Consider the following 141,839-nt stretch of genomic DNA (forward strand, 5'->3'; position numbering starts at 1 on the left):
TATTTATTTATCTATTGTCAAATATAATGCGAGGACGCCCAGAAATGGAAGAAAATAGAGTTGATGATCAAGAATTCATTCCCCAAGTTGCAGATGATCGAAAGCCAAAAATTGGAATGAAATTCTCATCTCTAGAGGCTGCATATTTGTTCTATAACCAATATACACGAGAAGCCGGATTTAGTTCAAGGAATAGCACGAGCAGGAAAAAGAAAATGACAAATGAAGTGGCGTGGAAACAAATTGTATGCTTTAAAAAAGGTCATACAGATCTAATGCGACACAATAAACATCCAAACTCTGATCAACAAATAAGGGAAAGAGCACGTGGCACAGGTAGAACGGGTTGTAAGGTAAATATTGCATTTGTCAAGAAACAAATGGGACCGAATTGGGTTATCTGTAAGTTTATAGAAGCCCATAATCATCCGCTCTCGACTCCATCAAAGGTGCATTTGCTACGCTCATATCATAGTGTTTCAGTAGCCAAAAAAGCATTGACAAAACAGTTTTCAAAGGCCAATGTACCAACTTGTCAACAAATGTTTTTATTAGAGATAGAGTATGGAGGCCCTGAACGGGTAGGTTGTACAGAAACTGATATTAAAAACTTTGAGAGAAATCTAAGGGATGAACAAAATGGTATTGATGCTGAAACACTTATCGAGTTTTTTACATTTGAGCAAGAGAAGAATTCAGCTTTTTTCTTTGCTTAAGAGACAGATTTAGTAGGTGATTTTGGGTTGATCATGTATCAAGAAGGGTATATAGTGTATTTGGTGATGCTATTGTATTTGATATGACTTATAACACCAACAAATATGGTGTGATTTTGGCACCATTTGTAGGAGTTAATCATCATCATCAGACAATTCTTTTTAGTTGCGGGTTTCTTAGTGATGAGAAAACTGAGTCTTTTGTTTGGTTGCTTACAAAGTTCTTAGAAGTCATGCCTAAAGGTGCACCAAACATTATCATCACAGATCAGGATCCTGCTATGACAAAAGCTATTACACAGGTTTTGCCTCAAACAGTGCATTGATATTGTTTGTGGAACATATTGAACAAATTCCCAGAAAAATTAGACCCTTTGACTTTTTCAAACCATTATCACAGCATAAAGAACATCATTGCAAATTCTACAACACCTGATGATTTTGAGAAGTCATGGGAAGAGACTATCAAGGAAGCTAACTTAGAGAAAAATGATTGGTTGTCCTTGATGTATGAATTACGACACAGATGGGTGCCAACATATTTTAGTCATGTATTTTATGCAGGAATGTCATGTAGCCAAAGATCCAAAGGGTCACATGCATTTTTCAATAAATATGTCTCAAATAAGAACTCATTAATGGATTTTATCACATGTTTTAATAGAGCACTGAGACACCAAAGACACAATGAGTTAGTTGCGGACCATATTGATATGAATGAGAATCCCAAAGTTAATACAACCTGGCCAATGGAAAGTCAAATGGTTAAGTTGTACACAAAAAAGAAATTGTTAGAGTTTCAAAGTGAAATGATAGAGAGTCATAGTTATTATGTGCAACAGACATTTACAAGAGTTGCCTCAGCGGTTTACCACGTGATGAAATTTCAAAGTTCCTCTTCCACAAAATCAAGAGTGCTCACGCATGACAAACAAATGGATTACATATCGTGTAGCTGCACAAATTTGAGTTTGAAGGCATTCCATATAGACATATGTTAGTTTTTTTTCGTATTAACCAAGTGTTTCATTTGCCTGATATGTATATACTCAAACAATGGCCGTGAGATGCAAAAGTTAGAGCAATATATGTTTTAGGAGAGCAAAATGTCATTGATGATCCAGATTCAGAAAGATATTTGATATCGAGGCACTCGAGGTTATCCTATAAAGCTTCAGTGCTAGTTGATGATGCATCTTTGAGTAATGAGAGGACAACCTTCTTGGATGAACAATTAGATTGTATCTACAACAAAATTCAAGAGATGCCCATTAATACAACATGCAGTGATAGAAATTAAAGAAAAAAAAACCCATAGATGAGACCCTTGGTATTATTGATCCTTCTGTAGTAAGAACTAAGAGATATGGGAAGAGATTAAAATCATCAAAGGAAAAAATCAACATCAAATTCTAGGCTTTGTCGTGGATGCAGACATCGAGGGTTGTCACATGACAAGCATAACTGTCCCAATTTGCAACAAGGGTATGTGTCGATTCTATTTTTCATTTTTATTATATTTTTTCTTGCAAATAAATTTATTTTATTATCTTTTGTATATGACAATGTGACAATTATCAGATCAATTGAAGATAATAATCATATCAGTCTTGACGACACATATGAATCGGATTTGGGATCTATAGCTGGTACTATCAAAATTTTAATTTGTTAAATTATAATGGTTTATTGTTTATTATGAAAATAAAATTAATAAATTATCTTTATTATTACAGGTTCTAATAACATGCGCTAAGATGTCGTAATTATATATAGTTAGTATATCTATTTTCTTTGTTTGTATGTTTGATTGGTTTAGTGCATTTCTTGTATTGAGGTGTTTGTTATTTAGTTTAGTGCATTTCCTGTATGTATCAACAGTGATTAGAGAAACACAATCTTTTATTTATGGAAATGGAAAGGAGTCATAGAGAATTACTTAACATAATTTGCTTGAGCCCCTAGATTGACTCTATTTCCCAGTGAGCTTGAGTGGGTGCTGCTTTTGTTGGTTTTGGGATTTTTGGTTTTGGTTCCTTAGAATGAAAAACATTCCTCTCATACAGTTGAAAATTGAGTTGTAAGTAATCTTCGTTTTCCATTTGTGAAATAGATGTAAGTAATCCTCTCATACAGTTTAGTGCATTTCCTTCATTTTCATTTCTGAATTATATTTAACAAAACTGTTTCTTGAACCCTATGTGTATTCTATTTCCCACCAAGCTTAACTTGACCTATCTCAATTATGAAGATTAGAACACATCTAATCAAATACAAATGGTCTCAATTTGAAACTAAAATTGAGAAACTCCATCTAAATCAAATACAAAAGGTTTAGCCAAACTTAATGATTGTCTGTTTATTTATCTGTTTCATACTTAACTCCATCTTTTATTTGTCTGATTTTTACAGGCATGGGAAACGGATGGCAACCTGAGTGGAAGACTATTGTCATTATGCAATCTTGAGACGTTTTCAACTGTGCTGTAATGGGATGCTGATTTTGTTTAGATTTAAGGCATAATTGTATTTTACTTCGTGTAAGAAAGGTTGTACAATGCTGGAATGTCTGATTGTACCTATTTTTCATATTTTACTTCCTATAGGCTGACTTCCTGTAGGCTGTCTTCTGATGGTAATTTAGAAAAAAAAAAAATCTTGCAATATTGAAATGTTTAATCACTGTATCAATTGGGACAAGGGCTTTCTCCAACGAGGACTCTATTATTTTTTATGAATGATTTAATTGCACAATCTGTTAACTTATTAAGTGTTGTTACTTAATAGACTACCAAAATTTGCATATGAACTCTTGACTAACAAAATAAAAAGTGACACGAGGTAGATGCAAAGCACATGCAAAAATAAAATTTATAAAATAACGATCAAGTCAAACTCATATAATACCTTTACAAAAATTAAAATACATGTCCAAAAATAAATATAAATTGATTTCACATTTTTAATTGTACTATGAATTTTAATTGTCGCATTAGACGATTTATCACTTTTACGGGGAAATTATGCCAAATACATACATTCATTCAACTCTATCAAATACATTCATTCAACTAAATAAAAAAGTCTACCGTCAAATACATTCATCCAACTAAATAAAAAAGTCTACCGTAAAATACATTCATCCAACCAAATGAACTCTATTAATTAATCACTAATATGAACATAGTCCAATTTTTTTTAATTTCTTCACATATCTCGGCGATCTTAGTTGCATTACGACGATATTCATCAGCTAAATCTAGCTGACTTTTTATCAACTTCGCTAGTTCTTCAGTCTGCTTCATTTTTTCGCCAAAACTTGAAGATGCAGTTGAAATTGAACCCGAAGTTGAGCTTGAACATTTTTGGAAAGTAGGGCCAAAGAAAGCATGTTGTTTCTCCTTTTATGAATTAAAAGCTCTAAATGCTTTCTCTTTATTGAGATATGATCTATGCAATACACCGCTATATTTGTTAACTTGAGTATGAGTTTTTTCCCAACTATCATAAACACCGGGGTTCCGTCCAACAAAAACCACATATGTTTTTCCCTACATTACAATAAATAAACATTTCAAACATAAATTCTAATCGTATAATATAGATTGTGTAATTCAAATAGGAAGCTAAAATCAAATCAAAGGACTCACCATTTGAGTATTGAAATCCAGCTACGGCACCAACCTATTTAATTCAATATAAAAGTTAAAAAAAATTAATCAAACATATTGCAAACAATAGCATTAGCTTATAAATATGTACACTCTAGACTTTTAATTCTCTCCCCATAATGTGCATTATAAAAGGTCAAAAAAGCAACAAGAAACAAATATAATTTGCATCTGATTCTATTTATTCAATGTGCATGATATCATAATCCAAAAATGAAATAGAGAATTATATAAGTTCGTCTCTTTCAGCTATCATAGTCCTTAGTGCGATAAACTTCAATATACCCCAAAATTGGATTCATTTATGGATACTGCTATAATATCAATATTGGAGCAGAAAAATGTAATATAGTTGCAGAAAAATGTAATATAGTTGCAGAAAAAAAAGCTAGCAGTTCAGGAAAAAAAAAGCTAGATGCTCAGGAAAAAAAGCTAGATGTTCAGGAAAAAAAGCTTTTACCGGAGAAGGATTTCCAAGCGTGAGAAAACCTAGGTTTGGTGTGGGGGCTGATCGTGGTGTAGGGAGACTTTTTTGTGGATCCCAAATCGAGGCCAGGAAGGCAGCGGGTTGCCGCAAAGAGAGCCCGCATCCAAGCTTTGGCGAGAGAGGCAATTCGGTTACCGGGTTCGGGGAGGAAGGCGTCAGCGCTTCTGCTAAGGCTCACAGGAGAGGAAGGATCGCGAAGAGAGGGAGAGCTCGCGGCTCGCGACAGGAGAGGGTTGAGCGGCGCTTCTGCTAGGGCTCACAGGAGACGAAGGATCGTGAAGAGAGGGAGAACTCGCGGATCACGGCAGGAGAGGGTTGAGCGGCGCGTCTGCTAGGGCTCACAGGAGAGGAACTATCGCGAAGAGAGGGAGAGCTCGTGGCTCGCGGCAAGAGATGGAGAAGGGTTGTGCGGCGCTTCTACTAGGGCTCATAAGAGAGGTTTGAGGGAAACGAGAAACACGATGCAGTTTTTTTTTTCTCGCCCGCTGCGCAACTGCATTCCCCCACGGATGACGTGGACGAGCACCGCACGAAACCACAGCATAAGCACCACAACGTAAGTCTTCTGTATATATATTTGACAATATATACTTAATTTATGCCAATTAATTTTGAAATGGTCCCATAAATTTTTTTTTTTAAGGAAGTACTCACAATAAAAGATCGGTTCAATTTTCTAAGGTGAATTATTTATTAAAAAAAATATTTATTAATTCATAAAAAGCTGACATTCAAATTTTAAATATCTAAAAAAAATTGAGAAAATGCATATAAATTTTGTATTGATAGTGTGAATAATGTTCTTGTTTGAGATAATTAACAAATTGATAAATCCGGCTTTATCCTTTCATGGCCAAAGCCTTGAGCTTGACTGCTTGACATGGCAGCTTAAGGCCTTCCTAGTTTCTTCTTCTTCTTCCCTTTTCAAAAACCTTTCCTTTCTCAGCTTTCTTTTCCCGTCGACTTCCTGGATTTTCCTTCTTGGTGTTGCCGCAAAGCTCTCTCCTTTCTTCGTCTTTGTAGCTTTTGATCCTTTTGCTTTGCCAAAGTCGAGATTTTGTTTTTTTTTTTCTCATTAATTTGTAGTGCTTTGCCGGAAAGACTGCCCATTTCTGGGCAAGCATACTTGCTCGTCGTTTCTGCTTGCTTTTGTGGCGATTTTCTTCTGGAAAGGAGCGATTTTTACCTCGCCGGAGATGTTCCACGGTGGGCCAGAGCAGCTGCTCGGCCTGAACTGGAACCAAGGAGTAGAACCGAACACATCGGCCGACCCCGTTGCCTTCCACAAACTTATCAATATCAACGTGGACGTTGACCGTTGCGTCGTGGATAAAATTTTATCCCTTTCCAGGCATCCCGACCAAAACTATAAATACTGCCTTGGTCTAGAAGCTAACAAATAGACAAGCAATTCTAAATACAAGACTTGTACACTTCCATTGTTAGTTTAACTTCTCATTTCTGTACTGAATGTTGTAAGAGACTTCTCCGTCTGAAGGAGATATTAGTGTGATTCATTTCTTGGATTAACAACCTCCCTGGTTGTAACCAAGTAAAAATTCATGTGCCTCTACCTTTTAGTTCTTTCTTTGATTATATGCAAGTGTTATTTTAAAAGTCCGAAAAGGTTTTTAATTTGTGCAGGGCTATTCACTTCTAGCCAGCCATCGGTCCCCAACACATTATGCTCATGCTGCATCCATCAATCACATTAGTACGAAGAAGGTGTATTGTGTAAGAATCTCTACATAGATATGATCCTCTAACAAACTGACATGTTGTATTAATGGCAGTAACTCAACTTTTAGGTCGAGAGAATTAGAAGATGAGCTTTCAGAGAACTCATTTCTATATATAACCTAACTGGGCCATAGTGACATCCCCAAAGAAAACACAGTTTTATGGGTGGTTTAGAAAATTAACATTGGCTCTTTTATGACATGTCCGATCAATAGGACCAATCGAGAGAAAAAAGGAGAGCAAAGCCCTAAGTAGTTCGGTCTGCGCCGGGGGTAGAGCATTGGGGCATTGAGAGATTGTTCGATCGGCAGGGTCGATCGAGAAAGAGGGAATAGAGCCCCGAGCGAATCCGGGCCGAACCCAGTATGATGCTCACTGATAGTCTTTCCTATCAGCAAGGCCGATTGGGATAGAGGGTTGCTGAGTCCCACATGAGTCCGGTCCACACCAGGAGTGGGGCCCACAGAGAATCTGTTTGATTGATAGGGTCGATCGGGAGAGGAGAACTGAGTCCAGTGTAAGTTTGATCCGTGCAAGTAGTGAGGTTTGTAGAGAACATGTCCAATCAGTAAGGCTGATCGAAAGAAATTAGAGCTAAATCCTGAGTGAGCCCGGTCCATCCCGAGAGTAAGGTCCACATATAGACTTTCTGATCGGTAGGGTTGATCATGAGAATGTGCCCTACTAGGCTACCTATTTGGATTTCTGACTCATCGTGGACTTTGACCACCATCTATATAGACTTATTGACCCCTTGACTCCTCAAGACGAACCTTTTTCTATTCATCGTATCATAGTCTAGAGTCTAAAGTCTAAAGTCTAAAGTCAAAATTTCATGCTTAACATCTTGTTCTTAGATCAATTAAAAAGAGGTTTTATAAATTCAAATCTTCATTTGGTTGTGAAAATAAAATGTTCTAATTTCTTAAATAATTTATTTTATGTTTTAATCAAGTTGATTTATTTATTTATCAATAATTAAGTATTTTAAATACAATTAACCTATTTAACTCATTGGCCAAATTAATTCAATCAACTCAACTAGTATGTTTTTGTGCTATCGACCTGTCTGACCTAAAAATCAGGCTTCTAAATTCGTCTAATTTAAGTGGTTCACTCGACTTATCTATTTTTATCGACCCATTCATGATCATCCTATTTGATTCTCTAATCAAATCTCGATTTGATTTTCTAAATCTTACACATAAAGATATGAATGCCACCTCAATTTCACACACTAAAGTTAACATCAACTTCTATTTAAATTGTATCTATTAATTATCATAAATGAGTCATATCATACATTTCATTAAAAATATAAAATAATATAAAATTTGTAAATTTAATCTTCTTTTTTTTTTAAAAAAAAAAACACCATTCGGATTATGTCCTATTTGAATTTTGTCTGATATTGCTAATCTTAGTAAAACTAACAGTATAGTTATTTAATATTACGTTTAATGGAATTTATGTGAAGTGACTAGTGAGGTTCCTGGAAAATCCCAAACAGCAGATCCTAGAAATTAGCGGTGAATCAAGGTTAGTGATTTCCTGACAGCAATTAATTTATATTAATTATTAGTACCGCAACCCGACAACCACCGGGTTTCCTGGAATCATTGTTGACAAGATAATTAAAATTAATTAGTGATCCAATGCAATGATTGACTCACGATACATAAAACAATTCTTTATTTCTTATTTTATTTTTAAACCCATCCAAACATATTTTAATTCACTGTTTCTCCACCAACAGATATCTTTTTTTTTACAAAAAGTTAAAAGAAGGTTAATAATAATAATAATAATAATAATAATAATAAGTCTCAAATGCTTATGTAAAATGATACGTTATCTTCTATGATATTATCTCATATATTTTTCATCTAAATCTTAACTTAGGATGTATTATAGTAACTATGATCTCATAGTTACTATACAATTGTAATAATTATAATTTTATAACTGCTACAACTGAGTTTCCATATCGTTGTAAGAACTATTATTTCATAGTTACCATAATATTGAAAAAAAAAATTAAGACTAAAAGTATTTAGAATCTTTAAAAAAGTTTTAAATGATATTTTTTTTTATTAAAATCAGATTGTTACAGATTTCAAACCTATAATCAATTGTAAAACTTTAGATAAGTTTCGATTTGATATATTGTACGTTCTATGATTCAACCACAATCAAAAGTTATGATCTCTCAAATTTAGAATGTAATATTAATAAAATCGTATCTGCTACAACTATATAACAACTACAATTTTATAGTTGTTACAATTGAACTGTCACGTAATTGTAGTATCTACGATTTCATAGTTGTTATAACTAAGTTTGTCATGTAATAACTACAATTGTATGACGGCTTAGTTGTAGTAACTATGAAACTGTAACTATTATAACTGTGTAAAAGCTCTAGGATCATAACTACATAATGCGTCTTATATTTAGGATTTAGACGGAAAATATAAGAGGGATAATAATGTGAAAAATATAATAAAAGATAGTTTGATCATTTTACAAGATAACAAGACGCTCTTCTCCTAGAAAAATTAAAATGAAACCTCATTCCAAAAATAAAGAGCATTTTTTATTTTATATTAGAATCATTTCTATCTATTATTTACTTTCAAGACTAATTTTTTAATATTTGAATCCATTTTAACTAATTTTCTATTCACTTTTCTAATAAAATTTATATATAAAAGCTAATTTAATAAATTATTAAACTTATTTATTTAATTATTTATATACATATTAAATGAACATAAATAAACTATAAATATTTATACCCTACTTGCTTGGATAGAATGTTTCATTATCCAATGGGAAGAAAAAATACAAATGTATGTTCTTGTCATGATAAAGTACTTATAACGTTTAACATTTAAATTACATAATAATAAGGATTAGTAGGAGGAATAAGTGTACTAATCTAGGGATCAGGGAAATGCAATGAAGAAACAAGATAATCTTTTTTAAGAATAACATGGAGAATCTGTGGAAGCCCACCTTTCAAATGGAAAATAATAAAATTTGGAAAATTGAATTTAAAATGAAAAGAAAAGAAAAGATTCCAAGAGGCAGTAGTGGCATGTGAAAGGCAGCAGCAATCCCAAGGTTGCAAATAGAATAAAATTGGGGATTAGAAAGTAAACTATTTGTATTATTAGATTGAAAGTAATTAATTGGTTAGGTGACAACTACTTTACCTTGTGGACATTTAATTAACACATTCAAATGAAAAAAAAAACAGGAGAATATATATATATATATATATATATATATATATATATATGACAATATATACTTAATTTATGCCAATTAATTTTGAAATGGTCCCATAAATTTTTTTTTAAGGAAGTACTCACAATAAAAGATCGATCCAATTTTCTAAGGTGAATTATTTATTAAAAATTATTTATTAATTCATAAAAAACTGACATTCAAATTTTAAATATCTAAAAAAATTGAGAAAATGCATATAAATTTTGTATTGATAGTGTGCATACTGTTCCTGTTTGAGATAATTAACAAATTGATAAATCCAGCTTTATCCTTTCATGGCCAAAGCCTTGAGCTTGACTGCTTGACATGGGCAGCTTAAGGCCTTCCTTCCTTGCTTCTTCTTCTTCTGCCCTTTTCAAAAACCTCTGCTTTCTCCGCTTTCTTTTCCCGTCGTCTTTCTGGATTTTCCTTCTCGGTGTTGCCGCAAAGCTCTCTCCTTTCTTCGTCTTTGTAGCTTTTGATCCTTTGGCTTTGCCAAAGTAGAGATTTTGCTTTCTTTTTTTTTCTCATTCATTTGTGGTGCTTTGCCGGAAAGACTGCCCATTTCTGGGCAAGCATACTTTCTCGTCGTTTCTGCTTGCTTTTGTGGCGATTTTCTTCCGGAAAGGAGCGATTTTCACCTCGCCGGAGATGTTCCGCGGTGGGCCGGAGCAGATGCTCGACCTGAACTGGAACCAGGGAGTGGAACCGACCGGTGGCCGCCTCGTGAACACGTCGGCCGACCCCGTTGCCTTCCACAAACTCGTGGGGGGAGAATTAGCCGGCGGCGATGCGGCGTCCCGGCCTCGATCACGCCCGGTGGGTGTTCGACTTAATTCCCCAACGAAACTCAATCGGTTCCTCCACCATCCGCAAGCCGGAGTAGGAGGCCTTCCTTTGTCAGGAATTCCGGTGCCGGCGGCGCATTTGGAGCAGCGGTTCTCTGACGGCAGGACGTATGGCCATCTCCCAGCCCAGTTTAGGCTGCCGGAGAGAAGAATGGAAGCTTCGGCAGAGGGCAGATTACAGTTGGAAAATAATGGTGAATTGATGTGTGGAAGGGCGGAATCCTCTGTGTCTGATCCATCTGCAAGTGGAGAAGCAGGTTTAGGGGCCCCTGCAAAGAAACGGAAAGCGGCTAAGAAAGGCAAAGTAAAGGTAAAACTGTTCTTCTTAAGAATTCATTTGAGTTAGTGAATTTGCTGAATAAATTGCTGAAGAAAGTGCAACTTCAGTTGGCAGAGGAAGAGGATACAAGCCCAAAGCGAAGTCGATCGACGGAACTTAAACCAAAGGACGAGAAGAATGAAGGGAAAAGTAGTAATTCAAAGTCTCCTGAGCCTCCTAAGGATTACATCCATGTCAGGGCAAGAAGAGGTCAAGCAACAGATAGCCATAGCCTTGCTGAGAGGGTATGAGCACATTGTTTGTAATTGTTCCATTTCGCGCGTCTATTCATCGATATCTCTTGTTCGGTTTCATCAGGTTAGAAGAGAGAAAATAAGCCAGAGGATGAAGTTGCTACAAGATCTTGTTCCTGGCTGCAACAAGGTATCACATAGTGATGGACTCTCCTCAGATTGGCTTGCTTAGAAACTCTTGTCTCATGTTAAATTGTGTAGGTTACCGGAAAGGCGGTCATGCTCGATGAGATTATCAACTACGTGCAGTCGTTACAGTGCCAAGTTGAGGTAGATTTGCCATGGATACTTTTAGCAATTCTCTGGAAGAATACTTGAAAAGGTTTAGGATCTAAATTCTCTACAATTTAAATGTGAATAGTTCCTATCTATGAAGCTGGCCACTGTGAATCCACAATTAGATTTCAACAATGTGGCAAGTTGCCTTCCTAAGGATGTAAGTTGCAAACAATTCTATTTTTTTCATGGTTCATATGATCTATACATTAGAATCCATACCAAAACAAGAATTTTGGAAATTCAGATGCATCAAGCTTGCGGAACTATGCCAAACTCAGTTTACTCGATGGAGACTTCAGAGGTGCCGGCGCCATATATTAACCAACCTCCACAAGGAGATCCCATGCATTGTGTCTTGCCTAATGGCATGGAAACCCAGAGCTCGATCGATATGCTAGACTTGGTGTACCACCACAATCTCAGCACACACCACCCTTTCATTTCTGGATTTGAGAGTGTGTCGTCTCAGGTAAGCAAGAACACATACATCGATACAATCTCTTGAATCGTAGATTCCAGTAGTCGTGTTTTGACACGGGAGGATTATCAAACTTTCAGCTAGGTGCTTTCTGGGAGGATGATCTACAAAATGTTACTCACATGGACACAGGACACGACTAGGTGAATTCCATTTTCCCCTGATGCTTTTGTACATAACTCAAGGAGAATCCCTGCAAGAGATTAATTGGCTCATCTCTGAGAAGATTGCCATTTATTTATTTATTTTCATTGTGTAATTTGATGAAGTCAAGAGATTTAGGATCCTAATGTTGTTCTACCACTATTAATAATTCATTTAGCTTCTTATCAAATTGTATTATTGTTATTATTATCATTCATTTGATGCCAATAAAATAATATGGTGTGCTTTGCTTATCTTTTGGATTTGGTAGGCAATAACAATGGAAAATTTCAAGAGTACTTTAGATTCATAGGACGATTAAGAGCCTTCGATTGCTTCCTCGCCTCTCTTCGCGAGCAAAGTTGTACACTGTAATAGATCTCCTTTGAAACACATCAGTCCAGCTATGGCTTGGCTCCGTGCCGTCTTTCCTGTCCCCTACTTTAAAAGAGAGTTGAGTGAGGTCCATTATCATGGCACCAAAGATGAAGTAAAGTAACATATCCAAGAGGCAAACTGATATCCTGACCTGGACATGAGCAGCCGTAGCATCCTTTCCCTGCCAATCTTTGTCAATTACTGCGATAAGATTGGGATAAGGGACCACAATCTTCTGGCCATTATTTCTGAGCATTTGAGGATGATAAGTTTGGTGATTACAATAAAATATGAAGGGCCAGAAGATGGTCTACAGCTTGTGGGGTTTGGAAGAAGATATCTATTGAAATCAAACACCAGGCTGGCAGGCTCTGTGTTCATCAGCTGGCAATGGCATCCAGATCAACACACCTTTTTTCTCCTTCTAATCCAAGAACTTTTAGTCGACACCGATAAGGATATGACAAGACATGACAAGCTATTCTACTAGTCCGGAATCAAAATGTTCTCGCCATTTGCCTGAATCCAAAATTAAAGGCTTCGATTTGTCATACAACTGGCTTATGATATCTCTGTCTGGTTTGGTGGCCAGTGGCCTCATTTACTTTTTGCCTTCTGCAAACTACATTAGGACAAGGCAAACAGAAGCGATTCAATCCAATTGACACTGTTCTAACAGCAAATCTAGTATTATATTAGGCTTGCAATTTCAGTCAAAAAAAAAAAAAGGAAGAAAAAAAAATTACCATTAATCAGCAGACGTCAGGCTCAAACAATTCAGTGGAAGTCAAAGTGCATGATCAAGATAAGTAAATAAACTCAAATCAGAGAAAAATAGAGAAAAGCGTAAATATTGCAATTTTGTGGATTATAATAAATAAACACTGCTTAAAGTTTTGAACTCAGACTTGAATGGAACTCACCGAATTCCATTTGTCTACTGAACGCCCATGGATTCACCGAGGTCAACAGCTCTGCTGGCTCGCAGTTTGGTAGCAAAAGCTCCTGTAAGGATCCAGCAAGGCTCAGAGAACGTTGTTGTTTCTTCTTCCTCCTTCAATTCCTATTAATGCTGGTCAGCACCGCCTAGGTGCTTCTAGGTGGTCACCACCGACACGTATCACCAAAAACTCTTGAAAATGGTAAATTCAGAGCAATGTACTGACTGCAACAGGAAGGATGTTCTTAGGCATCAATTGAATCTAGGAACATAAATAAAATAAAGGTTTATATGTACGCCAACAAATATACAATACAAATTACTTCTCGCAAGATTGTAGCGGGGTAAAAATATCAGCATAACTAAAAATACAAAAATAAAATAGCTCACCTCTAAAACCTGTACTTAAGGAAAAAGGAGACAAAAAAAAACTAACAATATTATGTTACAATTCTTTCGGAATGTGGATGGAATATCTACAAAACAGTGTTGATATGAAGAGCTTTTAGTAAAGCAGTCGCCATTTGCTTGACTAGGACTTGGCCTCCGGATGTCTGACCATCTCTGCGTTCTTCGATCAGATTCTGCAGCTTCTGAGGCAAATCATTCTCCACAATTAGTTGCTTTGGTCTAGGATGGTGCTCGTAAACAGCCTAAAACAATTAAAAACAAAATGAATAAAAGGCGAAAACATCTCATGCCATAAGCTAATGTCTTCCTCCACCCAAGTCTGATCTCTCACTTGCTGCAACAATGGACATGCTCCTGACGATGCCACCATCCCCAGCAGGGTGCATGGAGGATACCACCCGCTAAGAATTCATATGTAGGTTTGGATACCGATGCCAACTTTAATTAAAAGAAAAAAGCTGGGAAAGATTACCTTTATTAGTTTCAGAAGATTAAGTCGTGCAATAGCATCTTGATGTTCAAGTCGTGCGACTAGCAATGTTGTCAGACCATTGGTAGCCATAGCTGTATTAATTCGGGGTGATTTCCTGCGTATTTATTTGCAAATTCAGTGTTGGAAACCGGGCCATCATGAGCCGATTCAAACAGACTAGGACAAATACATTTCATTCTTACGTAAGTATCTTCAAGAAAGGCTCTAAAATTTGCGCAAAATGTTGCTCCGGGCAGTTGCAGAAGTACTTCACTAATTTATGAATTGATTCCTTCTTCAACAGTGTTTGTTCTACTTTTCTCTGCTCATTATCATGAGCCAAACAGACGGCAATTGAATCTAAAGTTATACCGGCCCAAGCCTCATTCTCCAACAGGTTCAAGTACACATCCAATCCTCCCTGAGCTCGCAGCTGCTCCCTTGAGTTTCGAGAAGCATGAGCCATATCACATAGTAAAGGCAATGCATATTGTTTGAGTGGTGAATCCGAAGTGATAAAATTCATCAAGTGTGGAATAATTCCATTTTCTGCAGCCTGTTCCTGTCTCCTCTTGTTGATCTTGCAAAGGTTGAATAGTGCCTTGAGGACCTTCCAAAGATGAACAAATTTAATCAGCCACAATAAGTGAACGAATCTGGTACAAAAGAGAGAACAAATTTAGAAGAGATAACAAATAAACAAAAATCTATGAAGATCACTCACTTCATTATGTATCTGTGAAACAAGGGATCCTTCACAGAGGTCAAGGTTAGGAATCAAATATTTGATTACATTGGCACGCTGAAGACTTTCTAAGCAATTTGGATCCATGGACAAATGGTTGATGCACTTCAGGATCTGCACTTTGCAATAGAGAAAAAAAAAATCCAATGATTGCACTAGTAGCCTAGATGAGAAAAGGTGTTATAAACCAATGAAGGAGTACCAATATACCTTCAAGAGAATAGGTAGCTCCATCTTATTGAACATCTGAAAAAGGCGCGTAAGCAAGCTCTGGCTACACAAGTAGGATTTCACCAAAGTGTCAGCTTGTGCAAAAACTAATAGAAGATCTGCAACTTTCTCAAGATATTCCCTTGTCACGTCAGCATTTGACGAAGACACCATCTGCGACAGCAATCCAGATGACGTAGTGCTACCAGGTCTTGCATTCAGTACACCAGATCCAGATAAAATACCAGTTGTGTTCTCTGAGGCTAATCCTGATGTGGAAGCTCCATCATTTGAATTTGTTGACCCCATTGCAGGCAAAGCCATCTTGCTTGCTTTGCTTGAAAGTTTCATATTACAATCTATGCTACCATTTTCTTGCTCATGTCTTGACATCGCTGCCATCACCCAAGCCCATCCAAAATAAAGTAAGCAAATGCAACCGAGGAAGGTAAATGCAAAAGAATGTCCATCTTCAAGCAAAACACATTATAAATAAGCAATCCATAACTTTTTGAAATACTTTAATTATGCCATAATGCACAAGCATTATGAGCATGACTTATGAAACTCTTCCTCCTATGCAAATGCTATAAGCTAGAGTTTAACAGACTGTATGTAGTTGCACTCTTGATCATGTTTGATAAAGTGGAATTCACAGTTATAGATTTCATCTAGAATGCTTCATAAGAGTGAATTTCTATATCTTTAACTCTTTCTAATTCATACAGAAAGGATTAATCAATTAGCTTTAACTAACTTGGGTCAGATTTTTAAACTATAAAAATAATTATTGACCATATGCACAGGAGAGAATCAGAAGTTAACCTGCAAATTCTGCCATCAGAAAATCAAGTTCACCATTTGTCCTCTTCTCATTTGATGCATGCAGTAGTGGCAATATACTTTCATGTCTTTCTAGCCCAGAAATATGACGAACATAATCAAGTTGTCCTGAAACATGTCGAGATGGTGGTTCCTTTTCCAGAAAGCTTAAAAGTGGTCGAATTTGTTCATTCTGAGATGTTAATTGAATTGGACCACCCGAATGACCATTTGATGCAAATTCCATATGCTTTTGTGGCTTATCAGTAGAAGTTCTACTAGCAGAATTCTTACCAAGATGCCTTGGCAAGTCAGCATCCCCACAAGAAGGCTCATGATCCCACAAACTATGGTGTGCATTATCCTTTGAATCTTCCAATATAGCATGGTTAGAGTAGACGTTATCTCCACCAAAAAATTGCTTGTCCAACTGGGTTGCATCTGTCCATTGAGAATGACAAGCTGGATTTTGTGTTTTCTCTAATGCTCTAGATGAAAAAGGATGGTCAAGCCTAATCTTTGAAGTATCAATTTGACCCATGTGTGAAATTGGTGATTCACCCTGCATGACAGAAGGCCGACTGAGAGGGTCTAGAGGACCAGATCTTGGTTTTAGAGCCGACCTATTTTGTATAATGGATAAACCCCCGCCAGCTACAGAACTCAGACGAGTTGCTTCATTCAAGCTATAAAGGGTGTTAACAAGTCTAATAAGTATGCCTTTCTTCGCAGCAATTCGACAAAAGTCATTCTTTGGGGTTGAGTGCTGAAGCTTAAAAACTTGCCACATGCCATCAATGGCAAGATGAACCATTTCCCTGATAACGGAATCAAACTCAGCAGATAGGGAAAGTCAATTGGGGAATGCATCAACTGACAGGATAGACAACCAACCTGTACTTTCCATAGTCAGCCTCAAGGAAGCCCACCAGGACTGGTATTCCTTGACATGCAATGAACATTTGCAATGTCCAAGTACTAGATGAAAGTATATCATTAGTTTGAAAAAAATGGAAAACTACAAGGCACAAGAGATAAATATAAGCCTAAACCTGGACTGGCAAAGCTGTTGGAGGAAAAATGCAGCTTGCATACGGACCTCCCTTGGCCAATCAGTGACTGCAAAGTTCATTACAACTGGAATCTGTACCCCAATTTCATCAGCTTCCAGACTACTAGAAAGTCACTATAAAGTTGTAGAAGGCTTTAAGAGGTGTGAACTTACAAGGCCAACTAGACAAGCATTTTCTTGAAAACCAGTATTGTCCCTGATTATATGATTGATAATTTGGAGTACTGAGCATATAACCTGCATAATATTTAAAAGATCAATACTTATCAAGGATATAAATAGATTATTTTTATGAAGCTTTATGCTTCTGCATCATATTATTCAAGAGTTAGTGAAGCACAAAATCTCAACAAAATGAGTAAGCAAACTACCCTGTTTTTTGGGTTGTCAAGAAGTTCCATCAATGGAAGAAAACCATGTTGTGACATATAAACATGTTTCTGCCTAGGGCATTGAGTGAAAAACTCCAGAAGCTTCTGACATGATGTCAGTAGTACATCTTCTGATGCTTCAGGCTTTAACAAGCTGACTATTTTGCTAAATTCAATAGACTACATAGAAAAAGAATCAATTATAACAAATTCCACACTATTAGTAATTTCAGTTAGAAAAAGAAGACAAATAATGCAATCTAAAAGTTCAGCAGGAAATAAAATTCATAAAGTTACATGACTAAACTACAAGGTTAAGGAATAACAGAAAGGCCAATTGAAGGCATCACTTTTATTCAGAAAGACTAAAGGAAAGGCAGAAAGTTGAACAAAGTCTCACAAATCAAGTCAATAGATGCCAGAATGCATTTATCCTAGAAAGAAATAGGTGAGCAACCATGGTTCCGATTTCTATCTAATACAGGTACCACAATCTAAGCTTAAATCAAGGTTCTAAAATTTGTAGGCGCTAGTCGGACGTCAGACCAACGCCTAGCGCAGCTAGACGGAATCCACGGTATCAACATAAATTACATAATAAATCACATTCTATAACTCCAACACAATAACATCAAATTTAAAATAAGTTCAAAATTACACAACTAATAAAATTTCACAAATTTATTTTACTTTTTCTTCTCCATAATTTTCGACAACTTTTTCTTCATCGAATACAAATTCAATATCATATGATCCTCCTTTTCGTTTTTGGATGCAAAATCATCCTAGTGAAGTTCTCTCACACTGGAGCTTCTTCGAGTTGTAGATTTTCATCTGCTATAGTAGTTTCATCAACCATTTGTCAAGTGATCCCAAAACTTAGTTCAACTTCATCATGTTCCCCACCATCCACAATCTAACCATGTGCATTTGAAGCATCTTTTGCAAGAATAATATCGTCATTCCTTTCTCTCTCTTTTTTGTTTATTCAACAATCTAGCATTAAATTAGACAAATACTAGATTGTTCAATCTGTTGACATCCAACCTATTTTTTTCTTTGTATGAATCTTAAAAAAAAGAGAGAAAGAAAATATTGTAGTTAGTAACATGAATATTAACTTTAAAAACTAGTACTGTACTTTAATTAAAGGCTTAGAGTTTAAGCTTACTCCTTCAAATGCACTCCAATTTCTTTCACACACAGATGAACCGGTAGTTAATGAATGTATCCTCAAAGTCACTCTTAGCAAGTTGGGTGTGTGAGCACTGTAACTACTCCACCATGTACATGAATCAAATGTATCATCATTTTTTTCACATACTTTTGCTGCCAATGTTTTCCCAAATAACCCGATGTTGTCCCTATATTTTGCATATTCCTTGTTAATAATTGTATCGATCAAACTCATCGGCATGTAAAATTTCCATACATTCAAAAATCCCAGTCGTGACCTCCTCATAAAGAACATTACAACTATCTTTATAGTAAAAATAGGGATTCAACAAAAATACAACGGTATGCAATGATATATCAAGTTTATCCTTTATTTTTGACTCAAAAATCACTATGATAGGTTGATAATTTGATTTCATGTTGTTCAGAGCCACCTTGATATCTTCTTTAGCTCGAAAAAGCTCCCCATATAGAAATCCCATAGATGTCTTTCTATCTCCATCTACCAATCAAAAAAACTCTTACCAAAGGTGCAAATTTTTTCAAACAAAGTACCACACCTTTCCAAAAACTCATGCTCATCACAATAGTGTAAGCCAATTTTCCTTTGTTTTTGATCATTTATCTTTCTCTGATATATTACTTGTAAACATGACATTAAAATAGATTTTTTTTCAGTCAAACTTTAAAATGTGAGGAAATTTTATGCAAACTTGGTAACTCCTGATCAGACTATCTCTCTTCTTCGTGAAACTTTTCATTAATGACAAAGTCTTTGGTGAGCATAAATAAAAATGGTAAAAGACTTGGTTTGCTCAATAACCTTTTATATCTTGGAAGATTGTCAATACTTTCAAACATCAGATTAACCGTGTGAGTTGCACAAGAACTCCAAAAGATCCTAGGCCGCTTTTCTCTCATCAATTTAGCTACAGTCATATTGTTGGTGACATTGTCTGTTACAATCTGAATAATATTATGATCTCCAACTTGTTCAACACACTTGTCAACATGCTCAAAAATAAGTTCAGCTCTAACTGCCTCGTCTGAAGACTCCTTAGACTCTAAAAATGTAGTATCCTCCTTGCAATTAACACACAAATTTAGGATGTTTCTTCTTTTTCTATCATTCCATGCATCAGTCATGATCGAGCACTCATTCTTTGCCCATTCTTCTTCATGTTTCTTTAGCAGTTACTTTGTTCTTTCAACTTCGTCTTTCAAAATGGCTCTCTAAGTTGATATTAAGTTGGAGGCTTGAATCTTGGTCTAAATTAACCCACTGCTTCCATTAGTTGCTTGAAACTATCATTATCAACAATATTGAATAGGATTCCATTTTCATATACCCATCTCCCAACATATTGTTGAATTTTTTGAGTTCTCTCTTTAAAAAGAGTCTCATTTATATTTTTTTGGTGAAACACTTTACTCCCACTTGAACCTGCATTTTGTAGAGAAATCATCGATGCATATCTATCCATGGAGCCAAGTGGAAGACGTTTTTTTAAGTCCATCTATCCCTTCAATTTCATTACCTTCTTCATCTAGAGAAATATTCACCTCTACTCTACAACTCTCTTCTGCCATTCTTTTGTTCTTCTTTCTGTTTCTTCCTTCTAAAATAGCCTGTTTGCACTTATTGCGATCTTCTTAGGATGCTTTTTGACAATCAAATATATTTCCAAGAATATTTCCAATGTGCTTCTTGATCCTATAAACTCCACCATATATTATTTTCTCACATAACTTGCATTTAATTTTATCGAGGTTCTTAGAATCATTCAAAATCCCGAACTCCCATCTACTATCAATTCACTTTCTCCTAAGAATCTCATATTCAGGATGAATGACGGATATCATCAAAGATAGATCGCTTGACATTGGTAAATCACTTCATTGTAATAACCCACAAAGAGATTTATTAATAAAATCAGCAACTTTGTAAGCTATGTGATTTAATCATATGATTCATCTTATCCACCATTTTTCTCACAATTTTATTGAACCTTCAATATTTAACAAGTAAAAGATCACTGCTCCAACTTCAATTGAATTTATAAATCATTTTGAAATTTATTTTTGTCTCAAGCTCCAATATTATCAACAAAAAAAAAAAACAAATTACCTTTCAACTTCAATGAATATTGCAAATGTATGATGAAATGACGTTTCCAAAGGATGAGACTTTGGCCAACCTTCAATTCAATCCCTTCCAAGTCGCTCGAGGAAAGATAAGACAACAAATTCTTCTTTAAATTGATTTCTCCAGCCTTTTACTCTCTGATTTCTCCAAAATGTGGGCTTCTTCATTTGCTCTGTTACTCAGTACGATGAAAATGAAGTTTGGTGTTAGCCCATAAAGAAAGCCAACAAATCGATTTTCTTGTTGGACTAAAGCTTAGGGATTATAAAACTTAAGCCCAACAAAAAAAAGGTTACATTTCAATTTTTTTTAATTAGGCTTTAAATTTAAAAGCTCAAACTAATAAAAATTATAAAAACCCAGTGTTATTTCTGCGGCACCTAAACGATTCGATTGATTAATCAGCGCCTAGGGCCGCCTAATCCCACCTAGGCACCAAGACCAAGGCCGCCTAGGCTAGCCGACTAACATGCTTTCGATGCGGCCAGCTAGCACCTAGCGCCTAGGCGGCCGCCTGGGCCGATTTTTAGAACACTGGCTTAGATAGGTGTGGCTTTGATTTGACAAGAAATTGACTACGTGAATCAGACCATAAAATCAAGGAGCTGATAATATGATGCCAAAAGGCCACTAGAAAGATAAAGTTACCAACCAACCACAACAAAGAGGATCAAACTGCAAGGGTGTGCATTACATGACTACAATAGTTCAAATTAAGATAAATAAATAAAGAACCTAACAATCATAAAGGCAGCAGAACATGAAAATTCTGGTAGAAAAGAGACATGTTAGAGCATCCTAAAATGACCAATCAGTTAGCTTTGTAGGGAGATATGCACCAAGTCATCCTTAGAAATATACCAAAATATTCAATTTTTCAAGATGTGATGGAACGACTAGTATAGGCAGCCAGACATGCCACCTAATTCCAATGATATAAGGAGCATCCTTTATGCAAACATGGATTTGCAATGCATTGAATTTCTTCCAAGAAAATCGCATTAAAAAGGTAGAGAGATAAATGGAGAAATTTAAATAATCATATCATATGATAGAATTGATTAAAGCATCAAGAAAGAATAAGTTATCTACATCTGTAGTAAAAATCTCCAGAAAAAAATGTGCACCTGAAGAGGGAAAAGATTATCTGGTGGAAGGTTTTCGTTAAAGACCTGAAGAAAGATATATTACAACAACTATTAGCAAGCAAAAAAGCCTAACATCTTATAGTAAAGCAGAGTGAGAAAAAGAAAGAGAGGGAGGTAAAAGGAGTAGATGGAGATCAAAGGAAATTTTAGTCAATAAAAAAATAATCATAGTTATTTGAATAATATGACTAATATAACCTTGCATGGATAGATAAGATCCATGTAGTCAACCCTAATAGTTGGCATAAGCATGAATTGATAACTATAAAGTATACTTGGTGTCAATAACTTACTGAACCATCAATATCAATCATGTCATCTTGCAAATTCATAACAATTTCTAAAAGCTTCCCGCCGTTGCTCTGTTCGGTTTCTAATTGCTTTTGAGCCATCCTAGCTTTGAGCTCTTTAGCCAAATCATTTTGCTGACCAGCAGAAGATGATGAATCTTCAGCACCTTGATTTCTCTGTCTATCTAGTGGCTGGAATAAATCCTCCAAGCAAGCATCTTTTGGAGTGTCACTAAACCTACTGACTCCACCATCGCCATTATCATTGGAGTGTTGTGCGACCTTTAAAAAATAAAAGGCAAGAAAAACAAAATTAATAAAAATGCATAATCATGCCCATAAAATAGATAACCAGTCTTATAAAGGATCAATTTTCTAATGAAGAGGCTGTCCATGAATTCATATGGAAAATAAAGGCCAGCAAGAAGAAAAGATACAGTTCCCAATAAATATAATGATGTATCTACAACTAAATACTCGTAACCTGATCTTCAACTTGATGAGATATACAAATACAACCAAAACAAACAAATTAAATGAATGGCACACGACAAATGTCATCAAAATCTAATATTAACATTAACTAGACATCATCAAATGATGAAGAAAGTTAATGGAGATACAAACAAAAAGATATCATAAAATAAAAAACCAACTCACCTTCTGAATAATGTTTCTCTCAGTTCTAGTTCCAAATGAGAACCTGTTGCTTTCATCAAAACTTAAACCCCCTTGGGCTTCTAGGGCTACTGGACTGCTTAAAACTGCTCCAGCAGAAGATTTGCAAGATAGTTTCTCATGGATAGCTATGGTAGGATCTTTAGCAGATGGCCCATCTTCTTGCTTAGTTTCAACACCATTGGATAAGGTATGCTGAAGAGGAATAGGCTTTTGGCCCTCATTATCACTTTTAATATGAGATAAATCAGTGGCAAAATGTTCCTTTATATATTCATCCTGAAACATTGAAAAAAAATATATTTCTGAGACAACCAAAAGTGAACTCCTGTAAATCATCATGTTGAACTTAGAATGAAGCTTTTTACATAACAACTGGCAACATTCAATACAAATGAATAATTGTTTATGAAAACAAGGAGATACTTGTTCAGGATCAGAAGTTCTGCTCTTTCTCTTCTCTGTTGATGGGCTTTCGCTCCCATTATCTACATTTGAGTTGTCATTTTCTGGTGTAGAATCATCCTCGATGTACCTGAATTTTGTACAGGAATAGTCCAAAACATAACTATGTTGACAGAGCTATGATGAAAGAGAATAGTGAAGCTCGGGCAATCTAGAATTGTAGTGTACATCCAAGAATCAGGTATCCAGCAAAAGAAATCACATATTTGAGAACTGAAATAACTACTCGATACCTTAATGTCAAATATCACAATTTAGTCAAACTATATTGGTTCACTTGTGTGTCAATTGCTAGTCTGCATATGAAACTTTTTTTTGCTTATACAAGTTTCACGAATATGATAGAAGACAAGTACATACAGTAAAATCTGAAAAATAAAAGGTTGATATAATCATAATAATTATGTTATATTCTGACAAACCTTCTTCAATTATGGTTTTGGCACATCATAGAGGGTCATGAATGGACCTACTTATGTTCATAACATTGGCATGTTTGCTCCAGTTCTAGTTACTAGTCAAAATTAAGTTGTGAAGAAAATATATTCATAGGTGTGGATAACCGATTTAAAGAGAAAAGGTCTACGGAACAATATTTAATCAGGGTGATAAAAAAAAATATGGTCTCTTGATTTCACTGGATTTGTACAGACTACAAACCAATGATCTCATTCAATGCAAGATACTCATTCAGGTATTAGCAGAAACTCCTAGATATATGGCATTAGATGTTTGTTATGCACTTTAAATTTGTTTCTACTAAAATGTTATATCAAATTAGCTATGAAGACCAATATAAAAATTTTAAACCTTGGATCTGATAACAATGGTAGAGGCATAGAGGCACTAGTATGAAAAGTTGGAAGTAGAGTAGTTATTCCATTCCTTTGTCTGCTTCATTCAAAAAACCAAATGCATATGAAGCCTTGATAAGCAATTATTGTGCAGTAAAACTAGAAGAAACACCAACACTGATCAAGTTTTGAACTAGGATCTACTGAAACCACTATATTTAAATAAATTCTGATCAAATTTAAATAAAAAACCTAATACACTAAACTGAAATATAATGTGCAATGGTCAAACCAAATTGATTGTGCTGTCTTTCTGAATTAGTCCATCTAATTGTGCACAAGTTGTAATTATTGAACTTATTCCGAGACCGTATTAGCCATGAAAATTGAATTTTAAACATTGGATCTGATAACAATGGTAGAGGCATAGAGGCACTAGTATGAGAAGTTGGAAGTAGAGTAGTTATCTACTTCATTCATGGAACCAAATGCATATGGTGCACTAAAACTAGAAGAAACACCAACAGTGATCAAGTTTTGGACTAGCATCTACTGAAACCACTATATTCAGACTGAAGTATATAAATTCTGATAAAATTTAAATAAAAAACCTAATACACTAAACTAAAATATAATGTGCAATGGTCAAACCAAATTGATTGTGTTGTCTTTCTGAATTAGTCCATCTAATTGTGCACAGGTTGTAATTTTTGAACTTATTCCAAGATTGTATTAGCCATGAAAATAAAGCAGAAATAGTCAATTTTGAAGTTTTTCGGTGTTGGCTTGTGCATCTACCAACATTTGAAGGAATATTGAAAACATAAAAGCCTAATTACTGCAGACACATATTGGAAGAATAGGCCATGAACTTAATGGATACTCTTACTTTAATGATCCACCATTTTGTCGTAGTGAGGACTGCAAAGCACGCCTTGAATTTTGAATCCATGGGTGCAATAATAGTGTTTTAGCATCTGGTCTCTGCATTGCATCCTGAAAAGTTCTTCAAGTAAGTACTGTTACTAAATAGAGGACCAGTGATGTGAGTGAAATAAGTGTCTGCAATAGTTACCAGCAATGGCAAATAATTTACCTTTTTAAAACACTGAAGAAGAAAATCAGTAATATCAGGTGAAAGACCCTCAGGTATGGGAGGATGCTCATCCTAAAAAAAGAAAATTACATCAAATCATACATCCTGGCTATTTTCCAGAGGCAAACTACAAAAAATCTTGACGTATTACATAAAGAAGCAATCATAAAGTTTAGTTACATAATAATAATAAATAAATAAACAAATAAATAAAGACTACTTATATCCTATACTATCAACAAAATATTAAGGTGGCAAACTTCCGTGGGACCAGGCCGGCCACCCCAGGATTAGTAAAGCCAAAGGCTTAAATACCAGGTGCCAACTAAAAAAAACAAAATATTAAAGTGCTTACATGTACACTAAATTGTCTCCTATGAAAAACACTGTTTCGGACAATACTGCTAGTCAATATAATAGCAGTATCAATTATTTATTCCTTAGAATTTAATTTGGATATGTTCTGACTGCTGAGAACTCCCATCCCACTAGGAGGTCTCTGGTTCAGCTCCAGGATAGCCCAACATCTTCAGGTTTACATTGAGAGCTCTTTGCATATCAACAGATTGTTGGACATCTTTCAACATGTTATAACATTTAATATATTTTTTATTATTTTATATTATGGAGCTACAGATCAACTATTGCAGAGTAGTAACATTTTTGTTTTATCATTCTGCGGAGCCTCAAACATTCACCTTAGCATTCTCATCTCTATTATGCAATTTCCTGAATATGTTGTTTCCTAACTGCACAATAATCTGACTGATAGATATGATTGGTTGTGCAACAATATATCAAAATTTTAGAAGCTCATTTCCTTTTAGTAACGCACACTTAGCTTCATGAATATCTCCTTGTTGAATAGTATACTCAAGGCTTCTAAAATATTAACAAGAATTTCTTGTTCATAAAAGCATCATCTTACTTCATTTCTTATTGTTGAAATTAAGGGGGCGTTTGGTTCTTTCCTTGGAATAGGAATCGGAATGGGAATCATTATATTGTGGAATGAGAATGGTATGAGCATGGATATTACTCTTAAAAGCAATGTTTGGTTAGTTGCATATTTTCTATCGGAATAAATCAAAATTTCCTTTTTTACCCTTAAAGAAAAATAAGAGAAAAAATTAGATGTGAGAGAAAGATGAATGTGAGAAAAAAATATGATGAAAGAGAATGATGAGAGAGAAAGTATTATGAGAGAGAAAATGTGGTGAGAAGGAATGAAGAGAGAGAAAGTGTGATGAGAGAAAATCAGAAAAGAGAGTGTGATAGGAGAGAGCATGATGAGAGAAGATGAGAGAGAAAATATGTTGTGAGAGAAAATATGATGGGAGAGGATAAAGAGAGAGAAAATGTAATGAGAAAAAATGAGGAGAGAGAGATTGAGGAGAGAGAAAGTATGATGAGAGAGAAAGTGTGATGAGAAAAAAAAGAAACCAGTGAGTGTGATGGGAGAGATTGAGGAGAGAGAAAGTATGATGAGAGGGAGTGTGTTCAGGAAAAAAAAGGAGGGAGTGTGACAAGAGAGATTGAGGAGAGAGAAAATGTGATGAGAGCGAAAGTGTGATGAGAAAAAAAAGAAAAGAGAACATGATGGGAGAGATTGAGGAGAGAAAAAGTATGATGAGAGCGAAAGTGTGATGAGAAAAAAGAAGGAAGAGAGTGCGATGGAAGAGATTGAAGAGAGAGAAAGTATGATGAGAGAGTGTAATGAGAAAAAAAGAGGAAAGAGAGTGTGATAGGAGAGATTAAGGAGAGAGAAAGTGTGTGATAAAATGATGAGAGAGAAAATATGATGAGAGAGAACAAGGAGAAAGAAGTGATATGAAAGAAAAAAAATAAATAAATATATTTTGATATTTGATATTTGATATTAAGGGAGAAAATTTTAGTTTTAGGTCAAGGGTATTTTTGGAATAAGGAAATATTTTGATTGATGAAAATAAGGTAATGGCTCATTGAAGGGGAGGTACATGGGAATGAGTTATTACCCAATTTCAAGGATTCATTCCCTTATTTGTATTCTTATTCCTATAATCCAAACATTAACAATGGCAATCAATGATTCTCATTCTTATTCCCCACTCCTATTCCCCTAAACCAAACGCAATCAATGATTCTCATTCTCATTCCCCACTCCTATTCCCCTAAACCAAACGCCCCTTAAATTTTGAATATTTAGTTGTAGTTCTACTTCTTCTAAAGTTTTTAGTTTCTAAAATTTCTCTTCACACTTCAAAGTTCTAGTTTATTTTACCTAGACTTTCTTTCATTAGCATAATATTGTATGCCATAGCATATACAATATGGGTCCCACTTTTGTATTAGGGGATATGTAAAATTCCGAATTGTGTGAGCTTGATCTAACCTAAGTTGACAAAGTCACTGGTAAATAATTGGCTTGAGTTTCAATGTTGGACAGAGATGAAGGTGGTGGAATCTTCATGATTCAATGAAGGCTAGGTGAGATGAAGTGAGGCAATAGTGAGAAAGTGAGCAAGTGCGACTTGGACTTTGAGCAGCAAACAATCATCTTCCAATTAAGATTAATTAATTCGCTATGGATAGGGATTCAACTCTCCGTAACGGCTCTGAAAGAATAATGAAAGTCATGAGGAGCCTGCTAGCAGTAACAGATTGGGTAAATATGTGGTAAATCTGAACAAAGGTGGAGCATAATGGGGGCTGTGTAAAGAACGAAAGCAACAGAAGCAGAATCTTGGGGCATCATATTTGGATAATGGTGTAGAAAATATGTTCTAAATGCATGATAGACGAATTAATTAAATGCGATAAAAACTTACAGCGATCTCCCGCAGATCCGCAATCGGCAATGACAAAGTTCGCTATCGGAAGAGCGATCACAGGATCGGAAAGCCCTCCGCAATTCCACAAACCAAATCCCGCCGCTTTGGATGTTCTCCTCTTACTCTCGTCGCACGATCACGATTTCACACACCCTGAGCCTTGGACGGACCCCCTTTATATAGGGAAATACACTAGGGGCATAATGGACTTTTTCATTATGTGTAGTGGGGAACATGGGTCACGTTCCCCACTATCCCCATTTCCAACATCTCCCACTCGTCCAAGGTAAGTCACTAAAACTAGTTCATTCAGGTAAGTCACAAAGACTTAATAAGTCACATAGACTATTAGAGAGTTTGGTCACATAGACCATATGAGAACATTCAATCCATACTTAGAGAAAATGGTTCGTGCGACAGCAAGCACACTGAGCGATAGTTGCTAAGAAGATTGTTACACCTTGACTTAGCCGCTCTTTGAGCAATCAATGCTAATAAAGTTGTTACACTTTACTTAGCTGCTCAAATAAATTAGAAACACACTCTTCATGGCACATAGCCTCTTTCCTGGTGGCACATAGCCTTTATCCAGAATCCATCCAATCTTCAAGTGACACACAGCCATTATCTTGAAGATATCCATGTCTTGCTATTTACCCAGATTAAATAATTTTCATTTACATCGATATGAACATCTCTAATCCCTTATAATGACCACTATGTCATGAGCATGTTCCATATCCTATATTCACATTCATTTCCGTGCATAACAGAAATGGGTCGACCAGTGAATAACAACAAAAGATGTAAATATATTTAATCTTCCTTTTTAGCTAGAATCAATTCATTTTAATCAGTCGCTTTCCTAGTTATGCTCATCGAATCATCCATAGCCATAGGATACACGCTAAAGTAGCAGACACTGATTAAAACTTCAAGTAAACAGCTAAATAGTCACTAAGGCAAAATTAAGATTAACATATAATCTCAAAGGTCTCACATAGTAGAGAAACAGGATTCATTCTCATACTACCTTTATTGTCGCAATAGCACATGTGGTATGAATCACATGCTACGATGTTATTCTCTTTACTAAAAAGAGTGCATGTTGTCTTCAAATTTAACATCGTACAGATTTCGATCTAGACATACCTAACGTCTAATCCTGAATTCAACATATGAATTCTAATCTGGCTTTCAACAGGTTTAGTAAATGGTGGGTTCATTTACTTCGATCATTATTTACACATAAATGATCTCATCTTGAAACAATTATCAAGGCGACCTCAACTTATGAATCTGCCTCTAATTTCATAATTTCAGTTACGTAAGCTGTTTCATAAGTAACGGTCTTACCCCTATTTGTACTTAACAAACAGAGATGATTATCCATGTGAGTGGACCAATCTCCACCTGCCAACATGCTCACCGAGATCTTACATGAATGTAACAAATACAACATATATACTGAATAAATTATGACAAATGACACAATCATAACACAAAGTCTGATTGTTATTTCAATATTGTTACATTCTACGAAATCCCAAAGACTTTACATGTTCTTTAAATGACTCTTTAGTCATTGGCTTAGTAAAAGGATCTGCAAATATAAACGTGTAAGGACATACTCAAGAATGACTTTTCTTTTAGCCACAATATCCCTCACAAAATTATTTTATATTTATATGCTTGCCTTTGCTATGATATTTGAGATCCTTGGAAAAAGCTATTGCTGCTTGACTATCATAGTAGACAGTTATCGAGCTCCCACTATCCTCGGCAATCTTCGGATGCTTGAAGAACCTTCTCAACCAGACTGCTTCTTGTACAACCGTTGAACATGCCACATATTCAACTTCCACAGTTGACAAAGGTACACAAGCTTGTTTCTTATGTTCCATGAGATGACACCACCATTCAGTAAAAATGCATAGCCTGATATAGATTTTCTATAATCTAGGTTCCCAGCTCAATCTGCATCTGAATAATATTTCAGATTCATATTTGATCCTTGGAAATAGAGACAATAATCTATTGTCGTCTTTAGATATTTGAATATCTTTTTTTATCATCTTCCAATGTCTCGGTCCTATGTTTGACTGGAAGTGACTAACTAAACCAACAACATAGCTGATATCGAGATGTGTACACAACATAGTGTACACCAAACTACCACTAGCACGGTCATATGATTTTTTTAATTTATCTCAGCTATTTCCTCTGGAGTTTTGGGATACTTACTCTTGCTCAAAACATTTTCTTTCATAATAAGTGTATGTTCTATGTTGCAATTAGGCATGTTGAAATGATGTAACATCTTATTTATATAAAACTCTTGTGACAGACCCAAAATTCATTTAGGATGATCTCTAATGATCTTCACCCCTAAGATGTACTTAGTTTCTCCCATATTCGTTGTATCAAATTGTGATTACAGTCACTTCTTGACTTCATTCACATACCTTATATTATTTCCAACTATTGACATATCATCAACATATAATGATAAAATGACATACTTTCCTTTTCTGTTTCAGGAAAACATAATGATCCTCATTGATCATTTGAAACCATAAGATAAAACGACTTCATTAAATCTGTTCCATTGTCTTGACGCTTGCTTTAGCCCATATATTGACTTTCTAAGTCTACATACTTTTTGCTCTTGGCCTTCAGCAATGAAACCTTCTGGTTGAACCATATAGATTTCTTCATCAAGATCACCATTAAGGAAAGCGGTTTTTATATCCATTTGATGTAATTCCAAGTCATAATGTGCCACAAAGGCCAAAATAACTCTTATTGATACAAATTTCACTACAGGAGAAAATGTCTCTTCAAAATCAATACCCTCCATTTGGGTATATCCTTTTGCAACTAAACGAGTTTTGTATCTGTTAATCGATCCATCTGCTTTCCTCTTTATTTTGAGAATCCATTTATTCCCAATAGCCCTTCGGCCCGGAGGAAGATCGACTAAGTCCCAAACATGATTTTGAATCATGGACTCCATCTCTTCAACCATTGCAGCTTTCCATTTTTCTCTAACTCTACATCCCAATGCTTCCTCAATGGATTGAGGTTCGTCATCGTCAATTGGAAGTGTAACCAATGCCTCATTCTCAATATTAAACCTCTTCTTAGGTTTGATCTTACGAACACTTCTCCGTAAGTTGGGTTGTTGAGAAGTCAACTCATGACTCGGCATATCACTCCCACTTAGTTGACTAGACTCAGGTATCCCTTTTGACACCTCTCTCGTTGATAATATCTCATCCTCCTCAAATAGAGGAACATTTTTATCAACATCACCTCTGATTGGGAACTCTGTTTCGAGAAAAGTCACATCTCTCGAGTCTATTTCGGAGATGGTTCCATCTAGTTGCTCACCTATAAAAACATAACCTTTGGAGGTCTCATGATATCTTATAAAGATACATTTCTTACCTCTATGCCCTAGTTTTCCATACTTGTGAGAACTATCATGAACATAAGCAGCTGACCCCCAGGGTCTCAGATTACTCAAATCTGGTTTCCAACGTTCGTATGGGGTAGATGGAACCGACTTTGAAGACACTTTGTTAAGTATATAGGTTGCAGTTAATAATGCATCTCCCTAGAGATTGGCAAATTAGCTTGCGCCATCATAGACTAACCATTTCAAGAAGAGTCCTATTTCTTCTTTCACCTACCCCATTTTGTTATGGAGTTTAGCTGTCTAATAATCCTCTATCATTACATATTGTCTTGACATGATCGGATAAATACTCCCCACCACGTAGTGCGTAAAGTCTTAACTTTACGTTCCGTTTGATTCTCAACTTCGTTCATATAACGAATGAAGCAATCTAATGCTTGGTTTTATCAAATACACATGACCGAACCTAGAGAAATCATCAATAAATGTAATGAAATAGAAGCTCCACGTCTAGCCTTCACATTCATTGGACCACAAATGTCCGAATGAATTAAGCTGCAATGTTGATTCAGATCTAATAGCCTTACCAATGGTTTCCTAGTTGCTTTTCCAGAAAGACAATGCTCACATATAGACAATTGAATCTTAGCTCGAGTGCCCAATAGACCCTCTTTAGCTAATCGATTCATATGTCTTATCTGTCCTAATCTAGCACGCCAAACCTCATTAGTTATATCTGCATCACTAGTTAAAGCAATGTTTGAAAACAACCATCAATAGCATAATTGACATCCGGTTCTACATCAAGAACCATAAAACCATTGTTAAAAACCGTATCCGATTGACACTGAGTCAATCTTAAGTTCAACAGACCGATCGTAAAAATTAATACAATACCCTAAATCAAGAAGACACGTGAAACAAGATTCCGTCGAATTTCGAGAGCATACGAGACATCACGTAGAAATAAAACTCTACCACCACGTAGGTTGAGTTTGCAAGTCCCGACTCCTTTGACTTCAACTCTTGCATTATTTCCACATAGATCCACTTGTTGCCAACTGGTACCCAACACTCAACAAATGTAACTCGTTCCCGATGATTGGTTGCTCCTGAATCTATAATCCACAAAGGATAAGAATCAACAAACACCGAACTAGCAACAAAATGCTCTTGAAAAGAAGACACACTGGATTTTTACTCATTTCTCAGGATCTTAAGGTGCCCTTTTTGCCACAATTAAAACAAGTCAACTTGTTTTAGGTTTCTTTCCATCTTCTTGACTATCTTCTTGATTGGGCCTTGTCCCACAATAACTTCCCTCTTCTTTCCCTTCCTTTCTTGAACCATTTCTTCTTGGATCCATATGATCCTACGGAACCTACAGCCACATAGGCTTGTCCAGAAATCCTTGCGGATTCAACTCTCTCCGCCTCCAATTCTACATGGCGTGAGACGTCAGTTAGGCTCTGCTTCATGGTTTCCAAGAATCTGAAGTGAACGATAATCGCTTGAACCTGTTGTTCATCAGTCAACTCATGACCAGCAGTTTTAAGCTCCCGAATCATGTTTGACATCTCCCTGAGGTGTTGAACCATTGACACGTTCGGACGCTTTTTGTAGCTGTCAAATTTAATTGTCAGCTGTCGAAACTTGCTCAGACTTACTCCACTGTATTTTTCTTTAAGGGCAACCCAGACTTCATGAGCCGTAAGATATGACTCATACTCAAAAGCTAGGTCGTCTACCATTGAACTAATCAATATACCCTTTGCAGTGGAGTCCTTTTTCTTCCATGCCTTATAGGCATCAAGATCTCGTCTGTGTTGTCCAGTGGGACCATCTACAGGTACTTCCATAACCTGATTTACAGCCTCTAGAACTTCTTGTTCCTCAAGTACATATTGTATTCTGAGGTGCCAGATCTTATAGTTATCCCTATTAAGTTTTTCACCTTTGTTGAGTTCAGCTATTATGTTTTTGGTTGCCATAATCTATCATAAATAAACAAATTATTTAGTATTCAGTGTATATCATATGTATGCAATTTATGATTGACTTAATATTACTTTGAGTTGGTTTACAAAATCAAGTGACAACTATGTTTTCACTCATCATCCGTATGACCAATCAAATTAATATTAATCAATTCTATTACATACATCCCAACAAATGAACTAATCATTTATAATATCATGTTTTTTTTAATTAAATGAACTAATCATTTAATACATCATGAACTAATCATGCATCATGTCAAGCAAACAGCATAATTAAATGAACATATCATTAATATAAAATTATGCTGCAGATTGTTAACATATAACCAACTGACATGAATGAAATGGACTAACTATTGTTCATACAAAACGACAATAAAAATAACAAAACTCTAATAAACTAGATAGGCAACTACCACTCCCACTAAGACAGACACTAGTGCAGTGGCTAATATAATCCCTCTCAGCCTGGACTCATTTGGGGTAATCCCAGGTAAGACAGCTTCAAGGCTCTCTATTGGATCCACAATTGGATCCTCTTCTGGTTCCTCCTCGATCATTTCCGGATCCTCTTCGAACTCTTCCGGATCCTCTTCAGTCATATGATGAAGCAGCTCCTCACATAATACAGAATATGTGACGCGTCCTTGATGACGCCCCCAAATATAGTCTGCTATCATCCTAGGATTTTCTGGCAATGATTGCATCAAAGCCCAAATCCTATAACTGTCCAGGACTGGAAACTCTTCTCGCTCAAGTTTCCAAAATAATCGATCAAGCCGCCAATAAGCCATCCGACTCCATGAACAGGGTTGTACTCATCTCCCGAATCTCCTCCCAAAGCTGATGTTGTCGTAATCACGACTAGGCATCTGAAAAATTGAAAATAAATAAGTCAGTACAAAACCGACTAACCAGTACAAAACCGGCTTATTTCAATTTATACAGGCATAGTACCAACATAATAAATCAAGAAAAACAAATCTTCTCGATTTTCAGGAGTTCAAGTCGACAATTAGAACTAATCTAATTGGTCAAACCCATTGGATCGATTGATTAGGGATCCAGATCCTAAGCTCAGTCCTTTGTCCTTAATTAGAACTAATCTAATTGGACAGAGATTTTTGTATACCTATGTTCTGTTACTTTTTTCTCTAAGTCCATTTCTACCAATTTCAGACCTATTGATCAAACTCATGTCCGTTTGATTAAACCAATGCCCATTGGTTTAAGTCCGATCAATTAGAACAAATCTAATTGTTATGATCAAATCTGACCCATTAGAACAAATCTGGTCATTTGATCATATTTGGTCCAAGCTCTAATTAATCAACCCATATTAATTTGGGGTTGAATCAAATTGGTTTAATTAAACCCAATGGTTTAATCTAAACTGGGTCTAATTGGACCAACCAATTTAAACCCACCTAATTAATTAAAATTAGACTAACAATTATAATTTTAATTAATTTTAACATGCATTATTTATATATATTATTATATATAAATAGTTTTTAAAGCACGTGAGCTTGCACTGTTCTGTTCGAACCAAAAAATACAGTTTCCTTTTTTCTTTTAAATAGAACTTATCCTATTCAAAGAGATTAAAGAGGAAAAAAAAAACGAACACGTCTTCTGCCGTTTTCTCCGCCGCACCCACGTCGCTCACGCACGCCACCAAGCCGCCCACTTCGATCACGCTGCCCACGCCGCAACTGCGACAAACACAGTCGCCGGCCATGCCAGCCTTCTGCCGGTGGCAGCCGGTCCTTTCCGGTACCATAAACTAGTCATCTTTAGGCCCGACGAGATCGCCGACAGTGGTTCTGCCTGTCCTAGCCATCAACACATAGCCGACCAGCCAGGACGCCAACGACGGCCACGGACTGCCATCGCCGGTAAATCCAGCGGTAGCGATTTTACAAATTAGGCACAACGTGTATGCTACGACACATTAGTCGTGCAAAACGGCGACGGGAAATGACAAAACGAGGAAACATTCGAACGACAATATTATAATTCGTCTATAAGCATTTAGAAATAACTACGCGCTCTGATACCAATGTAGAAAATATGTTCTAAATGCATGATAGACGAATTAATTAAATGCGATAAAAACTTACAGCGATCTCCCGCAGATCCGCAATCGGCAATGACAAAGCTCGCTATCGGAAGAGCGATCACAGGATCGGAAAGCCCTCCGCAATTCCACAAACCAAATCCCGCCGCTTTGGATGTTCTCCTCTTACTCTCGTCGCACGATCACGATTTCACACACCCTGAGCCTTGGACGGACCCCCTTTATATAGGGAAATACACTAGGGGCATAATGGACTTTTTCATTATGTGTAGTGGGGAACATGGGTCACGTTCCCCACTATCCCCATTTCCAACAAATGGTAAAGGCAACATTCAGTGAGGACAAAGTGGTCAATGTGCATTCCGTAGTAGAGAGCATGAAGTTGGAGGATAGATCTTAAATTAGCAACAACATTGCAAGCAAGTTCGAGCAATGTTCGACATAGAAAGGGAGTGAGAGAGAGTTAGTACGAGGGAGGTTTTTGGGTTGGTGGTGGTCATATGTGAAAGGAGAGATGGGAGAAGAAAGAGACAAGTAAAGAAATTGCAATCTTTTATCTTGGAATAAAGAGTTTATGTTCCACCTAATGAATCTCGCAACAAGCGCCCCTATTGGTGAATCTTGTAAGTTCCACCCCCACTATGCAACACAACTTAGCTTTAGCTTTGATAGCACTGAACACAACACAAGTCACACATCTCAGATCAAACACTGATACGACTGAGAGAGGGGTCCAATATTAATCCAACCCATAGTTTGTAACCATACCCTAAATGTCAAGGCATGAAGGCATTATGCAGTAAAACCCTTCACACCAAAATACAATAATGGATGCCTAATATGGAATAATGTAAAAACAACCTAATTAAGAAAATGAAACACCTACATTAACAATTAATTAAGCCCGTAATACAAGTACACAACACAAATTAAAAAAAAAATAATGCAATTGTATAAGTTATCTTTTTACATGAGCCAAAACAAGGTGCAAAGGTAACCCAAGGTCACAGAGCAACCATGTGGTAATATCCAGACTTACCCTCTTGATACGCTTGAATGTTTATAATTGATTGCTTGTTAATACAAGATGTTCCTTTACCCAAAATATTGCCCTTAAAGTTTTCATGAGTTTGACATGCCTTAATTAGTATAAAAAATGTTATGCAATAAAATTTACAAATCATAACAAGTACCTAATTGAATTGCCTTAACATGAATTATCTTGACCTTTGTCAATGCATAATTTTACTTTTATATCAGTTCATTTTGGTTCTTCCGCGGAATACATTTCATTCCTTTTTCTCTTCCAACTTGTTCAGTAACAAAGAGCCCATGATGCAAACAGAAAGAGTTCATGAAGCCACAAATGAAAACACAATATTCCCCTTCAAAGCTATTTAAATGTAGCTTTCTATACCTGAACTATTCGAAAAAGTGCGGGCATTGGTTGTAGATCACTATATGGCGGTACACATGTTAACAACTCTATGACTGTGCAACCAACACTCCAGATGTCTGATGCAGCTGAAACACCAGACATTTCAATAACCTGAAAACATTTAAGTAGGTATAAGACAAATAGATTTCAAGGATAACGCTTGCATTACTCTAAAAAGTAAAATGGAAAAACCTAATAGGTACAGATAGGATAACAAATGATAACTGAAGCTTCCACTTGTTATTTGTATTATGAGAATTCAATGAATTGTTCCTATGAGACTATTAAGACAGTGAATTGTGAAATTTTATGTTCAACAATATATTAGAACAAGATTCTCTTTTCATTTTTTCCCTCCCTAATTAGCATTTTAACTAGATTATACATATATAGTTCGCTATCAATCTCCACTTTACCGAGTTGAACTTTTAACAGAACAGAAATTGTTTACATAACATAACATGATAATCAGAGAGAATACATGCTTTAATACCAACCTCTTATATATCCATTTAATAACATACTATTGACACCAAGGAAAAGAAAGAGATTATACAGAAGCATATTGTGGTCTTGCCAATACAAATAGTGTAAAGGGCAGTCCGGTGCACGAAGCCCCCGTCAATGCGAGTCCAGGGAAGGGTCTACTACATAGTCTTACCTTACTTTGCAAGCCTGCAAGAGACTAGTTCCAACACTCGAACCCGTGCCGATACAAATAGTGTAAATATACAAAATTATAAAAGACCAGTTTTATATGGCTGGTTACCTCAGGAGCCATCCAATATGGTGTCCCAAATACAGAATGTGCATTGACATCTGCTTCTGTGAGTTTTGTTGCGACACCAAAGTCAGCAAGTTTAACAAGGCCCTATAGATAATTATTGGCAATGCCATGAGAATGACAAACACATGAAATATATATATATGTGACATCAAAATCAAGTGAAATGTAGTTGAAATCTATCAACCCAACTGAGCAAGGTCCTACAAATTATCTCATGAAATTGAATCAAAAAGAAGTTTAGTTTAACAATAAGATGGCTTGGTTTTTAGAAAATGTTACAGAAAGATAACTAAGGAATATGAAACTCTTGTATCCAAACGACGGGCATGGCTTAGAATGGAGTACTAGCAGATGGGTATAAACAGATGGAGTTTATGGGGGGAAATCACAGTGAATGATTCTAATAGAAAACTTGATCTTGTAAGAGATAGAATATTGTGATTTCATATAGTGACGGAAAGACATGCAAATGGTCACCTTTTCAAGATGTTACTACAACAACAACTAATAAGAATAATTATTATAATTATTATAATAATAATAATTATTATTATTATTATAATAAAGGTTCTATGTGAATTGGGGAATGTTATGCACAATGGCCAATAGCAAATGTCTATTTCCAACCTTGGCTCACTGAAGTATTTGATATGTCCAAGTTGGGGAGCCCAAACCTCAAAGGAAACAACGTAAAAAATTTATTAAAGAGAGATCAAATGTGAGCAATAAGTGACAATCATGGTACAAGAATCTTAGTACTATTGGGCTTATGGTTCCAGGATCAGTTTTCTTTAGGCTCGTGTCAAATATGAGTAGCTACAAATGCCTACCCAGACAACCTGAGCATGGGTGCATAACATGTTAAATAATACACGATATAATAATATATGTTCTAATTTCATATAAAATACATTAATTTCAAAGATAAACTTTTTACAAACTGTCAGACACCTATAGAGGGCGTGGCATGTGTGAAGAGTGGAGAAGCATTAAAGTGGCATGAGAGAAAAAACTATAGAACAATGTCATGAAAGGTGATTTTTCATGATAGAACCTTGAGGGAAAAGTGACAAGAGACTCATTATTTGGCAAAATTCGAAGCTGTATTAGAATTAAAAGAACAAGGAAGGGTGGTCATGATTAAAGATTACCTCCTTTGTGGTCAAGATGTTGGCACCCTTGATATCTCGATGAATAACACCTTGCTCATGCAAATAGACCAAACCCTCCAAGACCTTTTCATAATCATAACACAAAAGTCATATGACCTCTATAACAAAGCAAGACACATATTCTATGAAATCACAAGCAAACCTGAGCAATATAGAAAGCTACCAATGGTTCAGGGAATGGTCCAAATTTATTAGGTTTGATGATGTTAGCAAGAGAACCATTTTCCACGTACCTGCAAGAACTCCATCAAGTAAATGTGGGTGTGACTAAGAAACTCTACTATAATAAACACTACACATATGAAAAGGAGGTTAAATAGTACAATACTCGAGAACAATGTGTAGATGAGTCTTTGTCTTGATGGACCCAAGATATTTCACTATGTTTTTGTGATTGAGATTCTGCAAGCAAGAAAATAAACATGAACAAGATCACTTGCAACAGATTGTAATGACCCAATTTAGTAGCAAAATGAAATTGTGGGCAACTAAGAAGATTTATAAGGCTTATTTGAGTCTACTACTATTAATTTAAACTAACCATTTTGGATCTTGAAAAACATCAAGTTAAATGGACAAATCTCTCAAAAAAGTCAGGTTGTGACATATAGTATTGGAACAGACTTGGTCCTAAGCTTGATGAGATCATCCAATGAGAAAGAATTATCTATAATGCTAACATTGGTTATTAGGTTTCGCATGCCACCAACCAGGATCTTTGGACCTCAACAAGATCATCAAGCCTTAAGTGGGAAATATTGTGATAACCCAATTTAATTTCACATCACAAGTTGTGGAATAACTAAGCTGATTTATAAGCCATAGATGAAACTGCTACAGTGGAATTAGGCTTAAGCATCTTGATTCGAGGTCTGACCCAATGGAGTTAATGGGATATAAGTCCCCATCAATGTCGAGGTAAGACAAAATGATAGTAGAGATTGAAGCTTGATGAGATGATCCAATTAGACAGTGTTGCTTATGATGGTGGAAGTCCATCTTTCCACATGCAAGCTCTAATTGGAAGAGATCATGAAAATCTAATTAAGTTAAATATTGAAAATTGTAATAAAGGACAGCCCGGTGCATGAAGCTCTAGTCAATGCGGGTCCCAGGGAAAGATCAGACCACGTTGGGTTAATTGTATACAATTTTACCTTGCATTTTACAAGAAGTTTTTTCCAAAACTCGAACCCATAACCTCAAGGTTACATGACAGCAATTTAATCATTGCGCCAAAGCTCCCTTTCATATTGAAAATTGTAATGTTATAGGAAATTTAAAAGGCTTAGATGAGTCTAATACTCTTAACTTGGAACCAATTCAGGCCAGTGGTTTTAGTTGATTAAGTTAATCACAGTTTCTCATTCAAACTAGACCAAGACACGTTGTTTATTTGACAAAGTTTGTGTGTACGCTTCGCCAACTAAGGAAATTCTAAATTTTGTTTCTGAATTACTACATATACTAGTAAACATCAATTTGAAATACAACTTCCTGAATTATTGAGAATCCAATAGATTATTTATTTAAATTGTTGGACATTCCGGAGCTGGGGGGAGGGTGAATAGCTAGTCTCGCTTCGTTAAAGATGATTTCCAGCGAATAACCTCGAAGCGAACTCCTCCAATGCTAACACAAAGGATTTACTTAGTATCCACCTCAAGAAAAGATGACTAATTCAAGAATCCACACCCGAGCATACTCTCCACTTTGAAAACACTCCTTCTTGGAACAATCTGGAAGTAGAGAAACCTCGTACAAGCTCACACAAGAATACAACTCAAAACAATAAGTAAATGTACGTAAATACAATAAAACTCTTCTGGCTTGATCTCTTGTAGCTTGCAATCACCTCTTGAACCTTAGAAGTGCAGCAACACTTGTCTCCAAGAAGCTTCAAGAACCGACGACAATGGTGGAGAAGAATCAGTGAAGCGGTTTTTGCGTTTAAACTCATTATCGCCTTTATATGCGCTTTTAGGGTTCCCAATTGATTGGGTCTACTCCCAATCTATTGCCACATCATATTCCAGCTATCACAACCGTCTAAAGCTCGCAGCCTACGCAACGATCATATCCCAATGGATTGGTCAATCGATTGGGGAGGCTTCAATCAATCAACTAATCGATTTAGAGCGCCTCTGTGCTCTCACAGAAAACCCGGAATCGATTGACCAATCGATTCTGGCTACCTCGCAATCTCGCGAGAAAGCTCAACCCAATCAATCAACTGATCAATTGGGGAGTAGCATAATCGATCGACTGATCGATTGAGAACCTTTCTGTGCTCACGAGAATGACTGTCAATCGATTAGCGTAGTCCCAATCGATCAGCTGATCGATTGAGTCGCCTTTGTTCGCAACACTCTTCCAATCGATCAACTAATCGATTGGGTTCTAGATCAATCGATCACCTGATCGATTGACCAACCCAAATCAAGTCTAGGGTTCTCATGCCCAACATCCAGTCAATCATGACCTATTGGGACTCTTCATTGCCTAGCATCTAGTCAACCTTGACCGGACTTCGTCACTAAATGTCCAGTCAACCCTTTGACCTACTTGGCCTTACCACTCACCAGATGTCCAGTCAACCTTAACCCACCTAGATTTCTACTGTCTGACTTCACTCACCAGGACTTCCTCACTGCCTAGCTTCACTCACTAGGACTTTCCAACTGTCTGACTTCACTCACCAGGATTTTCTCCTTACGTAGCTTCACTCAAGCTTTCCAATTGTCTGACTTTACTCACCAGGACTTTCCCATTTGTCTATCTTCACTCACTAGGGCATTTTACCTGACTTCACTCACCAGGACTTTTTCCATCTATTTAACTTCACTCACTAGGATTTCCACCTAGCTTCACTCATCAAGATTTTTCAACTGCCTAGCTTCACTCACTAGGCTTTTCACACTGTCCGACTTCACTCACCAGAATATCTCAACTGTCTGGCTTCACTCGCCGAGAATTCCCAACTGTCTGGCTTCGCTCACCAAGACTTTCCACACCAAGTGTCCTCTCAACACAGGCTCACTTGGACTTTCATCTTCTGCCAACCTTCCCATTAGACTTACCCTTGCCTAACCTCCAGTTAGGACTTCACAGTCATATATTCAGAACCTACTTGACCCCTAGTCAACCATTGACCGTCAGTCTCTCATATGGACAATTGCACCTACAATATCCATATATTGTCAAATATCAAAACTCAAACATCGAAACTCAAATTTGAGTCAACTTAAGCTTAGTCAACCTGGTCAATCATGACCCGGGGAAATTGCACCAACATAAATAGTGTTCTTCCTAGCTATCGGTGATTAAGTAGAATTGATAATGCATCCATAGCATTTGTGATGATTGCTATCTAACTTCTTTCTACTTATTGGTCCAAACTCATACAATATACAAAATCTATTTAGCTGGATGGCTATGTGAATTCACATTCACCTGATACAAGATGACAAACTCACATATCCACACCGTATATCCAACCCATTTACACTTTGCAAAATGATATTGTTGATTACCAGGGTTGTACTAAGCTAGCAACTACAATGCAAAACTATCTTACCCACTCATAAAATGCAAAAAAATGTTGCATAGGCACAGCAAAAATAGAAAGAGGTAAAGGCATATAGAAGAGAAGAGACAATAGCAAATGTAAGTGTACTGGGAAGAAATGAAGAGAATCAATGATGTTGTGGAAGTTCCAAGGAAAGAACTAAAAAAAAAGCCCAAAATGCAAGGAACAAAAACTGATAGTGACTCAAGAAATAGATGACAAAAAATGTCCAAGACCTGTACTCAAATGAGGCTTTCTAGCAATCACAATGAGTGACATAAAAAAAAAATCCTTTAATGCCAATAATTATGAATAGGACCATTTTTGCAGTAGCTTACTGAAACTTCAACATTCAATGACTTGAAACTTTTAAATACTACAAATCTTCAAAAGAATAGTTACCTTTAGTAGATCAATTTCTTGCTGGATCATGATTTGTGATGATGGCAGAGACAATTTTGCAAATAAAAAGAAAACATTAGTTGAAAACCAAGCAAAAAAACCTACTGTGTAATCTTAAGAAATTCCATAAAAACGTACAGGAAGACAATTCATAGTTGTATCATTGTAACAACTAATAAAGCATTAGCAGTGCTCATACTGAGTTAATTTTATGCTGCAAATGTACTTTAATCAATCAACATAAAGTATGTGTAGAAAACACTCTTAAGTAGTCTCTCATCTTCTAAACCAATTGAAGCAATAAAGGTAAGCAACGTGACTAAAAATAATTGGCATTACAACTAAAAGTGGATTGAGAAGAAATTTGTTGTAGAACACAAGTAAATTTTGTTTTGACAACAAAAAATAGGAGTAATCCAAATTTAACCACTTTGAAAGGGAGAAGGACCCCAATGATAGGACATTTTTTTAATTATGCAGCCACAATGTCGCACTGAATTCTCCCTTTATCCGTGAGTACAACTTGGAAAACCCCACCCCCGATCAAAAAAAATAATAAAAATGATAGAGTAAATGTAGCATGGCAATAAGCAGCTGCAAATTATAATACAGTATGAAACAAAAAACTTTTTCCGAACAACAAAATAGATGTGAATGAATGAAGAAATTTAAAAAAAAAAAAAAAAAGTTAAATGTACAACATCAAGTTTCTTCACTTCTAGACCATCTAACACATCAATATCAAACAGAGAGGAGCTGATTAAAACAATTGAGTCAAACGGTCAGAAGAACATTTAGAAATAGAACTCTCCAACGAGCTTCAATGCTAAAGTTTAGTTTCACACTCAAGTGAATAAGCAACTGAGAGCGTACCATAATAAAATTCAGATCCTCTTGCAGGATATTCTCCAAGGAGACCTGCTTGATCGCCACGAAGTCCACGTTCTCCAGGTCAAGACCCCTGTACACTGTCCCATACGCCCCTTTCCCGATTTTATCCCCGATCATCTGAACCTCGCCGAAAATGCAGAATTTAGAAGAAAAAACAAATAGAGAAGGACCTCGAGCCTCTTTTCGCTTAACGGAGCGCGAGCACTCACGTATTTGTTGTCAAGTGTCTTGGACTTATGGAAATGCGCGGGGGTCGCCTGCCGAGACATCTTAGGAAGAAGGCCGTCCAACAATGCTAGTCGAGAGCGGAACCACGAGATCCGGCGCCGAGGAAGGGATTCCGAGGGGTATTACCTGCATTCACGGGGCTCCCCTGCATTCTCCATCCTCCATCGGAGGGGCGAGTCCGGCGGCGAATCGGGATGCGGAAGCCGACGTCGTGTGGGAGATGGAGGAGGAGAGTCGGAGAGAAGAGAAGGAAAGGGCGACGTCGTGGGGTGTGGTTCAGTGGTAAGTCTCATGGTGTGGTGTGTGTGGAATGGAACTGGAATGTGAAGGTAGAACAGCTGGATTCTTACTTTTGTCTACGAATTGCCAGTTAATGACAAGTCGGGCCCGACAACGCAAGGCCTTCGTGAGTCGTGACCCTGAGCAGTGAGCTTCAAGACTCAACAAATAAAATTTATAAGATTTTTGTATGTTTAATATATAATAGATAACTTTGAATTATAAAACTTATAGAAAAACTAAAAGTAACAAATATCGTATATTATTTGTGAATTTAGTAATAAATAATAATAAGAATCATTGTTTATTTTGCACATCCTTATATAGGCGACCATGAATAACGTTCTACATGAACATCTGACACAATCAAAATCTAAAATTTTCTCATCTTTCTTTCTTCCTTTTAGAGCGGATTTTTTTTTCCCTATTCCTTTAGTACGAAGATGGTATAGTTGGATTTTTATTAAATTTTTTTTTTGATAATTGTACTCTATTACTTATATGATGTATCTCGTAGTGGGAAAGTTCAAGTACTGACAAATCCACATATTCTAAGATTAATGTAATGTTAGTGTTGTTTTTTTTCAAAACAATACCAATGTTGATGTTGTTATTTCACGGTGTTTCATATTCATTTTGTAGTTTATTGATAGCAGGGCATAGAAGTTATAATTTTAAATGCTATTTGTATGCTTCTTTTGCAATGGTTTAGGAGTTTTTTTTGCTTTGAATTTACTAGGCTTTTGCTTTCTATAATAAAAAAATGATTAATTAAACGGGTAAGATCGGTCCGGTCCTACGAAAATTTTTCACCTCCCACTAGGATAAATCGGGAAGCGCTCGCAACGGGCAGCCCAGGAGTCTAGCATCCTTTGGTTTTGGTTGCATGCTCCATTTGGAGAAAAAATTCTTGTAAATTCGTCATATCTGAGGATCGAACCGTGGGTACCTGGATGATAACTTGAATACTTTACCCCTGCACCATAGCCCCGGGGGGTACTTTTACTTTCTACAATGCACTTCGTCTAAATGGTCACTCAACTCAATCGAATGGAATTAGTCTGGCTGATTCAATTATTTTGTTAGGATTGATTATATTGATCTGGTTGGGCCGATTGTGCATGACACTCCAATCTAAACCCTTGGATTTGATTCAAACGTCCAAATCACTTTAGTGTGTGTTTTTTTTAAAAAAAAAATTGTTTATTTTTTTGTTAATATCAGGTTAAGGTAATTAGATTTTGTCTTTAGGATTTAGGGGTTGAATTATAGTATTAAAGTTAAAAAATATAAAATGAAAAAAATAGGTGCTCATGGGGTGTGCGACATTTAAGGTATAATATTTAGGATTTAGGATTTAAGAATTTTATGATTTAAAAACAAAGCAAAAAAAATAAAACGTACGAAAAAAAGTAGAATCTGGAATTGATCCAGACGTCTTGATTTGACAGTCGCACACCATCACACAACATTCGGTATTCAGCGTATCATGTATATATATCATTTTTGATATGTTGTGTGATGTCGCTGTGCAACTGTGCGCGACACCCTGATCAGGGCACCATAATATTTTATAAGTTAAAATTAAACTCAAAATATTAGGAAATAAATTGTTTGGAAAGGTTAACGTTAATATAGGGGTGTATTCAATCAAGATATTGAATGACTTTCAATGATAGCCTTTGTGGAGTTAATATTTTTTTAATGACTTTTATAGAATCTCGTATAGTTGTAAAAAGAATTTCATGAAGTTCTATAGAGTTTTTTTACAAGACTTTTAAAATATTTATAAATTTCCTGAAAACGTGTGGATTTACGAGAACAAAATTCTAAGTTTTGTTATTGCTAATATGATAAATGTTACTCTATAAAAAAAATCAATTTTTATCTTGTTTTGGCTAAAAATAAATAGAGGACCACGTCTCACTTTGTAATTTTAAAAAAATAATATAATTTTAAATCTAATAATATTATAAAATTTTTAAATATTTTTATTTATAAGTTTGATCCAAATTATCATGAAATGTTGGTAACTCTTTAATTTGAACAAACTTTTAATAAAGTATTGAATTGTAAATTTGATAAGTAATAGAATTAATAATAATACCATTAATTTGATTAGTAATAATATTATTAAAATAAATAAATATAAATATATAGAATTTATTTAGGAATTTATAAATTTAAAATAAATTTTATAAAAAAAATTTAGGATCTAATTTCATTAAAGTTTATTAAATTATCTATTAATTAAATTGAGAATTAATTTGATTTATTAATATATAGTTTATATTAAAACTTAATGTCTAAGTTTCTCTTCCTTATACGCACAACGCCATCGTCTAAATCGATTTCAACTTCAACCTGCTCGCGAATAGCCGACGGAAGCATTGTCGACCGCCTCAAACAATTTTTCTATCTATTTTCCTCCTTTCCGACGTACCGCAGGCTTCACCGAATGACACTCCTCATTCTTTCCCATTAAGAGCAACCTGAGAAAAATCTCCGCCGACAGTCCATCGCCGTGAGCCACCATCAGAGAAAAGGTTGTAAGTGGCTGCAGTCTCATTCCGACCATTCCGATCCATTCTTTTGTCATTATAACGTTGAAGAATGACATTTCAATAATGAAAAATAATCAATTGAGATTTTTTATATTTGGTATTACAATAAAGATCAACATGAATCAAATAGTAAAATTAATATTTCCAAGTCTATTATATTACTATATTATGTCATATTTAATCTTTTTATTATTATTTTGGACAACTTGTATAAATAAATCTATTGGCTTTATAATAATATTATCAAAAGTTTATGATATTTCTTTCCTCTGCCTATTAATTTTTATATGATATAAGAGCCAAGTTTTGTTTCTCTCAAATTTTTTTCTTTCGAATTATTATTCTAAAAGAGTTTTCTATATGCTAATTTGATATTATCGATTGCAGTACGACAACCTCAGAAACTAAAACGACTACTTGCGTAATTTTTCTTCATCTTTCATCAACAGTTTTTTTTCGTCGACGACAATAATTTTTGATAACATCAATCGTAGCAGGGCATAGTTAGTATTTGTTCTTATTTTGTTTTATTTTTCTGCCCGATTTTTTTTTTCTCGTTCGTTCGTTGTTCGAAAAAAACAAAACATAGACAAAAAAAAACGAAACAGATAAAAAAAACGAGAGAGAAAAAAACCGAAACAAAGGAAGAAAAAGAAAAAAAAATGAAAAAAAAAACATAGAGTGAAAAAAAATAATAGAGAGAGGGAAGGAAAAAAAATCTTCTTTCGATTCAGACCTCTTGTCATCACAAGATTCCTTCTTTTTTCCGTTAAATTTGACCATGATAATTATTTACTACGGAAATTACAATTTCTTCCTTTACTTTGTGTTCATGATTTACTTGATCATGTTGATGATACTTTATCCCCATCTCGAAAAGATGATTCATCCTATACTATGTGATTTAAGAAAGATCAATTAGTCTTTACTTGGTTAATTTCATCAATTACTGAGTCTATAATTCCCATACTTGTTGGGCTCAACACTTTGCGTCAGGTTTAGAAGCTCTTAACCATTCTTTGCATCCCACTCTCAAGCTCGAGTTCTACAACTTCATCTATAATTACAGTCTGTGCAATAGGAGATGCTTCTATCAATGACTATATGCAATCGATCAAGATTATTGCCAATAACCTAGCTGCAATTGGATATCCGGTCTCTAATCTAGAACAATTAATGCATGTCTTTGAATGTTTAGGTCCTCAATATGATAACTTTGTTCCCAGTGTGACGACTCGCATGGATCAAATGTCACTAGAAACTCTTCATGGTATGTTATCCTCTCATGAAAGGCTTTTACAAATACAATATCAAAGGATGTCAGATTCTTTGTCTCTATTGGCACACATGATTAGTAAAACTCCATAACCTGATCAACATAATCAGTCTCCTCCCCGACATGGTTATCAAAATCAGATTGGAGGCTTCAGAGGCCAAGGCCGAGGTCAAGGTCGAGGACGCTGTCAAACTTGCTTCAACTATCGTCATTATGCTCAAAATTGTTATAAAAGATATGATTCAAATTTTAAAGGAGGACCTGTATCATCAAATTGACCCCCTCCCTCATCTTGGTAATCTAGTACTCAATCATCTCATTCTGGAGCATTTTCACTTTCCATCCCTCCTAATGCAACATCATCAGTTCCTGAAACCCCAAGATGGCATCCGGATTTTAGAGCGACTCATCATGTTACACCAGAATATGATATTCTTACAGAAGCTTCGTCTTATCATGGACCTAATGTGGTACAAATAGGCAATGGCTCAAGTTTGCAAATTGTTCACATTGAAAACACATCCTTTCATTCATGTGGTCGTACTTTTCACATGCGCAACACTCTTCATGTTTCTTCTATCACTAAAAATTTACTTTCCGTACGTCAATTTACTCTTGATAATAATGTGTTTTTTGAATTTCATCCTCATCATTGTCTTGTGAAGGATCCCACGACAGGAACTATTCTACTCAAAGAGGACACTAAAAATGGTCTTTATCATCTTCAACCCACTTCTCTCAAAACCTTTATTAGAGAACGCACAGACAAATTCTCTTGGCATGCACGTCTTGGACATCCATCTCTACGTCTTGTTCAGGACATTATTAATCATTTTAGTTTACCAACTTCTTTAGCATCATCATCTCATTTATGTGAAGCTTGTATGAAAGCAAAATCTCATAAAATAACTTTTGTATCTTCTACTCGTAACTCTAGCTTTTCTTTAAAAATTATTCACTATGATATATGTCGTCCTGCTCCTATTCTTTCTAATCAATGTTTTCTTTACTATGTTATTTTTATTGATAACTTTAGCAAGTTCACTTGGATTTTTCCTATGAAAAGAAAATCTGATCTCTTCAATATTTTTTGTCGTTTTCAAAAGCATGTTGAACGTTATTTTGATCATAAAATACTCTCACTTCATTCTAATTTGGGGTGGAGAGTATCAAGTGCTTCATCGTCATCTTACTTCCTCTAACATCCTTCATCGAGCCTCTTGTTCCCACACTCTTAAACAAAATGGATCCGTCGAGAAAAAACAACGTCATGTGATTGAAACTACCTTAGCTTTTCTTAATCATGCATCAGTTCCACTTAAATTTTGGGATGATGTAGTCCAAACCACAATATACCTTATTAGTCATTTATCCACTCCACTACTTCAAAATAAGTCTCTTGGAAAGACTTTATAATTGTCTTCCAAATTACTCTTTCTTTCATATATTTGGTTGCGCATATTATCCTTGGCTACGATCTTACTCTAAATACAAGTTAAACCCTCGCTCTCTACAATGTGTTTTCCTTGGAAATAGTAATTTACATCACGGGTACCGTTGCCTCCATATTTCTTCCGGATAGATATATATTTCTCGACATGTTAATTTTGATGAATCTTTTTTTTCGTTTGCAGTTGCTACCTCAGATCCTCTTTCAGATAATCAAGGCACCTATCTAATATCACCAAGTAATATATTAGAAGCCCCACATATTGATTCATCAAGACATATTGTAAGTACAAGGGGGATGGTATCTTGGGTCCTGCTTCATCTCCATAAATTTTTATAGACTCAGCAGCTAGTGGTGATCCACTATCTAGTTCTGATTCTCATTCGTCTGACCACACATCTCCGAGTAGCTTTGATGATGATACTCCTTGGTGAATGCTTCCTTTAAGTGATATTTATGCACGACGTCAACCAATTTTCACTCATTATCCTCTTCCACGTGCTCTTATTGCTTCTTCAAATTTTGTTGAACCTTCTAGTTTTACACAGGCAGTCAAAGATCTAAATTGGCATACTGTGTGACTACAGAATTTGATGCTCTTTTTCACAATGTAACCTGGAGCTTAGTTCCTCGTACTCCATCTATGAATATTGTGGGCTCTAAATGGGTTTACCGAATTAAGTATCGTGCAGATGATTCTATTGAATATTACAAAGCTCGCCCTATTGCTAAAGACTTTAATCAACATTCAGGTATTGACTTCAATGATACTTTTAGTCTAGTCATCAAAATTATAACTATCAGATTGTTACTATCTATAGTTATTAGCTCCAATTGGCCAATACGACAATTAGATATTTCCAATGCTTTCCTTTATGGACACCTTGAAGAAACTGTCTATATGGAGCAACCTCCTGGATTCATCCACCCGCAACTTCCAACACATATGTGTCAACATCAGAAATATATATATGATTTTCGGCAAGCACCTCGTGCATGGTTTCATCGTCTATCTACCTGGCTTCATACTCAGGGATTTTCTAGCTTAAAAACAAATTCTTCCCTATTCTAAAAATGTAATGAGGAATTTTCAATATTTGTTCTGATTTATGTGGATGATATATTAATAACTAGTAATGATCAAAACGACATTATTACTTTACTCCATCTTCTTCGTCAAGTGTTTCCTATTCGGGATCTTGACAATACTCGTTTTTTCTTTGGCATAGAGTTTATCTCACATTCTGAATGTTGTCTTCTCTCTCAGAACAAATATATTATTGGACTTCTATAACGAGCTAAAATGGATGATGCACGTCCTATCTCCACACCAATCATTGAGGGTGGCTCCACTGCACTTTCATCCTCCTCTTTAATGTCTGCCCCCCAAATCTACCGTAATATTGTTGGTGTCCTATAATATGTCACAATTACATGACCCGATATTGCTTTCGTTGTGAATCGTGCATGTCAATTTATGCTTGCTCCCACAGAACATCATTAGAAAGGCGTTAAAAGAATTTTTCGATATCTCAAAGGCACTATTCTACATGATCTTCTTTTATATCGTTAGTCCTCACGAGAGTTGATTGTCTACAATGATGCAAATTGGGTTGGATCTCCCGAAGATAGACGTTCTACTAGTGGATATGCTATCAAATATGATTGTTCAAATTTTACAGTTTATGAAAATTTAGAATCTCATGAAAGTATGTTGGACCATGTTAGGGCAGATCCCCTAGTCCACAAAAAAATGAATTGGGGATGAACCACTTGCAATTGCGGTCGGATCATGGCTACAATCCAGCCGTAATTGATTACGATCCCTTCTTGAGTTCACCATCCCCCTAAATTGTAGTTTGGATTGAGGCGGGCAGTCGGAGGCCACCCGCCTCCGAGTGTTGAAGAAAAGAAGAGTATGACATTTTGATGGTAGTTCTCTAGGCCAAGAGTGTAAACTCTTTCTATCTATGAGTGTTGATATTTATAGGTTCAAAATGGCACATGCTAACCCATGGACGCTTGTTGGCTCCCTAGTCATTGACCTATGCTTGCTGAGGCAGCCTGTTATGCGCTCCATATCCATTGACATGCTGAGTCGATCCCTGTCCATTATTTTCAAACCAAAATTTAGACTTGATTGAGTCAGCACCATGCTCATATACGATAGACACACATAAAGATGGTATTTTATGCTTGTACCAATTCCATTTTTTTTTATTTTTTTTGAAGGCCTTCCTATTCTAGCTGCAACTACTGACAAAAAAAAACTTCAATTGTCTCTTGCTTGCATGTGTCATCCTTGCTTGATGCTTCTGCATTGTGCCATTTTATGAAGAAGCCCGAGTTTTATATTCCTTACTTTGTGTCATCAGTTAAACATTATTTGTGCAGGATTGGCTGCAGAATTCCCAATGCAATACTAGCAATATCCTCAGGTGTTAATCAATTTGTTGTGACATCTATTATAAAATAGGCATGCAGATTTAGGTAATATTGGTGAATCATTGGCTACATTTGAGGATTTGACTGTTACAACTACAAACATTGGTGACCGAGAGATAAAGGTTAAGTTCATGTTCTTTTATTTCCTATGTGCACTTTTTTTTTTTTTGGTGAAAATTGCTTTCTTTTATGGATTTATATTGTTTCCAAATTATTTGAGTGTCATATTTAACTTTTCATTTGCTTATCATGATTGAGCTAATTGTCGGAGCATACAAACTCAGAATAAAATGATGTGACTTTGGAAGCGGATCAGAGTTGATGCATCTGGTGCTAGAACTCAGGCTATTTTTGATAATATTTTCTCAAAGTTAGTTGCTGCTGCACAACCAATTCCTGGTTTTCGGAGAGTGAAAGGATGTTAATATTCCATTACAAACTTTTTAATTGTTCATTTTATATCAATATTTGAGCGATTCTCTAATCTTGATTCACTTTTTATCAATAGACATCATTTTCTGCACTTATTAGTTCTGCACTGGTGCATGTTTCTCTTTCTTCCTCTTCATTGTACCCTAGTCAATGAATTTTATTTATTTTTCAAATTGGTGATCATAACATAGTTATTACAAAAATCCTTAAGTTCAATTAACTATTGGATAATAATATATTTCAATTGATTTTTGCCTAATGATCAAGTTTTCTTGAACAAGATCACTGACTTGTATTCCTTTTGGTTCTCATTGTTCATTGCTCCTGGGGAAAATGCTTCAAACTATTAGGGAAGACTCCTGATGTAAGTTAGTTATAACTTTTTATCTTTTTCGTTGATCGAGATTCTATTGGAGTAATCTGAGATGAAAAAATTAATAGCTTCTCTTCTGTATATAGGATGTCTTCTGTTTTTTTGTATGGTTTTCACGTCATTCCCCGGTGGCTTTGGTTTTCACATTCCATTTAGATTGGTTTGCAATTCTTCAAATGTAAAAACCATATATTCCTGTCCAGCAAAATCTTCATGCTCCGGCCTGGGGCATGACCTTCAAGTTTTTGGATGTTTAAGTTTATTTGATAAGTGAATCGAGTCAAGTCGAGCCTCAAATGAATCAAGTCAAATGATTGTTTAAGTTTGACTTGATTTATTTTTTATTAACTTGAGCTTGATTTAAGTTTGACTTGAATTTGATTCGTTTAGATGTTATCAAATTCTCAAGTTAAGTTTGTTTGAAATTTTTATTTATTTAATTAACTAATGAGTTGGATAATTTATTTGTTTTTTTTTTGTTTATTTAACATTTTGATAAGAATTTTATTAATAAACATTGTTCGTGAATACTATTCATGAATATTGTTTATGGATATTATTGATAAATGCTATTTATGAATATTAATAAGTTCAACATATGGGTTTTAAGTTTATTTTGATTTAATTTAATGAGTTATTTAAATTTATTTATTTAATTAATCTCATATGTATTGAACATTCAGTTTGCCCTATCGGGTGCACAAATTCATTGGAATCTGTCCTCATCAAACATGTAGACATTTGGCGCTGGCCTCGTTGCGTCCAATCGGGATCCTCTGGTCCGTAAATTACGGACCAAGGGATTGCCCTCACAAGCACAATCGACGGGGATCAGTCCCCCACACAACCACACACAAGCACCAGCGGTGGCCGTCCCCACAGCCTGTCTTTCCTTCCTGAGTTTCTCTTCCCTTTCTCCAAATTATTTTCTTTTCCCTTCTAATGAATATTAAAAAACCTTAATATTTAAGAAGCACTAAAGTTTTTATTATTTTCCTGCAGTGATTTTTATTTCAAACAAAAGTGTGCCAGAATTAAGAAATCTCATTTCTACTCCAGATTTAAATTATTTCCATAAATATGAACTTAGATTAGACAGAACTGACATGAATGAAATGAAATGACATGATCAATTCAAACACTAGAAGCAAATTTGAAACTTAATGATAACTAAATTACAAAACTAAAATGTTCTAGCAATAAACACTTCCATTTCATAAATTGGATGATTGTTAGTTCAAGGAACGAAATGCAATTTAATGTTAATTGTTGGTGAAAATTGTCTCACAAAGCCTTTCTAGCTGAACATGTAGGGAAGAGGTCTCACAGCCATGAAGGCATCAACTACCTGCCACACACACAAATGGATCGAGTCGTAAATATAACAATTAAGGGGCAAAAAAAGAGACTACGTTTATGCTTTAACATTAGCTTGCTCAAACAAAATGGAATTGTTCTTGTTCCTATATTTAAAAAGAAACTAATTGCACCAAAGTTTATATGGAAATTCTAAAACTGCTGGATATTAAGGGGAAATAAATTTTGGGTTTCTGTTCATTGATTTGTGTATGTCAGGGTAACACATATTCATAAATATTAGTTCTGAAATGATAACCTTAATAAGAAATCCTAATTCCTATATTAGATAAAAACGGAAGGATGTTTTTTTCCACTTCTTGAAGATCCACTTAGATGAAATAAGATCCCATTCCTTGAAATGGAGTCAAATTCTGCATCCAAACATCTAAATTGAGTCATTAAAATAATAAACCATTCATATTCCGTTGCAACCTACCAAATGAGCCCAGGGTCTAATCTTAATGTAGAGTCCTTTGATCAAGGAAACTAAATATGAAAACAATTCCTCACCTCATCAGTGACCAATGCCCGAGCCTTGCAATGCCTCTCTACCATTTCAGACAGAACCTCTATGAGACACTTTTTTACTTCACCAGTTAACATTCGCCCAGCTCCATACTCCTGACATAAAATCATGAAATGTGTTCTTCAGTGAAATAAAAGAAATACTTGTCCCCGAGCAAGGCATATAAGATCACAATCATTTCCTCATCCCATGCATGCTAATCTTCCACAGGCACAAATAACGTGATGGATGGCAAACTTAACAGCGTGAACATAATCATGGCAAGCACGAGTAATTCATATTCTTGTAAAGAAAGCAGGGTTCAAGGTTCAGGGAAAGATCTCGAGAAGAACCTTCTTTATGTGATCAAGTTTGGCATCATCTTCAAGAAAGAAACTCAGGTACTTGACAGGAATATCAACCTGGTAAAGACACAGCCGTAGAACCATTTCACAAATAAACAGACTTCAGATATTCTGAAATAATTGAATTGCTTGTATGACCATCACCTAGATTTGCAACTTAAAAATCTCCCATTACGGGTAAAAAAATTTGTTAGTTTTAGATTATCAGTCAAAAAGATAGATACCCCATTAGAGACATGGACTTGGCTCCAACTTCAAAATCAATGTTCCTTCAAAAGAATGCCGAATGTTGCGTAAATTTGATTTTAAGATTTCTTGTGTTTCTCAATACTCAATCAGTGCTTAGAAAAGGGCTAATGATTGATAAGTATGAGAATTATGGACACCAAATGTGATTTAGGCCCCAATTTGGTAATTGGGAATACATAGTGGAATAGGTACTTGATGATTTTTGTCCTGGCTTTCTGCTCTACAAATTGTGGAGGTGCAGGGGAATTCATGAAGAACATATGATAATTGACTGCATGATTTAAAAAAAAAGGAAAAAAAAATGGTAAAGGCATCTAAATCAATAAGCTTGGTAGTGGAGTGCCAAATTCCTGATGTTGCATGACCCACTAAAAAGGTCATTTACCATATATTTCCAGTTCCAATTTGTCATATTCTAATCCTTTTCTCTATTCGCTCTTTTATAATTCAGGAGACATACCTCCAGATTTGCTCCATATTTCCTGTGGTTCTCTATTGAGTCTTGGCCACCAGAGAATGCATACTTGTTAACCTGTAAGTGAATCAGCTTCAAATGAGAATACAGTCCAGTTTCAAGTTTCACCAAGTCCATGTTCGGAAGAAAACATCTACAGAAACATCAAGTGTAGGGAAAATAGTTCGCAGGAACAAAAAATAGAAAATATTTCCCAGTTTGTATCTTCTTGGATGGAAGGAAAGAAGTAGAATTTCACTTCTTGTAGAGAAGAAGGAGAAGGAATACTTGAGTTTAAAAACAATATTTGTTAAAATATTTTCTAAAATAAATAGATTTGAAAAATAATATATTAATAATTTGGATTTTTTTTTTGTCAGATTTGAGCTTTATTGCATGTGAAGAGCACTTTTTTGGACGGAAGCAAATGTATACCAAACTAGAGAAAGATTTCCCTGCCCTTTTACTTCCCTCCCTAATTTCCACCAAACAAAATGGAGTGAAAGGGAAGTTGAGAAATATCGTGTTCGCAGAGGATTGAATTCAACCAGGAATCTAACCAAAGTCTATGATGTTTCAGACAAACAACCCTAAGCCAATTGATAAGACGGCAACAAGATTAGCTTTTATTGGGTTTTATTGATTAATGAATTATGTGTATATATAACTACATGAGGAACAACACTAAAGCCATAATCTTTTAGTTATTTATACAAAGCAGTATAATCATTGGTTAAGAACAATTCAGGAGGAAGCAAAACCAATAAAATCTTAACAATAAAGACTTGGTGGTGTTTATATAAAGCTGTAGGACCGATGCAGCCGGCTAGAAGGGGGGGTTGAATAGCCCTGAAAAATCAAACACAACCCTTTCTCGTACGATTAAGCTAACACATAAAAAATAGATTAAACAGAAAATAAAGCATAAAAACGAGGCACCGAATTTGACTTGATTACAACCGGGGAGGTTGTTAATCCAAGGATGAAGATCGCACTAAGAGCTCCTTCAGGCGGAGAAGCCTCGTTTACAGCAGTGTAAGCACAGAAAGATAGAAGCTAATCTAAACAGTGGAAGCACACAAGTGTTGTTTACAATTTCTGAACTGATGAAGAGCTTCTGGACCAAGGCTATATTTATAGCCTTGGTCGGGGCGCCTGGAAGGGTTCCGGGCGCCCTGGGGGGATAAAGTTTTATCCCCCAACGTTCAGATCACGTAAATCGCGATCTTGGTCAAATCAAGGTCCGGGCGCCCGGAGCAAAAAGTCAACTGCGGTTGACTTTTTGTCCGGGACCACTTCTCCGTTAAGTCCCCGTCTCGGTCCGGGTCTTCTGCTCCGGATCCGCTTGATTGGGTGATCTCTGACATCCGGAATAGGGCTCACCCGAACCCATCTTCCGGTCTTCTCGAGCGTACTTCCCTCCGGCTTCTCGTCCCTTATTCTCGTCCACCAGCGTACTCATCCGCAGACTTCGTCCCTCGATCGCACCCGTGCCGACCTTCTTGGTTGCGTCTCTTGCTCCCCGAGCAATCTTCCGCTCCGGCTTTCGTACCTCGGAACCATTGCGCGCACTTCCTTCTCGTCCGCCGGTGTACTCTTCCGCAGCGCCTCGTCCCTCGGACGCACCGCGTGCCGTCCTTCTCGCTAGCTGCGTCTTCCGCTCGAGTACCTGTACTCCTAAGCTCCTGCACACTTAGACACAAGGTAAGAAAACAACAGAACCTAACTTAACTTGTTGATCACACCAAAACCAACCTTGGGGTTCCAACAATCTCCCCCTTTTTGGTGTGATCAACCCAAGTTAAGCTAGGGTTAACTAGACAAAAAAATAAACTAACTAAATTTACAATTTAGTGCACAAAGATAGAAGAAAAAAATAGTTTTAGGCTACCTCCCCCTAGACTTATACTTATCCTTCTCCCCCTTTGATCACAAAAAAAATGGGGTTCCAAGAAAAAATCTAAGGGTTACAGACTTAGAAAATTTTGAAAAGCTACCTTAAAAAAATTCTAAGTCAAAAGATTCTAAGTTAGAAAAAGAATTTTGCAATCAATAAAACTTAATTAAATATTTTGAAAAATATTTTTGAATCAATAAAAGCAGAATAAATTCTAAGTAAAATTTTAAGTAAAAGAATTTTGAGATTTATTTTATTTATTTATTATTATTATTAATTTTTTTTTTTTAAGATTTTAACTTAGGAAAAAATAGTTTTTGAAAATTTTCTAGACACTCTAAGTAAAAGTTATTTTTGAAAATAGAATTTAAAAAAACTAATTATTTTAAAAAAATTTAAGTCAAAATTTTGAACCATGTTTGAATAACTTTTTAAAGCATTAAATAATTCTATAATTAATGCTTTATTAATTAAACATTTATTTCAATATTTGGCTTCCAGGCAGTGGCGAGGCACTAGGCCTTCTTGGTTATTGGAGCAACAACCACTTTCTAATCAAAGCCCATAAAGAAATTTTTGTTTAATTTTCTCACTTAAAGCGCTAACTTTGATTTTAAAATTTACACTAAGCAAGATTTAGGAACCCAATAAAGGTTCCAACCTACTGGATTAACTAAAAATTTCTTAGGGACATATTTTCTAGAGATATTTTTAATTTGTCCCTGGTGATATCTATAATACCAATTCAAATTATTGAACCTTCTAAAATTGGTTTTAGATGAGCAAGCAGAGTTTTTCAAGTTTTCTATTTGAATTTTTAAATTTTGAATTTCTAATTTTAATTTTTCATTTTCTAAATTTGATTTATCTAGCATTTCTAATGGACAAGATGTAGCTAGTATTGCTTTTAAATCTTTATTTTCATTTTCTAATTTGCAGCAATCTTTTGTTAAAATTTTAATGAATTTAAACATTTTATTAGGAGGAAGAGATCGTACCTCACTTACCTTGTCGATCTCGCTGTCGGTTTCTCCCCCTGAACTGCTGCTCTCTTCGGACGTGGCTCCCCCTTCATTGATGCTTTCGATGCTCATTTCGGAAGAGCTTGATTCGCATTCGTCTTGATGACTCGCCATTAACGCGAGCCCGGAGAACTCCTTGACTTCTGATTCCGACGACGTATCGTCCCACGTCGCTTTTAGGGCCTTGCGATTTTGGATAGACTTCTTACCCTTGTCCTTCCCGTTGTTCTTCAGTTTAGGGCAATTGTCCTTGACGTGCCCTTCTTCATCGCAATGGTAGCAGCGGATGGTTCTTTTCTTTCTTCCCTGCGGATGGTTAGATTTCCTAGATTTACAAATATTTTTAAATCGTCTTACCATCATTACCATTTCCTCGTCGTCGAGAGAAGATTCTGACTCAGGTTCGTCTCTCGAAGCTTTAAGGGCGACATTATTCTTGGGCTCCTTCGGACCTGCACATCTTGACTCATTCACTTCAAAAGTTGAAAAGAATTCGTCTAATGAAATTTTTTCTAGATCTTTTGAAATGTAAAAGGCATCTACTAGTGATGCCCATTTTGAGTTTCTAGGAAAGGAATTTAGGGCATACCTTAGCGAATCTCGATTACTTACCTCTTCTCCGAGATTCGTAAGTCTAGTGATGAGTTCCTGAATCCTCGAGTGTAGATGTGCAATTGTTTCACCTTCTTCAAATCGGAGGTTTGTAAGCTGGTTACTAAGTAAATCCCGTCTTGCAAGTTTGGCTTCGGAGGTTCGTTCGTGTAACTCAAGGAATTTCTCCCAAAGCTCCTTTGCCGAGTTGTAGGTACCGACTCGATTGACTTCTTGTGTTGGAAGTACACTTAGCAGATGAAATTCTGCTTTCTTGTTTGCCACGTGGTCAGCCTGCTCCTTCTTTGACCATTGATTTCTTGCTTTGCCCTCTGGTGCTTCATAGCCAAATTCCATTGTTAGTAATAAATCATAATCTGTTTCAAGAAATACCTCCATTCGCTTTTTCCAGCTAGCGAAGTCCCCTTCGAATTTTGGTGCGTGGATGTTGGATCCGGCCATCTTGTTGCTTCGTTCGGCGGTTAGTCCTCCTGAAGCGCCTCGGCTCTGATACCACTTGTAGGACCGATGCGGCCGGCTAGAAGGGGGGGTTGAATAGCCCTGAAAAATCAAACACAACCCTTTCTCGTACGATTAAGCTAACACATAAAAAATAGATTAAACAGAAAATAAAGCATAAAAACGAGGCACCGAATTTGACTTGGTTACAACCGGGGAGGTTGTTAATCCAAGGATGAAGATCGCACTAAGAGCTCCTTCAGGCGGAGAAGCCTCGTGTAAGCACAGAAAGACAGAAGCTAATCTAAACAGTGGAAGCACACAAGTGTTGTTTACAATTTCTGAACTGATGATGAGCTTCTGGACCAAGGCTATATTTATAGCCTTGGTCGGGGCGCCTGGAAGGGTTCCGGGCGCCCTGGGGGGATAAAGTTTTATCCCCCAACGTTCAGATCACGTAAATCGCGATCTTGGTCAAAATCAGGGTCCGGGCACCCGGAAGCATTCCGGGCGCCCCGGACAGCTCCGGGCGCCCCGGAGCAAAAAGTCAACTGCGGTTGACTTTTTGTCCGGGACCACTTCTCCGTTAAGTCCCCGTCTCGGTCCGGGTCTTCTGCTCCGGATCCGCTTGATTGGGTGATCTCTGACATCCGGAATAGGGCTCACCCGAACCCATCTTCCGGTCTTCTCGAGCGTGCTTCCCTCCGGCTTCTCGTCCCTCGGAATTGCCGCGTGTCCCTTCTCGTCCACCAGCGTACTCATCCGCAGACTTCGTCCCTCGATCGCACCCCGTGCCGACCTTCGCGCTAGCTGTGTCTCTTGCTCCCCGAGCAATCTTCCGCTCCGGCTTTCGTACCTCGGAACCATCGCGCGCACTTCCTTCTCGTCCGCCGGTGTACTCTTCCGCAGCGCCTCGTCCCTCGGACGCACCGCGTGCCGTCCTTCTCGCTAGCTGCGTCTTCCGCTCGAGTACCTGTGCTCCTAAGCTCCTGCACACTTAGACACAAGGTAAGAAAACAACAGAACCTAACTTAACTTGTTGATCACACCAAAACCAACCTTGGGGTTCCAACAAAAGCAACTATCCAGTTACATAAATATGAAGGTAAACTTGATTAGCACCATTAGTAAGCAAAGAAACAATTGGCAAGCTGGAATTAATAAAGCAATTTATTGGAATTAGCATACAAACCTTGTTTTTTATGTCTTTAGATGAATCTGTCACATATATAGCAGAATTTGGATCACTAGCAGACATCTTTCCTGTCTCACCCTTCAAGCATACAGCAGTATATAGAAAAAGACATTTGCATTAGGTGTTTGTATATGGAAGCATCACACTCAATACTTAGAAGAAGAAGAGTAAGTGCATAGATAAAGATATAAATAATAGTGAAAATAGGCATGAATTGGGCTGCCTAAATACAACCATCATTTTTTTTTTTTTGCATGTACACTAGTTTCTTCTTTAATCATCAAATGGATCACTAGAATTAACATATTCATTTAAAGTCCTTATCATGGTGCATCTAGTTATCTCAACAGGAAGAAACAATTGTGTCTAAGATATTGAAAGTTGCATCCCATGTCAAAGGGCATTAACCTCATGGGCATAAAAGGTAAAAATTCCCTTAAATACGACATAGAAAAACTACTAGTTAGGTGAAATTTGGTAGAATTTGTCAAAACTAAATGGAACATTTTACAACAAACAAAAGGTAGACAAAAAATTTTAATTTTAATTTAGACTAAATTTGGCTAATGGTTAATATTGGTCAACTGTTAAATATACCTGAAGAGCCGGGAAGAATGATGACTCAATTAATGCAGGTTTTTGATAGCCTATTCTAGGAGCAACATCTCGTGTCATTCTGAAGTAAGGATCCTAGAAGTTCACAAAGAAACAAGTAATGTTACAGAAAGCAAGATTGTCACTACTAAAAGTAGATAACACTTTAGACGTGCAAAATTTGTGAGACAAGAAACAAATGAAAGCGTCACATGATTCTTGAGTCTTGACAGAAACCAAAAACTGTTATCAAGGGTATCCAGTGGCATTACAAGGTTAGCCTTTATTGGGGTTACCAATTGACTTCTACCAAATAATAGAAATAAAGAAACAATCACCTGGTCAATGGCACATGGTATCAAACAACGAAGATTGTCTTTGCCTGAGAAGATATGTGGAAATGAACTAGGGAATGATGGAACAGCCTGCAAGAAACAGATAATAGAATTATGATGAATCAAGTACATCAACTTTACTTGAAGTTTCATATTGAACAGAAGAGAAATTTATATTGAAATTGGAAGGCGTTGAGGAAGAACCTGAACAGGAGGAAAGCTTATTTTACCAATGTGATCCTCATTCGTGAAACCAAATATCCCCACGACCTAAATTTATAAAACATGATAGAGTGCAATAAGTATTTGCATGCATGTGGATGATCATTTCCCTATGCATAACATGCATACTGAGAGTAATGTATCTCTAAAGAAACAAAAAAGTATGATCACCTTATTAAAGGTGACACATTTTGCAACTTTGACCATATTCTCATAGAAGGCACTGCATACATATCTCCAATTGTTAGAATTCCATAGTAGAACATACTAAATTGTTAGTTAGAACTATTTGAGGTTGGATATTTGAATTCTTTCTCTACAATAATAAATGCAAATGCATTCATAATATTCAAATTGACTACCGTTTATTGGTCTCATCTTTCTAAACCAGCAGCTTGAATTTAGTTAACTCAAAATGATCATCATTAATAGGTTCTCTATGGAGTCTCAAGAATGTCAAATGAGACTGTTTGTAAACTATTTACCTGAATTGTTAGTCATGAATATCTTTAGTTCATCAAGTTCTACTAATATAAGGAGAAAGTTTCAATGCATCATCTTTGCAAGATGAAAAATAAGAGAGAGATAGAGAATGAAACTGCTCCTGACTATAGCCTGCTTTCTATCTTCTCACACTACCACTTTGTAACTTTTCAAGAATCCTTTCATGACACCAGAAAAAAAAATCACAAGGCTAAATTTCTACCCAACTAGTTCATTTAACTAAGCCATTTCATGATTACCTTGCAAACTAAATTAATAAGGTCTTATCCATCTTTGATTTAGAGAAAAAAAAGTAAAGATACCTCAATGAATAAGAAACCAGAAAGCCAATATCAGTAAAGACTTAATCTAGATATACAAGTGGATATGCTTATTATACACATAACATAAAACAGAAAGAAAAAAAGTTAATGTGAAAAATATATATTATGAAGAAAGCTCAAGAATGCAAGCAGAAGTGCAAATTTTGCATACATTTGATATAGTGGAATAGAAGTATAAAATCACCACCCAAAAGCAATTAGAATACATAGAAGAAATCAGAGTGATAGTTGGATGCATGCAAGTCCTTGTTCATGTTTAAACTGCACCATGTCAGTTCAAAGATGCAAGTTAGAAGAAAAAACTTTACCCTCCAACATAGCTGAAATCTGAGAAAATGAAGGTTCTTGTTATGTCAAATCCACATGCAATTATATCTTTTGCATTCTCACGAGCAAGCCTTTTACTCTCTTCCACAGTTAGATTCTTCCACATGCACTTCTCATCATCAGTTAGCTGTATTACAAGAGGAACTTTGAAAGCATCCTGCAAGTACCTAGAATAGCAGTAATTTAAGACAACCCCAAGATCATGAATTTGGAAGCTGACTAAATTTAACATAGCTAAACTACATGAACCCAATGTAAACTCACAAAATCAAAAAAAATTTACAGGCATATGTAAGTTATGAGGGCTTTTCTCCTGCCCAACTGGCTGTGCATGATGTGTATGGGCAGCTGTCTGGTCGGGGCACCCGGAAGTGATCCAGGCGCCCCAACCAAATAGTCATGCATGGTGAGTCGGGCAAAATAACGAGCCATGTAAGTTATATGCTATTAAAGTAAAATCCTGGCATACTATGTAAGGTCATAACATTTGTGATATCATAGTTATTTGACGTTTAAAATTGCATAAAATGAGTTTTCTTTTTCTTTGGTTAAAGGGAGTGCTTCAGTACCTCCAAAACCTATCAAGTATTATTTCAATTTTTAATGTTGTTTTTGATAAATTTACATATCATACACCAGTCTTAGTTTACTTGAATTCATCAGGTGCAAAAGTGATAAAAGAAGTAAAACCATGAATCATGTCACACGGATTATTTCCTGCTGAAACAGAGTTTGATATCGTTTAAGGGAAACATCAGAACATCTAACTAGTGAGCATACTCTATCACATCATACATGAAGGGAGATGAGTCATCTTCCTGCGAAACTTACTTGGTGAACATGAAGGGAACCAAATGCCCCAAATGCAACGCCTCGGAAGAGGGACCTCTCCCGGTGTAGAGGAAGAACTTCTCGCCCCTCTCATATACATCTAGTATCTCATTAAAATCCCTGCAAAAATCAATCTCTCTTTGATAGCGATAGCCAACGAAAGGGTTAACAAAGGCTTGTCAAAAGAGTAAAACCTATGGGCGAAAAAGACGCCACGGCGGAGGAAGACATGAGCAGGGCGACCGGTGAGCCGCTCGACGCGCTGCACAAGCGATTCTTCCAGCCTCTGGCACCCGAACTTCTCGATCAACTTGTCATAGTCGATCTTCCCGCCGTCCTTCGCCGTCACCTCCCACGGGTTCACAACCTGCTCGTCATCTCTCCCTGTCATCGACTCTTCCGCCATGAAAAACTTCCACTTATAAAATCAAAACTGCAAGTTCAATTAAAAACATTACTTGAAGAAAATACTATCCAAATCTAATTTGATGAGTCAATCTGAACAAAACCCAAAGATCGAACATCAATTAAACTACAGTTTCAAATAAAAACTGCAATAGAAACAAAAACAATAAAATTTCTAAAAATGAGGTTTTACCTGCAATTCGAGAGAAACCCTAGATTCGTTGGGTGGACGAGTGAAGGCTGCGAGGGAGGGAAGCCGAGGGCGGCGGAGTCTTTTGATCTGCTCGCGGCGGACGCGAGAAGGAGGGAGGGGGAGATAAGCCTTGTCGGCCCGAGGGAGGGCACGAGGGCACGAGGGCACGGCGAGGATTCTTGGGCCGGCGGACGGGAGAAGGAAGGAAGCCGAGGGCGGCGGAGGCGTCTGATCTGCTCGCGGCGGACGCGAGAAGAAGGCGAGGGAGAAGTTTTCCGCGTTAGGGTTTATGCAGGAGAGTCCACCAATTCAATGAACTTTTCCTTGAATTTTTTTGCTTGACGATATCAGAAATATTATGCTGCTGTGCCTTATGTGTGGTTTTGCTGCTGTACTTACCATATTAGTGAAAAAAATACAAAAAATTACTCTCCTCTGATCGGCCTGGACCTGATCGGTCTGGGAGTCTCCTGATCAGTCTTTGGACCGATCAGGCCCTAGGCTGATCGGTCCCCAGACCGATCAGGAGACTCCCAGACCGATCAGGTTGGAGTCTGATCGATCCAGGCCGATCAGGAGCACAAGCCAACTCTCACAGAGAGTTGGTTGATCGGTCTGGGGACCGATCAGCCTAGGGCCTGATCGGTTCACAGACAAATCAGGAGACTCCCAGACCGATCAGGTTGGAGCCTGATCGGTCCAGACCAATCAGAGTAGAGCAGTTTTTTGTGTTTTCTCGCTGACGTGGGTACCGCAGCAAAACTGCACATAAGGCACCGCAGCATAATATTTCTCATATATATATATATATAATAATTATATATTTTAAAATGAATTTGTTATGATATATATTTATTCAAATCAAATTTAAATTAAATAAATGAATTAATGGCGCTAATAATTAGAAGAAAAATTACAAGTTCAAAATTTTGTGAATACCTTGAAATTTTGGATTTTATATTAAACCGGTAAACGCTAGGAGGCAAAATGAAAAATTTGCTGTCAAGGCATCTATCGTCGAATTGGGTATTTATTCACGTCCTGTGATAGGAAACGAGCATCATTTTCGCCCCTTCCACCTCCTCTAGCCGATCGAAGCCTTATCGCGGGATCTCTATCTTGGTTTATGAGGTATCTCTCCTTCTCCGTGCTTTGTGCTCTTCATTTCCTTTCGATTTGTCGCCTTTGAAGGTCGTTTCTGCTTTCTTCTCGAGATTTATGCAAAGAGATTAAACTCATGGTCCTCGAAAGCTAGATCGTGGTTTTTTGTTCGTTGCACAGTAGATCTTCCATATTTTATTGTAGATCTGATTTTGCGCAATATGAACATGGCGTCTCGATTAATCGCTTTTTTATTTATTGTCATTTTGTGCGGAATTTCCTTTACTTGTATGCCTTATCGGAATGTGATTTTGTTAAGTTAGCTTTATGGATTGTGATTTCACGGTGCAATTTATTATTTTTCATACCTAGGTCTGTGTTGTTGTTTTTTTTACTTGTCTAACGTATTGTTTTATTATTTTTATATTTTGCAGCAGCTCGAAGGAGAAACCCACTCTAGGGTATGTTGATCGGCTTCCCTGCATTCAGATTGCTTTAGCTTTCTTAAATATGCTGCTGCGTGGTTTAGTCATGTTGCATAATTCGCTCTCTGTTGCTTTCAAATGATGATTGGGTTCAGTCATACGCTTGATTTTGTAGGTTTTGGAGAAATTCTGATTGAGAAAGGAAGGATTATATTCATCAAGATTTAATGAAAGGCGTAGAACCTTATCAGGAGTTAACCTAAAAAAGATGAGAAATTAAAACCCAAATAATAATTACCTATCGACCTTTCTTTTCATTGTATTGTTGTCAGTTACAGAATGGTAAACTATTTTTCAGATAAACCATTTTTTTTAACTTTACATGAAATTGCGACCAAGATTTTTTCTGCCGGCTTTGGCTTTGCACACTGTGGTGGTTTGTTTCCTCAAGTTTTGTTAATATGTTCTAAGATTCCAATTACCCACCTAGACAATGAAGTTGGTGGATGTAGTAGAGGGCTAGAATGTCAAAAGTTATGAATTTATGATAATCATTCTTTTTCTAATGCAGCGGTACGCGGATAAAGACCCGCAAACGGAATATAGCCGCTCCTTTGGACCCTGCAGCTTTTGCAGATGCAGTGGTCCTGATATATCTGGAAAATGCTGGTGATCTGGTAAATTTTATTAGGAAATGTTACACAATCAGTTACCTTTTTCTCAAAGTCATGTTATGAAGATTGAAAAAAAAAAATCATGCTTTTAATTGCTTGTTAGCTATAAGAGAATTAAGAGTTCTCATTTATATTTGTATATGTTGTCATTTGGAACCAAAACCCAGTTTGCTTCTGTGCTGACAACCTGCTTAAAAATTGTGGTTGTAGCTTGAATTGGTTATGGATATAATTGGATGAGAAACACAAGTCCGAATTCTATGCACTCTAAAGAAAGATGTATTCAAGGAAAAAATTCTCAAAAAACACATCTAAAGTTGGAATTTCCGCACCTGATTTCAGAAATTTCCAAAGGACACACTTCCCTTATTAAATCCCAAAATATTCCTTAGTTGAACTACCCACTTGCCTCCAACAACCCACTCATGCATAGGAGCCACCAAGGTAGTTTGGCCAAAATCACTTTGATGAACCTTAACATGTCACAGTGCAAAAGTTAAACTATATTTGGAATCAACATTTTATCATGAATACATCCATACCCTTTTATGGTTCATGCATGGAAATACCATCAACTTGGTTTGGTCAAATCATTTTCATTGACCTAAACATCTGTAAAAAAATAATCTTGATCTCAAATCCAATGGTACACATATTGTCTAAAACATCAATGTATATATCCTCAAAAATTTCTGAAAAGACAAAGTTAACATTCACTATATTTTATTTTTTTGGCCTTCTAAATGAAAATGGGTGATGGGAAGTACATACTTTGGGAATGTCTAAAACTAGCTTCTCATGTTGAAAACATTTCAATTAGATGTGTCCTTTGGGAAATTTACCTATATTTTATGATTATACATATACAAATGAAATTATTGATTTAGGATAATCTCCTCTGGCTGGGCAATGGTAAAACTAGAGGTAGGGAAGAAATTCAAGGATGACAGTGTAAGAGAAATAGGGCTCCTGTCTAGAAAGGAAAAAAAATATTAGTCAAATTCAAATACTCTAGGGGTGCGTTTGGTTGAGGGCTATCCTTGATAACCTTGGTTATCCATCCAAGGTTATCAACGAAAACCATGTTTGGTTTAGGTAATCAGCAATTCCTAGGAATGAAGGATGTTTGCCACACCACTAAAACGTCAGCAAAAAGGGGAATCCGATTACCTTGGAAAGCCTAGGGGTTTTTCTTCATTCCGGAATTAACAACAAAATTTTTCCAAAATGACCCTCCCAGTTCTGCGCGCGAAGGAGGGTAGGCAGCCGTTAGGCCTGGAAGGAGCGGAGGTAGGGAGGGGCGCACGAAGGGATGACTTGTTTTGCACCGGCGGTAGCTTGGTGGGATGAGACTGTGGTGGCGGTAGCTTGTGGAGGAGGTTTTTGTTTTCATGGGATGAGCAGCGGTAGCTTGTGGAGGTGGCAGCGTCGGCGCTGGCGGCTTGCGGAGGAGGCGACGCCGACGATCACCTCCAAACAACATCCTACAATGAAGAGGACATGATGATGGGTAGTGACAACGGAGACGGCGCCGACAATTTGTGGAGGAGGCAGAGTCGGCGGCTTGCGGAGGAGGCGAGATCGACGGCTTGGGGAGGAGATGGCACCATCGCATGGGTGGGAGCAGCGACGAAAGCTTGGAATCGACAAAAAAGGCAAAATCAAAGAAGAAATGGAAAGCTTTAGGTTTTTAATATTTTAAAAATACATAAGTTTATTTGAAAATTATAAATTAATTATATTTAATTATTATATATATTATCAACTTATTAATTAATATTATTAACCAAATTTATTCTAAAAAATAATCAAATATCAAATTGAAACAAGGGGTACTACAATAAAGGTTAAATTAGGTTATATCATTACCTAGGGTTGAACCAAACTAGATTCAGTTATGTTTTATTCCCTATAACCTTAGTTATGTGATTACTAGGTAATCACATAACCAAGGTTATGCATGATAACTTGAACCAAACACACCCTAGAAGCCATCTTGAAACAGTTTATGACCAAACTGCACTTCACTTGCTGAGGGACAGTTCATGACTTAGGGAACCTGTATATTTTGTTTAATTGAATGTTATATAATTGATATTCAGTTTTTCAACGTTTCTTTCTTTGAGATTTAAGAATGTTTATTCTGCCTATGTGCTTGCTTAAGAAGTATTATCATATATTATTCATCACTAGCTTTATGACTATGCTGACCATGATTTACAAATCAGGCTTTGATTAAGAAGCATTATCTTATTATACTCAACAGTCGCTCTATAACTATGCTAATCATGATTTACAAATCAACTATAGGTATGTAACTATACAAATTGTAGTTTAACACACACTAACCATAGAATTCATATTAGTATATTTCAACAATTAGAATCATCTAATTTTATTCTCTTGTTTAAATTTACACTTACATATGTCATACTCTCACAAATCTGCTGTGTAATGACACATGTTTGCTTAGAGTTTTTATTGTCATTTTGAAATTCTTCACCTGCCAGGAACTTGTTGTAAAAAACGTTGAGGCTTCAGATCTTAACTTCTCAAGATATGGCGACACATTTTTTGAGGTAATTTGTTTGTATTTTTTCTTTGACCAAGAACATTTCCTTATTGTTTCTGTGCTGACACGACTTAGTCTATGTCAACTTTTCTCTGTTGGTCTATCTTGTTCCTTATGTTTGCATGTTTAGTAATATGGAACAACTAAGCCCTTTATTCTTGGTGAAAGGAGGTTGTAAAACTGACCTAGTCATTTTTAATGCCAAAGCAACCCTTACAAAATTCTCCTGTCTGAAGACATTCCCATAGCAAAATGGGCTACACAAAGCTTCTCTTGCTTAACAATCAACACAAGCATTATTCTTCCTTATGCAGTGTAATCAGAATTATTTCCCAATCCCTTTTGAACAGCTCGCAATATTATCAGCAGTCCTCCAACAAGCAGCAGCTGCTCCTCAATCACTAAGAGACTTTACTGCAATCCATCTCAGCCTCTAGCTTCTTAAATCCCAAAGTCATTGCAGCTTCCAATCCTAACTCAATATTTTTGAGCTCCACATTCCTTGGGTATATTGGAGGGATTGTTTGGAAGAAGCCTCCTTTACACTCCTTCCACATTTCTGATTAAACTTCTAACACCAGCCTTTCCTAAAGGATGGTTTAGAGCAGCATCAACATTAAGTTTACACTCTCTTTTTACATTTCTGATCAAACCTCTCACTCCAGCCTTTTGGAAAGGAGGGTTTAGAGCAAGCATCAACATTAAGTTTACACTCTCCTTTCAAATTCCTGATCAAACCTGTCACTCCAACCTTTCCTAAAGGAAGGTTTATAGAAGCATCAACATTAAGTTTATTACTTTATTTCAAACAATAACTGGAGCTCACCATTTGATGTGTTTAAACTCCAGCCTTTGATGTGTTTTCACCATTTGAAGCATCAACAATAAGTTTAATGTGTTTACACTCCAGCCTTTGATGTGTTTTCACCATTTGAAGCATCAACATTAAGTTGACACTCTCCTTTCAAATTCCTGATTAAACCTGTCACTCCAGCCTTTCCTAAAGGAAGGTTTATAGAAGCATCAACATTAAGTTTATTACTTTATCTCAAACAATAACTGGAGCTCACCATTTGATGTGTTCCCGTTTTTCATCTCCCTCTTCTTCCCCAAAATATCTTGCTTGGAATTCATCTACCTGGTTAAAACAGCAAAATCTTGTCTGGAGAGTCTGACGGAAATCCTTCTTAAAGTAGCTACAATTGCACTACTTCCACAGGTACTAGCAGACCGTTCCAAACATTAGACTTCATCAATTCTATCCATCCCATTGCATCTGCGAGTCCGAGGAAGTTATCTTCTTTCCTCAGTACAACTCCTTCCCTGGTCATTGGATACAATCTCTCAATTTATATGCATACATTAAAATTTATTGTTATACGTTTTGTATTCATTCTTTCTATATTCTTTACTTTCCATTTGAAATTGATTACCTTTGACCAAGCCGAAAAACTGACCTAAAACTTTGGGTGGGGATTGTTAACAGAAAAACCAACCTGGCTGTACATATTATATATTGGATCTACATTTTAGTGCCCATCCTAATAGAATATATTCTAAAATATCGGTCATTAAATCCATATTTAAAATTTATTATAGTGTATTCTATACAATACTACATGGTAGTAATATGTAATATTTACTCTGTATTTATGCTTTATAACCCCAAAGAAATGTGGAAAAAGGGGAACATGAAACCAGAACCAAACTGATTACAATGGATTCTGTTTTATCTTTTCCATATTTTCACTGATCTTTACTGCTTCAGGTTGTCTTCACTGGTGGTCGAACACAACCAGGTACAATAAAACCTGATGAGGGAGAGAGGCACCCTTATTCAGTTCTAGATTGCCAGCCAAAACGTGAAGCCATCTTGCCTTCAGTTCTATACATTCAGAAAATTTTGCGGAGAAAGCCCTTTTTGATCAAAAACCTCGAAAATGTTATGCAAAAGTTCCTTCAATCCTTGGAGCTTTTCGAGGAGAATGAAAGACAGAAACTTGCCATATTTACAGCCCTTGCATTTTCTCAGAAGTTATCAGGCCTCCAGCCTGAGACTGTCTTCCAATCATTGCTCAAGGACAATCTTGTTGCCAAGGGAATAGTGCTCTCCTTTGTTACAGTTTTCTTCAAGGAATATTTGGTCGAAAACAGTTTGGATGATCTTATATTGCTTTTGAAGAGAGGTAAAATGGACGATAAACTCCTTGATTGTTTTCCCATTGCCAGGCGCTCTGCAGAATGCTTTTCCGAGCATTTCACGTGAGTATATTTTCTTCATCTTGATGCATAATAATTCAGAATATTCCTAAGCTTCTAGTAGGTTTTTTTCTGGTGAATTCTTAGTATATTTTTGGGTGATTTCACATATGTTTAGGGTTTTAAAAAGTTGAGTTACTGCACCATCTGCAATGGATGATACGTGTGGGATTTTCCAACTTTTGTTGACATGAAAAAGCTTAGCATACGGATAAGGCTGACAAGAAAAATTAATTTGTTACAGCTCACATGGCTTATGATCATACTATTATAAGTATTATGCTCTAGCACAAGGTCTTACAAGCTATTATCATAGTATTGCAAGTATTATGCTCCAGCTCAAGGTCATACCAGTTAGCAAAGTCCTTACAACAACTTCCAACATTTTGCCTATCTCCATTGATAAATTGTTGATTTTATCTCTCTTGTAACTCCCAGTAAAGAAGGACTATTAGCTCTGGTTGAGTATAACGAGAAGAAAATATTTGAAGTGAAACTGAAGGAAATGAAAACAGCACTGACAACCCAGATTGCTGAAGAAACTGATATCTCCGAAGTTATACAAACTGCAAAACAGCATGTCAAAGATGCCAATTTACCTGATATTGAAGTTGTACGTATCTTGTGGGATATGCTAATGGATGCTGTTCAATGGTCTAGTAAAAACCAGCAACAGAATGCAAATTCTGTGCTTCGTCAGGTAGTTTTTTTTAAAAGCATTTTATTCATGTGCTTTGATCATCTTTAGCATTTTCCGTGTTTTGATTTCTCATGGATGTAAGTTCTGACCCTTCTGTGTTAGTTATTTGTGTAAATATGCAAATGCAATTCTTCATTTCTACATGCTTTCTCCAAAAGTTTTCTATTCATGTTACTTCAGGATCAACGCCATACATCTGGTTATGCATTTGAGTAAATTTAGGACGTGCATTTGGTAAATTAAGGACATGCATGATAAATAATAGTCTAGAACCAGAACCTCCACACCCTGGTGACCAATCTACCTATTGTACATTGAATCAGACCCAAAATAAGACTGCCCAAAAAAATTCTATTTTTAGTTTGTAGCAGGTAGGTCTTCAATTTTCTTTCCCAAGGAGGAGAGGATGGAGTTAAAACATTTACTTCATGTTGTTTGCTCTAACCTTTCCTTTCATTTTCCTGCTTTCCTGGCACGGTCATATTGGTTGACTCCATCTTTTACTCATATTGGTTGACTTCATCTTTTACCTAGTTTCTGTGTTATCGATCTATTTTATATTCTCATGCAATTCAATACAGAGTTTAATTTACCATGATAGCTCACGGGCCAATTTTCTACCTCATCAGGTGAAGACATGGTCCGGACTTCTGAATGCCTTTTGTACTAGTGGGAAGCTGGAACTAGAATTGATGTACAAAGTCCAGATCCAGTGCTACGAGGATGCCAAACTGATGAAGTTATTCCCTGACATTATTAGGTCCCTTTATGAGCAGGACGTGCTCGCCGAAGATTCCATTCTCCTTTGGTTCCGAAAGGGTTCAAACCCAAAGGGCAGGTGCATTACTAACTCATCTTCCTTTTCATCTGTTTGGATGTAAATGATGCTTGTGAGACTGGATGTGTTTTTTCTTCTGCCGATGTAATTCAGGTCGTATATAGTAGGGGAACATGGAAGGGGGGAAAAAATACACTGGGCAGTAAATGAGTAGAAAATATAGATGATGAATGAGGAAGAATGAGAAAATAAAATTCTTAAATCCTGTTTGTTTGACAAGATTGAAATGAGAAGAATTTGATAAAATCTTGTTTATTTGTGAAGATGGAAATGAGGATTTTCTTTGAATAATATTCTTTTTCTGACCTCTTCCACAACCTGCTTCTCTTCCCTAATCTTATGTTCTTCCTCTACTAGAGAAAATAGAAAATTAAAATAGCGACTGAGAGAAAATAGATTTTTTTTTTCTATAGAAATTGATATTCCAGTCAGCATTCAACAAATTTACTTTCTATAAATGTTCTAACGGCCTTACAATTTTTGCAGGCAAACTTTTGTGAAAGCCCTGGAGTCATTTGTGAACTGGCTTGAGGAAGCTGAAGAGGAAGAATGATTAATAGTGATTGCTTGGAACAGACTAATAGTAGTTTATGGGCACTTCACAGTTTCATTACTCGTTTCATCTGCTAGCCATACTATTATCCTTAAAACACACCACTATCTACTACATGTTCTGTAATTTATAAAACCTATATTTTTTAAGCGAAACTATCTGAATTAATGTCTCTCATCAGATTTCTTAAAGGCTAAAAATGCTTTCGACTGTTTCTTTGTAGCTGTGCATGATTGGGCTAGCTAGGTTAGGTGGTTGAGAGTCCATTGGGGGACGATGAGCTGAGTCAGAAAGATTGACTGCTATGTTGGATGGGTTAGTACACTTATATCTGAATGTATAAGTACTTATATGAATCTATTTCTATAAAATATTCTATTCCTTTACTAGAAATCACAAGATCATTCATTAGGATTAATAAGATCCATCCATATTTAGTCATTCCACTGGATCTTGTATCTTTCTTTTACTAACTTTATTAGTTTTATTTTATTTTATTAGTTTTATTCTATACCGTTTTATTCCTATGAAATACCATACAATGATTTTATAAAGAATGGATACAATGAAACTCTTGATTGGATCTTTTTATAGAAATGTGATTTATTTTATTTGATTGATGGATCCAACAACTAATTTTAATGAATTAAAAATGGGAGTGGTCTTATTCAAAACGCCTCATGATCTTCAACCAATTTTGTGCTTTAATATAATTATCTGAACTAAGCACTATAGTTTGTTTCCAATACTCAACAGCTTGATCGTACTAAGCCTCTGTAATTTCAGAATCACCTTGTAGAATGGCATGTTCTCTCCAATCGGAATAGGTAACTCCTTCCCTTCGAATTGTACTTGAGAGTTTCCTACCTCATACGGCTCAACAATCGATTCTTTTTGCTTGCGTCCTATCTTAATTTTGTTGTTTCCGGTAAATTCTGGAGTATGCAAACTGATCGTCGAGGCTAGTGTTCGACACTATCTCCGTAAACGATATTGCTCCGCTACGGTGCTTAACGGATTGTTGCAATTCGTTCCCAAGATACAACGACGACAATCGTCTCGGAATCGTAGCACTCCGACTTCCGAGACCAGCGAACCTTCTCGTAGGCTTCTTGGACTCTTGAATGCACAAGATGAGTGAGTGAATACTTGAGGAAGAGAAGATTAAGTTGAGTCATTTGATTCTAATCTGGAGGGTTCTATTTATACAGAAGGAAGAGGCTTTAGGGAGGGGTGTGACCTTTGGGTGGATTAATCTGGGCCGTCCGGACTGAAGAGTTATAACCCTTCACATAGCCCATTTAATCTCATCCATCAGATCTAAGAGTTGTGACCCTCAGATCTATCAGCCATCGGATCTGGATCCATTGATCCGATGCTTCAGATCATGTCTCATCCCAAGCCGTCAGATCGTGACTCATTGTGATCCAACGCTCTAGATCGCATCACAAGCGATCCACCATACTTCTTTGATCAACGTTGATCAACGGCTGCCATCCGTTCGCCCAACCAACTGTCCAGTCATCTCCCTTTGCCCACGAGGATGCCACATAGGCACTGTCATGTCAGGTACTAGCCTGACACGTCACCCGAGTGCCATGTAGGCATTGCAATGTCACCTGGAGCATAAATTTAAGCTCCTCAATGCTCCTCGCGACGGTGCAAAGTGCAAAGTGCAAAGTGCAAAGTGCAAAGTGCGCCTACAAAGCGCCCATTGCGCACGTGGCGGGTGGCGGGCTCACAGGTGCGAGCACCTGCTCGCCCCTGAGCAGAGAGTACCTGGTACTTTTCTGAGTTAACTCCAATAACTCAACATCATTAATAAGTAAGGAATGCACATCGGAAATTTCCGATGTGGGACTATTCTCCCTTGCATTTCCTTAATGAATAACCAACGTTATTTTGGGCCGACTTTGAACATTAATTTCTCATTCACCCTTAATCGGTTTTGAGCAAATTAATAGTCTAAATCTATCTACGCGAAACGTAGATTTCAATTTTGAAGTCAATTACGACTTTCAACAATTGATGGCTTCCGATTTTTCCTCCTCAAAATCGTATTGGTCCATTTAGGCCCCAATATCCAACAATCCCCCACATGAATGGAAATTAATGTAATGCGTGTATGCATGCTGACACTTTACAAGAGTCCAATCGATAAGTCACTGCATCGGGAGAGGTAGCTTGTGGCTTTGAACCTTCCGTAGTGGAATGCTTTCGAGTATACTAGGCTGCGCAGTGAACATGATGTCTTGAACTGCTCAGCTGTTTGTGTATACTAAGACAATAACACCCACACAGAGACCTATCTCACCTACTTTAGGTTCTCATGGTTGGTTCCGTTTTGGCCATGGACACCATCTTGGATTCATGAGTGTTTCATTGAAGCGGCCTGTCTTCACACTCACATAGGTGACACTTCTATAAAGAGTATCCTACCATACTCCACCTTATAAGGTATAGAAGTCACTAAAAGCATAAGCTTAACCTCACTACATGAGGTAGGACAGCACAAATTCATCCTAGGATTGGGATAGAGATAAACTATCTCCTGTGCTGAACCACAACTTCTGAAACTTTGTTGTCCCATTGAACCAAGATCTTGGGATCTCCAGTCAACAAGGTTGGGTTTTCCACTTCAGTCGTTTTCAGTTGTAGATTTTTAATCCCATTCCTCTTGATGAGCAGTATACTTGATCTCGACTCAACCCTTTCGTAAGAGGATCTGCCAAATTATCTTTGGACTTAACATAGTCGATTGTAATCACTCCATCGAGATCAACTGCCTAATGGTATTATGTCTACGACGTATATGTCTTGACTTCCCATTATACATACTACTCTGTGCCCTTCCAATCGCCGATTGACTATCACAGTGGATCAGTACGGCAGGTACAGGTTTTTCCCAGCTCGGAATATCTTCCAAGAAGTTCCGCAGCCATTCAGCTTCCTCAGCTGCTTTGTCTAGTGCTATAAACTCGGATTCCATAGTTGACCAAGACACGTCTGCTTAGTGGATTTCCAAGATACTGCTCCCCCACCGATCGTGAATACATATCCACTAGTGGATTTGGAATCTTTTGTATCTGATATCCAATTAGCATCACAATATCCCTCCAACACAGCGGGATATTTTCCATAATGTAATCCATAGTTCATAGTATATTTCAAATATCTAAGAACTCGCATCAATGCCTTCCAATGGGCGTCGTTTGGATTACTGGTGAAACGACTCAGCTTGTTGACCGTACAGGCAATATCCGGACGTGTGCAGTTTGTAAGATACATCAAATTGCCTATTATCCGAGAGTATTCCAACTGCGATATGGTCTCACCATGGTTTTTCGCTAAGTGTTGACTTAGATCCATAGGTGTTTTCACTGTAGAGAGATCGTACGCATTGAATTTTTTCAATACAGATTCTACATAATGGGATTGTGTTAAAACTATCCCTTCTGATGTCCTGAGAATTTTAATTCCCAATATAACATCTGCTTGACCCATATCTTTCATATCAAAATTTCTGGTCAACATTTTCTTTGTAGTCATGATTACATCATGATTACTGCCCATTATTAGCATGTCGTCTACGTATAGACAGACAATTACATAGCCTTCAGGTGTGTTTTTGACATAAATGCATTTGTCACATTCATTTATTCTGAATTCGTTTGACAACATTACTTTGTCAAATTTTTCGTGTCATTGTTTAGGCGCTTGCTTAAGTCCGTACAACGACTTAACAAGTCGACACACCTTTTTCTCATTTCTTGGAGCTATGAACCCTTCGGGTTGCTCCATATAAATTTCTTCTTCCAACTCACCATTTAAGAACGCAGTCTTAACATCCATTTGATGTATTTCAAGGTCATACAGTGCTGCAATGGCTATTAGCACTCGTATGGACGTAATCCTTGTCACCGGTGAGTAGGTGTCGAAGTAATTAAGGCCTTCCTCTTGCTTGTACCCTTTGGCTACAAGTCTGGCCTTATACTTGTCAATTGATCCATCAGCTTTATACTTGCGTTTTAGTATCCACTTACAACCTAATGGTTTATTACCAGAAGGAATGTCTACTAATTCCCAAGTATGATTATTCATGATAGACTCAATCTCACTATTGACAGCTTCTTTCCACATTGGAGCATCGGGACTAGAGAGAGCCTCACTTAATGTTCTTGGTTCCATTTCTGACATGAAAGTCATGTAATCTGGCCCGAACGATTTCTCAACTCTAGCCCGTTTGCTACGACGTGGCTCTTTGTTTTGATCGTCAATAGTTCTTTTATAACAGCTAAGTTCGGTAACGACATTCTCGTTTGAACTTCCGTTGTTATCATTTTCAACATTTCCTTCTTATTTGGGAATACGTTTTGAAGAATATTGCATTCCGAGATTCTATGGTTGTTCCCACATGAATATCAGGAATGTCTGATTTGTGAACTAGGAAACGATATGCACTACTATTATGGGTATATCCGACAAATACCGCATCGAACGTTTTAGGTCCGATCTTTACTTGCTTTGGTTTAGGTACTTGACCTTTGCCAAGCACCCCACACTTTCGGTATTGTACGATGGCTCGCGGCCTTTCCATAGTTCATAAGGAGTTTTATCACTTTTCTTATGAGGGATTTTGTTGAGAATGTGATTTGCCGATAATTCCTCCCACAAGTTTTGAGGTAAGCTGAATTTATCAACAAGGCATTCATCATCTCTTTTAGTGTCCGATTTTTACGTTCGGAACACCGTTCGATTGAGGTGAGTAAGGTGCCGTTGTTTGATGAATAATGCCGGATCTGAACAAAATTCATTAAACGGTGCACCATATTCTCCACCTCTATCGCTACTAATTATTTTAATTCGTTTGTCAAGTTGATTTTCAACTTCGCTTTATAAGTTCTAAATGCCTCTAGGGCTTCGTTTTACTTCTTAAAAGAAAGACATAAGAACTTGTGCAGTCATCGATAAAAGTAATAAAATACTTTTACCTCCTCTAGTTTGCACAAATTTCAAGTCGCAGATCACTATGTATTAACTCTAGAGGAGTCGTTGACCTTTCCACCGAATGAAAAGGTAGTTTCGTCATTTTTGCTTCCACGCACACTTCACATTTGTGTGTTCCGTCAACATTGACGTTTGGTAATAAATTTAATTTGACGAGACGTTTAAGAGTATTATTATGCACATGTCCGAGTCGATCATGCCACAAATTAAAACACTCAACAACATAGCTGGAAGCATTTATTTTATTACCATCAATATTTCGGAGTACAGGCATTACAACCATTTTGAATAGACCCTTTTCTAGGTACCCCTTTCCTACGAAGATATTATTCTTCGTAAGTACAAAGTTGTCTGACTGGAACACTAGCCTAAATCCGGCCTTAACTAGTGCCGCTCCAGAAACTAGGTTCTTACTGATGTCGGGAACATGGAGTACATCAATGAGTGTTAGCTCCTTTCCGGACGTCATCTTCAGAACAACTTTTCCGAGTCCGACAATTGGCGACGTCGTGGAATTACCCATATAGAGCTTCCTGCCATTTATCGGAGTATACTTGGAGAACATCGCCTTATCGGAACAGATATGACGAGTTGCTCCAGTATCAATGAACCACTGCTTCGGGTTGGTATCCACCAAGTTGGCTTCAAATACAACCGCAGTGAGATCCAAGTCCTCAAGAGAGGTTGCGGCGTGGTTCGCAGATCCTTTGCCCTTGGTTGGCTTCTTCGGGCGTTTGCAGTCCTTGGACAGGTGTCCTGCCTTTCCACAATTGTAGCAGGATCCCTTGAACTTCTTCGCTTGTGCCTTCTTCTTGAACTGTTTCGACTTTTTAGCGTTCGGCTCGACCAGGTTGGACATATCGTCTATAGTCCGCTTGGTTCCTCTGCAGTCGGATAACTTTCGATTATCCTCCTCTATTCGTAGCCTCAGGATCAGGTCTTGCAGCCCTATCTCCTTTTGCTTGTGCTTTAGGTAATTCTTGAAATCCTTCCATGACGGAGGAAGCTTCTCAATTACCGCAGCAACTGCGAATGACTCGTTCAGCTTCATTCATTCGGCGTCCAGATCATGCAGTATTAATTACATATCTTGGACTTGAGATGAGACGCTCTTTGAGTCCACCATCTTGAAATCCAGAAACCGGCCGACGATGAATTTCTTCAGTCCGGCATTTTCGGTCTTGTATTTCTTCTCAAGCGATTCCCACAAAGATTTCGCTGTCTCCAATGAACAATACACGTTATACAACGTGTTGTCCAAGGCGTTGAGAATGTAGTTGCGACACAGAAAATCTCCGTGCGTCCACGTATCGCAAGCAGCCTTGCTACCGTCCGTAGCGACTGGCGGGTCTTCACGCAAAAACCGTACAAGGTTTAGCGTTGTTAAGTAGAACAGCATCTTCTGCTGCCATCTTTTGAAGTCGGCTCCGGTGAATTTCTCCGGCTTTTCTCCGTGCGGAATGGATGTCGGAACGGCTGTCGGAACGGCCGTCGGAACAGCGATCGGAATGGCGGTTGGAACGTCGTTGGTAGCCATATCAGTTTGTACGGACTATCGTTTACGACTGTTGTTTCCGGTAAATTCCGGAGTATGCAAACTGATCGTCGAGGCTAGTGTTCGACACTATCTCCGTAAACGATATTGCTCCGCTACGGTGCTTAACGGATTGTTGCAATTCGTTCCCAAGATACAACGACGACAATCGTCTCGGAATCGTAGCACTCCGACTTCCGAGACCAGCGAACCTTCTCGTAGGCTTCTTGGACTCTTGAATGCACAAGATGAGTGAGTGAATACTTGAGGAAGAGAAGATTAAGTTGAGTGATATGATTCCAATCTGGAGGGTTCTATTTATACAGAAGGAAGAGGCTCCTCGCGACGATGCGAAGTGCAAAGTGCGCCTACAAAGCGCCCATTGCGCACGTGCTCACGTGGCGGGTGGCGGGCTCACAGGTGCGAGCACCTGCTCGCCCCTGAGCAGAGAGTACCTGGTACTTTTCTGAGTTAACTCCAATAACTCAACATCATTAATAAGTAAGGAATGCACATCGGAAATTTCCGATGTGGGACTATTCTCCCTTGCATTTCCTTAATGAATAACCAACGTTATTTTGGGCCGACTTTGAACATTAATTTCTCATTCACCCTTAATCGGTTTTGAGCAAATTAATAGTCTAAATCTATCTACGCGAAACGTAGATTTCAATTTTGAAGTCAATTATGACTTTCAACAATTGATGGCTTCCGATTTTTCCTCCTCAAAATCGTATTGGTCCATTTAGGCCCCAATATCCAACAAATTTACCTTATGTTAATATGTTAATTGAATTAAATTTGTCATATTATCATAAAAGTATCCCATTTTTGTTGGGTTAGTCAAAAGAAGTTAATCAAAGTTTAAAACTCTAATTTTTTAATCAATAAAAAGTTTTATCTTTTCTCCCACCTTAGAGGAATGAAGTATGGATCGACCCTATATCCTATATATAATAGTGTTAAAATATAGTGTTAGAATTCTCTGAAAGGTAACTATCTCGATTGTATATATGGAATTTATATAATATAGATATAGAATTTTTTAAAAAGACTTTCCTCCCTAATATCCTAATATAATATAAGAAAAAAGAACTTACGATCTTTGGGATCTGATGCTACACCGTTGCTCAATACCTTAGTGGATCAACTCTATTACATAATTTGATTCCTAACTTTTATCCTGTATCACGGGATAAGTAAGCAAAGCAGTTCTTAACTCTATCAACCAAATAGCTTGCTAATTGATCTTTACGGTGCTTTCTCTATCAATTCAATCCTTTATCCATGGAGTATATAGGCTTTATCCATTTCTTCTTAATTTTGGTTCTCGTGAAGTCTCTTTACTTGCTACAGCTAATAAAAATCGTTGCTTTAGACGATGCATATATAGAAAACCTATTTCATTCTAGTATTTACTAGTTAATTGAATCTTTTTTTCTTCTTTCTATAGTAGAGATAGTCGCACGTAATGACAGATCACGGTCATATTATTAAAAGCTTGTGGTAAGAATAAGTTTCATTTCAGTGCCCGGAAATAATATTCCAAAGCCCTTGTATGCTCTCCGTTGCTTGTGTGTATAAGTCCTATGTTATAGAGTATATAACTTCGATCATAAGGATCAATTTCTGGGAGCATATGAACTTATTCGAATCAATATGGAATTATTATTCCACGCTCATTCCATATTTTCTCCTTGGTTGGTAATAATAGGAATTATTCAAATAATCTATGCAGCTTCGACCTCTCTCGGTCAACGGAATTTGAAAAAGAGAATAGCTTAGGGGGTGTTTGGGTTGCGTTTTCCACGCTGTTTTCTGTTTTCATTTTCTGAGAAAATGGAAAACGCGTTTGGTTTGCGTTTTCCACGTTCATTTTTAAGAAAATGAGAGAGAGTTTTCTAAGAAAACGAAAAACACGGAAAAGTCATTTTCTAAAAAAACGAAAAACGTGCGTTTTTCAAAAAATGAAATTGAAAATGGGACAAATCAAACACACCCTTATTTTTCTGTATCTCACATGGGTTTTACATTTATAGGAATTGGTTTCATAACTGGAATCGAGCTCAATGGTGCTATTTTACAAACTCTCTCATGGATTTATTAGTGCTGTATTTTTTTTCTTGACGGGAACGACTTATAATAGAATGGGTCTTGTTTATCGCGACAGTATCGATCCCAATGCCAAAACTTTTTACCATGTTCAATAATTTTTCAATGGCTTCTTTTGCATTGCTGGGAACCGGGAATGAGTGGTTTTATTGTAGAATCATTAATTTTTTTTTGAAATAATTACTAGTAAAAGATTTCTTTTAATGTCAAAAATACTAATTACTTTCGAAATGGCAATAGGAATGATATTAACTCCTATTTATTTATTATCTATGTTACGTCAGATGTTCTATGGATACAAGTTATTTCATGTTACAAATTCTAATTTTTTGAATTCTAGACCACGAGAATTATTTGTTTCAATATGTATCTTTTTACCCATACTAGGGACTGGTATTTATCCCGATTTCATTCTCTCATTATCAGTTGATAGGGTACAAGCTATACTATGCGAGTATTCAGTTAATTTCGTATTAATTTTATATAATTTTTTATTATTTTTAAATAAATTCAGGTAATTTAGTGTTAATTGAAATAATGGATTTTTAATTTAATTTTAGTTAAATTTTAATTTAATTAGTTAATATTAAATTAATTTTTGATTAATTAAATTAATTTATAGATAGAATTAATTAAATGCTCATCCTTAGTCATGTTAACTTTTTTTCCAATTTTTATTAATGTTGAAGTCTCTTAATATATTTGTATTGTCTTAAATGATCACGGAAGGGATCATATTGTTTGAAGTAGGAAAAAACAAAAGAAGAAGAAAGTGATGAATTTGGGCAGTATGAACAAACACACGTTTTAATTATTAAACCTACAATTGCAAATATAAGCTGACAGATTACTCAGATCGCATCCGATTGAGCTGGTTCAACGCCGGCTGCAAGATGTTATACAAGACCCACGCAATCGCGGGTGCCACCACAAACAGCAGCAGCAGCCCTCTGTTATCTCCGGCCGCCGCATCGGCCATCATCGCCACCTCACCCGCCGAGGCGCTGAGCGGCGCCGCCATCATCCCCGCGGCGGCAGCGCTGATACCGAGCCCGACGACCACCCCCTTATCGCTCCTCATCCGGTTGAGCTGGTTGAGCGCCGGCGGTAGGATGTTGTAGAGCACCCAGGCGAGGGCGGGCACGATGGGGAGCAGCAGCGCGAGGCCCCGGTTGTCGCTGCTCTCCGCCAGATCGGCCAGCCGTTGGGCGGCGAAGGCGGCGTCGGAGAGGCTCAGGGAGGAGAAGACGGCGCCGGCGATGATGGAAGCCGTCGGTGGTGCGGTTATGGTGGGGAGTGGGATGGAGACGGGCTTGCTGCGGATGGTAGGCTTGATGCGGGAGGCGGTGGCCATGGTTTGGGGCTTGACAAGGGACATGGTGGCAATGGTGGCGGCCATGAGAAACAGAGCCAACTCCTCCTCTTCCTCCTCTTCTTCGTTAGTCGCGTGGGCAGTTTGAAGCAAGTGAGAGTTTATAATTAAAGGATGTGATAGAGGTTCTCTTCTTATCCTCTTGGGGCGATACGGACCTCATGTTACCTACCTCTTCCCCACTGCTCCTTATCAACAGAGGTTCTTTTCAATCACTCACAAAATTAATTAGCCAAAACAAGATAGGTGCTATTTTTTATATCTAACCTAAAATTAATTCCTTAGATAGTTTAATGAATCGTAAAGCTTATAAAATTATTTTCTTAAAAGATTCGAATCAATTTTATAGAATTCGACGCATGATCCGTTCATGATATGAGATGCCACATGGCTCTCTTGGTTGCAAGCGAGCTATGCAGAGAGAGATGATCGACTTGAACGAAAAATCGAGGACTAGCTAGGTTCTATGTACAGAAGCTTAAATCAGTACCACCAAGAATAGATTACAGTACTTTTGAATCTAAGAAAGAACTAAATAGACCAGAAGGAAAGAGTTCGATTTATGGAATGATCATTATCTTGCGCTCTGGTTGCGGCATGGAGTGTCTTAAACAATGCCGCCTCAGTAGAGCTTTATTCGGGTAGTGATTTGAGTCCGGCAGATCGGGCACGTCTCAAGACTAGGACCACACTCGCAGCACGTCTGGTAGGAGACAAAATTGGAGCAAGAACATGTCAATTGTATCAAAAAGTTTCCATGTTTGATCAGGAAAAAAAAACAGTGATAACTTCCAAAATATATCATCTCTCTAAAGTGCAAAATGGATCTTAGAACCGGATTTTAGCATAATTCAGTACAAACAATAAGTTAATAGAAAATCAAAGCATAGGATAGATTCTGATACTAACCCAACTGAAAATGTTAGTAGCTCAAGATATTCTGAAATATTACGACTACCGCAGAGCAAAACTAAAATCAGACAGTTAATGGAAACTTCACCTGGTGCCCACAACCAAAAGCCATATCTTTCGGATTTGTAAGGCAAATTGGACAAAGCTGCGAAAGGGAATGAAGTAATTTTGTAAGCAGCGGGAAGTAGAAACAGCTGAGAATCACAGTGAACAATAGAAAGATATTATATCACACAATATGAAGTGCATACAAGGAATGAGAGAGCGTACATGATTATCGTAAGAAGAACTTGGTGCAGAAGGAGTTGCATTAGAAACAGTTGACGTCTCGTAGCTCGAGTATGTAGGTTCAGTTCGCTTGAAACTGGTTGATTTAAAACTGTTTGATCCGACAGAGGCTGCATACCCTCCGATTGGTGGAGGAAGAGGGACCCTTTCTGGTGACTTTGCAGTCCGACGACTGTTCCAGACCAATAAGATAGAAGAGAACATGGTTCAGCAATATGCAGTTCTGTACTATGAGTAGGAAGAAAACTGAAAGACACTTCAAATCTGTACCCTAAAATTCCGAGTTCAAGTGTTGCTTTATATTGTGAAGGTATTTCCATCAGTGCTCCAAGAGCAAATAGGCTCTCTTTTCTAGCTTCAGGCATGTTCTTTGACATTATCTCGGTAAAATTTACAAACTAGGGAAAAATACAGCTTAAGATAAAATAACCTAGTGTAAATTTATAAGAGGGCATACAACAATGTTTACCTGGAAATTGTCAAAGGCTCGTTCAGGAATGTTATCATCAAATTCTTTCATCATGTCCCAAGGGCCATCTCCAACTCCAACCAGAATTATTGACAAAGGAAAATCACTGAAACCAAAGAATCCTGATATATAAGTTAGGAGTTATCCCTTTCCATCTCTTCCATACTGCTCAATCGTACTTGTACTAACCAACATCACTAAAACATATCAAAAATCATATTTGGATTTTGGAGTGCTATATAGTTGCAAATTTTGAAGTGCAAATTTTACCTAGCTTTCACAATAGCCTCAACTGTCTTTTGTTCTTGGGAACTCAATTGTCCAAATTCAGTGTCCACGCTCCTTGTAACCTGCGTAGACATTTCCCATTAAAAAAATACATGATTGTGGAGCGAACTACAGCAAACAAAGGATTTATAAGAAAGAGAAGTGTAGAGAATAGCTTGTCATGGCAGCAACAAGAAATACGGAGAAATAGAGAAGACGATGGATTCTTTTTCTAAAACTAAGAAAGTATATCATAAGTATTCATCAGAGATGCATGTGATATTAAGCAAGAATTAGCATAAGAGAAAGAATTTGCACAATATTAGTGAGAAAGGAGATAAATAGCCCATGGGTAGAGCCAGAACAAGACACGAAAGTTCCAGAGCTGACGAAAAGGACTCTTCAAACTTGATGTCCAATCCATCGCAATGCCATTGACTCCATTTTGTTTCTAGGCGTCTGTATCTGGATAGAATCAACCACCCAAATTTCCATGAACACAATGACATACACTACAGAAAGTATACCTGTCCATCAGCAATTATCAATAGAACATGGTACTGCCCTCCGCTCTCTTCCACAATGGTCACTGCCATTTCAATAATTGGAGCAAATGAGGTGGGACCTGGAGTAAATTAAGGTGGAAGTTTAATCAACCCAGAATAAATTGTCCGGCACTTACATCAGAAATAGTAAATGTAGCATAATTACCAGCTAATTTCAATTTTGGAACAAGTTCTTTATAACGATCTAGAGCCTCCGAAAATCCATTACATGGTCTCTCGTCAGGATAGAAACTAAATATATCCTGGTCATGAGTTGATGCTGAAATCATAAAAGTATTTAATATCACAGCGGGGAAAAGAGAATTGCTTTTAAAAGCACCTCAAATCAGATAAACTTACAGTCTCCAAACCCAAAGCATGGGATCAAGTTGTCCTCATCGAATGCTGATAAGGTTTGTCCAATAATAGAGATTGCTTGCTCATATGGGTTTGGAGAATCACTAATATGATGCAAACTGCGACCTCTAAATGACCGTTTACCTGATTATCAAATGATATCTTATGTCAGCATAGTTGATTTCAATTTGTAGCAAATAAGTAATAAAGGACAATGTCCCAGGCAAAAAATAACCAGTCCACTCATTGCTCTTTGTGAAATCAATCCCGACAATAAGATTTGATGACTCAAGACCTGCTTGTGAAAGAGCTTCAGTAACCTGAAAATTGGAATTTTCAAACTATTTAAATAGAGAGAAAAGAATAGAAAACATGCTGAAACAAAATCTGTCACAGATACAACTAATATCTGTTAACTCATCATACAAAAGCTATTGTAACTTAAGCTATTACATATCACTTCTCAGAGAAAATTATGCTTCATGTAACTCATTGAAATGGGGAGGCATCAAGAGTCATTCAGTCACTGTCAAAAGTTACTACCCTGCTAACAGGATATAGTATAAGCATAAAATGCACAATAGAACAAAGTGATTGACTGTAAAGAATGATAGATGGCTATTTAGGTTGTCAAGGTAAGGTGCTGGTAATTGGAAAGAAATCTATGACACAGATGAAAGAAAATGGAGGGAACATTTAAATTTTCACAAATACTGAAGCTTGAAGACAGGTCATTTGTGGCATGTGTTCAGAAAAGCACCAAGAAGCCCAAAGCTTTGAATAAAATCAATACCATGATGTAAGAACTTGGTACGGTGTTGAGATTCAAGGCTTTAACAAAAGAATTAGAAGTCTCTTAACAGCAAGGGTTTCTTCAATGATCTAGATCATACAGGAAATCCTAGCTGCTGGCTAAATTTTTAACAACAGTATGAAAGTGTACCAACATTTGTTGAAAGTACTGGCGGGTTAATACCAAATAGCAAATTTGTCATTGTAAAGTTAAATGTGCTAATCACTAGGGACAGAGTATGTCAAAAACTAAAGACAGAGTATGTGTAAGTACTCGAGTAAGTTTTGATATGGTCAACTAGGTTAAGTTAGGTCCTATTGGGTTTAATCGTTGTGTCTAAATGTACAGGAACTTAGGAACAAGAAGTCGGGCGGAAGACACGGTGGATGAGAAGGATGGCATGAGGAGTGAACCAACGGGCTCGGTGTATTTAAAGGACGAGAAGCTGCGGCAAAATACGCCGGTGGAGCGAGAAGGATGCGCGCAGCGTTTCCAAGGGACGAGAAGTCGGAGCGGAAGACTGCTCGAGGATAAGGCCGGAGTTGGGTTCGGATGAGCCCAACTTTGGATGGTCGGAGAATCACCCAACTAACTGGAGCGGAAGATCAGACAAGTCATCAGTGTTGACTTGTCCAGACGCCCGGAGTCAAGGCGCCCGGAGAGGGTTCGGGCGCTCGGACCACCTGGGATCAAAACAGGCACCCCGTCGAGGAGCTATTGCTGCTGATGACATTGGAATCCACGTCAGTAGCACTTCGGTCACTCGGAGAGGGTCCAGGCGCCCAGACAAGGATAAAGTGTTATCTTTGCACTGTTGAGTAGCCGTTGCAAGTAGATAAAGCGCACAGCCAGGGGCACCCAGAGAGAGTCCAAGCGTTTGGAGATGCCACGTCAACAAACGACTATTTTTGACTAGTGGGCTTTAAATAGAGCCCCGGTCTTTTTGCTATTTTTGACTAGTGGGCTTTAAATAGAGGCCCGGTCTTCTTCATTTAGAACAACATTTTCTGTACTTTTATTTCCATACTCTATACTTTCTTTTCTATTCTTCAATGTGTGTACGAGGCTTCTTCACCTCCAAGGATTCGCTCGTTGAAGGAGATCATAGTGAACTTTCATTGTCTCGGAGTAGCAATCTTCCGATTACAAACCAAGTAAACCTGGTTGTCTCGTATTTTCCTTTTATTTCGTTCTAATTTAATTAAGTGTTTGTCTAACTCTAGTTGAAAGATCAAGAAGGGTATTTTTGTAATTTCAGATAAATTCATCCCCCTCTTGCCGGCTCCACATGCACCAACAGTATGGCCTACAATCACTAGGTCATAATGTAGTTTGGTTTCATAGAAGTGCCTCATGATAAATAGAACAGGAAATTGCTACATCAATCTTAAATCTGTCTCTTGAAGTTCTCTAATCAAGTGACTTACTAGTCGGATTCTCCATTAGCAATTTCCTCAATCATTACATACACCTTTTTTGTTCATTTAAGTTTTAATGTAAATAGTGTTAATAACTCCATTATTACAATTATTAGGTTTACATCTTACATGCATTACAAGTTTTGTATATTTCTATATACCCATTACCATGTTAATTCAAGTAAGAACGTATGTAGGACTCACTGCTCAAATGTAAATAACGATATATTTTCCACAATCCTTGTTTCTTATAAATAGCAGATGGCACACTTGATTTTAGTTCTTTCTTCCTAATGCTCCTTCTCCTAATGATCTTGAGTAGTGTTAGAGATGTGCAATAGTAATGATTAGTCCTTTATAACTTTGGTCAACTTTGATTAGGGGAAACCCTTTTTTATTGTAAAGAAAAAGAATTCCAATAATGAGACTCTAAAACCTGATAGAAACATTAACTTGCTTGCTTATTCCACGAGAACTAGATACTATATATAAATTGGATAGATTTTATTCAATAAGGGAAGGATTTTACAACGCCAATATTTGTAAACCACATAAAAATAACAAATTTTTTACACAGGAATAATTTGTAGTGCCATTTTCCAACATCTAGTTTCAGTATGATATTCAGTCGCTGAAGTGATCCTTTCTCAAGGCTGGTCAATTATGAACTCTTGGAATTCAGCCAAATTGTTTTCACATAAAAGTGAGGAAGGTAAAAAGGGAGGAAATGAACTCAAAAGATGAGACATGTTGAACGTTTATAGTTATATAGATGACTAGCGTAAAATTCAGTTGTTCAGAAAGTAAAGATCTGCTAATGAAGCCACAAACTAAAGCTATCCTAATTAGTTTCAAAGATTATTCAAACTTCTTCACAATCTAAATACATGAAAGAAATCTACCAGCTTAAACACTCAACAATTGTAGCTAATAAACTAAGCTTTCCGTAGATCTTCACAGAAATCAAAATTTACCTCCGCAAGTGAGTTATATTGGTCGCTTATCCTCGAATACCTCCGATCCAGCCTCGGCTTCGCGGAAGTCTGCAGCTCCGATGGTTGCGGCAGCTGTCGCGTACGGGTAGCGGCGGCGGTCCGGTGCAAAGGAGGAGCCGGGTTGTCGTTGTAGCTCTGCTCCCATGAAGGCGGTGGCGGCGGCGCTGGCTGAGTCTCAGAAAATACGTCGTGGGCCGGAAAGCTGTTCTGCCCCCAAGCGTAGGGTTGCTCCCTCGAGAAGCTCCGTTCCGGGAACGATCTGTCGCTGCTGCTCCGGGATCTCGAGCTCCCAATGCCCATCAGGCTCGCAACACCATTAACTACGACGGCGCCTACGAGGAGGAGGGATCGGAGATGCAAACTTTGCAAGAGGATGATTGATGCAGACGAGCTTGTCTTTAACTACTAACCTTTTCTAAGGAGGCAAATGATATTTCAGGAAGTACGATTCCCTAAATATAAAAGGAGAAATTTCATCCTAAATATCTCTTTTCTAAAATGCCCTCTCTAATATCTTTAATTACTTTATTGAATATATTTTTTTTATAAATTTTTAGAAAATGTCAATTTAAAAGTGGTAATGAAAGAGTGAATTGGATTATTTCCAAATTAAATTAAATTAAGAAGATTAATTAGATAAGGACAAAGGAGGAGTCATAATTTATAATTAATCTGAGTAAAATATAAAAAAAAAAACTTTTAGCAAAAGCAACTATTTTAATGGGAAGAACTATGAATAGTGACTCCTTTATAATAATAATAATAATAATAATAATTGATGTAATAATTAGGTGGGGTCCCATCCTGTCGTCACGTGAAGGTCAAAGTTAAGATGGTCAATAGATGATCGATCGGACGAGTTATACGTCGATCGGGGAGTTGAGCACCGACCCATCATCTTGGGCACAGGGAGTAATCAAACTGACGCTCAAGGGACACATAGAAATCGAGCAGAGCGGTTCTCCCGTTCAACCTAACAGCAGACTCCACATCAGTCGAGCATGCGGACAGTGAGCTTCCTGTCGAGTGGCCTTCTCTTGGCCCAGTGACAGATCAGGACAGCGGATTTCTGGCCGAGCGACTCTCCCGCTCGACGCGACAACAGACTTTTAGCTAAACAGCTATCTTGCTCAGCGTGGCAGTAGATAGCAAAGGGATAGCATAATTATAGTCAAGCGGCCATTCCGTTCGATCAAACAGCAGACAGTGGGATATCCTATACGTCCTTTTGGGAGCTAGTGTCGCTGATAGGTGGCATGGTCAGACAGAGGATCGTACAACAGAAGCTTTCACTGTCACTTCAGATATATGCTCGGCCCGTTAAGGTACTGTGTCAGAGACATTTTACTAACATGCCTTCTCAGGAAAAGCTTGGGAAAGTGTACCCGCTTTAAGAAGCGTGCACACACACTACAAGAGCCCTATATAAAGGGGGGGTCTAGGCATCAGCGGAGGTATGCTTTTCTCACGATGTTTACTGTTGCACTACAGTTCTCTTTGCTTCACCAGAGACTGACTTGAGCGTCGGAGGGTCATCGTCGGGACTCCTTCCTTGGCTCGTCACTAACGCTGCTTGTGTTGCAGGCGGGAGCGAAGTCCACCGGAGGCCAGCAAGAACATCACATCCCCAATATCTATCTCCCCGACTTTCGGTCATGATCAATAATAATAATAATAATAATAATAATAACATTTAGAAAAATTTGTGTACATAATAAATGAGATGGTCTTAGTTTATAAATGAAAATAATAATCTTAATTAATTAATTTAAAAGATAGAAAGGATAAAAGGAATATAATAATGCAAAGTGGATAATCATGTGTTTATTTTATTATTTTTATTTATTTTATTTTATTTCTGGTTCATCTAAATAAGTTTTATAGTTTCCTTTACACATCAAAGTTATTTGGTCGTTTTATTAAATCACACTCCATCTATTTAATTTACATAAAATCTCATCTTTCCTTTCTTTGCAAGTTTCTTTCAAGATTAGAAAATAAATTTACTCTTAAATTAACTTGGGCCATAATTTTTCAAGAGAAAGATTTAATATGCAAGTTCCTTACAATATGAAAAACATCAACCTACTTTTTTTTTCCTTTTATAATGTAGAGTTTTAATTGTTGACAAAGGCTAAAGCCCTAGGAGTGACCCCCTACTCTAAAATTACTTAGTTAATATTGTTAACAAGATTCAAGAACTTGATATTTATAATTAATTATTATTCTATTTGTACAACTTTATGCAAGACTCGATATTTATAATTTAAAATGTTCACTTTGCATTTACAATTATCTCTTTTTTTATAATACCATTTGAATTTATATCTTCTTTTACCAAGTAAAGAAAGGATAAATGTCTTAAAAATCTAAAAATATTTTAATTATTTGAAAGTTCCAGGTAAAACTTTGAAAAGATGATTGTTTTTAGAGTGAAATGAAAATTTGCATTTTCCACTTAATTAGGATATGCATATTAAAGGTTGCTCATGGGAGAGAATATTGGGAAAGAGATATGAATATTTAGGGGCCCTCCTTCATTTTTTTTTATTTTTGATGAAAAAAAAGTTTGCTCATACTTTAGTGCAGTGCAGTGATTCCATGATCCTTTTTTTATTTTTATATATAATGATTTGGAGAAAAGGACAAATAATTCTCAAGAATCTCAATCCGATCTCAAATAATATAGGTAAATAAATAAATAAATTTAGGTTCGGCAACTTTTGTGATTTTCAATTTTATAAAAGAAATAAGCAGTAAAATATTTATAAAATGTGCACCAATGCAAGATGTAAGGTCTCTTGCATTGTAAGAGACTTGTTACACTACTAAAATTTAACCATCAAGTCACACGATAATACATTTATTGTTGCGCGAAGTCTCTCTGTTATTATTTGTTATTATCTATTAAAAATTTATTTTGAAGCATAATAGTAGGGTTGTAAATAAGTCGAGTTGAATTGAGTTTTGGGGTGTTTAAACTTATTTGATAATATAATCGAGCCAAGCCGAGCTTAAAATGAACCAACCTTTTAAAATGAATGTTCAAGTTTGGTTTGGTTTATTTTTTATAAATTTGAATTTGTTTGAAGCTTGGCTTGAGTTTGGTTCGTTTAGATATTATCGAACTTCATTTCAAGCTTGGCTTGAGTTTGGTTCAAGCTTGATTCATTTAGATGTTATTGATCTCTCAATTCAAGCTTGTTTGATTGTTTGAAACTTTAGTTGTTTGATTGATTTATTGAGCTTGATAATTTAAATTTATTTTATTGTTTATTTAACATATTGAAAAAAGTATTATTAATGAATATGATTCGTGAATACTGTTCATGAATGTTGTTCATGAACATTGTTTACAAATGTTGCTCACGAATATTAACAAGCTGAACAATATGTGTTCAAGCTTGTTTATTTAGCTTAACGAGTTGTTCAAGTTTGTTTATTTAATTAATCTTGTATATATTGAACGAACATAAATAAGCTCTTATCAAATCGAACACTAAATTTATTCACGAACACTTAATTCATTTACAGTCCTACACAATAGTGCATCCAACTGTTGGCCAGCCTGATGGAACTTGTTCCAAAAACATGAACAAGATAATGAAAAGGAAAAATAAAGAAAAGAAGTCGTCAGAAACCAGGAGAGTATCAAGATCAAAAAGGATATATACAAAGCGCCCCACCTAATTATTAGCTGTATATGACACAAGGGAATTTTCAGAAGAAATTCAAAGCTGTTTTGTTGGGAAATTTGTTCCATTTTGTGATGTTTTTGGAAGGGAAATCAATCCGACTGCTGTCAACTCTTCTTGCAACAATGCTGAAGATCTATAGATATAAGCAAATCTCGCTTAATAAGCTCTTAAGGAACCAAAAACTCTCTTTTGAGTACAAATCTGATCAGCTAGTAAGCTCCATAATAATCATTACAAGTATTCTCAAGTTAGCAAATGCATACATGATGAGAGTGCAAGCACATTGGATTGAATGGCCTAGTCACTCAATGAATCTCCACATCAAGGAGATCCTATTAAACACAGACAATGGAATATATCAAAATAAAGTTCTCAAACAATCCTACTTGTCTTAGCTCATTGCACTACTATACACACGTTGAAGTCATCCATCTTGTGTGATAAAAGAAAACAAAGATGCATACAGCTATCTGCAATAAATAGCATATGAACAATGAAGTCCATGCACTAGATTAGCATTTTGACTATTCAGTAACCAGCTTCACAAAAGAGAACAAGGACATCAAAGCCATTAATGGATATATTTTGGCATACTAAAAGCCACATGCTTCCTGTAATCAATGTGATTGATAAATACCTGGAGAATTAATGGGGCTCTGAGTTATGCTGGAAATTGACCAAGCCCCATTCTGATAGGATAGCCAAACAAGCCACTGCTTTTCACAATTTTACATGGTGAAGTAGCAAGACAGATATAGAAATGACAAATTGCAAGGTCACCTCATCCAGAAGTCAAGTCACCAGTTATCCAATCCATCAGTATCATTTCTACAAAATGGATGAACGAACGCTTTAACAGAATCAATTGTTAGATAAAATGATTTGGCGGAGATATTTGGGATTTTGTAAAATTTAAATTATATGAAATTAAATTAAATTTATCTATCGAGATGATATGAGCTGATAACTTCAAGCTATCAATAGAGATTGGTTTTTACCAATTATTATCCGTGGAGTGGCTGAGCGAGCAGAGTGTACGCAGCAAAGTCTGAGCGACTGAGTCTGACCGGCCGAGATCGAGCGTCCGAGTGTCAAGGTTACTAAGTTCCCCATGAACTACTTGTCTCGAGTGACTTCTTCGAAGTTGTGGAGCATCTCGTTGTTGCAGCACACATGTCTGGTGACTCCAGTATCGATCCACCATTGCCGCGGGTTCGAACCGACCAGGTTCAATTCTAAGACTACTATGCAGAGATCGTCCATTTCTGGCCCCTCATTTAAGTTGGTCTCCTGTGTTTTTCTTCGACTTTTTGCATTCTGAATATTTGTGACCTACTCGGTCACAGTTGAAACACTTCTCAAAGAACTTCTTCTTACTAATGCCTCATTTGGGTCCTATCTTGAAAGGCTTGGGGTTCTTCTGTTTTGAGTTTTGACCGTGCTCGACCACGTTGACTTTCATAGTAGCATGAGAGAACAACTTTCTCTCTGAACTCTTGTTGTCTTCTTCGATGTGAAGTCTAACAATAAGTTCTTCCACATTCATCTTCTTCCGCTTGTGCTTCAGGTAGTTCTTGAAGTTCTTCCAACCAGGAGGTAACTTCTCAATGATAGCAGCTACCTAGAAGGTTTCACTCAGAACCATCTCTTCTGAGTGGATATAGTGAAAGATCACCTGAAGCTCCTGGACTTGGTTGATCACCATCTTGGAGTCAATTATCTTACAGACCAGGAATCGGCCCACAATGAACTTCTTGGCCCCTGCATCCTCCGTCTTGTACTCCTTGTCTAGGGACTTCCATAATTTTTTAGTCGTTCTCTTTATACAGTTGGCAAGACAGGATGTAGTTTCGGCAAAGGAACTCAGAATGAGTCTATGCCTCCACTGCCCTAATGGTCTGCGCATCAGTATGCTTGGGAGGGTCTTCGGTCAAGAACCAAACCGGATTGAATGTGGTCAAGTAGAAGAGCATCTTGTGTTGCCACTTCTTGAAGTTCAATCGACTAAACTTCTCTGACTTTTCCCTGTCATTGATTGACATAATTCCAATCGAGGCGAAGGGGCCTTCATGTGTTGAGTCTATTGCACCTCAACATTCTATTACGTGGCTATCTTAACAGAATCAAGTCTATTTCAAGATTGTTAGACAAAACAATCTGCCAAAGATATTTGGGACTTTGTCGAATTTAAATCACACGAAATTAAATTTAACTTATCTGTCGAGATGACTTGAGCCGATAATCTCAGGCTACCAGCAGGGGTTAGTTTTTTCCAATTACTGTCCGCGGAGTGGTTGAGCAAGCAAAGTGTTCGCGTAGCAAAGTTTGAGCGGCCGAGTCCGAGCGATCGAGACCGAGTGTCGACAAGATAGTGTGGTCGAGCAAATGGAGAGTCTGACCTGATAGAGCGACCGAGCAAGCTGAGCGTCTGGAGAGTTAGGTTGACCGAGCAGTCAGGCCGACCGGGCAGAGTTGTCGGGCGAGCGAGCTAGCTGGTGAGCGAGCTGTAGGTCCTCTGAGCAAAAAGGCAGAGCAAGCGGCTGGGCGAGCAGAGAGACCCAGTGGTCGAGCGAGTTGGAGGTTGTCGGGCAGAAAGGTTGAGCGAGCGAGCTGGAGGCCGAGCAAGTGATGCAAGCGATCGAGCGAGCAAATAGACCGAGCGAAATTGCGATCGGGTAAGCGAAGCAGCCAAGTGGACGATCGGGTAGTGTAGCAGGGTGACCGAACGAGCGAAATGGCGGCCGAACGATTGTGACTATCCGGGTCAAAGTTGAGCTTGAGACTAGCCGGGTGTAGAGGCTGGCTAGGCGAATGAAGCAACCAGGCGAGTGAGCCTTTGACCGAGCGAATCGACCGGGCAAGGTGAAGCGTAGAACTTGACTGGGCATGCACACTAAGTGAACCGAGACCTGCGATGAACACAATTTCCTTGAAACAGATTCGTCCCACTTCTGACTATGCTTCATTACTCGACGAGCTATTTCACTCGACCATTTTGATTCTACATTTGCACATGCAAGTCATGCTTACACACAAAATAACATGATTCAAGCGGAAAGAGTCTCTCCTCATATATTTGTTCACATTATCAAAACATATGAATCAATATAAATTAATCAATTTACTTTGAAACTTTCAATATAGGACTAAAATCTCATTCATAACGAAACTCCACTCCGTACCTCTTTCACTTCATCTGTATTCATATATCCAATATCAACTTCTAGTATTATTTCCATTTCTTGTTACATCAGTCATTATTGACAATCTAACCTTCCATACAAAACAAACAAACAAACAAATATCCTCTCTTTAACAACCTGTACTACTATAAGCTGTTCGTCTGATCCAAGACATCAGGACGTCAATATTCAGCATTTAATTCTTTTAGGCTTCATGTCATCTTCTATGACGCCTCAGTTTTCATTGTGGTGTATTTTCGAGGTGAGTTCGCTCCTCTCGTAACCATAGCATCAGGTAGTATCCAATCGACCAATCAATCGACATTGTTTCAATCACCCTAAGAACTCAAAATGCAATATTTAATTGCACAATCTGATTGTGCAAGCCACAGCCTGGGCCCAATACTTCAGCCGTGCTTTAACATCATCCGGATCATCTCCTGGAAACAACACAAGCGAAAGATGAATCAGATAATGCACAATTGTGACTCAAATTGTTAGATGACAACTTTTCTGTAGGAGCTAGTATTCACAAATCGCACAATTTTTTTTTTAAAAAAAATTTGGTCGATTTTCTACGGACGAAAAGCAAATCCCTATACGACGATAAAAACAAGTTCTTTTAAACAAATTTCATTTTACCTGGGCAAGAGATCTTCCAATTGGCGATGGGAGGCGACGGCGGCGTCGGGCACAGATCGACTGATTCACCCGAAGAAGAGCGATCAAGCGACCCTTTCTGCTTCTCGTCCAAGAATCTCTGTCTCATCGAGTAGCAAAGCTCCAGCGCTGGGAGCGTGCTGCAGAGATCTGGAATCACCTCGTAGCTGAACGCAAACCCTAGGTCAAGGCAACCTTTGAGATCTTCCAGATCCTCATCCGTCAGGCTTTTCGTCCTCCCGACACCATTCTTTCCCTCCTCTCCACCGTCCTCCGCGTCGATGTACCCTTCGAGCATCACCTCGCCGCTCTTCCGCGGCCACGACTCTTCTACCCATCTTCCTCTCCACAGGATCACCTCCTCCTCCTCCACCGCCACCACCTTCGGCTCCTCGTCTTCTCGCCTCTCCTCGGAGAAGTCCGCTTCAAAGCAGCTGCTTCCCATCTCGCTAATCTCCATCTCGTCCCTCTCTTGTGCTGCCACGACCATTCATTGGCCCTTTTAATGTTGCAAAGGCGGGTCCCGCCGCCCAGCGGCCCCCTCACCCCTGCCCCACGAGTATGAGAGGGAGTAAATCACGGTGAATACGGGCCCGGCGATGACATGGCGGTCGAAGGTGTTTAGCACGGACAGATATTGATGTTATCGCAATTGCTGCCGCAGACCTTCGACCTCCCGACCCATGTTACAAGAATACCATGTCATAACCGGTTGATCCCGCCCGTGGGGCTTCATTGGCCCTTTTAAGGGAAACGTTGCGGTGGGTCTATCCTACCTGTTAGCTAAATTTTAAGTTTGCCCCCTAACATTTAACTATTTTATCGTACGCTGAAAGGTTTCCGTTTGTCTATCCTCAATCTTTTAAATTAATAAAATTTGAGAAGCAAAATGATAATTTGTCTGATGTTATGCCTACAGGAAGATGACAGATGGCATGAGCTGTCATTTAGACCACAAAAATTAAGATGATCAATTGTTTATTTCACTTTCCCTTCTACCCTCTCATTCCATTGGCCAGCCGTGCGGGTGCCGCAACCGTAGATGAATTGCCTAACGACGTACTAAACTTTGGCACCCGTGTCGCGTGTCGGGTCAGTAACTCATTTGCGCCAGAAGAATTCAGACGCGTGGCGTGTGGGTCACGTCGGCATCTTGCGGCCGCGTGGAGCCCTGCGGTGGCGTCGACGAGCCTGGACCGCGAGCCTGCCGCGTGACTGGCGGTTTCGCTGACGTGGTAAGTAGGAGGATAACGTGAAGAATAGTGAAATTCGGACCCACAACAAGTTCAATATTTTCGGCATTTTCCACGTGTGATGTGGCGCTTGCACACGCGGCGTGACAGCCCCCATGAGTTGACTAATAATGAGAGATAGTCAATTGGCATTGAAGCAGCAAGATGCCGAACAATATAGTATTATTCCTGAGTCAATGATGACATGTAAAAAAAATTATTATTTTACAGGTGGGAACACATAACTTTATTTCTTGGAGTTTAAGTCATACATTGGCACACATATATGCCATAAATTATTGATAAATTCTTTGAATAATTCAATGGAATAAATCTCGGTTCTAGATTGATAGTTACATGTCAACTTACACGAGCACTTAAATTATATTAATTAAAAACATATTTATGTTTTAAAAAAATGCCACTTGTACATTTAGTTTTTTGCTTATTGTTAATTAAGAGGCATGTGATGATTATAATTATGAGATATGAAAGCACCCTTTTTTGATAATTAATGAATTAAGTTATTATTATTTGGTTGTCATAGTTGTAGATATTATTCTGTAGGATCATTTCTTATCTTTGACATAATTTCACAAGGATTTTAATGCTACGTTGTTTCTTTTCGTGAGCAAATTGATCAAAACTAAAATTCATTTCGAGTGATTAAAAAATATATAGAGGAGCTTGCGTTTCCAACACTATCTTACCAAATCAAGGACATGATCGAGACACACAAGATGCATGCAAGCAAAAGTAAAAGGCAGGTATATAAAATGAAAGCATTTGAAGCTTAGAAAAAGGGGGAAAACTCCTTTCAGGATGCAAAACAAAGCAAAAGGAAGAGTAGATCACTGGCCACCAAACTGATCTACTGTTGATCTTGGCCATGGTCATTTTGGTCATGGTCATGTGGTTCTCTGTTTCTGTCGACTCCGTAGTCAGCCCAAGGTAATAGCGACTCGAGGAAGACGATTGCAGCATTGCGGCCAATGATCTCACGAGGAGCAGCACGGACACGCACGGGGATAGCCTCTCTTTCAGCATCTTGTATCTCATGCAACTGTGGAGGGCCAACCATGAAGTCTCGTATTTCTTCAGGGGGGATTGTCGGAATCACATCAGAGAAATCGGATACCATTAGATGTGAATACCTGATGAGAAAGTCAAATAGACACTTAGAAAAAAGTACACTGCAAATGCAAAATCTGGGATTAATGTCGAAATTTCGTCCATGTATTCTCGAGGCATACTCATACGTGGTCAAAATACCAAGTCTAGTTTTTAAGTTGCTTAACTAAGAATGAGATTCATTTGTCATGCCATACTACAAAAAATTGAGCTTTCTAAATTCATATCTAGAAACTCGACTATCTCTATTATGAAATTTGCAGCTATTGAAGAGAAAAGTAAAAAATTACACAACTTACTCATTCTTTTCAGAGGAGAAAGCTTCCTTCCTTACACAATCCCAGTCCCTGGCTTCACTATTATTTTCTTTAAGTGATTCAATCACTTGAAAAGCTGCATCCTTCAATAGTTTTTGCAGTTCCGGGAACCTCCACAAAATATAACTCCTTTCAACATAGATATTGATCAGGTGCTCAAGTGAGGGGCTTCCTGCTTCTGCTGAACCAAAAAAGGGGTGTTTCAGTATTTGGGTCCATACCGCCTCCTTCATAGGTGCCTTGGCTACTAGTTTCTGGAGCACCAAAGGATGAAGCATCAAGGCCTGTTTCATAAGATCGGTAGATGTGGCTTTATCACCACTAGCGTCGTCCTCATGCTCAAGATGGAGACGAGCTACAGCCAGAGAATATGAGAAATTAGGGAACAACCACAATGAGTTATCACATCTATACTCCTCAACAAACTGTTCCAACCATCGGTACTCTTGTGCTCTAATAGAGAAGTAATCAATACAAAATAGTGCTCCCTTCGGGTCATCAGAATCTAGTGAAAGTAGAAGTTTGCAAACCTCCAAAGCTGACCGATGACATCCACGTCTGTCCATGTTCCTCATGTGGCTGAAAAGGGTTAAAAATAATGGTTTGTTTGTATCATGGTTATATTTCAAGTGGCAATTACCCTGCAGGGGAGTAAAGAGTGGATGCCAAGCACACTCTAATGCATATAAGCACTTTTCAATTGTCTCAGAAGATGTTTGATGTTCTCCAGAATACTTGAACAACTCAGCAAAGGTTAATAGAGCATCTATATGATAGGCATTGTGTGCCAAGACAGCGCCGATTGCATTTATGTCATTTGCAGCTTTTGCCATTTCAAATGCTTCTTGTGCAAATTTATAAGATGGGGAGTGCACGTACCTGAATCATAAAAACATCTTAGGAAGGTGTAATCTAAACAATTCACACAGTTCCATATAAAAGTTCTAGGTATGTATTGATGGCCAAATTGTAAATAAATCATAGCTCAATTGTATATGTACCAACCTAAGGGGAGGGAACTACATAGGGAAAATAACCCTATAAGTTTTTGTATATGTATTGAATGAATTCAAATAAATATGACACTAAGTTTCTGATTCTCAAGGACATAGGATGCCTACCTAAATGATGTATTCATTGACATGCGTAGAAACGGATATATGCACTGCAAGTCCCTAATGTTTTTTATATGCAATGATCTAAAATAAATAAAAATAAGATAATACATGAAACAATTTTGCGAATCTAATATTGGAATCTCCAAATCTTCATAATAATTTAACTGAAAAACCTAACAAGGACAAATGAAAATCCATGAACTATGAAGGCACAATTCAGTAGCTATCTAAGTGGTGGATAACAAAAGAGTACCTAAAATATTGCACCCCATCCTTCGTCTCTAGGAGCTCCATAGTCAAGGAATTATCCCATCGAGGCCAATGTCCTAATGGAGTAGCAAGAAATGTCTTCCTGAAATTATAGCTGGCACGTCTTGCACCATGTACTTGTCTTGAACTGCCAACACTGCGTTGGTTCTCAAAAGAGTTGACCACTTTAGAACCAAATATTTTTCGCAGTTCATTCTCAGCTTTTAGAAATTTTGGATCAACCACTAAGATCGAAGGTACACCATTCTTCTTGCCACTATAGTGAACTTCATTGGCATTTTCACGCAAACTATTATTGCCAGATGCTTTTGTATTGATTGAAAGCTCTTCTAGAATGGAGTCAATCGACTCTTCTGCTTTTGAGCTCTGTTTGCTCTTTTTCTTCTTTTTCTTTGATTTCTGATTAGAAGACAGAACAGTCCCAGCAGGTTTCCTGGCTGTAGGTTCTTTTACAGTATCATGCGACTGGTCTTGAAGTTGATCATCCTCCTGAAGATAAAATTTCATTAACTTTGCTGAATTTCGGTAGAGAAAATAGTATCAATTAAAACTTCACAAAGAAGATAAGTTACAGTGGCAATCAAACAAAAAAACACAGAAGGAGAATGCCCTAGAATTAGAGGTTAGCGACCGCCAACCTCGCCGTCGAGGAGATCAAAGGGATTTGTGAGTCTGCCTGTCGCAGCCGTGGAATTGGATTGCTCATCCCCATCCTCATCCTCATCCTCATCGTCAACGGTGCTGGCTTCGGTGTAAGGATCGGGGAAGGCAAGCGTCTTCTCATCCCGCTCCTTCAGGACTCGCCTCAGCAAGCGACCCGACATGGCGGCGCCACCCTCTTCGCCCCAAATCGGCGAATCCAATTGATTCTGCGATCCAGTAAAACACCGGCTCCTTTTCTCGGCTAATTAGGACTTGGAAAGGAAACAAAGTTGAATATTTGAATTTCGGAGGAGCTTTAAGAAAATAGAGAAAAGCTTGTAATAAAGTTTTCCAATTTTTCACTTAGGTCCTGATAATTTTTTTACTTTTAAATGTATAATGTTTAAAAATTAAGGTCACAGGGTTCGATCTCCGTCATCACATTTATTTCATTTTAACAAATTATAAATAACCAGAAAAAAAACTAAGGCACCCCGCCACGTTGCGCCCTTAAACGACTCCAGCGGAACTCCACAAGAGCGATAGCTGATAGGGTTTGGGCTTTGGTTTCCGGCGGAGGAAGAAGAAAAGCTCGAAATGGAGTCAGCTGTTCAAACCCTCTTCATCGGGCACAATCCTCAGGTGGCGAACGCTTTCGAAATAGCACCTCTTTTATCTTCTTGTTTGCTGCATCCATTTCTCCTCTACACATTCTATATACTTCTGCTGGCGTCCTTCATTTGCCAGATGAGAATGAAGAAATTGTACGCGTGCTAATGCTTTTTTTTTTTTTTGTCTGTTTAAGTGCTTGTTAACGATCTGTACTCAAAGCAGTTGTGTCCTCGAAATATACTTGCTTGGTGTTTAATATCAGTTTGTGGCTGTTAATTTGTTTCTGTAGGCGATTCTTCAAAAGCAGAGAAAGTTTTTCTGTTCTAGATTACTGACTTCACCGAGAACCAGAATATGTGCTTCGGTTAGTCTGAAACGTGTTTCTTCAGAAAATTTTAGAAGGTATATGCAGTCTGTGAATTACTTGTTTGGCTTTTTTTTCATTTTAGATTTTACTTTTTATCTTTTTTGTTTTTATTTTATTTGTGTCCCTGATCTGCATGCTTGGTTTTAGGGTGCTGTCGGTCTCTTTTTTTATGTTAGGATGAATGATTTTATTACATGTTTTCAGATTGTTTGTTTCGTTGGTTGCATCTACAAGTATCTTAAACAATAGCTGGAAGCAAGATAATAGCCTGATTGCTAGTAGATATATACTCAAATCTTTCACGCCAATTTCTTCAAAAATTTTCCATTATGCGAGATTCTTGGGCTTGACTCTTTAAGAATGAACTTAGTTTATCGAAGACAACATTTCACTCCCCCTTATTCTTCTTCATCTCTCCCTTCTCTCCGCACCTGTTACCCTACCTGGTTTCTGATGTCTAAAAATGCTATATCCATCTTTCTATAAGTTCATGTCATGGTCAAATCACAACAACAATGAAGGAGACCCACTTGACACAGATTTATAATGAAATTCAAGTCAAAGGAAACTTGAATTTACTTTAATTTCAGGCTTAAAGGTAATAGAATTTCTGGATGAGATTGGTCAAGCTGCTTGGGGTTTCCTTCTTTCCATATTTCAATAACAAGTTTTGGTGGAAGAAAAGAAGAGTATAACATTTTGGTGGTTGTTCTCTAGTCCAATAGTGTAAACTCTCTCTATCTATGAGTGTTGATATTTATAGGTTTAAAATGGCACATGCTAACCCGGACACTTGTTGATTCCCTAGTCATTGGCTTATGTTAGCTGAGGCAGCCTGTTATGCGCCCCATTTCCATTGACATGCTGAGTAGATCCCTGGCCATTATTTTCAAACCAAAATTTAGACTTGGTTGAGTCAACACCATGCTCATATAAGATATGGTTCATATCTGAATGAAGGTCAGTGCAAGGGACATCATGAAAGAAAAATCTGTTACGGTTTTTAGTAATAGAATTTTGTTACGATTTTTTGTTATAGAATTCTGTTATAGTTTTTCTAGATCTGGGTTTAGACACTATTTATAGGGATCATTGTAAACTTATTGTATCATGAGAATCATTGAATCATTGAATGTGTGATTATCTTGTATAGAGAGAATTCTATTAAAGCTTCGGCTGTTTTTGTGGAGCAGGCATGTCGTCGAACCATGGTAACTCTTCTTCTTTCTCTTCTTATTCTTCCTCGTGTTTGCTTTTTCTTGTGTGTCTTTGTCTTGTTGCTCTGCGCGATCTTTTTCTCTCTTCCTCTTTTTCCGCGTCAGAGGTTGAGAGGTGTTGCCTCCCTCTTGCGCAACAATTGGTATTAGAGCTACAGATTTCTTCAACATGTTAGGGACGTCTTCTGCGAAGTTTGATATGTTGGCATTTGACGGAACCGGGAACATCGGATTATGGCAGAGAAGGATCAAGGACTTGTTGGTGCAACAAGGCATGGTGAAGACGCTAGGAGAAAAGAAATCGGAAAGTATAGAGAGATCGAATTGAAAAGAACTTCAGGCAAAGGCAGTGACAACTGTCAGACTTTATCTTACTGATGATGTGATGTACTATGTCATGGATGAGGAGTCACTAGTGACAGTTTGGCAAAAGCTAGAAAGTTGATACATGTCAAAGTCATTGACAAATAAATTGTATCTTAAGCAGAAATTATTCAGGCTGAAGATGACAGAGGGAATCGATATGAGCTAGCACATCAACGTATTTAACCAAATTGTGAGCGATTTGAAGTGAGTTGATGTGAAGATCAAAGATGAAGATAAGGCGTTGATGTTGCTGAATTCTCTACCTTCATCTCCTACGTACAAGAATTTGGTTACTACTTTGATGTGGAGTAAAGAAACTCTTAAATTGGAGGAGATCAAAGGTGCATTGCTATTTTTCATCAAAGGAAGAAAACAAGCAATGAAGTTTCTCAAGGAGGACTTGTGGTGAATAGCAACCAAGAGCGTGGTAGGAGCAAAACTTGGTATGGATTGGGCAGCGATAACAAGGCTTGTTCTACATCAAGAAGAAAGAAGGTGATCACTTGTTATAAGTGTGGAGGCAAAAGTCATATAAAGAGATATTGTTCAGACAAAGAAACATGTTGCAGAGAACAAAGGTAGTTCGGCAAAGTGTGCAAACATGGTTGAAGAAGACGGTGATGGAGATATGCTATCATCGAGTTCAGAGCAACTGATGGATGCATGGATCTTAGACTTTGCATGTTCATATCACATGATTCCAAATAAGGATTGGTTTAACATCTGGTAGTGGATTCTGGTTTAGTGTTGATGGGAAACGATGCGTCATGCAGAGTTATCGGCATAGGGAACGTTAGAATCAAGATGTTTGATGGTGTGATCAAAACCTATGTGATATCAGATAGAGACCAGAGCTAAGAAGAACTTGATTTCATTAGACACACTAGATGACATTGGTTGTGGTTACAAATCAGCAAGCGGGTGATAAAAGTTAGAAAAGGAGCTCGGTAATGAAATGACAAAAGTTAGCACGGAACATCTATAAGTTGATAGGGACTACATTTGTAGGTGGAGTCATCTCGATGGAGTCTGAATCAGACAGTACTGTCTTGTGCATATGCGGCTCATATGGGTGAACATGGGATGCTAGAACTTCATAAGAGAGATTTATTAAAGTGTGTCAAGTCGTGCAAGGTTGAATTCTACAAAATCTGTATTCTTGGAAAACAGAGCAAAGTGCAATTCAAGACGGTGTACATATGGATCTATGAGGACTAGCCAGTGTAGAATCACGTGGAAGACACTTGTATTTTGTGAGTTTTATTAATGATTACTCACGAAAGGTCTAGGTATATTTTATGCGTTACAAGTAAGAAACTTTTGCAAAGTTTAATATGTGGAAAACTGAAGTGGAGAAGCAGACTAGAAGGAAGATCAAATGCCTTAGGTCGGACAATGAGTACACGGATTTAAAGTTTCAGGAATTTTGTGAGCAACATGGGATAATGAGGCACTTATCGGTTCGCAGGACACCTTAGCAGAATGGTGTGGCAGAAAGGTTGAACATATCAATGAGAATGCAAGATGTCTCAGGTTAAATGCAGGGCTACCAAAGAATTTATAGGCGGAAGCGGTAAACGTGACATGCTATCTCATTAATAAATCACCAAGGACAGTACTGGAAGATAAAGTAGCAGAGGAATTATGAACAGGGAATTCAGTAGATTACTCTCATCTTCGAATTTTTGGATGTCTAGTTTGTATGCATATATCTAGTGAGGAAATATCAAAGTTGGATGCGAAGTTAAAACAGTGCATTTTTCTAGGGTATTAAAAAGAAGTTAAAGACTTCAAGCTTTGAGATCCTAAGGCAAACAAGGTAGCGATCAGTAGAGATGTGGTGTTTGATGAGAAGGTTATGCTGCAACATACTCAGAAAGAAGAAAAGGAAACACCACATAGCAACATGGAGAAAGATGTTATGCAGGTGGAGTTAGAGACTCATGACTCCGATGATTCTAGCTTAGAGCACATGGAGCATCGCACTATAGCTGGTGGTGGCAGAACAAGACGAGTTGTAAATCCGCCCACCAGATACAGATTTGAAGACTCGGTATCTTATGTGCTTATCACAAGTAGCGGAGATCCTATATCTTTTTATGAGGTGGTACACAGCTCTGAGAAAGATAAGTGGATGAGTGCTATGGCGGAGGAGATGGAGTCATCGGATAAAAACCAAACGTGGGATCTAGTGGAACTTCCTGAAGGAAAGCGAGTTATAAGGTGTAAGTAGGTATTCAAGAAGAAAGAAGCAATGTCAGAGGGAGAAGAAGTGAAATTCAAGGCTCGGTTACTAGTAAAGGAGTATTCACGGAGAAAGGGAATTGACTATGGAGAAATTTTTTCTCCCATAGTAAGACATACGTCAATTAGAGTGGTGTTGGCTTTGGTGACACATCACGATTTACAGTAGGAGCAAATGGATGTGAAGACGATATTTTTCATGGTAATTTGGACGAGAAAATTTTTATATCACAATTTTAGTTAGCCTGGACAAGAGCGGTTCGTTTGCTTCGTTTGCAAGGTGAAGAAATCACTTGGATTGAAACAATCTCCTAGGCAATGATATAAACGTTTAATTCATACATGATTCAAAACGGATATAGGAGATGTGAGTATGATTGCTGCATATATATAAAGAGTCTTGAAGATGAATTACTAGTTTTCTTACTACTATACGTGGATGACATGCTCATTGTTACAAAGAAGATGAAAGAGCATCGACAAATTGAAGAGGCTACTGAGCAAGGAATTTAACATGAAAGATTTGGAAGAGGTCAAGAAGATTCTTAGGGTGAAGATTCACAGGATAGAGCTGTAGGGAGATTTTGATTGTCTCAACGTAGCTATGTGGAGAAGGTGCTGGATAGGTTAAATATAAAGAATGCAAAGTCAATGAACACACCTTTGGCGCATCACTTTAAGTTATCCAGTACACAGTACCCAAAGACGAATGAGAAGATTCAAGAGATGTCAAAGATTCCTTATACCAGTGCAGTTGACAAGACCAGATTTGGCGCAAGCATTTAGCATGTTGAGCAAGTTTCTCTCAAATCCTGGTCGACCACATTAGGATAGTGGATTTCAGATACTTGAGAAATACAACTGATTATGATATAATGTCCAGTAGACAATCGGAAGATCGTTTAGTTGCTGGGTACGTAGATACAGACTATGTAGGAGATTTAGATGGCAGATCTATTACATGATACGTGTTCACTGTGGCAGGTGGAAGTTTATGATTCAAACTATTGTTGCATTGTCCACTACAGAATCGGAGAACATGATAGCAACTGAAGCAACGAATGAAGTTTTATGGCTTACAAGGTTGGTTAGCGAACTTGACATTCAGCAAGGTAGAGTCAAGTTGTTATGTGATAGTCAAAGTGTTATCTATTTAGTGAAGAATTAGGTGTATCATGCGAGAACCAGACACATTGATGTGAGGTTTCACAAGATCATAGAGCTGATTGCTTTAGGAGAAATTTAACTTGAGAAAGTTTACACTATGATGCGTGTAGTTTATATATGCATTTATGCATACTTTATCACACATTTACGATTTTATCTTAAGTTAGTTCTATGCATTTGCACTTCCTTTCATCATTATTTCAGCATTATTACTCTTTTGGTTCGAAGATATGCTTTCATGTAATTTGTTATGATAGGAACACTTTTGGGGCGAAATCGAAGCGAAAACGCGCTAAGGAGTAGATTGTGGCGAAAGGAGTAGAGTAGTGTTGTGCCTCTTGTCACAACCGTGCTACTTCACCCAAGAGCAATAAGAACATGGTCGTGCCTAGGGGCACGACCATGTGGGACATTCATCAGCTAATCCCACTCATGCTGTGTGGATTCACACGGTCGTGTGGCGATTCCAGAGCTCAACTTGACTATGGTCATGCTAATTGGCACGGTCGTGCCTTACTTCCAGAGATCAACTTCACTGGACCTCACACGGCCGTGTGCCAACTTCCATTGGCCAACAAGCTCTAGCTGTGCCCAAGAGGCATGGTCATCGCACGGCTCGTGGTAGGGGCGGTGCTAGCCTATAAATGGGGGATTCTCCCCCATTTCAAGAGAGGAAGTTTTCCCCTCTTGGGGAAGACGATCCAAAGCTCAGATATGGTGTATCGGAGGTTTCGAATCGACGATCCAAGGTCAAAATCTAGCTCTCTATATCTCTATTGGCAAGGATTGTTCTGAAGATCACTCATCGACATTCGCTAAGTCTCTTCTTCTCTTCTTTTCTTTATTTGAATGTTGAGGCTTGGTTTCTTTGTATTCGGATTCAATTCCCTTCTTGTTATGGAGTAGATTTCCTGTTCTAGGGATTAGGGATTATGTGTGATGAGGATTTGATGCAAAACTCTTGGATTACGCCAACGTCCTGCTGAGAGGATGTTTTTATTCTTATTCTTGTTAAATCTAATGTGCATGTGTGGATTTGTGCTTATTTTTTATGTTAGATTTAATGGATGTGTGTGGATTGTTCACTTAGTTTGGATTGATTTCTAGATTGTATGACTGGGAGGTCCTAGTGACGAGGATTTCCTCTTAACTGGACATCTAGTGATAGATCTAGATGAAGAGGGCAATTCTCCCACAAGGGAGATTTAACTGTGCTTAATAGGTTTTCCCTAATCCCGTGCTCATAGGTGATTTGTGTGATTTAGGAATGTATGATCGGGGGTCCTAGTGACAGGGATTCCCTCTTAACTGGACTTCTTAGATTACTATTTCCATTTATAAGCATAGGATGACAATAGGGACAACACTCTGACTCCTAGCCGCGGATTAGAGTTGGTACATTGGTTAGACTTCCTACATGTATGAGAATTGATGATGGGGAATGGGCGAAGCTAAGCGCATTAAGAATTGATGATAGTCCCATTACATTGAAACCGAAACGCCTAGAACATTTCGCTTATCAAGACTTTCTTTACTCTTTATCTTCAGTTTACTTTACTTGTTTCTACATTTCACTTTTATGCAAGATACTTCTTTAAGAATTCGTTAGTTTAGCTAATTTGAGGTGTGAGTCTTTGAGTATTTCCAATCCCGGATCTATATTTTTATTAATGACGACGTAGCCGTGCACTTGCGGTTTCGTAACACACTGCAGACAATGCTGCAGACATGTTGACAAAGCAAGTGACCACAAAGAAGTTCAAGCATTACTTGAACTTGATCTCTTTAGAGATTACTAGAGGAAGGAAGCCCAGACTCAGAGATCTAGGTGGAGTTTTGCCCAGATACTCGTGTTCTTGGAAGGTGTCAAGGTGGAGATTATTGACAGGTGACTCATATCTGAATGAACATTATGAAAGAAAAATCTGTTAAGTTTTTTTTGTAACAGAATTTGTTATGGTTTTTCATAACATAATTTTGTTACGGTTTTTCCGAGTATGGGTTTTGACACTATTTATAGGGATCATTGTAAACCTATTGTGTCATGAGAATCATTGAATGTGATTCTTTTGTGTAGACAGAATACTTATAAAGTTTTGACTGTTTTTGTGGAGTAGGTACGCCGCCGAACCATGGTAATTCTTCTTCTTCTTTCTCGTGTTTGCTCTTTCTTGTGCGTCTTTGTCTTGTTGTTCCGCGCGATCTCTTTCTCTCTTCCTCTTCTTCCGCATTAGAGGTTGAGAGGTGTTGCCCCCCTCTTGCGCAACAGACACACATAAACATGGTATTTTATGCTGGTATCACTTCCAAATTTTTTTGAAAACCTTCCTATTCCAGCTGCAACGTCTGAAAAAAAAACTACCTCTTGCTTTCATGTGTCATCCTTGCTTAATGCTTCTGCATTGTGCCATTTTATGAAGAAGCCCTAGTTTTATATTCGTTAATTTGTGTTTTCGGTTAAACATTATTTGTGCAGGATTGGTTGCAGAATTCCCAATGCAATACTAGCAATATCCTCAGGTGTTAATCTACTGTTCCTTACCTACTATACAATTTGTTGTGACATCTGTTATAAAATAGGAATGCAGATTTAGGTAATATTGGTGAATCATTGGCTACATTTGAGGATTTCACTGTTACAACTACAAACATGGGTGACCGAGAGATAAAGGTTAAGTTCATGTTCTTTTATTTCCTACGTGCACGTTTTTTTTGGTGAAATTGCTTTCTTTTATGGATTTATATTGTTTCCAAATTATTTGAGTGCCATATTTAACTGTTAATATGCCTATCATGGCTGAGCTAATTGTTGGAGCGTACAAACTCAGAATAATATGATGTGACTTTGGAAGCAGATCAGAGTTGATGCATCTGGTGCTAGAACTCAGGCGAATTTTGATAATGCCTTCTCAAAGTTAGTTGCTGCTGCACAACCAATTCCTGGTTTTCGGAGAGTGAAAGGAGGTTAATATTCCATTACAAACTTTTTAATCATTCATTTTATATCAATATTTGAGTGATTCTCTAATCTTGAATCACTTTTTATCAATAGAAATCATTTTCTGCACTTATTAATTCTGCACTGGTGCATGTTTCTCTTTTTTCCTCTTCATTGTACTCTAGTTAATGAATTTTATTTATTTATTAAATTGGCGATCATAACATAGTTATTACAAAAATCTTTCTCTTTGGCCGTTTTGCCTCTACTGGCAAGTTTAATATGCATTTACCCACCTTGTTGATCATTGAATCTATGAGGATTGTTGGGTCATAATGACTGTGGCAGTCTTACCTTGGATATTTTTACTTGTTTAGTATAGTCAGAATAACCTCCAACCTTCATGGACTTCACATATTACTCTCTTCTTTCATTAACACCACATCTATATTATATCACATTTAGATGCATCTATCTCTTCATTGCAATAATCCCTTTTTAAGTATTGTGACTAGAAGTTCATTTAACTATTGGATAATAATATATTCAATACAAAATGCCTAGTCATACTTTTTCCTTTCTTACCTACTGATTCAAGAATGAAAATGCGAGATAGAATAAAAACTTCTTTTCCTTTTAATCTTAGTACACACATCCTTTTGTCTTATGCTTTATTTCAATTGCTTTTTGCCTAATGATCAAGTTTTCTTGAACAACATCACTGACTTGTATTCCTTTTGGTTCTCATTGTTCATTGCTCCTGGGGAAAATGCTTCAAACTATTAGGGAAGACTCCTGATGTAAGTTAGTTATAACTTTTTATCTTTTTCGTTGATGCAAGATTCTATTGGAGTAATCTGAGATGAAAAAATTAATGGCTTCTCTTCTGTATATAGGATGTCTTTTGCATTTTTGGTATGGTTTTCACGTCATTCCCTGGTGGCTTTGGTTTTCACATTTCAATTAGATTGGTTTGCAATTCTTCAAATGTGAAAACCTATCATTTACTCATTCACGAGTAAAATCAAAGTAAACATATTCATATAGTGGTAAACAATCCTGCTTGTGCAAAAAATGCAATTATATGCCTGAAATTTGACTGTTGATTAAGAAAATTCCCAAGCAATTTCGCCTTCGCTATCAATGGCTTATGATGCCAACTCATTTTATGTTCTTAGTGGGCTTCTAAATTAGCCACTCCTGGTAAATTCAACATTGCCATAGTGTTCAGTGTTATAGATGTCAAGAATTTAAGTTTTCTGGTCATAGAATAAAATGAAATAAATCAAATGACAGATATTCCCCCGTGGTATTTCAAACTTGGAACGAAGAAAATCTGTATTGATCATACTCTGAAACAGTAGTCTCATACAACAAATATTTGTTTTTGGTCTGCATTGGGATCAATCCCTTGACATGGGGAAGATAACAAGGATTTGATGTGCTGCTACAGTTGATCTTTTAAAGTTCATCTGAAAAGCCTATTTGAAATATTTAAACTGATGAATGTTTTCTTAGAGAAAACTTCTCAAATTCTTAAGATACTGCTACTTCTCTCATACCATTGTGTATTTTCTGATGATATATGTTTCAATTTAACTTCTATTGTTTCATTGTAGATACCAAAAGATGTTCTCTTGCACATCATCGGCCCTTCAAAAGTTTACAAACAGTCTATCAAGAAATTGATCAACACAACTGTTGCTGAATTTGTTGAAAAGGTATACTCTCAGCTTGATATTTACTTATTTCCTGGGAGACAGATGACCATTTTTGTGTGCAGATAGGGTTGGTTTTTGGTTCCTTGTCGAATCTCCTCAATCCTCATCTAGTCTAGTTTTGTAGAACAAAGTTCGTTAGTTAATGCATGAAAAGTATTTTTGGTCTACGGCTTTATGATTTTTTTCTTCTTCTGCTTTTGTTGCAGAAAAGTTTGAAAGTCACAAAAGATCTGAGAGTTGAACAAAGCTTCGAGGAGCTTGAATCAAAATTCCAACCAGGAGACGACTTTGGATTTGATGCAACTTTACAGTTTCAAGTAACAAAAACAGCCAAAATTTAACTTATTTTCACTCGAATCCTGCTCAAGTAATTGTTTTTTTCTTTTATAAAACACAATGCAATATGATCTTACACTCCCTCTATTTTCAATATATTCTTGTCCAGCAAAATCTTGATGCTTCAATCTGGGACATGACCGTTAAGTTTTGAGATGTTCAAATTTATTTAATAAGTTAATCTGAGTCAAGTTGAGCTTAAAATGAATTAAATCAAATAATTGTTTAATTTTGGCTTAGATTTTTTTTATTAATTTAAGCTCGATTACAATTATTTTGGCTTAGATTTATTTATTTTTTAATTTAAGCTTGATTTAAGTTCATTGAATTTTAAAGAAAGTTTGTTTGATTATTAAAATTTTTTATTTATTTGATTGTTTATTAAATTTGATAATTTAAATTTATTTATTTATTTTAATAATTTTTATTTATTTAATATTTATTTATGAATATTGTTTATGAATATTATTTACAAATATTAATAAGTTCGATTTATATCTATTTAAGTTTATTTTTATTTATTTAATTTAATGAGGTGTTTAAATTTATTTATTGAATTAATTATATATATATTGAATTGAGGGTTCTTTAGTCAAATTTATTCATGACCATCCCATTTATCCTTATATTTTTTTTCTCAAACACTCGGGTGCAGAGTCTGTCCCATTGAACACGTAGACGTTTGGCGTCGGTGTTGGCCTCGTTCAGTTCGAATCCTCTGTCCCGTAACTATGTTTGTCCTCGTGTCCCAGTCAGAAATGATAAAAATATAGCGTGCAAAACACGTGCTTTCAAGTTGTCGAAACCACTCGCCGAAACCTTCTTCTCCTCGAAAAGCCTTCTCTGTGCCTTAACCCAAACTCTAGCCGAACCCCACTGGATCCGTCGTCGACACCATCTCCGTCCCCTCTCGAACTCGACGACAGTCATCTCCGTCCCCTCCCGAATTCGACGACTGTCATCAACTTCATCTCCCGAACTCCACGACAACCATCAGCTTCATCTCCCGAACTCGACGGTTGTCGATAGCTTCATCTTCATCCAGCTTGCTACTTTTCTTCCTCCCTCTCTCTCCCCTTCTCCCGCCAAGATCTATATGTTTTTGTAGTTTGATTTGGGTGAAAATAAAACATAAGAAAATGGAACTTGCAGTCCCCAATTTTGATCTATATATTTGTGGTATGGTTTATAATACTTCTGTTTAGATAGTTTGTTGTGGAATTTTTGAATATGCTATTGTTGGATTGCTACTGCATTCCCTAATTTTATAAAAAACTATATAAAATAAATATTTGCAGATCATTCGTTTAATAGTTTGCTTGTCTTCTTGTATTTAATTTTATAAAAGAGGCACATTGTGTGCTCGTTGGCCATTAATAATTCGGATGTGGATGGTACCTCCTTCATCAAATGGTATTAGAGTTTTCTTCTTGTTGTAGGACATCTAATTTTGTAGTGCTCATTTTTTCTACACTTAAAACATGCAATTTGATTTTTATCTCATTCTAAACACTGTTATCTAATTTGAAACTATGATGGGATTCTCCTAATTAGCTTTAATGTAGCATATTGTTATACATTTTATGAATAGACGGTAAATCAAGTTTTTGGCATATAATACTATACATTATTTAACTTTTTTTTTTGTTTGGAAAATATGGTGTGTCATAAAATTTAGATATTTTAATACAAGTTGTAGCTACTTTGAATATTTGCATATCATCCCTTTAGTAGTTTGCTTGTCATCTGATATTTAATTTTATAAAAGAAGCACATTGTGTGCTCGTTGGTCATTAATAATTCGGATGTGGATGGTGCCTCCTTCATCAAACGATATTAGAGTTTTCTCCTTGTTGTAGGACATCTAATTTTATTTTCTCCTTGTTGTAGGACATCTAATTTTGTAGTGCTCATTTTTTCTACACTTAAAACATGTAATTTGATTTTTATCTCATTCTAAACACTATTATCTTATTTGGGACTATGATGGGTTCTCCTAAGTAGCTTTAATGTAGCATATTGTTACACATTTTATGAATAGATGGTAAATCAAGTTTTTGGCATACAGTACTATACATTATTTAGCTTTTTTTTGTTTGGAAAATATGACGTGTCATAAAATTTAGGTATTTTAATGCAAGTGGAAGCTACTTTAAGTGAAGTTTGTCAAATTAGTCATAAAATTGTGTGATTTTTCATTACTTATGCAAACTGCTATTGTTTAGTTTAATTTTGTCGAATTTTACTTTTTAGGTTGCTATTGAATGTCATCATCAAGTAACAGCAATATCGACCATATCAAATTTGAAATTGTACGATGCAGGGACTGCGGACTGAGAGCATTAGTGCTAGTCTCCAGATCTATCAAGAACCTAGGAAGACTATATTATGGATGTAAGCAGCATGGATTGTTAAAGTGAGTGAGGTATGATACTGGAATAAATGAAGACACTAGTGATATATATTTTAGAATGTTGCCAAAAGTGGAGTCAAGGGTACGAAGTGAACACATTGTTTATTCTAGACATAATATGGGAAATTGGAATGTATCGTCTATGATCACGATATTCGTGATAGCGAACTTAATTCTTTTGGTTGTATACTTGTTTTGTTTGTTAGTTGGTTTGGTTAAGTAGTGCTAGTGTTGTAACGTCATAAAGAAATGTAATTATGGATGATGTCGACATTTGTTTTTTTTTTTTTTTGCTTATGGATGGATATTAGTCTTGTATCATTAGTATTTTTTATCTCATATATACATATATACTTTGTCGCTAAATTTTATATTTAATTTTAGATAGATGTATTCATGTCTCATTGGTGTATCATATACAAACTTACAAAACTTTTAAGTTACGAAAAGTTAATCATGTTTCTGGATTATGAACTTTATGCAATGTTTCATGTAACAAAATGTCATGACTTGTATAGCATGTGTTCACTTATTTCTGCCCATAATTCTAAATCCCTGATCGTGTTTTTGTAATTGATGGTAGCATGTGTAATTGCTGGAAATGCTATCCATCGTCTGCGATCGGTTTGTAAACACCATTGGCTTGTAAACACCACTGAGATTGCTATGTATGTGAGATGTTATGTAATGGATGTAAGTGTGAATACAAGTCCAAGCTCGAACTTGTGAGTGTGAGAGAAAGCAAGTCCAAATGTGGACTTGTGAGTGTCATAAATGGATTGCATGTCTGTAGAATGCATGCAACGTGGTTAGTGTGACATTGTAGTGGGCTCATGTGATGGATTGTAGTGTGCAATATGATCTATTGTGTGACTTTTAAAATCTATCATAAGACAGTAGAGATATTTTAGTTTTGTAGTTGCTAAACTTGTGCTGATGAATCATCCTATTTAAATGAGCACATAACAACCTTCCTTGGCCTTGCTCTATCAATAATAAAAAGATTTTTTTTTGAAAATTTAGCGACATCATCCGAACTGAATTTAGCAAGATCCAACAATTTGTGTCAATGTATCGTAAGATTGTAAGATCCAACAAATTAGCCACATCATCCATAGTTACAAACAAATAAAATACTCTACACATATTCTTAACCCATTGCACAATGTCCACTCCAACTTTGAACTGCACAACAAGTTTTTTTCTAATAACTAGTTCCTGAAGAACAACTCTGAAGCTATAAACATCACGCTTCCCATCCACCTTAAGGGTATAGGCAAACTCTGTGCAGCAAAATAAGCCAAAATAGGAGAGTAAACTCTTAACAGGAGATATTGTGTTTGTCCCAAAACTGCGTCCTTTCCTTTCCAGCTGCTGGGAGAGGTCCCTCTTCCGAGGCGTTGCATTTGGTTCCCTTCATGTTCACCAAGTAGGTTTCGCAGGAAGATGTCTCATCTCCCTTCATTTATGATCTAATAGAGTATGTCACTAGTTAGATGTTCTGATGTTTCCCTTAAACGATATCAACTCTGTTTCAGCAGGAAATAATCCGTGTGAGATGATTCAGGTACTTGATATTCCTGTCAAGTACCTGAGTTTCTTTCTTGAAGATGCTGCCACACTTGATCACATAAAGAAGGCTCTTCTTGAGATCTTACCCTGAACCCTGCTTTCTTTACAAAAATATGAATTACTCGTGCTTGCCATGATTATGTTGTTGTATAAAGTTGTTTGAACGAGAGCAGCAACTCAGTAATATAATTGCACCAAAAACAACAAGCATGCAGTAAACAAGTAAATAAAAAGAGAGATTGAGAAAATGTTATCTCCGGTTGAAGCGTCGGCGTGCCGCCCACGGTGCAGAGGCTCTCCGGCAAAATTCTCCTCCAACCAGACCGCCTGCAAGCGTGAGGCCCACGAGCTGAGGATTTGCAACCCCCTTGCGCGCGATGATCGTGTGCGTCGCGCCCGATTTATGGATTTCCGGCTTGAACCTCCCGAAAACACCTGATTTGGGCTCGGCCGCGCATTCATGTAAGTCCCCTTAACTTTGTTAAGCAAGAATGGAATGACTCCATATATATAAAGTTTTCCAACCTTCTTAGCTTAGTAATGTGGGACTAAATGCATACACTTATGCAGTACCAAAAAACAAAAGGAATAGTTTGAATTAAAACTCAACATATGTTCACGTCGTTAAGTTTGCCATTTGCCATCCATCGCGTTATTTGTGCCTGTGCAAGATTAGCATGCATGGGATGAGGAAATGATTGTGATCTTATATGCCTCGCTCGGGGACAAGTATTTCTTTTATTTCACTGAAGAACACATTTCATGATTTTATGTCAGGAGTATGGAGCTTGGCGAATGTTAACTGGTGAAGTAAAAAAGTGTCTCATAGAGGTTCTGTCTGAAATGGTAGAGAGGCATTGCAAGGCTCGGGCATTGGTCACTGATGAGGTGAGGAATTGTTTTCATATTTAGTTTCCTTGATCAAAGGATACTCTACATTAAGATTAGACCCTGGCCTCATTTGGTAGGTTGCAACGGAATATGAATGGTTTATTATTTTAATGACTCAATTTAGATGTTTGGATGCAGAATTTGACTCCATTTCTAATTCTAGGAATGGGATCTATGTCATCTAAGTGGATCTTCAGAACTAATATTTATGAATGTGTTACCCAGACATAAACAAATCAATGAACAGAAACCCAAAATTTATTTCCCCTTAATATCCAGCAGTTTTAGAATTTCCATATAAACTTAGGTGCAATTAGTTTCTTTTTAAATATAGGAACAAGAACAATTCCATTTTGTTTGAGCAAGCTAATGTTAAAGCATAAACTTAGTGTGTTTTTTTTCTCTCCTTTAATTGTTATATTTACGAGCTGATCGACTTGTGTGTGTTGCAGGTAGTTGATGCCTTCATGGCTGTGAGACCTCTTCCCTACATGTTCAGCTAGGAAGGCTTTGTGAGACAATTTTCACCAGCAGCTAAACATTAAATTGCATTTCGTTCCTTGAACTAACTATCATCCAATTTATGAAATGGAAGTGTTTATTGCTAGAACATTTTAGTTTTGTAATTTAGTTATCATTAAGTTTCAAATTGAGTACTTCTAGTGTTTGAATCGATCATTTCATTATTCATGTAAGTTCTGTCTAATATAAGTTCATATTTATGGAAATAATTTAAATCTAGAGTAGAAATGAGATCTCTTAATTCTGGCACAGTTTTGATTAAAATAAAAATCACTGCGGGAAAAGAATAAAAAGTCTAGTGCTTCTTAAATATTAAAGAATATTTAAGTTTTTTTTAATACAAAGTGAAGGGAAAAGAAAATAATATCCCAGAAGAGCAATTGGGAGTAGATTTCTTCTCCACAGAAAAATGGATTAGGGATGGATTATTTTCAATTGTGGTCAGATTGTAATTATGATATGGTGATTTTTTCTTGGATTCATCATCCTTATTAAGTTATAATTTGGGTCGAAGCGGATAGTCGGAGGCTATCCTTGTTCGTCGTCTAATAACTTGGACACTTAACTACTTTCGACGGTCTCAATCGTCCGTTCTGATTCAAATTATAATTTAATAGAAATGATAAATTTTAAAAATGATCATAATCAATTACGGTCGAATCATAAATCATAACTATGATTCAATTGTAATTAAAAGTGAACTATCTGATCTATTTTTTTTTAAATAAGGAGATGAGAAACTCGTGAAGAAAGAGAAGGTCATGCGGGATGCTCACCGCGCTCGTGCTTGTGTGGTCGTGTGGGGACTCCCGTCGCTTGCCCTCGAGGGCAGCCGCGTGGGAACTTCTACCTTTTGTGCTCGTAATACAGCCGTGCGGGGATGCCCGCTACTTGCGCTCGCTATTTGCCATGCCGGGGGACTCTCTTGCTTACGCTTGCGCTTGCGCTTGCGCGCAGCCGTGTCGGATTGGTTGCGCAGGGCGAGCAGAGATTATTAAGTAAAGGTTAAATAATCCATCGTTAACAGTGAAAATTTTTTCATGCGAATTCGTAACTCTTGTGCTTTGGGACATTTTATTATTTATTAATTTACAATTCTATTTGTCGCCGTGGAAAATTATATCAAACGCTATCTTAAAATATTAAAATAAAATTTATTTGACACTCCCATTGCCCCTCTCTCTCCCATCTTTCTATTGATTAGTTGATATTGTGTTGGACCGGATATGTTGGTGCAATATCCCTTAGGTCAAGGTTGACCTGGTTGACCAAGCTTAAGTCTTGGTTTGGATTTCGATGTTTGACAATAAGATATTGATTGCAGAAGAGTCAAGTAGGTCAAGGTTGACTGGATACTTGACTGTGAAAGTCCTGGTAAGTGAAGCCAGGCAGAATGAAAGTCCTGGTGAGTGAAGCCAGGCAGAAGGAAAACTCTGGTGAGTGAAGCCAGGTGAAAGTCCTGGTGAGTGAAGCCAGGCAAGGGAAAATCCAGATGGATCAAGGATGATCGGACATCTGGTGTTGGGAAGTCCAAGTAAGTCAAAGGATTGACTGGATACTTGGCACGAGGAAATTCAGATGGGTCAAAGGGATTGACCAGACATCTGGTGGAAGTCCAAGTAGGTCAAGGGAGTGACCAGATACTTGGCACGAAGATAAAAGTCCAAGTGGGTCAAAGGGATTGACCGGACACTTGGTGAGGAGTCCTAGCAGGTCAAGGGAATGACTAGATGCTAGGCATGACGTACAAACAGGTTAAGGTTGACCGGATGTTGGTTTGGGAGGTTTGGGACTTGGTTTTGGGCAAATACCAAGTGCTGGATCGATCAGTGGATCGATCCAGGCTCTGGATCGATCAGTGGGTCGATCCAGACCTTTCCCAGCGAACAGAAAGTCTCTGGATCGATCAGTGGATCGATCCAGATGTCCCAATCGATCAGTGAATCGATTGGGACGCTGCTGCTTCGCGCGATAAGCGCTGGATCGATCCGTGGATCGATCCAGGCGTTTTTCCAGAGCACGGAGGCACTCTGGATCGATCCGTGGATCGATCCAAAGCCTCCCCGATCGATTGGGAATAATCGAATCGATCGGGATCCGACCGTTGGCGTCGATAAAGGCCGCAGGCGCACGATTCCTTCGGCATCTCTTCGAAGATTCATCTCAGATCTCTCGCCAGCTTCTCCACAGCACTCACAAAACTCAGATCACCAGTTTTTGAAGGATCTTGGAAGGTTTCCAAGTCAAGAGGCGGATCAAAGCCAAGAAGAGAAGCTAGGGTTAGGGTTTGTACTCATTGTAAGCTTGTAAGCTTGTATTTCTTGTATCCTTTCCCTCTCTTCTTGTGTTGAGTCTTGTAGGGCTTCTCCGCCCTTGGTAGTTACCATAAAGGAGAGTTTTACTTAGTGGAGGGTGTGTGTGTTGGTGTGGATCCTTGGATTAGTCACCTCTTATGAGGTGGATACCAAGTAAACCAACCGTGTTAGCGTTGTGTGATTGTTTCTTTGTATTTCCGCTGCACATCTTTGAAGGAACAAGCAACGCCGAGCAACGAGCGAACGCGACGAGCTATTCACCCCCCCCTCTAGCTACTTTTGGTCCTAACAAGTGGTATCAGAGCGAGGCCGCTCTTCACCGGAATCATTGCCGGAAGGGTCAAGCATAACAAGAAAAGCTAGAGGGTGAAGAAGTTGAAGCAAATTCATCAAAAGTCAAAGATTTCAAGAAGCTCAACTTCAAGATGCAATTCCAAGATGGACTTGGATTTGACACAAGGGTGGCTCCACCGTACACTTCCACGAGCTTCGATTCTTGGAAATCAAGAATCGAAAACTTTCTTATGATGGAGATAGAGCAATGGTTTGCTCTAATGGAAGGATTTAAAGCTCCAACAAACTCCAAGGGCAAGCCTCTCAAGAAAAGCAAATGGAGCTCGGAGCAAATTCAAAGGTGCAAGGCAAATGACAAAGTGACCAAGCTTTTGGTCAATTTATTGCCAAGCACCATCCTTTGCAAAATTGGAGAATTTGAAGATGCAAAGGAATTATGGAGCAAATTGGTCAAGCTTCATGAAGAGATCCCCTCCACTGTACAAGAGCAAGAAGTATCCAGAGAGGGTGACTCTTTGGAGCAAGACCAAGAGGAGGACTCCGAGGTTGAGAGATGCTCAACCTCCGAAGAAGAGGAAATCCAAGAAGCTTCATCCTCAAGGGAATGCAACGAAGGGAACAAGGAGGGAGCATACTCCTTGTTTCATATTCAAGATGATGAAGCCTCCATTTCTAGGATTGAGGGGGAGCAATCCTTGGTGACGCCGGATCAAGAAGAAGGAGAAGCTTCTACATCCGGGTCAAGAGACGAAGAGGAGGAAGAAGATTCTACCTCCACAAGTTAAGAAAAATTAAATGGAGGAGAATCAAGGTCGGTCAAGAGGAAGCTTCTACCTCCGGATCCAAAGGAAAAGATGTCACCCCTACAAGCAAAGGTATAAATATTTCAATTAATAATAAAAATCATATTATATGCTTTGAGTGTAGGGAACATGGGCACTACAAGAGCAAGTGCCCTAAATTGGCCAAGAAGAAGGGCCAAGTGGCACAAAAGGGCAAGGTGAAGCCCAAGGAGATCATCCCCAACACAAAGAAAAGCAAGGAGCATATTATATGCTTCTCTTGCAATCAAAAGGGACATTACCGAAGTCAATGCCCCAAGGGGAAGAAGATGGTCAAGGCTCAAGGAGGCATTAGTCAAGGGGGAGCCTCCAAGGTAAAGAAGAATGTAACATTTATTGAGCCTACCCCTTTACATTATGGTAAAAGCATGATAGTTCTAATTTTTATCATTTTAATGCAATTTACCATAAGAATAGAAAGCATGAGGGCTTTAAGGAAAAGCATGTGGCCCTACATGCCAAAACTACCCAACCTAAGGTTAGGAAGGTAGATAGACACTTGGGCGGGAACACTAAGGAAAATAGATACATGCCCAAGAACAAAAATGCTCATGGACCAAAACCTAAGGATTTAATGATAGAAAATCAAGTCTTGAGATCAAGACTTGATAAAATGGAAAAGACCCTAAAAAGGATAGAAAATATCCTAAAAGGGCAAAATGAGCATAACCTAGGTTTAGGGGTACAAAAGTCATCCAATGGCCATAGAGGTTTGGGATACAAACCCAAAGCTAAAAAGGTTGTGCCTAGTTATCATAGGGTTCCATATAGCTATGGAACAAACCCTAAGTCTAGAGGTCAAGTCAAAGATACAAGGGAAGATATCCCTAGAAGTATCTTTGCAACCAAAGTGACTAAGACTTCTAAGAAGTCTAAGAAAGTCACTAACAAAGTCACAAGGGAGGCTATCCCTAGAGTTGACCTAGAAAATGTGATCAAGGCTTCTAAGAAGCCCAACAAGGTCACTAGGAAGGTATCTAGGGAAGTTATCCCTAGTGAGTACCTAGAGCATCCAAGGAGCACCAATAGGTGTTGGGTTCTTAGGAGCATTTTCTCTACCCCATAAATGGGTTAGAGAGTGTCAACTCCGATTAGAAGGGTAGTTAACCCAATTTTGAGGAAATTGATACTCAAGGAGCATTTTCAAGGTTTTGTTAACCTTTGAAAATGAAATGGAATTATTATTTACTCCTTGAAAGAGTAAAATGTGCCTAATGGTGGAAGAATTGATTTTAATCTTAAATGGCACATATTGGGAAATTCATAAGAACTACCAAGTTGGGATTTTGGTATGTTCTTAGGAAATTTAAGGCGATCCGGGCCTTAATTTAAAGGTGCTACTCTTGTGGAAAAATGAAATATGCCAACATTTGAGGATATGCTTATTTTCAATTGGCATGCATTAATCAAGGGAATTAGAAATGCCAATTTAGGCTTTGGCATTTTCATGAAGCACTTTAGGGCAATCTAGGTTTAAGTTGTAAGTTTAGGTAAGATTTTAAGGATACTTAGATAGTTAATCTAGGTATATTTTATTTATGCTAAATCTTGCCATGATTGTTTGCCCATCATATGCCATGACATCATGTCTATTTTTGCATTCATGTTTTATTATGAAAATCCAAAATACCATGTCATGACATTCATACATCATGTAGTTATAGGAATCTTTCTTTTGAAAGTTATTTTATTTTGATGTATGCCATAACATTATCATGCATTAGTTTAATTCCTTGTAATTAAGGACAAATGACATTTAACAACACTTATTAACAAGTGACATCCTAGGTGGATGTCTAATATCTTTAAAATGCCTAGATAGATATGCATGATCCCTAGATTAGGGCAAAACCAAAATCTACATCTCACAAAGACTATAAGGTGACTTGTATGTGCTTTAGTGCACATTAGATACAAGTGAGATGTTAGGATGATGAACAAAGCTCAAGATGTTGATTTAGTGCATTCTTTTGAGTTTTTAGGTTCATCAAAACACATAGTTATGTGTTTTCCCATCATTGGGAAAGCAAATGTACAAGTTATGTGCATTATGCCCAAGGAACATGATGGGATATTGGTTTTGAAAATGTTTTTAAAAATGCTTTTGGAAAACCATGGTGAAGGCTATCTTTTGATAGTAATCACCATTGAATAATTAGACACAAACTTGAAGAAAACGCTAAAGTTTTAGCAAGTTTTCAAACTTGTGTCAATCTTTGAAAATATGATGTATTTTCATAGAAAACTTTTTTTCCATGATTAAGTATGCCCTAAATAATGTCTACACGAAATTTTATGATTTTTGGATTTTTGTAGAATTTTCTAGGGGTTTCTGAAGTTGACTGAAATAGAATTTCAGCAACTATCAGAGCTTCGATCGATCCATGGATCGATTGGAGTGCCTGAATCGATCCGTGGATCGATTCAGAAGGCAAGTCTCCCGCGAGCAGAAGCTCGCTGGATCGATCAGCCGATCGATCCAGGTAGTCTGAATCGATCAGTGGATCGATTCAGAAAGGTTCAATCGATTGGAACCCAACTCCAATCGATCCAAGTTGCTGATTTTGGCTGGGAAGGCCTGATTTCAGCATCTTTGAACCTCTTTGAGTCTAGGTAACCATTCCAAACCCCTAAAATACATTTGTATACATACAAAGGGTGTTTTCATGTGAAAACAAGGATGGACTGGTTAAGGAAGGCTTCATTGAAGTTTATGTTGAGGTTTGTTTCAAATTTTGAGTATTTGAACCTCAAAACTTCTAAATTTGGGTTTCCTAAAGGTTTAGGGATTCCAAGTCATTGTTGGTGCAATGACAGAAGTTACCACCATGTCTTTAGGGGGAGGGACTCTTTAAAGACATGAAAAATTATTTTTCATGAACCTTGGAAGGTGGTTAACCTTCTTTAAAGAAAATGCTCATGTATGAGCTTTTGAACTTGAAATGGGGAGTGGATATCCTCATTATTTCAAGTGAGAACTCAAGTGGTTAGAAAATGCTCAAGGTTGGGTATTTGTCTACATTGAGGGAGAAGCTAAGGATAAATGAAGGGTATGAGACCTTCATTATCGTGTTGATCACAACGAGTGATGTTGTGCACAACGATGAGCAACTCTTCAGGGGGAGAGTCGTCAACAAATGGATTTGTTGATGTGTACCCAAAAATGGGGCATTTGTTGAAGTGTGCCCAAGATTGAGGCACGGGTTGAGGTGTGCTCAAGGATGGGTTGATGTGTGCCAATAGGGGGAGAATGTGTGGTTTAAGTTAGACCTTCATTACCTATGGGGGATGTCATAGGGGGAGAATGAAGGGAACCAACATTCATACTTTGGCATGAATGGAGTTAAGGCTATTGGATTAGCTTAACTCAGAATGGTCCAAACTTAAAGGTATTGTCAAACATCAAAAAGGGGGAGATTGTTGGTGCAATATCCCTTAGGTCAAGGTTGACCTGGTTGACCAAACTTGAGTCTTGGTTTGGATTTCGATGTTTGACAAAAAGATATTGATTGCAGAAGAGTCAAGTAGGTCAAGGTTGACTGGATACTTGACTGTGAAAGTCCTGGTGAGTGAAGCCAGGCAGAATGAAAGTCCTGGTGAGTGAAGCCAGGCAGAAGGAAAACCCTGGTGAGTGAAGCCAGGTGAAAGTCCTGGTGAGTGAAGCCAGGCAAGGGAAAATCCAGATAGATCAAGGATGATCGGACATCTGGTGTTGGGAAGTCCAAGTAAGTCAAAGGATTGACTGGATCTTGGCACGAGGAAATTCAGATGGGTCAAAGGGATTGACCAGACATCTGGTGGAAGTCCAAGTAGGTCAAGGGAGTGACCAGATACTTGGCACGAAGATAAAAGTCCAAGTGGGTCAAAGGGATTGACCGGACACTTGGTGAGGAGTCCTAGCAGGTCAAGGGAATGACTAGATGCTAGGCATGACGTACCAACAGGTTAAGGTTGATCGGATGTTGGTTTGGGAGGTTTGGGACTTGGTTTTGGGCAAATACCAAGTGCTGGATCGATCAGTGGATCGATCCAGGCTCTGGATCGATCAGTGGGTCGATCTAGACCTTTCCCAGCGAACAGAAAGTCTCTGGATCGATCAGTGGATCGATCCAGATGTCCCAATCGATCAGTGAATCGATTGGGACGCTGTTGCTTCGCGCGATAAGCGCTGGATCGATCCGTGGATCAATCCAGACGTTTTTCCAGAGCACAGAGGCGCTCTGGATCGATCCGTGGATCGATCCAAAGCCTCCCCGATCGATTGGGAATAATCGAATCGATCGGGATCCGACCGTTGGCGTCAATAAAGGCCGCAGGCGCACGATTCCTTCGGCATCTCTTCGAAGATTCATCTCAGATCTCTCGCCAGCTTCTCTACAGCACTCACAAAGCTCAGATCGCCAGTTCTTGAAGGATCTTGGAAGGTTTCCAAGTCAAGAGGCGGATCAAAGCCAAGAAGAGAAGCTAGGGTTAGGGTTTGTACTCATTGTAAGATTGTAAGCTTGTATTTCTTGTATCCTTTCCCTCTCTTCTTGTGTTGAGTCTTGTAGGGCTTTTCCGCCCTTAGTAGTTACCATAAAGGAGAGTTTTACTTAGTGGAGGGTGTGTGTGTTGGTGTGGATCCTTGGATTAGTCACCTCTTGTGAGGTGGATACCAAGTAAACCAACCGTGTTAGCGTTGTGTGATTGCTTCTTTGTATTTCCGCTGCACATCTTTGAAGAAACAAGCAACGCCAAGCAACGTCGAGCAACGAGCGAACGCGACGAGCTATTCACCCCCCCCCCCCCCCCTCTAGCTACTTTTGGTCATAACAGGATAGACCGGTTGGAGAGGGTTGAGTTGTCTGAAATATTAAAATAAATTTTTTTAGATTTTTCAATTCAGGTTAGCAGCAATAATAAATAAAATTAAACAATAAGAAACTAAAGAAAGAGACATCATAATTTACTTGATTACAATTTAAGTGGTTATTAATTTAAGACAAATGAAACAACTTTCCTGTGCTCCGGAGAGGACTGAATTTTTTTTTTCCTTTGCTCCTTTTTTCGCCCTCTTTTTGCTTAGGGAGGTTTTTAGGGGTGCTATTTCGGAAGTTATGTTTAAGTAATTAGTGATGTTGCCCTGAGTTTGAAACAACTTTTCTAAGTCTAGTAAGTACGGTTCGTTCATGAGTATGATCAAATTTGTTGATACTATTGAAGTTGTTTAAGGTAGAACTAATTTATGAGTTTTTTTTTTTTTTTGGTATTTTGCCTATTCTCTCGATGGAGATACGTTTCTTAGTCTTTTAATTGTCATTTTAAGACGAGCAGAGTTAAATTAGCGTTTTCGTCTTTATTTATTTTTAATATTTATTAAGGGATGACTGTTTTCTTCTCTCATTCTGTCTTATTTAAATTCGATGGGTAAGCCCGAGCGTATCAAATTTCATGCAGACACGCGAGCCCAAACATATCGAAGTTAAGCTTGTACTGGCCATTGTTTCAGCAGTCGACAAATTTAATTACAGGTTTTAAGACGTCGATAAATTATAATGTTTTTTCTAACAATTGTAATTATAACTTTAATTCTTGTACTAATTTGATTTTATTGTTAACCATTACGTTTTACAGTTTTCTCGATGCAATATTTTTATCTTATTAACTCCTTGGATTTGTTAGTTATTAGCATTTTTTTTAGTAATGAGAGTTTTATGATCTGACTAATCTGAGATCAGTACAAAAATAAAACGCAAGTGATAGTTCACAATGATTGAATTAGCGGAAAGGTGAATTTATGAACTCTTGAGGGCATGGAGAGTTCTAAAATGTGTTTAGAGCATTATTACTACAACTTAGAAGAGCCAATTCTAAATATTATAAAAATGAAATATCAAACTAAACATAATAAAAAATATCATATAAAATTATTAAAAACATATATAAATACGAGGGCTTTTATCCTGCCTAACTCACCATGAGCAACTGAGTGGTCAAAGCACCTGAATGTGATCCAGACGTCGAAAGTACATTCACTTTGAGGTGCCCAGATCACTTTCAGATGCCCCAATCACTCAGTCGTGCACAACAATCACACACAGTTAGTCAGACATGATAACAAAATCATAGAAATATTTTTGGATAAACTGTAGTAATTGAAGAAATGAGAAATAAATTTTGGGTCCATGATTTACCATAGCAAATAAAATCATAGATGAAACCATTACAACTATATCCATTTAGATGGTATGCCTGGTTACAAAAAAAAAAAAAAAGACAATTAGATCCATCATCAAATTCGCAGATTATTATGTTTTTTTTATATTCGATGTGACATTTTAGATTCTCCATCAACTTTGCGTTGAGTCAAATCCTTTGGTACATGAGGAAGGAAAATAAACTTTTCTATCCTTTTATTTACTGCACATCAAGTTCATATTCTCATTCAAGCTACACTGAGAGGGTTGTACATGGCCAGTCCAATTGATTCACTGATATCCGTAAGCCCTGAAATTGGACTCCCAAAAAAACCGTGAGAATAAGCACAAGAACTTAACAAAGAAAATGGTTAATTGATGTAATAGTATTGAGAAAACTTACCAGGAGTATATGTTGGTAGGCTGACGTATTTAGGACAGTTGTTTTGTTTGTTCGCCAGAACGTCAGCACCATCAACGCAGTCTCTTGGCTGAGAAGTGAAGAAACGAAACAATATATTGATGTACATATGATCAATAGTTTCTATAGTTGTATAAATTTAATCGTGAAGTGTGTGAGTCGAGGAGATCAATGAAAACTCTGAACTGGTTAACATAACTAAACATTTAAGATATCTAAAAATTGGTAGCCTGGTTTTATATTGACAGATGGTGAATGAGGCTTCCCCAATGTAGCTTTGACGAGCAACTAGAATGGAGCTTCAACAAATGATCACTTCTATCACAAGACTTCCAGAACAATGGATCTGATATAGACACATTTCCTTCCTCTTCTCTTTTTCTTGCTCCTCTTCCTCCTTGGTTTTGGCATCACAGGTCAGTATACTCAGAATGGCACCGATACCATATTGTGTCGATAGGGAATAGAAAACCCAATTGAGAACAATATTTTAAATCTTGATTGGTAGTGATGCAATGAAGGAATAATAATATGTCTAACTTAGCCCTACATATTTGGGACTAACATAGATCATAGAAATGATTTATCAATGTGCACTGTGCAGTAAGCTTAACTCGACCATTGAAATAGAATAAAATGTTGTTAGCATCTAAGTCTAGAATATATAACCATGGAAACAAAACAAATTAGTCAGAATCAAGTAATATCTTGTAAAAGTAACACAGACAGAGATGCATAAATGCCGAACTGACCTTGAAATCTTTGTAAAAGCACAATCTAAGTTCATCAAGAGCACCATGCCTGCAAACTAGCTGTGGTGTTGCACCAAAGGCCCTTGTAATGATGGCCGCAAGGTCTTTCAATGGATATTTTTTATCGTCCGTTGCCAGAATACCAGCATTAGTCAGAACTTCCTAGAATGATAAAATCCTTAACAGATGAAGCTTAAAATTCTAGGATATATTACTGCATAAGTTGCCCAACAATGCACCAAATCACATTTGATGTGCTTACTGTCATGTTGTGTTTGAAGTACAGATCTAAGGCTTTGGAGAAGTAGCTATATTCATCTTGTATTATTGGGTAGGAACAAGTCCCATGTTTTTCTGCAGGAAATCAGTGAATATTGAGAATCAAAAATCATAAAAAATATAGCACCATTTTTTCCAACTATCTATATGTTATCATTGTAATGTATGTTACCTTGCACCACCACATGCACCGCCACTATTGTTCAAAAGGAAAAAGAACTTAAGAAAATATAACATAATATTAGGCTCTTCAAAGTTCCAAATTAACACAGTCCAATCTAATGAATTAAGCACCAAAGCTGAGAGTAAACCACTAGACTGATGATGGAAATTAAATGTAGAACAAAACTAATGTTTCTCTGAAAAACAATAGGCACTCTTTCCCAAGAATTAGGTTAGTTGATCTATGAGCAGCGAGCACAAAGAAACACCATATTCATAAATTTGCAAGTAAACAAACAAGAATCTTACCCCACTGTGCACATCCAAACATCAATCCACATGCAAGAAAAGAGAAAAGAAAAGGAGATGAGTTATGCAAACTAGAAAAAACAACAACAATTATTAATTCCGGAAAGTTGCTACCTCATGTGCCCAAAACAACCCTTTTCCACCAAAGCAAAGAGATGAAGAACTGCAGGATAAGGTTGGCCAATACTTTTCAAGAGTTGGCAATAGTGATGTAATCTGTGTAAAAGTAGAAAAGGAAATGGCATTATGTCCATTGTTACTTCCAAGTCAAGTAAGATTATTTTGAATTGGGTCAATACTTTTCAAGAGCTGGAATACTGTTGTAATCTTGTAATGGGAGAAAAGGAAATGACATTATGTCAGTTGGTACTTCCAAGTCAAGTAAGATAGTTCTGAATTGTATTATTTTAACAATTTTGGATATACAAACCTTCTTTATGTCAAAATTAGAGTGTGTACAGCAAGCTGGCCATGTTCCATCATTGTAGTCTACCCACAGCCCGTCTGTCATAAAGGTACAAAATTTATACCAGCTAAATTACACAGGCTGAAAAAAAATGCTTACTAAAAGACGACAACAATTTATTATGTTTCTTAATTTTTGTAAACAAAATTAACTTGCATCTAGATTTACATGAGGAAAAAATCAGGTGGCAGTCAGCCAACGTAACATTTGTTCAAGCTAAGATAAGCTGAAGCATGATTAGGCAGGTTGGTTCCGACCTAGTTCAAACTATGTCATCTCTGGGTTAGAACAATTTGGTCGAACACATTGCCTTTAAAGATGCTAGACAAAATTAGAAAGCAAAGAGGAGTAAGGCCAAGGCGCAAACACCCAAGAAAAGGAGAGGTATGAGGCGCACATTTTTAAAATATCAGCATAAGGAATTTGCATATCAGCAAATGCATTATATATCAATATATGAATTAAGTAAATGAATGGAAACTCCAGAACAACTCAACATATGATCAACGTTATGCCATCCGATGCAGGCCAAAAATATTTTGGGTGTTAACAATTGTAAAATTATTACAACAATGTAAAAACTCTACCTATTTCAGTGTGTTTCTACCTATACTTGTGTTGTTACTGTGTTAATATGTCCGCACCTATAATTTTTACATCTTTCAAACACATTTTCAGTATTAGAGAAGGCTCATTTTATTGTAGCAACATTTTTCAAATAGTGACCTATTCAATTTCCTGAGAATTTTTACCACTTGTAAATGACATTGAAGGTCAATGAGTCGGGATAACTTCATTGTTCATATTTATAGCAAAAAATGAGCAGAGAAATGGACGAAATATTCAAGAGGATTTCAGAAAATGGATAGCCTTACGGATCGTGAACTCGGGCAAAGGACTTGATCTGCAAAAACCAATAAAGATACAATCAGGACAACTTTACTCTAGGAATGACAGAACAGCAATAAAAAACAAAGATAATAGAAATTTTGACAGAATATGAATTCAAAAATCACATCATTAAACTCACAAAGAAACCCTAAAGCACCCAACATGTAACAGGCGTTAATTGAAATATAAATTTCGGAGGAAAAGGATCAGAAATCGATGAACGGGCATAAAATGGCACAGACGGATTACCGGCAGCAGGCGTTGTCGGAGCAGCAATGGCGGGTGGCCGCGCAGCTGGTGCCCGGCCACAGCAGCGACAGCAAAAAGTAATCGAACTCCCGTTGCTCCGTCCCCTCGATACCGCGAACGGCGAGGAGGGCGAGGAGAACGGCCGACGCGAGGGACCTCAAGAGACTCGCCATCGCTTGCTCCTTCCTTCCTCCTTCCTTCGATTCCTTCCTCCTTCCTTCGACTGACGAAGGAAGAGCGTTTAAAATAGACGCGACGGCGACACAGCACGAAAGCCTCGCTTTGATGGATCGTCGAAAGGTCCACCAACACCTGTCAACAGTTGGTTTACCTTATTAATGATTGGCCAATGCAATGGCCCACAATTCCTCTTATAACTCCCTCACCAAACATAAGTCGGGTATGATATTGGCTATGGGTTCGATTATTGTAAATGAGAATTCTACAAATGCACGCATTGAACTGGCCCTTGGACCTTTAGATTCGTTAAGCAAATTCGATTTATATATATATAAATTCATATCTAACTGCCAGAATTGGGCTTTAAAGGTCGAGGCCCAATTATTGAATCAAATGGTATAATTGGGCCGAGTCACTGCAAATTGTATATTGAGAGGGGTGTGAATGAATAAGATCTCAATCGTATGTAAATTTATTTATTAAATTTTGTATCGAGAGGAGTTCATTTTTTTTTTCAAGTTCATATTGTTTTTTATATATTAATCTAATACATAAAAAATATGTTTTATTTTATTATCAATAAATTATCACATATTTTGTCTTAATCTAAATCAACACCTCCTAAGAAAACCCGTGGCCTATCACTAATATATTAATTAATTTCATGTCATCTTCTACTATCCATTATTTAAATATTATTATAATTATTAAAATATAAACACTGAGACTTTATTTATGTATAATCGATATCTCATCTTTGGATTGCAAATAAGAAGTTATCTTATTTTAAAATAATGTTTAATATCTTGAACCCTAGGATCATTCAACTCTAATGAATGCGTATATACTAATACAAAATAACAGAGTTTAGAGTTTTGGGACTGTTTTGATTGACAGCCATGGGTGGATAAATTTTGACTGGTCATAACTTTTGACTCGATATCAGAATGAGCCGTACTACGTGCCAAATGGAAGCTGATTCATAGATTTATTTGTTATTAGGTGGAACCGTAAAAAGTAAATTTCGAACAAAAAAAAATATCATTTAGAGTTATTTTTACCTTTTGCACTATTAAATTTTTTTGAGACTATTTAAACCATTTCTTTAGTTGTTTTTAAGCGTTTTTATATCAACATTAATTTTCAATCGCTCTTCTTTTTCGGGAATGACGAGTTTTATTTTCTTATTTCATTTCTTGATATTATGTTGAATCAACAAGTTATAGAAAATTATTTCTAATATTCACATTCAAATCATGATTAATAGTTTCCATGTCACATACAAACAACAATGGGACAAAAAACAAAAATGAACAATGGATATGCTTGTTAAGGCTTCTGATCTATTTCATTCAAGCTAACAAATTACTAAAGAATTGTCCTCTTCAAATTGTATAGTTTTTTTTTTTTATTTATCACGAGTAAATTAAAGATCACCATATCGTTACCTTTAAAAAAAAAAATGAAAAGAACAAAAAAAAAAAAAAAAAAAAAAGGAGGAAAGAATGACAAATTATGGTACAATCACATGTCTGCAGTATGTGTGTATATACTAAAGCTGAAAATTCTACGTACGTACGTCGACAAGTTTCTCTGCAAGTCTTGCACCAATCATGGAAGCATGCACGCAATCATAAATTATATATCATCTATCTCACGCCCATGCTCCATTAATCCAATCAACCACCACACGAAGTACGTACTGATCAGAAACTAAAATGATTGATTATTGTGTCCTGCAAGATCTGTTTAGTACATTAATTGTATACATTACATTTTAACTTAGAACACGCTCTCTATATATATCAACTAGTCAACCATCCTTTCGCCCTTGTATGCATGCTAGCTATGTATCAATCAGTCCTTTAAACATGATCAGTGTATAACCCATTACTCGCCATGATCTGATTCCAATCCCAGAGCTTGTCTGAAACATTACCAGGCAGTGGCAATGGCAATGGCAAAGCATTGGAAGGAAGCAGTTGGGTGGTTTGAGAAGCAAAGTGATGGAGGAACTGATGATTAGGGTTAGTGTTCATGTGATTCATCATCATCTGGTTGAACCCTGCTAAGCTATTCAACTCTCCCATCTTCTGAGCAAATGTGGAAGTGCTATTGTCTTCTTCGTTGGACGTGTTCGAGGCAACCGAGTTAGCACTGGACTCCTGGAGAGCGATGGTTCTAGGTTTTTTAGCGAGCATGTAATTGGAGGATGATGAAAGTAGAGTGGTGGTCGAGTAGCATCCTCCTGTGCTTTGCTGCTTGATCAGCGTATTCTCCTCGATAGGGTTCTTTGATGAATTCTGGTACCTGAACTGGGAGTCGTTAGGGTTTGGCGATGAATTCTCGCTGAATTGTGAATTGTTCGGCTGCGAGTTATCGGCGGCGATCTTTCGGGAAGATGAGTGCTTAAGAGCTGTCCCGGGAGCTCGAGGATGGTCTTCAGCTCCAGGTCTTTTGTACACACGGCAAAGACAGATCTCAACCTGCTAAAGAAATCCATTTTAATTTGTTAATTATAAATTAATTAAGCTTCATTTCAAAGGGGTAATTAAAGAGTAGTGAAGCAAGGAATTTAAGCCTCAATTTCTTGATTAATTCTTCAAGGAAAGGAAACCCTAGCACCAGATGAGATAATTCTATTATATATGTATCCCTTTTGAGAGGAGAAAATTTATATGTTAATTTCATGATAATAATTGGATTTAAATCTCTCAGCAGTTGTAGGGATCGGATCACAAGAAGAAGATCAGGAAATCAAAGAAAAATCATGCAATCCATGAAAAGATTAAGGTGAAATATGACACCCCAATTCAGATTTAATTCATGGTTAAGTTATTCCTGATAAAATTTATAAGAAGATCTAAATACATACATATATAATTTTGCAATTTAATTAACAAACCTACCTTTGGGAAGTGATTGTTTGCATCACCAGGTGGAAGACGGTACTCATTCATTATCCAACTACTCCTGATCCCTTTGGGAGCCTTGCCGGAGTAGAACACCAGCGTCTTCTTCAGTCCGATCTGCCGGCCACTTTCATTCTTTACTGCCCGATCTGCGCCGGTGGCCTTCCAGTACCCCGACGTAGTCACCCGGTTAGGCCGGTCGCCGTTCCGGTACTTCCGGTCCCTAGGCACGTAGAAGAACCACTCCTTCTCTCCGATCGCAGCCAAAGCTATAGATATATAATTAAGAGATCGATCTCATAGTTTGAGAGAAGAAATAATTAAATAAGAAATTAGCTATAGGTATATGCATGCCTGGTAGTTCCCAAGGGTCGTAGCTGTAGAGATCGAGGAAGGAGATGAGCTCGACGTTGAAGCGCTTGCCCTCGACCTTGCGCCGGAGGTAGAAGTCGATGAGCTCCTCCTCGGTGGGGTGGAAGCGGAAGCCGGGCATGACCATGCTGTGGTCCTCTTCTTCTCCGGTGCTACTCATCGGTAGCTGCTGCGGCTGCTGCCATGAGTCGTTGACTCCCTTCATCTCTCTACGATGCTCCTTCACCTATTGACATACATAATTAAGAAAACCAGTAGGGTGCCCACAAGTGCATATATTGATTGGGGGATGGTTATTAATTAATTAATTATATTACGGAGGATTCATGAGGTTTTGTAACATAATTTCATGTTAATTTATTTAGCTTGTTAATTAAATAAATGATAAAATGCATATTTATGAATGAGTATGCCCACGGAAGACTTTTATACTTCTGGAGATATTCATATGGAGTCAAGCAAATTCTACAATACATATTCTTCAGTCAAAAAAATTCTACGATTTTCTAGTGATTCAACCTTCCCTTGCCTTCCCTTATAAAATTCAAAATCTTGACTTTAGAAGACGAATTAATAACTGACGAGTCAACATCGTCTGTAGAAACTTCTGAAACATCAAGTTAGCAGCCGCCTGCTCTTTCATATTCAATGTACTACACTTGTGTATTTCATTCATCGGATGAAATTTTTGCCCCTAAGCTGAGGTGTAGTGGAAAGGGTGTTAAATTATCATCTAGGTAAAAAACTTTTATACAAATAGATTTTTTCTTTTCCGTTTTCAAAAACATTAAATATTTTTTTTCCACTTCATATAACAACTGGTTCAGTTTGTCAGAACTCAATATTATCAAAGACCTATCTCTTTGACGTGGGACAAAAGCAAGCAGTCCGTGACCATGCACCACTGTCACCACAAACCTACAAAATTAAAAAAAAAAAACGAAAAAAGAAAATAGAGTTTTATTTATTTATTTATTTGTTTTAATATCTGCAATTAATGGTTTTCGTTGTTAATTCTCACCTCACTATGAGTCTCGGCAACCCTTTTTGCATTAAATAGAGAAAACAAAAGCTGACTGATGACCTCTCTTGGCTGAATCCTAGTTTGGCTTGACATAGATTTGGGTCCAAAATTTAACCCTTTCCTATCCTCCCCACCACTCATGCACCCATCATGCTTTTAGGTCTTGGCGTATGGTGGCCGGCTCAGGTCAGGTCGATCGTCCCGATCGATGAGCTTGGTTAAACTCGAATCGATTAGTCGAGTCGAGTAAGCGCGGCGTATTTACGATAACCGACTGAAATGAAAATTCAGCCTGATTTCTACCAAATCTGAGAGTGAGTGTGAGACATGCCAAACCCTGGCAGATGTCTCTGTTCTTTGTCACACCTAAAAGAGTTGTCCTTGTATGATCACTAGAATTTTAACTATGCACAGAATTATTTTGGCCAAATATTTAAAATGTTAAGAGACCAGATCGAAACAAATTCCTGACAGGTCAACTTACGTACTCTGCAACAGTAATTTCTGTCTCCAGGAACAATATTATTATTTAATTAATGCTATTTCTATTACATATATGTTTGAAATATATATTTAACTTTGCAACTATATATGTATTTTGCCATATCAAACTTGTTAAATACATAGGTGTATATTTAAAGAGGGATTAGTTACCTTTGGTCACTATCATCAATAATTCTAATTTGATTCTCAAGATGAGGCTCTCGACGCGGCGCACTCATCGGTTGTCGATGGACCACATGAATATTGTGAATTACATCGACATGATTGATATGTATATACGGGATTAGCTACTACTGTTGGTGAAAGAGATTATCATAAGAGTGAAGAGTAATCACATTCATAGTAATAATTAGCATTGTGTTAGTAGACTACTATTTGCAATTAAATTACTTGGTGAATAATGAATTGAAGTGGATGTAGATGATTAATTGTAACCTGATGAGAAAGGCAAACATTAAATTCCTGCGGTGGAATGGTTTCACTTAATTCACGTATTATTGTTCTGTTTTTTTTTATCTTTTAGAAAAAAAAGAATTGCTGATTTTATATTTATGTGTCAGCGGTCGAGTTGGTACACTCGCCGCCCATCTTAATTGAACCATCCATTCCATTGATGACTCATTAATTATCTGTGGTTTGATTGGACGAGCTGCTGGTGGGGCATCATCGACCGTTGACTTCCAGCTCAATACTGCCAGTCCAGTTGACCAGCAGACCTTGCTCATTATTATTTGCCGCGGTATAAAATAAATAAAAGTTATTATTATTATTTTTTGTTTGTCAATTTGTAGTAAAAAGAACAAACAAATGTAAACCCAGATCATCGCAAGGCACGATCTTAATTATGTAATGAATAGGATACAATAAACTTGACGATTGATTGTTGTGTGGAATTGTCCGGTCAACAACAAGCAATTTTAAATTGGTTTCTGGATTTTATTATTAAAAAACAATGAAATTTCAGGTCAAACAAAATTTGAATAACAATTTCCTTGTGATTACGCAGGCACTCCAGCTTCCATGTTCAGTATCCTCTCTGCCAGTAGAAGATCATCTGGGGTTGTAACCTGCGTGAAGTAGATAACAGAGCACTCTATTGTAAGCGCCTTAGGTTCGATAGTTAATGTTGTTGATTGTTCAGATTACGACACCTTAACTGAGAGTTTCAAACAAAAGAAGAGGAAGATACCTTGATGTTTGTGTAAGAACCCTCAGTTATGTAGACAGGGTGCTTAAGATGTTCCACAATAGAGACATCATCCGTGACTTCAAGTCCATCTCTGATTCAGGGAACAAGTTGTAAATAAAAGTTGCTAATTAGAAAATATGTTAAATTGCTACAAAACTATGTTGATATTGTAAGAATTTTTTTAATATAATTTTCCTTTTTCAGACTCATTTAGGAGTGTTCACCATTTATGTGTTTAAGAAAAACTAGAGATTTATAAACTAACAAGAGGCTGCTGTATCAAAAAAAAGAAGAAAAAGTAGTGTTCAAAATTGGACTTGGTTGGCCGGTTCAACTAGTTGGATTATAACGGGTTAGACTGACAAAGATCAAGTCCAATTAAAATACAACAGGACCAAGTGACAAATCAATTTAACATGGTCAAAAATGCAATAAGAATACCCAACAGGGCAATGAATAGATTTTATGTGCGTATGTGTTAGTGAGTGTATGGGTAATAAAGTAATTTTAAGACAATGAGTGCAAGATCATTTCTCTGGACCAACTTCGGTTCCTTGTTTTGTGAAGTTTGGCTTTTGGGTAGGTTTTGTTTCTGTAATTTTCTTAAGCAACTTGAATTGACCTCAGTCAGATCAATTCCAGATGGAAGTTGGGTGGCACTAAAAGTACAACTTCAAAAAGCAACGTCTGGTTAGGGGTGTTTTTCCAACCTTCTATACCTATTAACTATGAGGTCAAGCTAATATGGATTATGGACATTGATCAAAACCAATCAGCCAAATTAGGAATGTAAAAGAGGCTGGTCCAGCTCTAAAACAATCAGCAACAGCAATCATTTGATAGAAAGTCATGAATTAATGTACTTAATTCCACTTTGTTGATAGGAATTATTCTGCTTACAGTAACATTTATTTATTTCTGAATTCCACGGCGTGTTTTTTGACAAGATTTATTAAACTTATATCAGCAGCATTTACTTATTTCCCACTTTTTTTTCCCATTTTGTTTTATACTACATCAACTGTCTAAGAGAAGTGCATCAATACCAAATTAGTGTACCTGTTAACCAGCTCAAAGCCAGCTCTGAACAAATCAGGCTTGATAACCTACAAAAAGCAATACATAGATTTTCAAAATGTTATTGTGATTGCACTTGTATGCATTTCTCAAGCTACCTGTGGAGTTTGCATTTCCCAGAGAGTTTTCCTATCGAGTGTTTTCACCACAAAGGAGCCATTGTCTGCCTGTAAAAAACACATCAAAATTATTGCAAAGTCCAAATCTGATCTCATTGCACGCACTCAACATTTAAGAATCTTCTTTTCCCAAAAGAGAAGTTCACAATAATAATAATCTTATGTACCTCTTTAATTGTAGCTTTTACAGGAACACCTAGAACAGCTGCACCATTCGTCCAAGCATCTTGCATGACCTATCATTTGAACAAGTATATGGAGTTAGTTTTATTCCTAAGGCATAGGATAGATTGCCTTTCTGAATAACCATAATTTCTAGAAAACAAATGAAGTAAAAGAGGTTGCAGTTCTGCCAAGCTACAGTGAGTATAGAAAAATATTTAACAAGCACACTTGGGCTCAAGATAAGATAAGCACACTTGCGCCCACTGGGAATTGATCCCTGCCTCCTTGTAGCAAATCTGTCATCCTCTAGTCAACTAGGTGAGGACAGTTATATAAATCCCTACTTGTTTAAATGACTGTATATTATTGCTATATCATTTGTAGTTAGAAAACCAGATTCTATGTATTCCATCATTGAAATACTAAATCTCTATTTCACTCACCGCATTCAAACTGGCTATACAACTCAAATGGTAATTAGCACATTAAGTCATCAAAGAAGAAAAATCAAACCTTCTTGACATCTTTAGGAGTAATCAAAGGTCTAGCTGAATCATGAACACACACAAGTTCTGAGCTTCCATCGATTTCCTGCAGCCACAAAAGTACTTTGAAAATGGGCATATGATCTCTTCAGTGCTCTCACAGCATCTAAAATTACAGGTCAGAATATTGCCATAATGAAGTTGTAGAATAAGCACACAACTTTCTTCAGGTTAATCATTAAAAAATGAGAGATAAAAGTTATTCTGCATAATCATATGAGACTTGTTTGAAGGGAGTCATTAGGAGTCTAGGACATGTTCAGTTATAAGGTAAAACATGAAGATTGAATTTCTAACCAAGAGATAACCAATTTCTATATTGAAAGACAATGATGGAAAAGAACAGCTCGGCATCTAGCTCTTTGAAGTCATGTATTTGAAGTATGAATATGAACTTCAGCGCCTTGCACTAGAGAGATATGATATGATAATGTGATTGCAAGCTCTGTAGGCTGCTACTTTTCTTGAACGCAAATGAAGGTAAATAGAAATAAAATACAAGATTGATGTTCCATACCTGAAAACCATTGAAGACAGAATCTTGTCTCTCCTTGCCTGGAAGGGCAAATTTAATACCTACCCTTATGTCTTTGCTAGCATCTACAAAATGAAATAATGTTGCCTGGCATTACTACTCATGGTCAGCATCTAAGTCTTAGTATGAAACTAGAAAACTTGAACAAAGGTTTTCAAACCTTCAAATACATCTCTGTAGGACGGATCACACACAACTACAATTTCTTTCACTTCACTCATTTGAGAGAAAGTAAAGAAACTGTATAAGGCAATTGGTTGTCCTAAGAGTGGAAGGTATTGCTTTGGCATGCTTGCCTGGGTATAAATAAAAACTTGAGTTTATACAAGATTAACCAAACAAACATATAGAAATTTCTCTGAAAAATATAGTAAATCAACATAGTTGAACTTGAATCACTCTACCACTTGAATCCCAAAATGGTCATAACTCTGTTTACCCATCAAAACATATAACTAAAGCAAATGCAAGTCTATGAGTAGAATGTGAAGGCATAAACATTAGCAAATTTGCAAAAAGATCACTAAGGCAATGTACATGAAATGATTTTCAGAGATTCCAGACTCATAGATAAACCCCAGAATTAAGGATGTCTATACCTGGCAAGTATGGAAAGGGTAGAAGCAATACAATAATAAAATAATTAAATTTATATGATCTCATGAGTTAACTAAGTTTGACCAAGCAACACAATAGTAAAATGACTAAAATCATTTACTTGATCTCAAGAGTTAACTGATTTTAGGTTGTCCTGATTTTTTATTTTTATTTTTTGCCACAAAATGGGCAAAAAGAAAAAAAGGTGCATTTAGTGTCACAGAAGTAGGATCAGACGTTGGTCAAGTGGCAATTGTGCCATTGCATTTACAAAGATAGTGACTAAGCTCTTTACTGTAAGAAATTAGTTATGTTTGCAAAGCATTTCCTCCTATCAATTGAAGTAAAGATCACTATGAACCATTGGAACCAACAAATATTCTTTTTTTTTTTTTTTCAAATATGCTTCTAGTAAACATTCTAATAACTGTAAAAACTATAGTCAACGTATACACTTGAGAACCTTGATGTGGCCACACGAGTCTCTCGTGTGTAAGCTGGTGCATATTTCACAAGACTTATTTTGATCGTGAAGGAAACAACAACACGATTTAGTGCAGACGAATGGCCATAACTATGCAGTCATTTGCAAGGAAGCAGTACAAGAATATAGTAAAAATAACCGAACAGTTTAAGATGAATCATAAACATAAGCCCATCACCATAAGGAAGAGCAACATGTGCTGAAGAAAATTTACCCCCATCCTCTTCCCTTTTCCACCAGCCAAAAGAACCACCGAGACGCTCTTCTCTTTCACCACTTCACGCTAACAACAGAAATTACT

The 141,839-nt window shown here is 37.3% G+C and overlaps 12 protein-coding genes and 1 pseudogene across 16 annotated transcripts in view; 4 read left to right on the top strand and 9 right to left on the bottom strand.

The window, feature by feature from the left end:
* Positions 1-10,189: 10,189 nt before the first annotated feature.
* Positions 10,190-12,465, top strand: LOC121991476 (transcription factor bHLH77-like). Its single transcript, XM_042545476.1, has 7 exons — positions 10,190-11,045; positions 11,123-11,299; positions 11,373-11,438; positions 11,510-11,578; positions 11,670-11,744; positions 11,832-12,056; positions 12,146-12,465. Exons 1-7 carry the CDS (start codon positions 10,539-10,541, stop codon positions 12,206-12,208), a joined length of 1,182 nt encoding a protein of 393 aa, XP_042401410.1. The 5' UTR covers positions 10,190-10,538; the 3' UTR covers positions 12,209-12,465.
* Positions 12,466-12,490: 25 nt separating this feature from the next.
* LOC121991467 (MAP3K epsilon protein kinase 1-like) lies at positions 12,491-44,542 on the bottom strand. The gene is made up of 26 exons (XM_042545467.1): positions 44,205-44,542; positions 43,978-44,112; positions 43,105-43,125; positions 39,463-39,536; positions 39,277-39,367; positions 39,114-39,197; positions 37,945-38,046; positions 37,155-37,286; positions 25,424-25,495; positions 25,217-25,323; positions 23,495-23,603; positions 23,051-23,347; positions 22,394-22,672; positions 22,080-22,124; positions 17,631-17,810; positions 17,413-17,496; positions 17,240-17,331; positions 17,082-17,165; positions 16,191-17,005; positions 15,366-15,760; positions 15,135-15,269; positions 14,614-15,020; positions 14,411-14,525; positions 13,511-14,180; positions 12,739-13,202; positions 12,491-12,647 (listed from the first exon to the last, which is right to left on the bottom strand). The coding sequence occupies exons 1-24, from the start codon at positions 44,262-44,264 to the stop codon at positions 14,004-14,006; spliced, it is 4,092 nt and encodes a 1,363-aa protein (XP_042401401.1). The 5' UTR covers positions 44,265-44,542; the 3' UTR covers positions 12,491-12,647; positions 12,739-13,202; positions 13,511-14,003.
* Positions 44,543-54,184: 9,642 nt separating this feature from the next.
* Positions 54,185-65,188, bottom strand: LOC121991486 (tryptophan--tRNA ligase, cytoplasmic-like). Its single transcript, XM_042545483.1, has 13 exons — positions 64,873-65,188; positions 64,469-64,707; positions 64,275-64,394; positions 63,425-63,610; positions 62,461-62,512; positions 62,272-62,337; positions 62,071-62,157; positions 61,736-61,828; positions 61,136-61,216; positions 55,981-56,052; positions 55,260-55,328; positions 54,912-55,022; positions 54,185-54,390 (listed from the first exon to the last, which is right to left on the bottom strand). The coding sequence occupies exons 2-13, from the start codon at positions 64,678-64,680 to the stop codon at positions 54,340-54,342; spliced, it is 1,200 nt and encodes a 399-aa protein (XP_042401417.1). The 5' UTR covers positions 64,681-64,707; positions 64,873-65,188; the 3' UTR covers positions 54,185-54,339.
* Positions 65,189-65,882: 694 nt separating this feature from the next.
* On the top strand, positions 65,883-74,166 carry LOC121991495 (basic leucine zipper and W2 domain-containing protein 1-like). The gene is made up of 8 exons (XM_042545490.1): positions 65,883-66,003; positions 66,408-66,434; positions 66,970-67,075; positions 69,583-69,651; positions 71,413-71,906; positions 72,342-72,603; positions 73,233-73,441; positions 73,928-74,166. Exons 1-8 carry the CDS (start codon positions 65,999-66,001, stop codon positions 73,992-73,994), a joined length of 1,239 nt encoding a protein of 412 aa, XP_042401424.1. The 5' UTR covers positions 65,883-65,998; the 3' UTR covers positions 73,995-74,166.
* A 6,343-nt stretch (positions 74,167-80,509) lies between these two features.
* LOC122045031 lies at positions 80,510-83,170 on the top strand (annotated as a pseudogene).
* A 268-nt stretch (positions 83,171-83,438) lies between these two features.
* LOC122020413 (photosystem II core complex proteins psbY, chloroplastic-like) lies at positions 83,439-84,123 on the bottom strand. The gene has a single exon (XM_042578369.1). The coding sequence runs from the start codon at positions 84,044-84,046 to the stop codon at positions 83,495-83,497; it is 552 nt and encodes a 183-aa protein (XP_042434303.1). The 5' UTR covers positions 84,047-84,123; the 3' UTR covers positions 83,439-83,494.
* A 330-nt stretch (positions 84,124-84,453) lies between these two features.
* LOC121991504 (E3 ubiquitin-protein ligase RGLG2-like) lies at positions 84,454-90,455 on the bottom strand. The gene is made up of 11 exons (XM_042545498.1): positions 90,043-90,455; positions 87,093-87,177; positions 86,861-87,001; positions 86,667-86,780; positions 86,483-86,580; positions 85,959-86,038; positions 85,689-85,794; positions 85,490-85,617; positions 85,202-85,391; positions 85,020-85,076; positions 84,454-84,722 (listed from the first exon to the last, which is right to left on the bottom strand). The coding sequence occupies exons 1-11, from the start codon at positions 90,361-90,363 to the stop codon at positions 84,642-84,644; spliced, it is 1,401 nt and encodes a 466-aa protein (XP_042401432.1). The 5' UTR covers positions 90,364-90,455; the 3' UTR covers positions 84,454-84,641.
* Positions 90,456-96,966: 6,511 nt separating this feature from the next.
* Positions 96,967-98,108, bottom strand: LOC121991512. Its single transcript, XM_042545507.1, has 2 exons — positions 97,586-98,108; positions 96,967-97,383 (listed from the first exon to the last, which is right to left on the bottom strand). The coding sequence occupies exons 1-2, from the start codon at positions 98,091-98,093 to the stop codon at positions 97,304-97,306; spliced, it is 588 nt and encodes a 195-aa protein (XP_042401441.1). The 5' UTR covers positions 98,094-98,108; the 3' UTR covers positions 96,967-97,303.
* Positions 98,109-99,588: 1,480 nt separating this feature from the next.
* On the bottom strand, positions 99,589-102,585 carry LOC121991520 (transcription factor 25-like). Its single transcript, XM_042545517.1, has 4 exons — positions 102,310-102,585; positions 101,655-102,160; positions 100,266-101,162; positions 99,589-99,989 (listed from the first exon to the last, which is right to left on the bottom strand). The coding sequence occupies exons 1-4, from the start codon at positions 102,493-102,495 to the stop codon at positions 99,707-99,709; spliced, it is 1,872 nt and encodes a 623-aa protein (XP_042401451.1). The 5' UTR covers positions 102,496-102,585; the 3' UTR covers positions 99,589-99,706.
* Positions 102,586-102,812: 227 nt separating this feature from the next.
* On the top strand, positions 102,813-115,912 carry LOC121991531 (trigger factor-like). Of its 4 annotated transcripts, none has more exons than XM_042545532.1 (10): positions 102,813-102,955; positions 103,215-103,327; positions 104,446-104,503; positions 110,763-110,806; positions 110,867-110,957; positions 111,142-111,250; positions 112,011-112,024; positions 112,844-112,945; positions 113,152-113,262; positions 115,605-115,912. In XM_042545532.1, the coding sequence occupies exons 1-10, from the start codon at positions 102,911-102,913 to the stop codon at positions 115,677-115,679; spliced, it is 762 nt and encodes a 253-aa protein (XP_042401466.1). In that variant the 5' UTR covers positions 102,813-102,910; the 3' UTR covers positions 115,680-115,912. The 4 variants fall into 4 exon arrangements, with proteins under 4 accessions (XP_042401466.1, XP_042401460.1, XP_042401474.1 ...); XM_042545526.1 differs by having other exon boundaries at positions 115,535-115,633; XM_042545540.1 differs by lacking the exon at positions 104,446-104,503 and having other exon boundaries at positions 110,875-110,957; positions 115,535-115,633.
* Positions 115,913-128,264: 12,352 nt separating this feature from the next.
* LOC121991557 (ribonuclease 2-like) lies at positions 128,265-132,112 on the bottom strand. The gene is made up of 9 exons (XM_042545551.1): positions 131,836-132,112; positions 131,571-131,599; positions 130,660-130,733; positions 130,344-130,445; positions 130,230-130,233; positions 129,742-129,833; positions 129,480-129,641; positions 128,710-128,797; positions 128,265-128,616 (listed from the first exon to the last, which is right to left on the bottom strand). Exons 1-9 carry the CDS (start codon positions 132,006-132,008, stop codon positions 128,555-128,557), a joined length of 786 nt encoding a protein of 261 aa, XP_042401485.1. The 5' UTR covers positions 132,009-132,112; the 3' UTR covers positions 128,265-128,554.
* Positions 132,113-133,718: 1,606 nt separating this feature from the next.
* LOC121991567 (NAC domain-containing protein 35-like) lies at positions 133,719-135,620 on the bottom strand. 2 transcript variants are annotated; one of them, XM_042545560.1, is made up of 3 exons: positions 135,282-135,620; positions 134,925-135,196; positions 133,719-134,504 (listed from the first exon to the last, which is right to left on the bottom strand). In XM_042545560.1, the coding sequence occupies exons 1-3, from the start codon at positions 135,502-135,504 to the stop codon at positions 133,881-133,883; spliced, it is 1,119 nt and encodes a 372-aa protein (XP_042401494.1). In that variant the 5' UTR covers positions 135,505-135,620; the 3' UTR covers positions 133,719-133,880. The 2 variants fall into 2 exon arrangements, with proteins under 2 accessions (XP_042401494.1, XP_042401499.1); XM_042545565.1 differs by having other exon boundaries at positions 133,719-134,501; positions 135,282-135,590.
* Positions 135,621-137,647: 2,027 nt separating this feature from the next.
* Positions 137,648-141,839, bottom strand: part of LOC121991584 (2-C-methyl-D-erythritol 4-phosphate cytidylyltransferase, chloroplastic-like) — a 4,621-nt gene continuing 429 nt past the window's right edge. The window contains exons 3-11 of the mRNA XM_042545573.1: positions 141,753-141,821; positions 140,618-140,753; positions 140,440-140,522; positions 139,891-139,968; positions 139,380-139,448; positions 139,192-139,260; positions 139,076-139,122; positions 138,017-138,107; positions 137,648-137,894 (exon numbers count right to left, since the gene is read on the bottom strand). Of these exons, the coding sequence (XP_042401507.1) occupies positions 137,826-137,894; positions 138,017-138,107; positions 139,076-139,122; positions 139,192-139,260; positions 139,380-139,448; positions 139,891-139,968; positions 140,440-140,522; positions 140,618-140,753; positions 141,753-141,821 (711 nt within the window). The 3' untranslated portion in view covers positions 137,648-137,825. The remainder of the gene's footprint in view (positions 137,895-138,016; positions 138,108-139,075; positions 139,123-139,191; positions 139,261-139,379; positions 139,449-139,890; positions 139,969-140,439; positions 140,523-140,617; positions 140,754-141,752; positions 141,822-141,839) is intronic.

Source organism: Zingiber officinale, chromosome 1B (genome assembly GCF_018446385.1).
Source record: "Zingiber officinale cultivar Zhangliang chromosome 1B, Zo_v1.1, whole genome shotgun sequence".
Taxonomy (NCBI): domain Eukaryota; kingdom Viridiplantae; phylum Streptophyta; class Magnoliopsida; order Zingiberales; family Zingiberaceae; genus Zingiber; species Zingiber officinale.

Bases quoted from the DNA above. Each gene is read 5' to 3' on its own strand.
- LOC121991476 (XM_042545476.1), top strand. From the start codon at position 10,539: ATGTTCCGCGGTGGGCCGGAGCAGATGCTCGACCTGAACTGGAACCAG. The intron at 11,046-11,122 runs GTAAAACTGTTC...GTGCAACTTCAG, and splicing joins CTAAGAAAGGCAAAGTAAAG to TTGGCAGAGGAAGAGGATAC. The intron at 11,745-11,831 runs GTAAGTTGCAAA...TTGGAAATTCAG, and splicing joins CAAGTTGCCTTCCTAAGGAT to ATGCATCAAGCTTGCGGAAC.
- LOC121991467 (XM_042545467.1), bottom strand. From the start codon at position 44,264: ATGTCTCGGCAGGCGACCCCCGCGCATTTCCATAAGTCCAAGACACTT. The intron at 22,673-23,050 runs GTGAGTTGGTTT...TATTTTTTAAAG, and splicing joins AGAGAAACATTATTCAGAAG to GTCGCACAACACTCCAATGA. The intron at 17,166-17,239 runs GTTTAGGCTTAT...ACTTTCATCTAG, and splicing joins CAACAGCTTTGCCAGTCCAG to TACTTGGACATTGCAAATGT.
- LOC121991486 (XM_042545483.1), bottom strand. From the start codon at position 64,680: ATGGCGGAAGAGTCGATGACAGGGAGAGATGACGAGCAGGTTGTGAAC. The intron at 63,611-64,274 runs GTAAGTTTCGCA...CTGCTATTCTAG, and splicing joins GTTCCCTTCATGTTCACCAA to GTACTTGCAGGATGCTTTCA. The intron at 61,829-62,070 runs GTGATTGTTTCT...GTGAACTTCTAG, and splicing joins TACCATGTGCCATTGACCAG to GATCCTTACTTCAGAATGAC.
- LOC121991495 (XM_042545490.1), top strand. The intron at 66,435-66,969 runs GTATGTTGATCG...TTTCTAATGCAG, and splicing joins AAGGAGAAACCCACTCTAGG to CGGTACGCGGATAAAGACCC. The intron at 72,604-73,232 runs GTAGTTTTTTTT...CTACCTCATCAG, and splicing joins CAAATTCTGTGCTTCGTCAG to GTGAAGACATGGTCCGGACT.
- LOC122020413 (XM_042578369.1), bottom strand. From the start codon at position 84,046: ATGGCCGCCACCATTGCCACCATGTCCCTTGTCAAGCCCCAAACCATG.
- LOC121991504 (XM_042545498.1), bottom strand. From the start codon at position 90,363: ATGGGCATTGGGAGCTCGAGATCCCGGAGCAGCAGCGACAGATCGTTC. The intron at 86,039-86,482 runs GTATACTTTCTG...ATGTCTACGCAG, and splicing joins TGATAATTGCTGATGGACAG to GTTACAAGGAGCGTGGACAC. The intron at 84,723-85,019 runs GTGAAGTTTCCA...GTCTCCTACCAG, and splicing joins CTTTTGGTTGTGGGCACCAG to ACGTGCTGCGAGTGTGGTCC.
- LOC121991512 (XM_042545507.1), bottom strand. From the start codon at position 98,093: ATGGTCGTGGCAGCACAAGAGAGGGACGAGATGGAGATTAGCGAGATG. The intron at 97,384-97,585 runs GTAAAATGAAAT...TGTTGTTTCCAG, and splicing joins TTGGAAGATCTCTTGCCCAG to GAGATGATCCGGATGATGTT.
- LOC121991520 (XM_042545517.1), bottom strand. From the start codon at position 102,495: ATGTCGGGTCGCTTGCTGAGGCGAGTCCTGAAGGAGCGGGATGAGAAG. The intron at 102,161-102,309 runs GTTGGCGGTCGC...TTTTATCTTCAG, and splicing joins TTGATCTCCTCGACGGCGAG to GAGGATGATCAACTTCAAGA. The intron at 99,990-100,265 runs GTAAGTTGTGTA...CTTTCTCATCAG, and splicing joins TTCTCCTCTGAAAAGAATGA to GTATTCACATCTAATGGTAT.
- LOC121991531 (XM_042545526.1), top strand. From the start codon at position 102,911: ATGGAGTCAGCTGTTCAAACCCTCTTCATCGGGCACAATCCTCAG. The intron at 104,504-110,762 runs GTAACTCTTCTT...TTATTTGTGCAG, and splicing joins AGGCATGTCGTCGAACCATG to GATTGGTTGCAGAATTCCCA. The intron at 113,263-115,534 runs GTAACAAAAACA...TTTACTTTTTAG, and splicing joins ATGCAACTTTACAGTTTCAA to GTTGCTATTGAATGTCATCA.
- LOC121991557 (XM_042545551.1), bottom strand. From the start codon at position 132,008: ATGGCGAGTCTCTTGAGGTCCCTCGCGTCGGCCGTTCTCCTCGCCCTC. The intron at 131,600-131,835 runs GTAATCCGTCTG...TGGTTTTTGCAG, and splicing joins TCCGACAACGCCTGCTGCCG to ATCAAGTCCTTTGCCCGAGT. The intron at 128,798-129,479 runs GTCAGTTCGGCA...TTCACTTCTCAG, and splicing joins GCTTTTACAAAGATTTCAAG to CCAAGAGACTGCGTTGATGG.
- LOC121991567 (XM_042545560.1), bottom strand. From the start codon at position 135,504: ATGAAGGGAGTCAACGACTCATGGCAGCAGCCGCAGCAGCTACCGATG. The intron at 135,197-135,281 runs GCATGCATATAC...ATATATCTATAG, and splicing joins CGACCCTTGGGAACTACCAG to CTTTGGCTGCGATCGGAGAG. The intron at 134,505-134,924 runs GTAGGTTTGTTA...GGATTTCTTTAG, and splicing joins CAAACAATCACTTCCCAAAG to CAGGTTGAGATCTGTCTTTG.